This window comes from Phocoena phocoena, chromosome 15, assembly GCF_963924675.1.
Source record: "Phocoena phocoena chromosome 15, mPhoPho1.1, whole genome shotgun sequence".
Taxonomy (NCBI): Eukaryota; Metazoa; Chordata; class Mammalia; order Artiodactyla; family Phocoenidae; genus Phocoena; species Phocoena phocoena.
In genome coordinates this window covers 53,001,759-53,105,489 of record NC_089233.1, presented here as the reverse complement: position 1 = coordinate 53,105,489, position 103,731 = coordinate 53,001,759, and the positions used below count along the sequence as shown (strand labels likewise).

The 103,731-nt window shown below is 38.5% G+C and overlaps 1 protein-coding gene across 1 annotated transcript; it reads right to left on the bottom strand.

The window, feature by feature from the left end:
* Positions 1–35,553: 35,553 nt before the first annotated feature.
* On the bottom strand, positions 35,554–100,993 carry HAO1 (hydroxyacid oxidase 1). The gene is made up of 8 exons (XM_065892774.1): positions 100,825–100,993; positions 93,765–93,916; positions 74,742–74,997; positions 66,320–66,495; positions 45,052–45,143; positions 38,399–38,557; positions 38,214–38,283; positions 35,554–36,310 (listed from the first exon to the last, which is right to left on the bottom strand). The coding sequence occupies exons 1-8, from the start codon at positions 100,959–100,961 to the stop codon at positions 36,240–36,242; spliced, it is 1,113 nt and encodes a 370-aa protein (XP_065748846.1). The 5' UTR covers positions 100,962–100,993; the 3' UTR covers positions 35,554–36,239.
* Positions 100,994–103,731: the final 2,738 nt, after the last annotated feature.

Sequence of the window (103,731 nt, the reverse complement as noted above, 5' to 3'; positions counted from 1 at the left end):
ATCAGAGAGTGCGAGTTGCTCATCTAGGTTTTCCTTGAGCCGTGGACACACAGAACTAAGTACATGACTTGATCAAGGTCCAATGAATGTGAAGGGAAGACATCCCTTTTGGTGGAATGTAGGGGTCAGCAAACTATAGCTTACAGGCCAAATTTGGCTTGCCACCTGTCTTTGGAACTCAGCCACCTCCATTCATCTACAACATACTGTCTATGGCTGCTTTCACATTGTAACAGCAGAATTGAGTAGGTGTAATAGGGAATATGTGTCTCCCAGAACCTAAAATATGTACTATCTGTCCCTTTACAGAAAAAGGATGCCAACTTTTGGTTTAAGGCATCTTAAAGTTGAGTGCCTATTCCACTCTCTCTTCTCTGTTTGCTGTCTAGAAGTTGTCAAGATGATTTTGAAGCCATGATTGCACTTTGCAGAGACTCATCATGAAAAAATGTGTGTCCCTGAATGACTGTATGGAACTGACGCCTATGTCCAGACAACCAGTCCACCACCACTACTTTGAGATCCACACTGGATTATAAGATGGGTAAAAAATTTTTAAATTAGTATGTTAATATACTGTGTGACCAGGGGCTTATTTGTCACAGCAGCGAACACTACTTACCTTGGTTAATATAAATGGAAAAAAGATAGTACAAACATGATATTACAAATTTGAGTAACTGCAGCACAGAAAAATTAAGGCATTGATACAAGGCCTATATCATAGCTTGGAAGAGACAGGAGTGGTTACTATTTCCCCCCATACTGCGATGAGATGAATTGGCAGAAAACCACTGGAGACCGATTCTAGTACCAATCTTAAGGTCTTCCTCAGGTAACATGACTTGAGGAAAATTGGAATGTCAAGCCCAAAAGAGTATTTCCCTTCTGGTTTGTCACTAATGCCTGCCTAATTTTTCTTTTGTTGTTGTTATTATTATTAAAAGCTGTCTCAGTGCAAACATTCCAGAAAAGAGTACGTCAAAAATCATCAGTTACTCCATATTAAGAAGGATATTATTATACCCTTTGAAAAAGAAAACTAGATAAGCAAGCCAGAAATATATATTTTATGATCTCAGAGACAATTAGAATCCTAGATACCTGGAAGAGAGGACTATAAAAAGAAATGTAGGTACTTCTTGGAAAAATGGAAAACCACATAACTGCCCCCTTTGTTAGGTACGGTGCAGCTCTGGACTCTGATATAATCTAAACAGGTATCAGAAAACTATCAATTGCCTTGAACTCAGAGGCCAAGCTATATTCCTGTCCACAGCATCCTTGTCCTTCATCTACCTTTACCCCTTCTCCTCACCAGGAGTCATTTCTTCTGGTAATTCTTCCCTGGCCACTCCCCATGTGTCCTTTTGTCTTCTGTAACCCCTGAAATTAATAAATGCCTCAGGAAAGCATTAATTACACCCCAAGTATCATTTTAACCACCCATCTCTCCTACCAGATGTCAGCCTGGGGCCACTCCCTAGTATAATTTCTGGGATATAGAATATGCTCAATTAATATTTGTTGAATTAATGGGAAACTGTTCTCTAGGACAGTGAGTTTCCAAATCTGTTTAAGAATTAAAATCACTTGGGGAACACATAAAAATATGTATTCTAGACCGATTGAATCCGAGTATCCAGGAGTAAGACCATGAAACTGTATTTTTCACAAGGTGATTTTGGGGCATTGATTTCCATGTTCCAGTCCTTCTAACCAGTAAATCTTCCAATCCCAGGAAACTAGTTGAGCTGTAGTACTTTCTTTTGTGGTTCTGCCAGGGCCTTAGACCATGGAAGTGAGTTGGAGAACATCATTCATGCATTCATTCCTTCAGTCACAGTTATTGAGGGTCCCCTATGTGTCAACACTAGTCTAGGCTTTGGGGTTACTGTAGGGAAGAGAACAGATAAGGATCCCTGCCCTCATACAGTTTATATTCTAGGAAATTAGGGGGTGATTATAAGCATGATATGTAAATACAGATTGTAATATGTTTCTAATAAGTGTTGAAAAAAATTAAACCAGGAAAGGAATAGGAATTGATTATAGAGGAGTTCAATTTTAAATAGCATTACCAGGGAAGACCACAGTGAGAAGGTGACACTGAGTAAAGATCTGAAGGACAAGAGATTAAGTATGGTATCTGGGCAAGGAGTTTTCAGGAAAAGAGGAAGTGAACAGACCCCAAGGCAGGAGCATGCCTATCAGGTTTGAGAAACAGGCAGGAGGCAATGGGTGAGTGAGAGGATCAGTGACACAAACCAGGGTCCCAGAGGTTAGAAAGGGCCACATCACTTTTCAGGTCACTGTAAGGTGTTTGCCCCTCGTCTATGGGTGATGGGAGCCATGCATGGATGATGGGTGATGGGGTCTGGGAAAAGGTCTCCTCCTCCATGGGTGAGGGGGCTCTAGGCAAAGGTCTGACTTGCCTTTTAATAGCCCCACTATTGCTACTGTGCTGAGATTACACTGAAGTAGGGACAAGAGTTGAAACAGGGAAACCTGTTAGAAAACTGATGTCCTAATTTACACAAAAGATGATTGTGGGTCAGGCCAGGGTGTATGTAGTAAGGGAGGTGGTGAGATGAAGGCAGATTCTGAACATACTTTAAAGGTAGAGTCAACAGGTTTTGCTTGAGGATCAGGTATAGGGTAAGAAAAAGGGAGTCAAGAGCGACTCCAAAGTTTGAAGCTGAGAACGGAAATGATGACTTTGTGATTTCACCAAGACAGAGAAGACAGGAAATTAAGCAGACGGGGGATGGATATCAGAAGCTCAGTTTTGGCTCTGTTAAGCTGAAACACCCAAATGGAGATCTAAATGAGGTTAGAGGTCATTATTAACCAATACATTTCTTCCTCACCAATCTCTCTGGCTTGGACCTCCAATGCCTTAATCCGAACCTCTATTTTCTAAGAAAAGGGATAATTGCATATGTGAGTAAAATTGCTTTGTGAAACCCTAAAGTACTGTAAAGTGTAAGCTATTACAGTTTATACGTGGAAACTCCAGGAAGATGCCATCAGACCCAAAAAGGGCCTTTTATTTGGCCTTTGGAAAAGCAGGCTTTAGGAAACATGCAAGAGTCCATAGCCCCTCAGGGTTGTGGGGCCAGAGAAGTACAATCTGGGTTATTTGCAAGCAAATACAGTGCCTTTTCTGGAAACCTTCACAGTTAGCTAAACTTTTGGAATATTAAACACCCACCATTAAATCATAACCTAAGGGGACCTGAAGTAACAACTGACCATCCACCCCCACCTCTTCTTATGTACAGCTAGAGGCAATATGAGTTCAATCAAGAATATCTGAAACCCATGGATTTCCTTTCTAAAGTAACCATAGTCCATTCTTTCAATCCATCTCCCACTTCCATCCCATCTTGCAACCACCAGCTCTGCCCTTGCCCCCACCCATCAAATCTTGGTAGAAACAGCTGTCACCACAAAAGTCATAGCTGGGCCAAGGCAGCCAGCTGGCTCTGTGATTCACAAACAAATTAACCTTGGGATTTTATTTTGAGCAAAGGGGCTTCCTATCCTATGTTCTTAGTGGCCATCTATATTTTTGCTCTTGGATAAACAAACACCAACTCAAATGTCACACAAGTCTGAGCCATATTGTGGGTTTTCAGGGCCACTACCCACTACTGCTTTTTTAAAAATATTCTTCTTAATCAAAAGCTTTTATCTCCTGACAACTTTTCCAGTGACCAGTTTAAATGATCTGATCCGTGCCCGGGGTTTCATTTCTCAAAGGCGGAGGAGTGTGAACATCATTGTTCCATTAACAATTTAGCAATCAGTTCTCAAAGTGAAGGCGTAGAATTAACAGATGACGTCATATGATATTTACAAGTTTTAGGAAATCAGCAAATACATGTGTTGCAGCACAGCACCATCTACTGACCAGATAGGGAAAGAACGTAGGAGAGAGAAAAAGAAGACAAGAAGATACGGGCACAGAAAGGGGGTGAGAAAAAATGAGAAGGCTAGAGAGGAAGTGAAAAGGGGAAAGAAGAAGAAAAGAAAGGAGGAAAAGTAAGGGAAGAGAAGGGAAAGAGGAAAAAGGACTTTGGATTTCTGCTAATCCACTAATGCAAATCCTCATTCCACATGTACAGAAACTGACCTCAGAAAGTTTAGCTGAATTCACCAAGGGTGTAAAAGACTCTCAGGTTGTCTGTTTATAAGAAAAATCATTTTCACATCTTCAAGTTTTAAAAAATAATTAGCTTTGTGTGGTATTGGCAAATGAATACATATATAACTCAAAGGAATAGAATAAAGAATCCAGAAGTAAACTCACACATTGAGTCTATTATTTTTCTACAAAGGTACAAAGACAATTCAATGGAGAAATGATAGTCTTTTCAACAAATTGTGCTGAAACAATTATACAAAACATGTGCAACCTCAACCCATACCTATCACCTTATATAAAAGTTAACTGAATATGGATTATAAGTCTGAATAAAACATTTTCAAATGTTAGACTAACTTTCATACCCAGAATTTATCCCAGGTATGAAAGACCAGTTAAACATTTGATAATCAGCTAGTGTAATACATCACATCAACAAACTAAAAAAGAAAAGCTACACCAGCATATCAATAGATATAGGAAAAGCATTTACAAAATCCAACACTCTTTTATGATAACAAAAAAAAAAACCTCTCAGTAAACTAGAGGGGAACTTCCTCAACTTGATAAAGAATATCTACAAAAACCTACAGCTAACATCATACTTGATGGTGATAAAGCAGAAAGCTTTTCCACTATGACCAGGAACAAGTTAAGGATGTCTCCTCTCACCACTCATTTTCAACATCATACTGTGAGTTCTAACTAACATAATAATATAAGAAAAGGAAACAAAAAAATATACAGATTGGGAAAAAAGAAATAAAACATTGTAGATGAAATGATCATCTGTAGAAAATCTTAAAGAATCAATAAAAAACTTCTGAAACTAGTAAGCAAATATGGCAAGACTGAAGGATACAAGGTTAATATACAAAAGTCAACTGCTTTTCTACATACCATCAGAAGTAGAATTTGAAATTAGAAACACAATGCCATTTACATTAGCACCTCAAAAATGAAATACTTAGGTAAAAATATAACAAAATATGTACAAGTCTACATGAAGAAAATTGTAAAACTCTGATGAACAAAATCAAAGTAGAACTGAATGAATGGGGAGACATTCCATGTTCATGGGTAGGAAGACTCAGTATTGTCACAATGTCTGTTCTTCCAAACTTGACCTACAGATTTAATTCAACTGAAATCCAAATGCCAAGAAGTTGACTTTATAGATATTGACAAACTGATTCTAAAGTCTATATGGAGAGGCAAAAGACTCAGAATAGCCAACACGATATCGAAGGAGAACAAAGTTGGAGGACTGACACTACCAGACTTCAAAATTACTATAAAGTAACAATAATCAAGACAGCATGGTGTTGGTGAAAGAACAGAGAAATAGATCAATGGAACAAAATAGAAAGCCCAAAAATAGACTCACAAATATAGTTGACTGATCTTTGACAAAGGAGCAAAGCAAGTCTGAACTTCACTATTAAAATAAAAAAAAAAAATCTAGAAACAACTCTTACACCCTTTACAAAAATTAACTCAAAATGAACCACAGACATAAGTATAAAAAGCAGAGCTATGAAATTCTGAAAAAATAATATAGGAGAAAAATTTAAATGACTTTGGGAGTGGTGATGACTTTTTAGATAAAATATCAAAGGCACAATCCATGGAAGAACTGATTACTAAGTTAGGCTTCCTTAAAATTAAAAACATCTGACTTCCAAAAGACAATGTCCAGAAAATGAGAAGACAAGTTATGGATTGGGAAAACATATTTGCAAAAGACACATCTGATAAAGACTTCTTATCCAAAATATACAGAGTCTTCGAATTCAGCTATAAGAAAATTAACAACCAAATAAATAAATAAATAAGAACATGAACAACTATATTAAAAAGTGGGCCAAGTACCTTAACAGATGCCTCACCAAAGGAGAATACATATGGCAAAAGGCATACAAAGAGATGGTCCACACCACATGTCACCACAGAAAAGCAAATTAAAACAACAAGGTACCACTACGTACCTAATAGAATGCCAAAATCTGAAACCCGGATGACACCATATGCTGGCAAAGATGTGAAGCAACAGGAGCTCTCGTTCATTGATGATGGGAAAGAAAAATGGTACAGCCATTTTGGAAGATATCATAACAGATTTTTACAATAGAAAATAAACATTCTTACCATACGATACAGCCATCGTGTTCCTCGGTATTAACACAAAGAAGGTGATAAAACTTATGTCCACTCAAAACCTTGTACATGGAAGTTTATAGCAGCTTTATTCTTAATTGTCAAAACTTGAAATCAACCAAAATGTCGTTCAGAAGGTGAATGAATAAATAAACTGTGGTACATCCAGACAACTGGATTTTACTTAGTACTAAAAAGAAATGAGCAAGTAAGCCATCAAAACACATGGAAGAACTTTAATGTACATTACTAAGTGAAAGGAGCCAATCTGAAAAGGCTACATACTGTGTGATTCCAACTATATGGCATTATGGAAAAGGAAAAACTATGTCGACAGTAAAAGATCAGTGGTTGCCAAGGGATTAGGTGGGGAGGATGAGTAGGTGAGCAGAAAGGATTTTTAGGGCAGTAAAAATACTCTGTATGGTACCATAGTGATGGATACATGTCATTATACATTTGTCAAAGCCCACAGACTATACAACACCAAGGGTGAACCATAATGTAAACTACGGACTTTGGATGATTATGACGCGTCAGTGTAGGTTCATCAGTTATAACAAATGAACCACTCTAGTGGGGATGTTGATAGTTGGGGAGGCTATGCATGTGTTGGGCATGGGGTATATGGGATACCTCTGTGCCTTCCTATTAACTTTGGTATGAACCTAAAAGTTCTCTAAAAATTAAGTCTTTTAAAAATACTAGAAGAGGGCTTCCCTGGTGGTGCTGTGGTTGAGAGTCCGCCTGCGGATGCAGGGGACATGGGTTCGTGCCCCGGTCCAGGAAGATCCCACATGCTGAGGAGCGGCTGGGCCCGTGAGCCATGGCCGCTGAGCCTGCATCCGGAGCCTGTGCTCCGCAACGAGAGAGGCCACAACAGTGAGAGGCCCGCATATTGCAAATATATATATATACTAGAAGAAAAATCTTACATAATTATTCACAACACGGGATAGCACTGGGGGAGAAAAACAATGAAGGAACTACTGATTTACCTAATAACACGTATGAATCTCAAATGCATTATGTTAAGTGAAATAAGCCAGTCTCAAAGGACTACCTACTGCATTACTTCATTTAGTGGCATTCTGGAATAGTGAAAGCTCTATGGCCAGAAAATATATCTGTGGTTGCTGGGGTAGGAAGAGAGAGTGACTATGAAGGGCATAGAGGAATTTGGGGGGTGAAGAAACTATTTTATATCTTGATTGAGCTGGTGATTACATACTTATTTGTCAAAACTCTCAGAACTGTAAAATAGAAAGAGTGGATTTTACTGTATGTAAATGATACCTTAGTAAAAATGTAAAAAGTAATTAACCTTAGTCTAATATGTTACTTATATTGAAAAAAAAGATGGAATTAAAAGTATTTTCTACTCTCATACACTATTTGTTTAAACTCATTAATTTATTCTTAAAAGAAAGCACTTGCTAAACAAAAACTAATCCTGGCTCCTGTCTAAAATATCCTACATTTAAAAATAATAGAATATGAATTAGTAAGTTTTTAGTGTAACATGAACAGTTACATCATCTACTTTTAATGATCTAAATGTATTATAGAGAGTGGATTATACTGGCATTTAATGCAATCTTTGACTACACTTTTAACCTGAAAGTTTTTCCTTCAGAAATTCTTTCCGGTAGCTTACATTATACAAAGAAATCACTACATAGTTCTGAAAGCTGTCCCTTTCTTTTCAAGCTCCAGATTATATCTTATCAGCCTTCCTGGAGTCGTACTTTTGTTCTTACAACCCAGGTGACTTCTCAGCCCCAAAGAGAAGAGTTCAAAGGTAGCCATCTATAGGCAGAACATTTATTGTGTTGGATTTATGCTGCCAAAAGTAAGGGTTAACCAAAGGAGGAAGGGGAGGAGGGAGAAAAAACACTAAAACTCTCATAGCATCGAAAGCCATTTTGCCAAACTAATATTCACTTCATCAATGGTTTGATCACTGCTCTTTGGATGTTTCTTCCACTAACATGATTTTGGGGCTATACAAAATTTATTTATTTAACAATTATTTCTCATAGGTCTGATAATTATTTCTCGTAAGTGCCAGAAACAAACGAGATATGGTAGCCAACAGAAAGACAAAGGACCTGTCCTAAGACAGGTCACCATCTTTGGGAGAATGTAGATGCATTAAGTCAGAAATGATGGCACAGTAAGATCAGAGTTGTCATGGAATCTGAGGAGTACAGGGGAGGAAGGCAAATGCCTCAAGGCAGGGGTCCAAACCAGGGAGGCGTAGTTTGTAATGAAAAAAATTATGAGGTCAGGAACATTAACCTATTTGATGACTGTTAACCAGGTGGATTGGGGAATATAAGCAGTAAGAGGAGACAATCACAGCAAAGCTCTAAAGGCTTACAAGTCTATAACCTTATATAATCATGTAATTAAAGTTTTACCACATGAAAAAATATGCTTAGAAAATATAAAGACTCAATAAAACTGTAAAAAAAACAAACTTCTCCTTAATTGATTTGTAGATATCTAATTGAAGTAACCCAACTGTTGCTAAGTGGAAACAGAAGGAGCAAATCTAATCTAGAGAAAATTCCATCCCCAAATAATATCATTAATTTGTCTTTAATTGGGGAAAACATTTTGACATTAGGGTGGCTTATGCTAGATGACCAAATTCTCATAGAACATTCTCAGTTGCATAAAAAAGCAAAGTGTATTAGTCAGCCTAACCCTTTCTAGTTCTGAAACTCTGTGCACTTGGAGGTAGACTGTGACCAGACTGATTTCTGATAGATTTCATTTTAGAAATAGGTAGTAATCTCTTAATTTTTATGCATTTCCTGCAACACAAATATCTTGCATATTTAATTTTACTATTTCTTTGTATAGAAGTGTATCATTCATAGAGAAAATGTTCATTCAATCCAACAAATCTTTATCTGGTGCCCACAATATGTCATGACCGAGAATCCTCATTTGTATTATGCACTTGAGTTCACATCGGTCATATATAAGTCTGAAAATGCACATAAAATTACTTAACCAGTAGCTTAAATGCTTAGGTAAGCTTTCCCTCAAACCTCAAAACCAATAGTAAAATGAAGGCTAACATGTCACAAACCTAGCCATATTTTTGATCTGTACCATTTTTTAGTATAGAGTTTCAATAAACATTATTCTTTTAGCATGCCATAAATTCACTTCTCTATAGCTTAAAAAGCTTGTTCATAGTTTTATTGCTCTCAGTTTTAGTGAATTTGTCCATACTCAACCATCAGTCTTTACCCTCCCAAAATATTCATAATAAATAATTCAGAAATAGCACTCCCTTAGTTTCCCTAGATTTTTCCCTCTTCTTTATTTTAGGTCTCATTCTATCTCCATTATCCAAAGAGCATTCTGATGTTTAATTGTGGTGGTAACTTAGCAAAAGGTAATAATTTTGAAGGGGCCCGTGATAGTTGAAACTTAAGACCAAACAGCAACCTGGCTGACTTTATATATATATATATATATATATATATATATATATATATATATATATGCATAGTTGATTAACAATGTTGTGTTAGTTCCAGGTATACACAAAAGTGATTCAGTTATATATATACATGTATCTATTCTTTTTCAAATTCTTTAATTCTTTTCCCATTTAGGTTATTACAGAATATTGAGCAGAGTTCCCTGTGCTACACAGTAGGTCCTTGATGGTTACCTATTTTATACAGTAGTGTTTACATATCAATTTAGAAAGAGTTTAAGAATAACCAAGAAGCCAGCACCTCGATCATTTTCTCAATGAACTGAGCAATGGCGGATAGAAGATTTCTCTTCTTCACATACCCCTATAATAGTCTGCGAGATACTTTTTCAGCTATTTAGCTGGAAAATATTTCTTTGAATCCCCGTTTCTCCTAAGCAGTGATACAAGGTGGACTGTCTAAGGCATGCTTTCATGTGGACACGGTATTGCTGCAGGCAGAAGGAAGCACTCCTATAATAAATCCTCTGGGTGGGACTGTTTTATAAGGGTCTTGAAAAGCGGAGAAAAGCAAAGAACCAAGTGTGAAATTTGAGGCCATTGTCACCGACAACACACGGAGTTAAAAGCACACACCTGCCCAAGATATGCTTGGTAAATCGACCAACTTCTCACTCACCCTTTTTTATTTTTATAAACCAAGAGAGGAACACAAGAAAAACAATTCTCACTTTTATTTTTTAACCCAAGAGAGGAAAAAAGTGAATTTTGCAGATTATTTACTCTTACTTTTGGGCAGTCATTATTAACTCTTAGAAGTTAAATCAAAAGAAATACAGGGTTCCATCAATCTTGGGCAGTGCTGGAGAATATTCAGTCTCTGTCTTCACCTCGTACATGCGATGCACTTTCAGAATTAGATGTCACAGCATCACTGGAAGCAACTGATTGTTGCCAATGTTGAAGGAAACTGACAAAGGGTAGTTGCTTATTGTCATCTACCCACATGGTATCTGCAGATATTTTGTTCAAATTCCCTCTGTTAATGTCTAACACATGGTTTGGTACCTGATTTCATTCAAGTGTTGGTACTCTCTTCATAAAATCTGATTGTAAGTCTTCACTAGTGCTGAACCTACATGCCATAACCCTGAAGTCTCACTACAACTAAGAGCTTTATGTGGAGGATGAAATAAATACCTTAATTGAAATTCCAGTCCTCAATCTCACATCTAAAATAATCTCTACCAACGCCTAGTTATTCCTTAGAGAACTGGTTATAGGAAGTGGCTGCTATAGGGGACACAGCTGAGCTCCATCCAGAGACCCTTGAATTCCCTATGCCCTGTCTATGTGCCCATCCACAAGCTTCGGTGGGCCTTGATTCCTACAGCCTGCACCTGTGACTTCCTTCAGAAGGCTGACCTTGGACTACTGAAGCCACTTTGCTGCCCCGAGAGCCAGAAGTACCTGGGAATTTGCATCTTCCAAGGGTGTCCAACCAGCCCAGTTTGCTGGATATTGAAGTGTTTCTCAAGACGTGGGATTTTTCAGTGCTAAAAGCAGGACAGTCCCAGGCAAGCTGAAATGGTTGGTCACCCAAAGCACCCCGTCACCACTAGCAGGCAGTTCTTAGTTAATTTTCTGACTAATGCAGGAGTATGAAAGCCCAATTCCCTTGTCTCAAGTTGGGACAAACATTCAGGTACAATTATGTTCCAGAGCTCCTTGCAAGATCCAGCTGAGGCTAAAATTTTCCTTACTTGGCATCTTCCCTTCTGTATCTTGTCTTTCTTCTGTCACTTCCCTATGTCTCCTAGAAGCACTTCCTTCATAAATCATTTGTACCCCATCCTCATCTCAGTAAGCACTTCTGGATATCCCCACTGAAGTCACCTGCCTTTCTGTGAGTGTGAGAAAATCACAGGATGTATCTGTTGTTGAAATCCACAAGGCAGTCACAAATTTGACTTCAGCCAAATTTTTGAGCTTCTTCTCCTTAATTAAAATTGATTATAGGGGGCTTCCCTGGTGGTGCAGTGGTTGAGAGTACGCCTACCGATGCAGGGGACACGGGTTCGTGCCCCGGTCCGGGAAGATCCCACATGCCGCAGAGCAGCTGGGTCCGTGAGCCATGGCCGCTGAGCCTGTGCATCCGGAGCCTGTGCTCCACAATGGGAGAGGCCACAACAGTGAGAGGCCTGCATACCGCAAAAAAAAAAAAAAATTGATAATAGAATTATGAGCAGGTGGAAAGCTTATATCATCTTGGTGAGTTTCCTTTTCTTGTTTCCACAACTGTGGTCAACTTGAAAGTGGTAAAGATGGCAGAAATGGCAGCAGAGGATAAAGGTGGCTCTGATGGGCAAAGAAACAGTTAAAAGGAGAGAGACAATTTAAATAATCAAGTCCAAGTGATTAATTTGATTATTTATTATTTAGTGGGGCTCAAGGGGCATTTTTTCTGAAATAAAACTAAAACCTCTAGCACATTGTAAAAAAATAATTTTCTCTACTAGGATATTAGTAGAGTTATGTAATTCTATCATTTATGTATACTTACAGATATTCTTCTGAAACCATAACTCAATAAAATATTAACCTGGCCTGGCACTGTCTTTTTTTGTGTTTAAAAGCTCTTGGTCTCTGACCTGCTCTTTCTTTGAACCGTTGAAGTTACTATATGATGAGGAGCAATTTGCAATAATTTACCAAAATAAATAAATAAATACAAAGAATAATAAGGTAGCTCTATATCCTGTGTGTTTGATTTAAGGAAAAGCATTTTCCTTACAGGAGCCTATGAATGTACAAGGTTCAAACAAAGTGCGGGGTGCTGATGAACAGACTCTTCCTGTGCCGGGCCCCTGAACAGAATGACTTCATTCAGGTCTACTGCTCGTGCATGGAAAGTGCTGGTAAAAAATCCCACAGAGTTCAGACGACCTTTTCCTAACTTTCATTTTTTTTTCCCCTGTTTGTCTTTCGGGTCTAAGCCAGGGATAACATAAATATTCATCAGCTGATATTTGCAGTAGCTGTGAAGTTATGAATGAGGCCATGCGGCTTCCCTCTTGTCCCATCTACAGAATGGCAGCTTCTCCACTCAGCTTCCAGCCAAAGGACACTTTCCGAAATCCCCAAAGTGTACTAGTAGGCTTTTCAAATTCAGTCTTTTTTTTTTCTTTAATGCTCAAAGCATAAATGCTGTCTGCTTAATATTTACCCTGGGATTATAGAAGAAGAAAAAGAAAAACACTACTTTGCCAAGTTTTAAACTTTCAGATGCCTTGACATAACAGGCAAATGTGTTAGTAGCTCAAAATATTGGTGGCATATATCAATGGTTATGATGGTTGCAAGTTTTCTTTTTATATTAAACGCCAGACAGGTAGCTGAGACATTTATTGTGTGATGAACAGGGAAAATAATCACAGCTTTGATCTGTTTCTATTGCTTTGTTAGTCACCTGGGCAGGTGTTGGAGAGAGATGTTGGAAAACACTTTTGAATAAGACAACTTCAAATAGGTGCTTGATGTTGAGACATAAAAATATAAAACCTATGCCTGTCATACAGCCCAGAATGGAGCTAATCTTCTTGTAATCCAGATTTCCCACAAACCAGCCCTTTAGAATCTGGACTTTTTTTTTTTAATTTTCCAGGACCTCTCACTCAAAAAAAACCTAAGTAGAAAGAGAGTTGTAAATGGGAACAAGAGACTGTGCAATAGCAAAGAGCCAATTGATGAATCAACCCCCAATGGCTAATAAACATAAGTAAAACATGTTTTTATAGGTACAGGATAAATGATGTTGATGTTCAATATTATTTTTTGATTTTGCTTACCAGAGTGTTTTATTAAAAACCCAACATTTGGTCTGTCTTTGTCTCTGTAGAAATGTTCCCTACATGTATGAGTTAGCTGGGTAATTCTAGGACATGAGGATCATTTTTAAGAAGTATTACTCCAAGAGCCATACTTGGAAGAATCTACTGGGGAATGTACTGTATTTCTGAATGTTAAATAACAATTGCAGATCAAAATCTCCTACCATCACTTTTCTGTACGTTTCCAGGTTCAGCCATCTAGGATAAGATGACATTCTTGACAGTGGAAATAATTGTCTAAACCACAAAACCATAGAGATGGAAGATAGAAGAGCAGGAACTCAGGTGTTCCAATAAGGACCAGATCCCCACCTGGTGAGAAATCTGACTGGAACAGATATTCATGGCTGGATTCCCATCTCCATCTTCATCCTGGAGTCCAGCCTTGCCAGGACTAGAATGGGGGTCAGAGGCAAGTGCACAACTGTATCCTCCCTGGCTTCAGCCCTCAGCAGAATAAGACCTGATGAAGAGTTATTGGAGAGAATCAAAGGCAATGACCTTCTGCAGGAAAAACTAGATAGTAGACAGGAACGATGGATTGCCATACATGCGCAGAGACATTTGGGAGGCCAGATGAGTTAGAGCAGGCAAGAAAGCGTTTCTTCTCCTTCTCATCCTTTCACAGTACTGAGCATTCTGATCCGGAAGTAGCAGAAGGGACAATTAGATGTTGATCCCTCTCTATGAAACTCTTTTTCAAAGCTGACATTGGATTGCAATGAAACTCTTTTTCAAAGCTGACATTGGATTGCAACGTCAGAAAGAATTCCAATTAGAAACTTGTTACTCTTATCTTATCACAGAAGAAAATACCCTATTCAACAATAGCCTGTAAAATCTTGTGTACAAGTGACTCTATATTTTGATCTTGAGCACAAGCAACCAGAGATATTTGCTTGAGTATTTTTCTATGGTTTCAAAGGACTATTTACCTGTTAAAGGCCACTTCCTGAGTTCTAGCTTTCCTTTCTTCCCCCTGGCCTCTCCAGGAACACTGCATTTTTCCCACCAATACCTCATCATTAAGTACATTCTTAGAATTTTCAACAGTACAAGACAACTTCAGGTTAGTCAAGGCACATCAAAGTGCCTTCATCAGTCCATATTTTTCCATCAGAGTGGCCCATGTAATTTATATTCCAAATTGGGAGAATTTGGGAGTAAATGGGGCATTTACACCGGGAGAATGAATATAAAACTGGGACTGCTGTGGGCAAACAGGAGCATATAATCAGCCTATACATGGAGACTTCTGGTTGCTTCTCTCTACTTTTAGCTTCAGTTTCCACTTTTGTTCTCTGGATAATGATTTGTTTTCCTATTAGGAGATTTAATGTCACTTTATTTGGCTGCTATTCCAAATTATCATCGGTATACCTTACTCAACCTACATCCTATTGAAGTTGCTTTGGGAGATGTCATCTTCCTTCTTTCTTTCCGTTGATGGTTTTAATGATTTCTAAAGCATATCCCTTAAACAACTGTGCACGTGTCTGTGTGTAGGACGAGTACTATCCCAAGAAAAATAAGATTAGATTGCTGATTTCTCTTGTTTCTGAGAGATTACTTGGTGGATACTGGATAGCCTACTGTTGGTTCTCTACACTGAAGTACCCTCAGCTCCTAATAGTAGGATACAGATAATTAATATACAAAGGGGCATCAGACTACTTCCATGGGCTCAGTGTCCACAGATGTTAGAGAAGAGCACCTTGGAGGAATAGCAACTCCAACACATTGGTTTTGGCTTAAGGGCTTTGTGATGCCCACTTATTTCCAGCTCCTCTGTGGTGAAATCCTTTTACTCTTGGGTGATCGTGATGAACCACTGTACCTCTTTTGCTTCATAAAGTTCCATCAGTATTGCAATGTGGAAAATAAAATTGCACCACTTCAAAGTTCATAATTTTTTGAAGTAATAATTACCTGAAGTCTACAGATGCTATTTAAATGGATGAGGAGTATTCTGACAAGAATTTGTATTAAACAAGTTTTTTTTAATTTCTTACCATTTAATTTTGATTTATTTTTTTATTAAAACTTTATCAATTATCTCCAGTTCTGCCACTATTAGTTGACTGAACTTGGGTAAGTCATAACCTTGTTGGTCTGTTTCCAAAACTAAAGATGAATAACTTGGATTTTTAGCATTTCTTACATTGCATCCCATAGAACTTTAGTTCCATATTATATTAATTGTAGACATACCCGAAGTATTTACGGAAAATACCTGATTTAATAAAGGTAAGTAGATTTCTTTAATATAAGATTTGAGATACATTAATAAGCAGATGTGTCTTATCAAACCACAGGACAACTTTAAATTACTATGATTAATTTATGCACTTCAATAATAAAGCAATCAAGAAGTTAAATTTGCAAGAATGAACACACTAGCCTTGGAATAACATGTTAAACTTCCATCAAATATTCTGTGGTCTGAAACTGACAGTATGTTTCTGGATCACTGATGTGTGGTCAAGCAAAGAAAGTAAGACACTACGCACAGTGGGATTCAAGGCAATTCCCTGGGCAGTTTCAAATTTCCCAGTTGCCAAGTGATGCTGTACCCTTCAGGTGTTATAAGATTAATGTCAAAGAACTCATACGTTTCCTAAGTTTCTTTTTTAGTAAAAATATCTCCAGAAAACATTAGTTAATTTGTAAGGAGGCCCACAAAATAGCACACACACATACAAAAAATATATAGAATGCCAAGTTAAATTTGAATATCAGATAAAGAACACGTTTTTTTTAGGATAAGTATGTCCCGAATGTACGGGGTATACTTATAGTAACAACAACAACAACAACAAATGCATTTGTTGTTTCTACAAGGAACACCTATTGTTTTGTTAGCCACCAAAATTCCTCAAAATTTCTTACTCTGGAAGAAGCAGCACTCTTTCCCTTCCCTCTTTTCCACACTACCATATTTAGGATTCACAGCAGCCCCATATTCATATTGTACCTTTTCTCCCTGACTGTGTTCAATTGATCAAGGGGTGCACAAGTTAGCATTCTGCTTTCCAATAATCTTGAACTGGAACTAGAACATGAATTCTTGGTGGCAGAGCCAGGGGATGTGAATCCAAGGGGCTGCTGGTAGCCGTGTGACCTACCAAGATGAAGTTGCCCATCTGCAGTGAGAAAGTAGTGAAGCCAACATTCTGGGAGAACCAAAGGGAGAAAAAAGCAAAACAAGTCCTTGGAACTTTTAAATCCCTGGAACCAAGTTTCTTAAGTCCCAACTGCATTCATATTCTTCCTGAGGCTTGGCGGTTCAACGCTTCCTGTGATTTAGTGAGATACTTAAAAACCCCTCCTATTGCTTGACCTAATTCAAATTGTGTTTTTTCTTTCCAACAAAGCGTCATGAGCTATAAAATCTTAATGGGACATTGTTTAGGATGCTTAAGCAAAAATTAATTTTCTCAGAAGAACTAAAGAAATATTAATTACCCTTTTTAGGGATGGACTATTGTGTAATTGAGATGTGGCATACCCACAACACCAAATTTGTGTGGCCAAGACTGATTATGCAGGGAGTGCATCATATGGCTTGCCCATAGTACACATGTGAGTAGTATTTGGCCACATGGTCTAACATATTCCAAGAAACTCTAAAATTCTATGACTTGGTGACATTTCAACAATTTCTCTTACTCAACTTGGTAGTTATTTGCTACAGAAACGTAATCAAAGAAACAGTGCTGTTTACAAATAGCAAAGACATGGAAGCAACCTAAATGTCCATCGACAGATGAATGGATAAAGAAGATGTGGTACATATATACCATGGAATATTACTCAGCCATTAAAAGGAATGAAATAATGCCATTTGCAGCAACATGGATGGACCTGTAGATTATCAGACTAAGTGAAGTAAGTCAGACAAAGACAAATATCATATGATATCACTTATATGCTGAATCTAAAAAAAAAAATGATACAAATGAACTTACAAAACAAAAACAGACTCACATTCTTAGAGAACAAACTTATGGTTACAAAGGGAAAGGGTGGGGGGAGGGATAGACTGGGAGTTTGGGATTGACATGTAAACACAGCTATATTTATTTATTTATTTTAGGATCTTTTTATTTATTTATTTTTTAGAAATTCCATGTAATCTCTGAAACATTTATATTAACATATTTCCATACAAATAACCCAAAGAAAGTTTAGTATTAGCTGGTTTTTTGTTTGTTTGTTTATACTGCAGGTTCTTATTAGTCATCAATTTTATACACATCAATGTATACGTGTCAATCCCAATCGCCCAGTTCAGCACACCACCATCCCCACCCCACTGCAGTTTTCCCCCCTTGGGGTCCATACGTTTGTTCTTTACATCTGTGTCTCAATTTCTGCCCTGCAAACCGTTTCATCTGTACCATTTTTCTAGGTTCCGCATACATGTATTAATATACGATATTCATTTTTCTCTTTCTGACTTACTTCACTCTGTATAACAGTCTCTAGATCCATCCACGTCTCAACAAATGACTCAATTTCGTTCCTTTTTATGGCTGAGTAATATTCCATTGTATATATGTACCACTTCTTCTTTATCCATTTGTCTGTCGATGGGCATTTAGGTTGCTTCCATGACCTGGCTATTATCAATAGTGCTGCAATGAACATTGGGGTGCATGTGTCATTTTGAATTATGGTTTTCTCTGTGTATATGCCCAATAGTGGGATTGCTGGATCATATGGTAATTCTATTTTTAGTTTTTCAAGGAACCTCCATACTGTTCTCCATAGTAGCTGTATCAATTTACATTCCCACCAACAGTGCAAGAGGGTTCCTTTTTCTCCACACCCTCTCCAGCATTTGTTGTTTGTGGATTTTCTGATGATGCCCATTCTAACTGGTGTGAGGTGATACCTCATTGTAGTTTTGATTTGCTTTTCTCTAATAATTAGTGATGTTGAGCAGCTTTTCATGGGCTTCTTGGCCATCTGTATGTCTTCTTTGGAGAAATGTCTATTTAGGTCTTCTGCCCATTTTTGGATTTGGTTGTTTGTTTCTTTAATATTGAGCTGCATAAGATGTTTATATATTTTGGAGATTAATCCTTTGTCCATTGATTCGTTTGCAAATATTTTCTCCCATTCTGAGGGTTGTCTTTTCGTCTTGTTTATGGTTTCCTTTGCTGTGCAAAAGCTTTTAAGTTTCAATAGGTCCCATTTGTTTATTTTTGGTTTTGTTTCCATTACTCTAGGAGGTGGATCAAAAAATATCTTGCTGTGATTTATGTCAGCTAATGTTCTTGCTATGTTTTCCTCTAAGAGTTTTATAGTGTCCAGTCTTACATTTAGGTCTCTAATCCATTTTGAGTTATTTTTGTGTATGGTGTTAGGCAGTGCTCTAATTCCATTCCTTTACATGTAGCTGTCCAGGTTTCCCAGCACCACTTATGGAAGAGACTGTCTTTTCTCCATTATATATCCTTGCTTCCTTTGTCATAGATTAGTTGACCATAGGGGCATGGGTTTATCTCTGGGCTTTCTATCTTGTTCCATTGATCTATGTTTCTGTTTTTTGTGCCAGTACCATATTGTCTTGATTACTGTAGCTTTGTAGTATAGTCTGAACTCAGGGAGTCTGATTCCTCCAGCTCCGTTTGTTTTCCTCAAGACTACTTTGGCTATTCGGGGTATTTTGTGTCTCCATACAAATTTTAAGATGATTTGTTCTAGTTCCGTAAAAATTGCCATTGGTTATTTGATAGGGATTGCATTGAATCTGTAGATTGCTTTTGGTAGTATAGTCATTTTCACAATATTGATTCTTCCAATCCAAGAACATGGTATATCTCTCCATCTGTTGGTATCATCTTTAATTTCTTTCATCAGTGTCTTATAATTTTCTGCATACAGGTCTTTTGTCTCCCTAGGTAGGTTTATTCCTAGGTTTTTTATTCTTGTTGTTGCAATGGTAAATGGGAGTGTTTCCATACTTTCAGATTTTTCATCATTAGTGTATAGGAATGTGAGAGATTTCTGTGCATTAATATTGTATCCTCCAACTTTACCAAATTCATTGATTAGTTCTAGTAGTTTTCAGGTGGCATTTTTAGGATTTTCTATTTATAGCATCATGTCATGAGCAAGCAGTGACAGTTTTACTTCTTCTTTTCCAATTAGTGTTCCTGTTATTTCTTATTTTCTCTGATTGCCATGGCTAGGGCTTCCAAAACTATGTTGAATAATAGTGGTGAGAGTGGACATCCTTGTCTCGTTCCTGATCTTAGAGGAAATGCTTTCAGTTTTTCACCATTGAGAATGAGGTTTGCTGTGGGTTTGTCATATATGGCCTATGTTGAGGTACGTTCCCTCTGTGCCCACTTTCTGGAGAGTTTTTATCATAAATGGGTGTTGAATTTTGTCAAAAGATTTTCTGCATCTATTGAGATGATCGTATGCTTTTTATTCTTCACTTTGTTAATATGGTGTATCACGTTGATTGATTTGCATATATTGAAGAATCCTTCATCCCTGGGATAAATCCCACTTGATTGTGGTGTATGATTCTTTTAATGTGTTGGATTCTACTTGCTAGTATTTTGTTGAGGATTTTTGCATCTATACTCATCAGTGATATCGGTCTGTAATTTTTTTTTTTTTTTGCAGTATCTTTGTCTGGTTTTGGTATCAGGGTAATGGTAACCTCATAGAATCAGTTTGGGAGTGTTCCTTCCTCCACAGTTTTTTGGAAGAGTTTAAGAAGGATGGGTGTTAGCTCTTCTCTAAATGTTTGATAGAATTCACCTGTGAAGCCATCTGGTCCTGGACTTCTGTTTGTTGGAAGAGTTTTAATCATAGTTTCAATTTCATTACTTGTGATTTGTCTGTACATATTTTCTGTTTCTTCCTGGTTCAGTCTTGGAAGGTTATACTTTCTAAGAATTTGTCCATTTCTTCCAGGTTGTCCATTTTATTTGCATAGAGTTGCTTGTAGTAGTCTCTTAGGATGCTTTGTATTAAAGCATTTCTGCAGCGTCTGTTGTAACTTCTCCTTTTCCATTTCTAATTTTATTGACTTGAGTCCTCTCCCTCTTTTTCTTGATGAGTCTGGCTAATGGTTTATCAATTTTGTTTATCTTCTCAAAGAACCAGCTTTTAGTTTTATTGATCTTTGCTATTGTTTTCTTTGTTTCTATTTCATTTATTTCTGCTCTGATCTTTATGATTTCTTTCCTTCTGCTAACTTTGGTTTTTGTTTGTTCTTCTTTCTCTAGTTCCTTTAGGTGTAAGGTTAGATTGTTTACTTGAGATTTTTCTTGTTTCTTGAGGTAGGCTTGTAGAGCTATCAACTTCCCTCTTAGAACTGCTTTTGCTGCATCCCATATGTTTTGGATTGTCGTGTTTTCATTGTCACTTGTCTCTAGGTACTTTTTGATTTACTCTTTGATTTCTTCAGTGATCTCTTGGTTATTTAGTAACGTATTGTTTAGTCTTTATGTGTTTGTGTTTTTTACTTTATTTCCCTGTAATTCATTTCTAATCTCATAGTGTTGTTGTCAGAAAAGATGCTTGATATGATTTCAATTTTCTTACATTTACTGAGGCTAGATTTGTGAACCAAGATGTGATCTATCCTGGAGAATGTTCCATGCGCACTTGAGGAGAAAGTGTAATCTGCTGTTTTTGAATGGAATGTCCTGTAAATATCAATTAAATCTATCTCATCTATTGCATCATTTAAAGCTTCTGTTTATTAATTTTCATTTTGGATGATATGTCCATTGGTGTAAATGAGGTGTTAAAGTCCCCCACTATTATTGTGTTACTGTCGATTTCCTTTTTTACAGCTGTTAGCAGTTGCCTTGTGTATTGAGGTGTTCCTATGTTGCATGCATATATATTTATAATTGTTCTATCTTCTTATTGGATTGATTCCTTGATCATTATGTAGTGTCCTTCCTTGTCTCTTGTAACATTCTTTATTTTAAAGTCTGTTTTATCTGATATCAGTATTGCTACTCCAGCTTTCTTTTGATTTCCATTTGCATGGAATATCTTTTTCCATCTCCTCACTTTCAGTCTGTATGTGTCCCTAGGTCTGACGTGGGTCTCTTGTAAACAGCATATATATGGGTCTTGCTTTTGTATCCATTCAGCAAGCTTGTGTCTTTTGCTTGGAGCATTTAATCCATTCATGTTTAAGGTAATTATTGATATGTATGTTCCTATGACCATTTTCTTAATTGTTTTGGGTTTGTTTTTGTAGGTCCTTTTCTTCTCTTGTGTTTCCTACTTAGAGAAGTTCCTTTAGCATTTGTTGTAGATCTGGTTTGGTGGTTCTGAATTCTCTTAGGTTTGGCTTGTCTGTAAAGCTTTTGATTTCCCCATCAAATCTGAATGAGATCCTTGCTGTGCAGAGTAATCTTGGTTGTAGGTTCTTCCCTATCATAACTTTAAGTATATCATGCCACTCCCTTCTGGTTTGTAGAGTTTATGCTGAGAAATCAGCTCTTAAACTTATGGGAGTTCCCTTGTATGTTATTTGTCATTTTTGCCTTGCTGCTTTCAATAATTTTTCTTTGTCTTTAATTTTTGCCAATTTGATTACTGTGTGTCTCGTTGTGTTTTTGCTTGGGTTTATCCTGTATGGGACTCGCTGAGCTTCCTGGACTTCTGTGGCTATTTCCTTTCCCATGTTAGGGAAGTTTTTGACTATAATCTCTTCAAATATTTTCTCAGGTCTTTTCTCTCTCTCTTCTGTTTCTGGGACCCCTATAGTGTGAATGTTGTCGTGTTTAATGTTGTCCCAGAGGTCTCTTAGGCTGTCTTTATTTATTTTCATTCTTTTTTCTTTATTCTGTTCCACAGCAGTGAATTCCACCATCGTGTCTTCCAGGTCACTTATCCATTCTTCTGCCTCAGTTATTCTGCTATTGATTCCTTCTAGTGTATTTTACATTTCAGTTATTGTATTGTTCATCTCTGTTTTTTTGTTCTTTAATTCTTCTAGGTCTTTGTTGAACATTTCTTGCATCTTTTCAATCTTTGCCTCCATTCTTTTTCCGAGGTCCTGAATCATCTTCACTATCATTATTCTGAATTCTTTTTTGGAAGGTTGCCTATCTCCTCTTCATTTAGCTGTTTTTCTGGGGTTTTATCTTTTTCCTTCATCTGGTATATAACCCTCTGTCTTTTCATCTTGTCTATCTTTCTGTGAATGTGGTTTTTGCTCCACAGGCTGCAGGACTGTAGTTCTTCTTTCTTCTGCTGTCTGCCCTCTGGTGGATGAGACTATCTAAACGGCTTGATGGGAGGGACTTGTGGTGGATAGAGCTGACTGTTGCTCTGGTGGGCAGAGCTCAGTTAAACTTTATTCCACTTGACTGTTGATGGGTGGGGCTGGGTTCCCTCCCTGTTGGTTGTTTAGCCTGAGGCAACCCAACACTGGAGCCTACCTGGGCCCTTTGTTTGGGGTAATGAAGGACTCTGGGAGGGCTCACGCTAAGGAGTACTTCCCAGAACTTCTGCTGCCAGTGTCCTTGTCCCCACAGTGAGCCCATAGGCCCCCAGCCCCGCCTCTGCAGGAGACCCTCCAACACCAGTAGGTAGGTCTGGTTCAGTCTCCCCTGGGGTCAGTGCTCCTTCCCCTGGGTCCCGATGTGCACACTACTTTGTGTGTGCCTTCCAAGATTGGAGGCTTTGTTTCCCCCAGTCCTGTTGAAGTCTTGTAGTCAATTCCCACTAGGTTTCAAAGTCTGATTCTCTAGGAATTCCTCCTCCCATTTCCAGACCCCCAAGTTGGGAAGCCTGACGTTGGGCTCAGAACCTTCACTCCAGTGGGTGGACTTCTGTGGTATAAGTGTTTGCCAGTCTGTGAGTCACACACCCACCAGTTATGGGATTTGATTTTACTGTGATTGCGCCCCTCCTACCATCTCATTTTGGCTTCTCCTTTCTCTTTGGATGTGGGGTATCTTATTTGGTGATTTCCAGTGTCTTTCTGTTGATGATTGTCCAGCAGCTAGTTGTGATTCTAGTGTTCTCACAAGAGGGAGTGAGAGCACGTCCTTCTACTCCACCATCATGGTTCCTCCTCAGCTATATTTAAAATAGACAACCAATAATGACCTACTGTATAGCACAGGGAACTCTGCTCAATATTCTGTAATAATCTAAATAGAAAAAGAATTGAAAAAAGAATAAATACATGTACATTTATAACTAAATCACTTTGCTGTACACCTGAAATGAACCTAAAATTGTTATGCAACTATAATCCAATATAAAACAAAAATTAAAAAATATTGATAACCAAGGCCTATTTTATAGTTTCTATAATTAATTATATTAAAATGAACTTGTAACTCACAAAAAAGAAATTTTTATATGACAAAATCTATCCGTGAGAAAAGTATACTTCTTAATATTTTAGTAATTCCCCTTTTCATTTCTGTTTTGAAAATCAAACCATTTCACAGTAGCAATTTATGATCATAAAATGCTCATGTATAAAATCAGTGTTCTCAAAAGACCCCAAATTGTCAAAGCAATCTTGAGAAAGAAAAATGGAGCTGGAGGAATCAGGCTCCTGGACTTCAGACTATACTACAAAGCTACAGTAATCAAAACAGTATGGGGGCTTCCCTGGTGGCGCAGTGGTTGAGAATCCGCCTGCCAATGCAGGGAACACGGGTTCGTGCCCTGGTCCGGGAAGATCCCACATGCCGCGGTGCCGCTGGGCCCGTGAGCCACAACTACTGAGCCTGCGCGTCTGGAGCCTGTGCTCCACAACAAGAGAGGCCGCGATAGTGAGGCCCGCGCACCGCGATGAAGAGTGGACCCCGCTTGCCACAACTAGAGAAAGCCCTCGCACAGAAACGAAGACCCAACGCAGCCAAAAATAAATAAATAAACTAATAAACTCCTACCCCCAACATCTTAAAAAAAAGAACAGTATGGTACTGGCACAAAAACAGAAATATAGATCAATGGAACACAATGGGAAGCCCAGAGATAAACCCACACATATATGGTCACCTTATCTTTGATAAAGGAGGCAAGAATATACAATGGAGAAAAGACAGCCTCTTCAATAAGTGGTGCTGGGAATACTGGACAGCTCCATGTAAAAGAATGAAGTTAGAACACTCCCTAATACCATACACAAAAATAAACTCAAAATGGATTAAAGACCTAAATGTAAGGCCAGACACTATAAAACTCTTAGAGGAAAACATAGGCAGAACACTCTATGACATACATCACAGTAAGATCCTTTTTGACCCACCTTCAAGAGAAATAGAAATAAAAACAAAAACAAACAAAAGGGAACTAATGATACTTAAAAGCTGTTGCACAGCAAAGGAAACCATAAACAAGACAACCCTCAGAATGGGAGAAAATATTTGCAAATGAAGCAAATGACAAAGGATTAATCTCCAAAATTTACAAGAAGCTCATGCAGCTCAATAGCAAAAAAACAAACAACCCAATCCAAAAATGGGCAGAAGACCTAAATAAACATTTCTCCAAAGAAGATATACAGATTGCCAACAAACACATGAAAGGATGCTCAACATCATTAATCATTAAAGAACTGCAAATCAAAGCTACAATGAGGTATCACCTCGCACTGGTCAGAATGGCCAGCATCAAAAAATCTACAAACAATAAATGCTGGACAGGGTGTGGAGAAAAAGGAACCCTCTTGCACTGTTGGTGGGAATGTAAATTGATACAGCTACTATGGAGAACAGTATGGAGGTTCCTTAAAAAACTGCAAATAGAACTACCATATGACCCAGCAATCCCACTACTGGGCATATACCCTGAGAAAACCATAATTCCAAAAGAGTCATGTATCACAATGTTCATTGCAGCTCTATTTACAATAGCCAGGATGTGGACACAACCTAAGTGTCCATCGACAGATGAATGGATAAAGAAGATGTGGCACATATATACAATGGAATATTACTCAGCCATAAAGGGAAATGAAATCGACTTATTTGTAGTAAGGTAGATGGACTAGAGACTGTCATACAGAGTGAAGTAAGTCAGAAAGAGAAAGACAAATACCGTATGTAACACATATATATGGAATCTAAAAAAAAAAAAAGTTCTGAAGAACCTAGGGGCAGGACATGAATAAAGATGCAGACATAGAGAATGTACTTGAGGACATGGGGAGGGGGAAGGGTAAGCTGGGACAAAGTGAGAGAGTGGAATGGACTTATATATACTACCAAATGAAAAATAGATAGCTAGTGGGAAGCAGCCACATAGCACAGGGAGATCAGCTCAGTGCTTTGTGACCACCAAGAGAGGTGGGATAGGGAGGGTGGGAGGGAAAAGCAAGAGGGAAGAGATATGGGGATATATGTATATGTATAGCTGATTCACTTTGTTATAAAGCAGAAAGTAACACACCATTGTAAAGCAATAATATTCCAATAAAGGTGTTAAAAATAAATAAAAATTTAAAAAAACCATTGTTCTTAGAATATTCCATCAGATATTGTGATTTAATATTTTTTAATGGAATGCTTTAAGTATTTACTATATTTTGATGTCAAGCATAGAATGTTAGAGTTCATTCTTAAAATTTTCTATAATATCCATGATGAATTTTCATCAACTAATTTAACAAATATTTATTAAATCACTACAACTTTTCATGTAAGGTGCTGGCAATACAGAAAAATAAACAAGAGAGATTCTTTGCCTTCATGGACATGACAATCCAGCTTCTAGCTTTCTGCTCTCATAATTTGTCCTTAATGGTGTTTGTTTTGTTCTTAGGACAAGATGGCATAAGTTTACCCATGTGTTTACTTAACAGCTTGTAAGAAAGTAAAAGTCATCACTTGTCAACTTTAAGACTGTGGTACATTCTAGGAGCATAACTGGATTTCCAGACATCTTTACCGTGTTGTGTGCTCTCCCGTGTGTGTACTCAGAATGGCCAGAGCTGGAAGCAATGCTATATGAGTAGATGGAACACAGTTGAAGGAGACTTTCTGTTGTTCTTGACACTACATTTCTCTTACCATACTAAAGGACTGATAAGCATTACAGTTGGTGATAATAGAACTCTGTCCTCTCTGAGATATTCAAAGCACCAAACAGCAGTGCAGGAAGCAGTGTGCCATGACCGAAAGAGGTCTCTGTCCAGAGCCCAAAGATCTGGATGGCATACCTTTCTACAATATCCATCTTGGCATGACCTCAATGCACAGAGAAATGTCTAAGGGCTTTGAGGCATCCTCTAGGAAATTAGAGGCTATGTCCACAAAAATGTCACTCCCCTATTCCTTTGCACTCTCCACATGAAACTGGTAAAATTTTTAAAGACTAGTGTATTGTTTTAGTAACCGATGTGTTAATATGTGATAGCTGGTGACAAACGTAATTATTCATTACTGAGCTGCTTCAGTAGTGCAGACAAGGGCTGATTATGAGCATTTTCCAACAGGGTCTGATATTTCTCAGTTTCATTCTTAACCTTTTGTTTGGTGGAAGCAAAACTATAAATGAATCTAGACTAGGAAATCACCTTGGCCTTTACACCGGATTGCAATGCTTAGAATACCTAATTTATGTTTTGTTTCTGAATGAGTGTCAAAAACTCCAAAAGGTCAGCAGTCCATGAAATAAACTGAAATGGATAGGAAAAGATGGATTCTTGCAAGATGTGAGTCTTATCTATCATCTCTCATTTCCTTCTATTGGGAAAGGTAAAAAATTTGGAGGACCACATGAACCTTCATCATCAGGAAGTTTTGGATAAGCAACAAAAATAGAAAATTTTATAAAAGTTATTACAGATGAAAAATTTTAATTAAGTTATCATACATCTTTTCAAATTAACTTTTTTTTAACTTACCTGAAGCCTTTGAAGAACTTTGGAAGTACAAGTGTTAGCAGAGAGGGTATTTAGTAGAGGGGGAAGAGCTTTTCTTTCTTGAACTCCTGGGAGGAGGCATCTCAGATGGAGAGGCAATTTGGGCATTAACCTCCTGTGCCCTCTTAACCACTCCCTTCCTGAGAAAGATCCAACAACTGTGGGGAGTGTCTTGCTTTCCAAAGACCTTTCTTTCTATGTTTATTTGCTTGCCCTTGCATCATTTTCTCCATCATTTGCCTGCCCAATAAAGGATGAGCAAGAAATGGCAAAAGAGTTGAAAGGCAGTCAAATCATCTGGATAAATTGTTAACAGACCTGGAATAAGATTAGCCAAGAAGCATTTAGCTAAAATAAGGTTTGGGGGGAAATATGTGGATTTCATTTAGATTGTGTTTACATGACAACAAAGCATCTGGTCAAGTTAGTGGAAAGTAGGCAAATTGTTTATGCAGTTGTGTAGACAAAACCACCAGTTGATTCAATAATTGCATTTTCAAATTTATGGATTATGCCTTTCATATACACTGCCATGCCCATAATCATGAATATCTAAGAGTTGCATAAATTATTTTTTTTCTTTTTTTGGGTAGATTAACAGTTTACTAAAATCTCAATCTTCAAATATTTTTGTTGGCTTGTTTTATTGTTGCATTTTTTTTCGTAGCTATGTGATTGGGAGTGTTGGAAACAGTGAATTTTAACTTTATTCAGTTAGTTTATTGAAGAATTATTTAACAGAGTTTCCTTCTGACTACTTTTTAGTGGATTCTTTTTTAAAAATCACTACTTAAGACAGAAATGTTCATGTCATAACACATATTATATTAAATTACTGTTATTCATAAATTCTCCAAAAATTTGGAGTTATATTGCTCATTAATATTTCAACTAGGGGCTTCCCTGGTGGCGCAGTGGTTGAGAGTCCACCTGCCAATGCAGGGGACATGGGGTCATGCCCCGGTCTGGGAAGATCCCACATGCAGCAGAGCGGCTGGGCCCGTGAGCCATGGCCGCTAAGCCTGCGCATCCGGAGCCTGTGCTCCGCAGCAGGAGAGGCCACAACAGTGAGAGGCCTGCATACAGAAAAAAAAAAAAATTCAACTGGATAGCATGGTTATAACAACTAATATTCAAACTAAAAATATATTCTTGACTAGGGCAAAACTATTGTCTACTATTATTCAGAAACTTTTTGAAAATCTGAGAAATGTGTTCATTAATATTAAAACCAGATAACATGATATCAACAATAAAGGAAAATCTCAACCAAAAGTGTGTTCTTGACTTGGGCAATGCTACATGTTCATTTGGTAAAGAAATCTGTGCTCCTGGATCAAAGAAATGCCAAAGTTCCTTAGAGAAAGGCTCCTTATTGGTGCCAGTTGGCTATTTAGGATACAGGATTTTATCTACTCAAAAGGACATTATTTCACTCTGTCTAACAAACTTTGCTCATTATTTTCAGATTTCCAAGATGTCAGTCATTACACTACATGCCAAATATTTTTATTACAAGTATTTATATAATAGCTTACGCATACATCATTTCTTAGTTTAAAAGAGCATCACTACTCATTAGTACATACTACTAAATAGTGTTATGACTATTCCACCTAAAGGATGAAAATTTATGTTCAAGATTATTTTCTCACGATGTTGTGTTCAGTCCATGGCTAGTCTGAGCCATGAACTCAAGACTTCAGACAAAATTTCTGGGATCTTCCCAGTAAATCATAAATGAAAAGATTAACAAGAAACACAAACAAAAACCAAAGCTGCTTTAGATCAATATAGTATTTTCTTCCAGATAATTGTACACATTATTACATTTATTACAGTAATTGAAGTGCCTACAATATAGATAAGAGCTGCGATAACATTTTATTCTTTAAATTGGACTACATTGAAAAGACTTTATGTCACTTGCCCAGGGTAACCATGTAGCAAGGTTGGTCTTGAGTCTATTAAATAAAGTTTCTTCTTGGCCTAAGATTGTTCTGCATGTCTACATCTGGGTTACCCAGGACTATACCAAGTGGCCACATGCAACTACTTAAATTTAGAGTAATTAGAATTAAATGAAGTTAAGCATTCAATACTGGGCACATTTCAAGTGCCCAATAGCCATATGTAAGTAGTGGCTACTATATCAGATGGCACAGAAATACAATATTTTCATCATCACAAAACATTCATGGGGTAGTGCTGGTCTAGATAATAAGAATCTTTAAATGTTTGTTTTAGCAGAACAAATGTACCAAAATTTATAATAACCACTGATGTTACTATTGTTATAAAATTGTTAGTAAGGCTAACATAGAAAATAGAGGACAATGTTAATAGTATATAATAATTCATATGAGACATATACTAGTTAAGTTGGAACATTTTTCCTATTTAAATTAAAATTAAAGCAATGTGCTAAGCATAGTCCTGTTTTTAAATTGTGAGTCATGGGGCATGTAGCATTACCTCAGCTGAAGGTGTTGAAATTCAGAGATAAAGAAATCATTTTTCAGGCATCAGGTTTTTGTATTTGTTTTTGTTTTTTTGGTGGGTGGTGTTAGCAAGAGGAGGAAAGCACGCCAGTCTGGATTTTGCCAGATGCCAGATGGCAATGCAAAATGTCTGACAAAGGCAAGTGTGACCCCAAAGTATTATACTCATCTCAGCTACCATTCAAATATATACACATCAGGCCAATTTTCAAACATGCAGAAACTCAAGGAATACAGCTAATTTTGAAAATATAATTTACCAATGAAATCAAAGTTAAGAACCAAGGAATAGAGAAGCTCTGAAGACTATTGTAAGTACTAAACTTATTTCAATGAAAACTAATAGTAAACAATTTTGGAAATTATTGTTACAGAGGAGGACGCTTTATACTTTGATAGTAGACAAATATTAAGAAAATTGGGAGAGAAAGGGAGAAAAAAGAAAAGAGACTAGGTGTAAGGGCTAATTTCTTCATTTTTTATAGTGATGAGTTAATTGATACTGTCTGAAGTTGAAATATGTATATGCCAGAAATAACAAATTACTCCAACCTCTTAAGTTTTAAATAATTTTCAAAATGCAATGAACAAAAACTTATATGCTATATTTCTTTTTGGATGATCATTTACCTTAATTTTAAGAATTCCTTCAATTTCTCTTTCCCCTCTACTAAATTCAAGTAACACTAAATTGAATATTTTACTTAAATGTAACATTTATTGTGTAGTTCCATTTCAGCAAAGCCATTTCTATCTATGTATCCAGCTGCTATTTATTATATATATATATATATATATATATATATATATATATATATATATATATATAGCAATGTCTGAAATGGTATTCATCTAATATAAATAATAATTATCTCTATGTGGTAAAATATGTGATTTTTTTTTACTCTGTTGAATTGCTTGAAATACTTAACATTTTCACAAAAAGTCAAAGTTTTGAAATAAGTAATATAAAAACAAAATACGTATTTGAACTTATCTCTCCTGATGATAATTATTATGAATAAGACTTTGAATCTCAACTTATAATTCACGATACATTCTCACATATTTCACCATGCTGTGTTCTCATTTCATGGCTGAGAATCTGAGGGTGCTAAGGTTAAATAATGTTTCACATGGCTAGTTACTCAGATCTTCAGGATCCTAACCCAGTGCTTTGGGGTGGGTTGGCTTTCAACTTCATTTAGTGAAGTTGGTAATAAAGCTTTAATATATAATGAAAAGCATATTGCTATAAACTAGTCCATCAATAAGAAGATCCCCATACTGTTAGACTCAGGAGTTTGACTATAATGGAAAACAAATCAGCTTTAAAGATAGATGATCTAACCAGAGGACACAGGTAGGAAAGTAAGCCAGAGTCTTTTCCCCAATGAGGCTGAATCAAATGAACAAACAAAATCAAATTTATTGCTCACTTGAATTCCAGCCCTTGTATTGACATTATTCAGGATAACACAATTCTTGGTTTTCAGAAGATCCTGGAAAATTTTCAGTTGAACCTATGCTCATTATCTAAAATGATATTCAGGAAAATATCAGTAGAAAAACAAACAGATAACTGGATAAAAATAAGCTTTCTTATTTCCCCCAAACAACTATTAGTGAGGAAATAAGATACTGATTGCTCAAGTTAGATTTGGATAAGGACAGGAAATTACATCTTTTTAAATAGATAAGATTTCCCATCACACAAACATATAATAATACCCTTCTGTCATTTGTGTTAACATTTGTATTACCTAAAATAAACTCTCAACCTGATGTTCTTCTATAACTGACATGTGACAGAGCACACATTGAAGACAATATAAGTTCAGAAAGCATCCTCTATCTTTATGTTATAAGAAAACTTCAGTCTTTCCTAAACAGACAAACTTTATTTTGTTGCTATGCAATGGACATGCAGTACAGTTCATCAGACAATGAATAAATTATGGATTTTACAATGAAAGATCTTTTCTCCTTATTTGAGAACAAGCCACCACTTCCTTTCATGCTATACTAATCCACCACAGCCCTCTAAAGCTGTTTCACAAATGTTAGTGTTTTGGCAAGATAAACGAATGAATAACACAGCAATGACATAGATGCAGTTTTCAAACTGCAGGATAAGAAGCATCCATACTACTTGATTTATTCCTACAGGCCTGGGATTCTGGGCTCCCCAAGCCTGGTGGAGACAAGGAAGTTTATTTCACACCCACGTTCTTCCACATAGCAGAATATAAGCAAGCTTAAACAAAAGCGATTCTGATTAATTCTGTTAGCAGGCACCCATTACTGCTACATATCTCAGTCATGATTCTGTGTAGGGGCATAAGAGTGATTTTAGCCATGAGGGAAAGATCTGTGAGGCCAAGATGTTACAAGAGTTGAGAACTTGTGCCTCATGCGCCATGCCCATGTTTAATATGACCCGCTCCATGTTTAGATTGTTAAATATTTGCCAGCCTTAAAATCTTCACATAACAATGTTGATGTCTAGCTTTTCTTGAAAAATCAGAAAATAACACTGAACTTGCATTTTCGCTAAAATCAGTGGGAATCAGCTTCCAGCAGAAAAAACAACCCAAACATGTAACAATAGGAGAATGAATCAATAAATTGTGGCATGTTCATGCATTGAATAAACAGAACTAATTACTGATATAATCAACATGAATGGACTTCACATACAAAACAAAAACAGTAGTACATATTGTATGATCCCACATATGAAGTTCAAGAACAGCCAGAACTAACCAATGGGGATGGAAGTTAACGTAAGTTTATTTCTGGTAGAGGGGGTCATTTGGGGATGATGGAGAAGCTCCAAATCTTGATCTGGGTGCTGATGGTCACATGAGTGTATGCATAAAATGTTTAAACCTCTGACAAATTTGAGCACTTAACACACATAAATGTAAGTACTTTGTGCCTCTATAAGAAATAAATTTCAACAAGAAGACTCAATTGGCTGAAGAAAAGGTGTCATCCATATGCAACAGCTGGCTCATTACATGATCTGCTTGGCAAATAGGAGTTGATGCTTCTTGCTCTAGACGAGACCAGTGGTTCTCAAAGTGTGTGTCTACAAGAGTGGTATCAGCCTCACCTGGGAGCATGTTAGAAATGCAGATTCCCAGGCCACACCCCAGACCTGCTGAATCAGAATCTATGACTGTGGCCCCAGCAATCTGTTTTAACAAGCCCTCCAGGTGATTATAATACACTCTCCAGCTTGAGAAGCACTTCTTTAGGGCACCATATACATAAAACACACAAGAAAAGTAGACTTGGCCTATATTAAACTATCTGTTCTCTATTATCCCCTCCCTCAACATATTTTAAGAAACACAGGAACAGAAAAATCAGTTGTCTTCCTCAAAGAACTTCTCCCAAGTTCAAGTGAGAAAATACCCAGCAAGGGATGTGCAACAAACACGCCCCCCTTTTTGTCTCAGACATCAGACAGATTTGGTTTTAACGTTGTTACAACTGGACTGGAGACACTCTCAAAACAATGTAAAAACAGCTTTATATCTTCCTGATTATGGAAACAACACACATCATGAAGCATTTAGTTGTATTATGACTCTGAAGAAAAAATGGATATCTACGTTCAAGGAGGTAGTGTGGAACTGGGGGTCATAAAAGTGTTTAGAAATTCACAAATTAAGACCATTCAGGGGCTTCCCTGGGGGCACAGTGGTTGAGAATCTGCCTGCCAATGCAGGGGACACGGGTTCGAGCCCTGGTCTGGGAAGATCACACATGCCATGGAGCAATTGGGCGTGTGAGCCACAATTACTGAGCCTGCGCGTCTGGAGCCTGTGCTCCGCAAAAAGAGGCCGCGATAGTGAGAGACCCACGCACCGCGATGAAGAGTGGCCCCCGCTTGCCACAACTAGAGAAAGCCCTCGCACAGAAACAAAGACCCAACACAGCCATAAATAAATAAATTTAGAAAAAAAAAAAGACCATTCATCATCATTCTCATAAGACTCACTTAAAATGCCATTGTGAAGATCTCCATTTGCTGAGAAAGCTATCAAGTTTTTAGCAGCCACAAACTATAATGTAGCCAAAGTGGACATTCTTTGCAAACAGCAAAGGCACTTCTGAATCAGTTGGTGGGATCAAAGAAATGCTTATTATAGACCTATTAACTGATCAATATTAATTGGAAAAGCACAAAACAATTACGTGATATGACAGTCATATTCTTTCTTAGTATTTGGAGGAAAATTTAACTCCTTTTTATCAGATAAAATGATTCTTTTTTTAACTTTTTTTTAATTTATTTTTAAATTTTTTATTGTATTTTATTTTTTATATTTTTGACCGTGCCATGCAGCATGTGGAATCTTAGTTCCCCAACCAAGGATCGAACCCGTGGCCCCTGCAGTGAAAGCATGGAATCTTAACCACTGGACCACCAGGGAAGTTGCTAAATGATTCTTCTTTATCAGACCTAGATATAAGTTCAAAAAGAAAGATATATGTTTGTGTCCATCATAGTATTTACAAATATCTTAGCATTTAAAGGAAAAGAGAGAAGGAGGGAAGAAAGGAGAAAGAGACAGACACAGAGAGAGAGACAAAGAGAGAGATCTGAGAATGATCAAACAGTATAATAAAACAAGAAGACATAATATCATGGTCATATTTCAAGGTAGTGATTCTCTCAATTGTTTCATTCAGTACTTCACACTAAATGAACAACCAGAGAGATGGTGAATAGACAATTTCAGACTCACCTTGGTTACCAAGTTTACCTATAATCTGTCAAATACCTGGTTGGGGAATAAATGTAAAAGTCACGTGACAAGGGCTTCCTGGACAGTTCGCCAATACAGTCACACAGGACTCCAGGCTCCAAAGGGGGCCTCAAGCGTAAGTTTAGTGTTCTGTTGTTGGCTTGAAATTCTTAATAATCTTATCTTTAAGTTTGCGTTTTATAATAAAGGATGATGGGACCATGGAACACGTGCTGGGGCCTGGGAGTCTAGAATCACACATTATCCCCACCCCCCACCCCCTCCACCCTACCACCCTGCCACCACCTCCCCACATTTCCTGAACGAGTCCTTGGCTGCTGGCTGAACCACCGGCCCAGTGGCAGTGCCGCCATCCACCCCCAGCAGGAGTTGGAACAGATCACAGGGTGGTGTTCAGGCACCAGTGAGGATCCCTGTGCCCAAGGAAACATGACATTAAATAGCAAAGAAAAGAGACCTTGACAGGTTAAGAGAAAAACTTTGAAAGAAAGGAAAAGGCCTTTTTCCTGCTTTTTTGAACAGGGGGCCCACATCTTCACTTGGCATGGCCCTCACAAAGCATGTAGCTGGCCTGGCACGTGACTGTGAGTGGAAAGAAGCAAATGAGTAAAGAAGAGGAACTAGGAGGTATAAGAGAATGAATGGGTATGCACAGGGAACAGAGAGGTAGTTCGGGCTCAGAGATTAAAATAGTTGAATTCCACTGTTACAAATTGACCCGGTATCTTCTTTTCAAAAAATGCTTTATTTCTCTCTGAATAAGAAGCAATCTATATCATAAAATACTCAGATATATTCTGTTACTAAAGCTGTGAATGGAAATCTACATTCAAAGAAGTAGAATAGCCCAGGGTGTTAAAAAGTATCTAGAAAAACCACAAATTACCACCAACTTATCCTAATTCTCTCAAGTGCTATCTCCTTAGTGTTGTGAATTCAAATCTCCTGTTTCTCCAGGCACATCCAGCCTTCTGAACCTGCGCTTAGATTTTAAGAACACAGTTTTAGGGATATCCACACACAATGCAGATTAATAAACAGGGAGATCATTATCTTTTTACCTCTGCACTAGCTACGTCCAATTTCACCCAAGGATATCTTTTGTTTTGTAGCACGTGAGGCTGCCAGGGGATGACGTTGTCTAAATCCATTTTCAATGTTTTCTTTTTAACAGTTAATATATTTCCAGGATGCAAGTCCATTTCTTTCTAAAAGGTTCCTAGGACACTCATTGAAAAGTCAAAAGCAATGAACTTAAAATAGCAAGGGATTGCTATTTTGTTGGAGAAGAACGACACCCTTTGTATCAAAGTGGGGAATTACAGACTGTGGTCACCCTCTGCACAGTGTCTCTTTGTCAAGTAATACACGCCAAAAAAAAAATAATACAGATGGGAAAATATTGTGCACTGTCAGATCTTGGAAACGGCCAAAAGATTTTTCCTCACCAATGTCTTGTCGATGACTTTCACATTCTGGCACCCTGAAAAAATAATGCATACATTTAATATGAAATGAATGCAATAATAATCAGGCAGGTAATCGTTTTCCCAAGGAATGTAAAACTTGACAAATGTAAGGTTTATGATTCAAGGTAAGCTTGCCAAATCTTATGTGGCATGAGACCATTTTTATTACCTAAACAGTCCTTAACACAAAATGACTGGCACATATTTTTATTAACACAAAGAGTATATTCTTTTCTGCCACATTTAATAGAGAGTCAGTGGCTGAAAGCTCTCTTTTAGGATATGTCTGTAGCAAATTAAAATGCAGAGTGAGGATTCAGAGAATGGCGTTCTTCTCACTGATGCTGTGTCCACACAGCCTCAGCTCAGGAGCGTGTAGACCACTGATCTCCAGAATTCTATCTGTGGGGACAATCTGAGTGAAACGAATCACAGTAAAGGAAGCCCTCATTACTTTCAAAAGTGGAGGAGGTGATAATTGACTCAAGGTGATTCTAGAGGTCCATTCTGAGTCAAATTCAGTCACTAGGAATAATGGTGATTATTTACTTGTTCGTTCCTTCAGCAAATACTTATATTTACATGCTATGCATGGCTCTAGACACTGGGGATACTGCAGTAAAGATAACAAAGATCCCTGCCTCAGGGTTCTTACTTCCAGAGAGGAAACAGAAAATACATAATGCATGTAATTAAAAAATTAATTATGTGATAGATTACCTATAGAAGGTGTTAGGTGTTATGGAAAAATAATGAAATAGTAACAGGGAAAAAAACTGGAAGTTGAGTGGGTGGAGGACAAATTGCCATTTTAAATATGGTGGTCTGGATGGGACACTGTGAGAAAGTAGGATGTAAATGAGACTTGAAGGACATGGGAGAGTTAGCCACGTAGATATCTGGGGAAAGAGCATCCAGGTAGGAGGCGCAGCCAAGGCCAAAGCCCTAAGGCTGAAATATGTCTGACATGGTCAAGGATAATCAAGGAAGCAAATGTGGCCTGGGTGGAATAAGCAAGAGTGAGAGTGGGAGGAGCTGAAGTCAGAGAGGTGACAGAGGTCAACCACATAAGACCTTGTAGACCATCGTAAAGACTTCAGCATTTACTCTGAATAAAATGAGAGCCATTGGAGGGTTCTGATCAGAAGAGTGATATGACCTGAGTTCATGTTTAAAAGGATAGCCCTGATGCTGTGATCAGAATAGACTGGGACAGAGATGGAAGCAACGATAGGCTGACCCGAAATTCCCTAGGAAAGAGAGACAACGATGGGAAGGATGCACAGGAAGACCATCACAATATCCAAGATGAAGAAAGATCATGAAGGCTCCAGACAGGCTGGTGGCAGAGGAGGTGGTGAATAGGTCTCTTTTACAGAAAGCACCTCTGTGGATGTGAGGGTATGAGAGACAAAAGGAGTCAAGAGTGACTTAAGATTTTTGATCTGAGCAACTGAGATAATAGTATTAACATGAACTGAGACTGGAGAGTTGGAAGGTAGAGCAGGTTTAAAGGGTAAAGTTAGCAGTTTAGTTTTGGACAGGTAGACTTTGAGATGCCCCTTAGACATCCAGATGGAGTTGTTGACTAGCCAGTTAGATTTCTTATTCATGTGTTAAGAGAGGAGGAAGGGTTCAATGTAGTGTTCACCCTTAAGGTACTAATAAGACTCACCAAAATATCCCTGAGAAGACTGTCAAAGGCTAAGTGACCACTCCAGACAGCACACACTGTGGAGTTCCTCTGTCCAGAGAGCACTCTGCGCTACAGCTGTGAGTATGCAGCCAACGTTAAATTGAATTACACTCCAAATGATTCCATCCTCTTCCCCTTCAAATTCACTTCTCTCCACCAAGGAGCCTGGCCTAAAGACACCCAGAAGAAAAGAAGTTGTAAATGAGAGTACCAAGCCTTACCACTCAGAGCCATGGCCAACCAGAATTCTTCCTTCAGTATCTCAAGGACATCATGAACGCCTTTCTCTCCCTAAGCAAATAGAAGACACAGATCTTTTGAGTAAGTCAGTCTGAATGGTTTCACAGATTTATTTCACAGTTGAGTCATCCTGTTTTATATATTTATTGCTTTGTCCTCTCATTACCTGCAGAGCCAAGCCCCAAATGATCGGTCTCCCCACAAACACAGCCTTGGCTCCCAGGGCCAGAGCTTTGAGAATGTCGGTCCCCTTCCGTACACCCCCATCCAGGAAGACTTCCACCTTCCCTTCCACAGCCTCCACAATTTCTGGCAGAACGTCAATCTGTGGAGACAAGAGGTCAGTAAAGTGATACTATGCATGCTGAATTGTTCTCCAATTCAACTTCCTCAGGCCACCAACCATCTGACAGGGCTTAGAGTGAAAGAGGCTAGGTTTAGAATCAACAGTAAAGCTATTCCCTCTTAAAATAAAAGAGGTGCAAATGCTAGTAACAAAAAACCAACTAAATTTGGAACTGAGTGACTTATTTTTCTATCAAAATCCAAGGGTTTTATTCTATTCCTGATATTCAAATTCAAATATCATGATCCAAAAAATATATAAACACAATTTAAAAGAACGTAATGATCTTAAAAGGCACAGAGCTGTTTTTTCATTAAACACATAAATATAAATGAATTATCTTGCTCATATAAATTATTCTTAACATTATTTACTCATTGAAAAATGAGGTGTTAAAATTCATACTCAGGTTGTGGTAGAAGAAATGGTATATAAAAATGCAAACACCACCAGTCACAGAAAATCTTAGTCTCTGATTTTCCCATCCGAAATACGGGAATATGTACAATAATGTAGCAAATATATATAATAATATAGCAAACATCCAACTGTACATTAGAGAATTCTCCCTGATAACATTTTTCTTGCCTTTAAGGAAAATGACCACATGAACCTTGAAGATCCTCATCTTGATTGGCAATTGATGATAGGCTCATATCAGCACTAGAGAATATAAGATCCTCATTGAGGTCGATCTGGTAGATTGCACTATTGTTCTTAATTCTTCACACCACTCTGAACCCACTTTTTCCAAGACCACTTGGCAGTGTTTTGTACTAAAAGAAACAGAGTGCACTTGCCACTACTCGACAGTGGCCTTAGCCTTGCAACCTACTTTGGCCAATGACACTTGAGCAGAGGTGGCAGAGTGCCGTTTCTGGGCATAGGCCTTAAGAGACCTCATGCATTTCAATTTTCTCCTGCACCTTGCATGGGAGGAGAATCCCCCAGGCAGTGCTTTCCCTTTAGTTAGACCCAGAGAAAATATTCAGCAAGCAGAGCTGCCCCATCCAAGCCCAGCTGGACCTGAAACTTGGAGCACAGCCATCTAACCAGTACCAAATCTAGATCGGCAGACCCCCAGTTGACACAAAGATTCATGGGAATAAAGACTCTGTTGATTTAAATCACTGAGTTTGTAATCTTTTGTTTTCTAGCTCATAAAGTTGGCTAATAGCCAACATTTTTAATAGCTAGTAACTGATACAATTGGCTACTTTGATGTGAATCTTTGCACTTGAGGGTGGAAACACTCCTCAAGGTGACCTGTAGATCAAAATCTGTAGAAATTATCCACTTTCATCCCCAAGTATTTAAATATAAAATTAAGTCCATACATTCAAGTGCAGTTTTTCTAGAAATAATTGTGCTGAAATCACTCAAAAGCTTTCCCACTTCTCCCCTAAAATTTTAGAGGCTCAACTTAAAGAGAGTTTTGTGTAAAATGTTGAAGACCAAACCTGACTACAGATTTGGAGGAAGTGAAGGCAACAGTTGGAACACGGCCCCTAAAACGTTTGGCAGGTAGTGTGATTTTCCCCTTTTCCTTTTGGCTTTTCTGCCTGGCCAAACATGCTTTGGATCCATTTACATACGTCCCTTTACCTATACATAGTCCTCTTTTTACAGTCAGGCAAGTTACATCAACATATAAATGCTACAGTTTCCAAGTGATGATGCAAGCTATAATTAAGCATATTTCCCCATTTGAAACCAAAACCAAAGAAAAATATTAGCTAGCTTGGGTTCAATACACATTTTCACAGTCACGCAAATCAAGTCTGTTTAGGATATTTCCAATGCCCAAACTAGCCTAAAAAATAAACTAATAAGGATACTTAAAATGTGAATCCTGGGTTATAAAATGAAGTCCAGATTGGTGTTTCCTATGTCCTTGGACAAGGATGTTCTATCCATAGCTGAGCATTTCTATCCTCCCTTTCTTCTTTCTGGAGCTGCAGTTTTACTGTGTATATATTATGCAGAATAATTCTGATCAGAGCAGATTAAATAAGTAAATGTAGTAGAAAAATCCACTATTTTATGACTGCTCTGTTTCCCTTTTTTTCAGCTTGCTACACATCTAAGAGACGATTCATTTCAGCTTTTCTTTCCTTAAAGGTTCTTTAGACAACTAATTTCAGGCTTATCTCCAGCAGAGTTAATCTACAGGAAAATATGGTAAGATTCCAATGTACTACTACTCACTCATCCATCCATTCATTGATTTTTTTTGACATCTTTATTGGAGTATAATTGCTTTACAATGGTGTATTATTTTCTGCTTTATAATGAAGTGAATCAGCTATACATATACGTATATCTCATTCATTGATTTATCAAACACTTTATTGATTACCTGGCAGATTCCAGGCATTATGCCAGGCAGTTTAAGGAATCCAAAATGAATCCCACAGGGATCTGACTCCCAAAGAGTCCCCCTCTTTCCTGTTCCTGCTCAAGGTACACATTTCCAGGTCCTCCCTGTCCCACAAAACTTCCACTCACAGGGGGCTTCCATCTTTCTACCTTCTTATAGCATCCAGTCCTATACTCTTGATTTCCAAACCAAAGCAGTTGAGCACAAACAAAAGCAGATAAAGCCAGAGGTGCTTTAGTTAACAGTGAAGGAGACAGATTCCAGGCCATTGCCCACAAGTCCTCCTCTGACTCTCTACCCATCACGCTTCACCAGGCAGCCCTGGCTGGGGGTGGGGGTGTAAGTTCTACTAAGCATGTTTAGAAAATCACTGGTCCATATAGGTCTGGCAATTGTTTGAAACTGTAAAAATGACTGCAACTATTTCCTTCCCTATCTCCATTTCCTTGCAACCTGACATTTCCACTCCTCCCATCATGAGGGAGAAATGGGGCCAGAAGAGTCTATTTCCTCACCCCTTGAATCTAAACTAGCCTTGTGACTTGCTTTCACCAATAGAACAAGAGAGAAGTGACAGTGTGCCTGTTCTAAGCCTAGAGCTCAAGAGGCTTTGCATATTTCCACTTGCTCTCTAGGAAACCAGGCCACCTAATGTGCTAGATGTGAGACGATGCAGAGTCATCCCTGCTGATGTCATCCTACACTAGTCTGCCCTAGTAGACCCAGCAATGGACCACATATGCATATGAGTGAGCCCAGCCAGGACCAGAAAAACCTCCCAGTGGATATCAGCTCAAATTGCCAACACACAAAGTCGTGACATGAATAAATGGCTGTTGGATTTTAGCCAGTAAATTTCAGAGTGGTTTGTTACACAGCAAAAGCTAACTGATATATCAAGTGTCCCTCAAAGGTAGAATTTCATGAATCCCTTTCAGAAGGAAAAATGAAAGATCTCATAGAATATGCCCAAGGACTCAACTTTAGAAACACTGATTTAACAACCCAAAGTTTATTTTCTGAAAAGGTTTTACAGTTGAGAATTTTCACTAGAAAAGAATGTCATATTTTTATGTTTAAGGTATTTTGGGTCCAGTTAGCATCAAAACAAAAATGAAAAAAGAATTCTCCTAGGGTTCAAAGACTCCAGAGAATCTGTCTTTAAACCCCAGTTTGAGATGTTCCAGTACTGTGGATTTTGGAAATTGATTTGCTTCTGCCATATCATTCTCTAATTACTCCAAGACAAGTCTTGGCCACATTATTACCTTCAGGGTAAGGATCTTAACATGAACTTATTTTTAAACTCTTTGCTGTAGCAGGGGTCTGGCAGTGGTTCTTGGTAGTGTTGCATTAAGATGGACTTAAGTCAAACTCCTGTTCTAGGACTCTTAGTGATAAGTATTTCTCCATACAAAGAAACTCTGTGATTTATAGAAATGTACAAATCATATAATCCAGATGTTCTATTTTTGCAACCAACACAACGTTATGAAGAGGCTCAGGCTGAAAAGTTTGAGCAACTTGCTCACCCAGCTCTCACCCCTCAGAGGAGGCAAGACAAGGACTTGAACCCAAAACTCTGGGTTCATTTCAATGCTCTGCCAGTGAAATCATGTTGCCTCTTTGGCTCTGAATTATGATGTCACAGAATGTGCAGGAGAGCAAGTCCTTCTGTGTATCTACTGAAAAGTTCTACACCACAGCATCCTCCAAGCCTTTTGCCACACACCTCAAAACCACCACACTGAGAGAAAAACACCTTCACTATAAACTCAATACTGTTTCACATTCTTCTCATTGTCATGCACCTTAAATTTGCTCTAAAGTAGGAGGCAAAACTCAAGCAAGCATCTCCTCTCATGCACACATCATGCAAAGGGGAGGGTAATTGTTTTTCTTAAAATAGTCTCTGAGACCACAACTCAAAAAACTCTTTTAGATAAGTTTCCATATCCCCTCAGCCAGAAGGAAATAAATCACACCATTTAGATATTTTCCCTTAAAATCTAGTTAGATTTGATTTCAGTAGCTTTAAATTTTATTTTTAGAAAACAAACTGAATTTGGCCTGCACACTAAGTCTACATCTTCACACAAAAGAGAGTCATAAATCAGCGGAAAAGCCTTGAACTGTGACCATCTTCTCCCTGCCCAAAAGAGCTCTTCACCCTCCACTGCAGGCAATGTTTAATATCACCTAAAAAGGTGGGTCTTTATAAGTAATGCTGAATTGGAAAGAGCTGACAACTTCCAATTTTATGATTTTAATTATTGACTGCGTGCAAAGACTTGATTCATTCCTATCATTAGCCCATTAGTGCTTCACAAAAAAGTCTGAGTGCAAATGCGTATACCCGATAGCCCCCGTCATCATTCAATCTGCCCTAACCTACACAGCATCCATGGCTTTAGCTAAATCAGCCTGTTAGTTTAATGCAACAGTAATCCACTACTACTTTACTAAATTATTTGAATAAATTCAAATATTCATCCCAATTAAAGCCATTCCCTATTAACTATGACTAAATGGTTCTGACAAAAGGGGGAAATGCATATGATGATCCAGCTCAGAAATGATGACCTAGGAAGTCCATCCACATTATTTTGTAGATACATATTTATTTAAGTTTTGTTACATGATGCTAGCTTACTTTGCCTATGATAGATAATTGAGATTATAGAACACTAAAGTTTAAAGGCACCAAAGAAGTAATCTAATTGATTTTTAAACTTTAAAAGATGAAAAAGCTGAAATTCAGAGGGGTTATTGAGTCCTTCTGCCCCATAGCAGGTCAGGCCCTTCTCTCTTTCCTTGGCTCTCATAATTATGTAGGTCACCTCATTGATCTTCCTGCCCCCTGTAATGCCACAGTCCAATTTGTGATACTCGTTGCTGCTAACTCAGGGCTTTGTTATTGCATATTCAATGACATAATATTAAAGGACCACCTCCCAGACCTCTCCTAGCAGGTGTATTTCCCAGGACTCCCGACTCCCACCAGGTAGTGCAAACAAAATGGATTCCTTGGTATTCCCCAAACACATCTCACTCTTTCCCATTCCACTTTTAGACTCACACTCGTAAAAACAGGGGTCCACATGAGAACAGAGCAGAGGTGAAAGGCAACTGCAATCCCATTGACTCATCTAAAAGAATCTTGGTCATGTTCCCACAAGTGGACAGCCTGTAAGGGGACCCCACCCCACTCCACCTACAGCTCCTGACCTCCATTCTAGATCACGGATCCATGAAATCCACCCCTAGATATGTGTCTGCCTCCATGACTTTTGATCCACTTCTGGGCCCACCAATCCTTGATCTTAAAATCAACCCCTGGTTGGACTCCTTGGCTCTTGGCCTTTTTGGAGCTAATTGCTCTCCTTTACAGTTTTAACTCCAACCCAAATCATTCCAGCCAGTTTAGTTTACTTTTATATCTGGATTCTGGACTCTTATTTGCCTAGCACAGTGTATACAGTGTATACAAAACATAGATTCACATTGGATCTCCTGGGTAGCTGTCAAAAATACCAGTGCCTCTGCCTCCCCTGGTCATGCAAGATTCTGATGGATGGATCTAGGGTGCAGCCTGGGAATTAGGATTCTTTACAGTTTCCCAGGTGATTCCAATATGCAGCCAAGGTAGTTCACAGCTCCAACAGAGTAGCTTGTTTGCAGCAGACATCTCCTCACCTGGACCACAGGATTTCTACCTCCTTTCTCCACCTGCCCTCACTCTGTAGTCCTTCAACTCCCACCTCCAGGAAACTCATGGCATAATATTTTCTTTCATACTCCAATTTATAATATACTTATTGGTATATTTATGAAAACAGGAATAATCCCTGCCTACTAATGGCTGGGTATTTAACACAGACTTTTATAAGTTTACAAATAAATAGACTGAATAGTGATCTAATTTAAGTAGTTACTTGCCACTAAACTTAAAATCTGAGCTCTTACCTATATTCATACATATTTTACCTTGAGTGTTCACACAAAAATATATACAGAAGGAAAGGCAGTCATAGAGATAGCCAAAAGTGGGATAGAAATGGGAATACCAGTTGAGGCATTTGCCAAAACTCACAGTGGCTGGCACCCCATCGAGCTGTCGACCCCCATGATTTGACACCAAGATCCCGTCCAAACCATGTTTAACTGCCTCCCTGGCATCATCACCTAGAAAGAGCAAGACAACCATTGTATGGAAAAGGCAACTTAATAAAGGCTTGAGTTCTGAGGCCAAAGCATCCCAGTCAAAGGGAGCCTGACCTCATACATACGTATCTTGCTTGGAAATTTTAACACAGAAATACACCCAAGGGTTAAATCTGGAATTATAGTGATGGCTTCTTTGGCCAAAAAAGGTTAACACTTAGAACAATTTAATGATAAAATAGAATTATCAATAGATAGAAAATTGACATGCAGTTAAAAATGTATTTATCCTGAAAAGTAAATACTCTTGCTAAGTAATTTTGTTGTTAACAAGATCATATTATTTAGCATTTAATATAAATATTCCTCTACAATTTAATAACATAAAAGAACATACAAGTAGCAAGCACTTTCAGTACAACAGGTGATGAACAAGTCTATTTCCAAAACATTCCTTAATATAAAGATATAACTTTAATAATTATTTTAAGTAATAGTGTTCTATAATTAAATGTATTTTCCCATTGAAATATACAAAAATGTAATATTAAAATTATATGCTATACCTCTAATCATGCTTCAAAATATATTGGTTTCTGAAAATATAATTTTAAATAATAGATTAACATTTTCTTAAATCAGTTTCCAACTTTTTTTATACTTTATATTTTAACTATTATTTTCAATATTCTCCCAATAAAAACCATTTTCTAACAGAATTACAAAAATAACACTGGTTCTCCAATTTAACACTCAAAGATAGTCCAAGGTTGTAGTGAAATCAGATTTTGGAAACTTAAGCAGATAGATACAGAATATTGTATATATTCATAAATTCAGCAATGGAGATCAAAGGCAAACCTGGCAAGAATAATAAAAAAAGATTGACAGGAGAATTTATAATTCTGGTTGTTTGAAAGTTTTATGCTAAATCACCATCTTCCAAACTGTGTTTCATGGCATACTGCTTTTTAAATGTTCCCATTTTTCAAAATAATGCTAGAAATATTTTTCTTCTAAAATTATAGGTACAGGGAAATGTTAAACCCATGTGGTATAGACTGAATATTTGTGTCCTTAAAAATTCACATGTTCTAGATTGGTCCAAGATAGCAGAGTAGAAGGATGTGCATTCACTCCCCCTTGCGAGAGGACCAGAGTCACAACTAACTGCTGAACAATCATTGACAAGAAGACACTGGAACTCACCAAAAAAATACTCCACATACAAGGACAAAGGAGAAGCCACAACAAGATGGTAGGAAGGGTGCAATCACAATAAAATCAAATCCCATAACTTCTGGGTGGTTGACTCACAAACATAAAAACAATTATACCATAGAAGTCCACCCACAGGAGTGAAGGTTCTGAGCCCCATGTCAGGCTTCCCAACCATGGGAGGAGGAATTCCCAGAGAAACAGGCTTTGAAGTTAACTGGGATTTGATGGTAGGACTTTGACAGGTCTGGGGGAAACAGAGACTCCACTTATGGAGGGCACACACAAAGTAGAGTGCACATCAGGTCACGGGGGGAAGGAACATTGATCCCATAGGAGACTGAATCAGACCTACCTGCTTGTATTGGAGGGTCTTCTGTAGAGGCAGGGGGCGGCTGTGGCTCACCACAGGGACATGGACACTGGAAGCAGAAGTACTGGGAAGCACTCCTTGGTGTGAGCCCTCCCAGAGTCCACCATTAGCCCCACCAAAGGGTCTGTAGGCTCCAGTACTGGGTCATCTCAGATTGAACAACCAACAGGAGGGAACTCAGCCCCACCCATTAGCAGACCAGCAGATTAAAGTTGTATTGAGCTCTGCACACAAGAGCAATGCCCAGCTGAACCCACCACCAGTCCCTTCCATCAGGAAGCTGGCACAAGCCACTTAGATAGCCTCATCCACTAGAGATCAGACAGCAGAAGCAAGAAGAACTACAGTCCTGCAGCCTGTGGAACAAAAACCACATTCACAGAAAGATAGACAAAATGAAAAGGCAGAGGACTATGTACCACATGAGGGAACAAGATAAAACTCCAGAAAAACAACTAAATGAAGTGGAGATAGGCAACCTTCCAGAAAAGAATTGAGAATAATGATAATGAAGGTGATCCAAAACCTTGGAAAAAGAATGGAGGCAAAGATTCAGAAGATGCCAGAAATGCTTAACAAAGACCTAGAAGAATTAAAGAACAAACAAACAGAGATGAACAATACAATAACTGAAATAAAAAAATACACTAGAAGGAATCAATAGCAGAATAACTGAAGTAGAAGAACGGATAAGTGGCCTGGAAGACAGAATCGTGGAATTCACTGCCATAGAACAGTATAAAGAAAAAAGAATGAAAAGAAATGAAGACAGCCTAAGAGACCTCTGGGACAGCATTAAACGAACCAACATTCACATTATAGGGGTCCCAGAAACAGAAGAGAGAGAGAAAGGACCCAAGAAAATATTTGAAGAGATTATAGTTGACAACTTCCATAACATGGGAAAGGAAATAGTCACCCAAGTCCAGGAGGTGTAGAGAGTCCCAGGCAGGGTAAACCCAAGGAGAAACACACTGAGACACAAAGTAATCAAATTGACAAAAATTAAAGACAAAGAAAAATTATTAAAAGCAACAAGTGAAAAATGACAAACAAAATACAAGGGAAGAGACTGAACAGGATGATGGCAGAAGAGTAAGACGCAGAGATCACCTTCCTCCCCACAGATACACAAGAACTACATCTACTTGTGGAACAACTCCTACAGAACACCTACTGAATGCTGGCAGAAGACCTCAGACCTCCCAAAAGGCAAGAAAGTCCCCACGTACCTGGGTAGGGCAAAAGAAAAAAGAATAAACAGAGACAAAAGGATAGGGATGGGACCTGCACCAGTGGGAGGAAGCCGTAAAGGAGGAGAGGTTTCCACACACTAGGAAGCACTTTTGTGGGCAGAGACTGCGGGTGGTGGAGGGGGAAAGTTTCGAAGCTGTGGAGGAGAGCACAGCAACAGGGCTGCAGAGCACAGCAACAGGGCTGCAGAGGGCAAAGCGGAGAGATTCCCACACAGAGGATCGGTGCTGACTGGCACTCACCATCCCGAGAGGCTTGTTTTCTCACCCGCTGGGGCAGGCGGGGCTGGGAGCTGAGGTTCTAGCTTCGGTCAGAGTGCAGGGAGAGGACTGGTGTTGGCAGCATGAACACAGCCTGCAGAGGATTAGTGCACCACGGGTAGCGGGGAGGGAGTCCGGGGAAAAGTCCTGACCTGCTGAAGAGGCAAGAGACTTTTTCTTCCCTCTTTGTTTCCTGGTGTGCGAGAAGAGGGGATTAAGAGTGCTGCTTAAAGGAGCTCCAGAGACGGGCGCGAGCCACGGCTAACAGCCACAGAGACGGGCATGAGACGCTAAGGCTGCTGCTGTGGCCACCAAGAAGCCAGTGTACGAGCACAGGTCAATATCCACACCCCGCTTCCAGGGAGCCTGTGCAGCCCACCACTGCCAGGGTCCTGGGATTCAGGGACAACTTCCACGGGAGAACGCATGGCACCCCTCAGGCTGGTGCAATGTCCTGCCGGCCTCTGTCACCACAGGCTCGCCCTGTACTCCATACCACTCAATCCCCCTGGCATGAGTGAGCCAGAGCTCCCGAAGCAGCTGCTCCTCTAACCCCGTCCTCTCTGAGCAAAGAACAGAGACTCTCCAGCGACCTACATGCAGAGGCGGGGCCAAATCCAAAACTGAGCCCTGGGAACTGTGAGAACAAAGAAGAGAAAGAGAAATCTCTCCCAGCAGCCCCAGAAGCAGCGGATTAAATCTCCACAATCAACTTGATGTACCCTGCATCTGTGGAATACATGAATAGACAGTGAATCATCCCAAATTGAAGAGGTAGACTTTGAGAGCAAGATTTATTATTTTTTCCCCTTTTCGTCTTTTTGTGAGTGTGTATGTGTAGGCTTCTGTGTGAGATTTTGTATGTATAGCTTTGCTTCCACCATTTGTCTTAGGGTTATATTCGTCCGTTTTTTTGTTTGTTTGTTTGTTTTGTTTTTTGGGGTTTTTAAAATATTTTTTCTAAATAATTATTCTTTAATTATTTTATTTTATTTTATCTTACTTTATTTTATATTATTTTATCTCTTTCTTTCTGTCTTTCTTCCTTCCCATCTTCCTTCCTTCCTCCCTCCCTCCCTCCCTCCTTTCTTTCTTTCTTTCTTTCTTTCTTTATTTCTGCTTTTTCTTCCTTTTCTTCTGAGCCATGTGGATGAAAGTCTCTTGGTGCTGCAGCCAGGAGTCAGTGCTGTGCCTCTGAGGTGGGAGAGCCAACTTCAGGAACTGGTCCACAAGAGACCTCCCAGGTCCACATAATATCAAACGGTGAAAATCTCCCAGAGATCTCCATCTCAACATCAGCTCCCAGCTTCACTCCACGAAGAGCAAGCTACAATGCTGGACACCCTATGGCAAACAACTAGCAAGACAGGAACACAACCCCACCTATTAGCAGAGAGGCTGCCTAAAATCCTAATAAGCCCACAGACACCCCAAAACACACCACTGGATGTGGAACTGCCCACCAGAAAGACAAGATCTAGCCTCATCCACCAGAATACAGGCACTAGTTCTCCCCACCAGGAAGCCTACACAACCCACTAAACCAACTTTAGCCACTGGGGACAGACACCAAAAACAATGGGAACTATGGACCTGTAGCCTGCAAAATGGAGACCCAAAACACAGTTAGATAAGCCAAATTAGAAGACAGAAAAACACACAGCAGATGAAGGAGCAAGATAAAAACCTACCAGCCCTAAGAAATGAAGAGGAAATAGGCAGTCTACCTGAAAAAGAATTCAGAATAATGATAGTAAAGATGATCCAAAATCTTGGAAATAGAATAGACAAAATGCAAGAAACATTTAACAAGGAACTAGAAGAACTAAAGATGAAACAAGCAATGATGAAAAACACAATAAATGAAATTAAAAATACTCTAGATGGGACCAATAGCAGAAGAACTGAGGCAGAAGAATGGATAAGTGACCTGGAAGATAAAATAGTGGAAATAACTACTGCAGAGCAGAATAAAGAATGAAAAGAACTGAGGACAGTCTCACAAACCTCTGGGACAACATTAAATGCACCAACATTCGAATTATAGGGGTTCCAGAAGAAGAAGAGAAAAAGAAAGGTACTGAGAAAATATTTGAAGAGATTATAGTTGAAAACTTCCCTAATACGGGAATGGAAATAGTTAATCAAGTCCAGGAAGCACGGCGAGTCCCATAGAGGACAAATCCAAGGAGAAATACACCAAGACACATATTAATCAAACTGTAAAAAATTAAATACTAAGAAAACATATTGAAAGCAGCAAGGGAAAAACAACAAATAACACACAAGGGAATGCCCATAAGGTTAACAGCTGATCTTTCAGCAGAAACTCTGTAAGCCAGAAGGGACTGGCAGGACATATTTAAACTATGAAGGAGAAAAACCTACAACCAAGATTACTCTACCCAGCATGGATCTCATTCAGATTTGATGGAGAAATTGAAACCTTTACAGACAACAAAAGCTGAGAGAGTTCAGCACCAACAAACCAGCTTTACAACAAATGATAAAGGAACTTCTCTAGGCAAGAAACACAAGAGAAGGAAAAGACCTACAATAGCAAACCCAATACAATTAGGAAAATGGGAATAGGAACATACATATCGATAATTACCTTAAATGTAAATGGACTAAATGATCCCACCAAAAGACACAGACTGGCTAAATGGAAACAAAAACAAGACCCATATATATGCTGTCTACAAGAGACCCACTTCAGACCCAGAGACAACTACAGACTGAAAGTAAAGGGATGGAAAAAGATATTCCATGCAAGTGGAAACCAAAAGAAAGCTGTAGTAGCAATTCTCATATCAGACAAAATATACTTTAAAATAAAGACTATTAGAAGTGACAAAGAAGGACACTACATAATGATCAAGGGATTGATCTAAGAAGAAGATATAACAATTGTAAATGTTTATGTACCCAATATAGGAGCACCTCAATACATAAGGCAAATACTAACAGCCATAAAAGGGGAAATTGACAGTAACACATTCATAGTAGGGGACTTTATCACCTCACTTTCACCATTGGACATATCATCCAAAATGAAAAGAAATAAGGAAACACAAGCTTTAAATGATACATTAAAAAAAGATGGACTTAATTGATATTTATAGGACATTCCATCCAAAAACAACAGAATACACATTTCTCTCAAGTGCTCATGGAACATTCTCCAGGATAGATCATATCTTGGGTCGCAAATCAAGCCTTGGTAAATTCAAGAAAATTGAAATTGTATCAAGTATCTTTTCCGACCACAATGCTTTGAGACTAGATATCAATTACAGGAAGAGATCTGCAAAAAATACAAACACATGGAGGCTAAACAATACACTACTTAATAACGAAGTGATAACTGAAGAAATCAAAGAGGAAATAAAAAAAACCTAGAAACAAATGACAATGGAGACACAATGACCCAAAATCTATGAGATGCAGCAAAAGCAGTTCTAAGAGGGAAGTTTATAGCAATACAATCCTACCTTAAGAAGCAGGAAACATCTTGAATAAACAACCTAACCTTGCACCTAAAGCAATTAGAGAAAGAAGAACAAAAAAAAAACCCAAAGTTAGCAGAAGGAAAGAAATCATAAAAATCAGATCAGAAATAGATGAAAAAGAAATGAAGGAAATGATAGAAAAGATCAATAAAACTAAAAGCTGGTTCTTTGAGAAGATAAACAAAATTGATAAACCATTAGCCAGACTCATCAAGAAAAAAAGGGAGAAGACTCAAATCAATAGAATTAGAAACGAAAAAGGGGAAGTAAAAACTGATACTGCAGAAATACAAAGGATCACGAGAGACTACTACAAGCAACTTTATGCCAATAAAATGGACAACCTGGAAGAAATGGACAAATTCTTAGAAACGTACAACTTGCTAAGACTGAATCAGGAAGAAATAGAAAATATGAACAGACCAATCACAAGCACTGAAATTGAAACTGTGATTAACTATCTTCCAACATACAGAAGCCCAGGACCAGATGGCTTCCTAGGCGAATTCTATCAAACATTTAGAGAAGAAGTAACACCTATCCTCAAATTCTTCCAAAATATAGCAGAGGCAGGAACACTCCCAAACTCATTCTATGAGGCCACCATCACCTTGATACCAAAACCAGACAAGGATGTCACAAAGAAAGAAAACTACAGGCCAATATCACTGATGAACATAGATGCAAAAATCGTCAACAAAATACGAGCAAAAAGAATCCAACAGCACATTAAACGGATCATACAACATGATCAAGTGGGATTTATTCCAGGAATGCAAAGATTCTTCAATATATACAAATCAATCAACGTGACACACCATATTAACAAACTGAAGGAGAAGAACCATATGATCATCTCAATAGATGCAGAAAAAGCTTTCGACAAAATTCAACACCCATTTATGAGAAAAACCCTGCAGAAAGTAGGCACGTAGGGAACTTTCCTCAGCATAATAAAGGCCATATATGACAAACCGAAAGCCAGCATCATCCTCAATGGTGAAAAACTGAAAGCATTTCCACTAAGATCAGGAAAAAGACAAGGTTGCCCATTGTCACCACTCTTATTCAACATAGTTTTGGAAGTTTTAGCCACAGCAATCAGAGAAGAAAAGGAAATAACAGGAATCCAAATCAGAAAAGAAGAAGTAAAGCTATCACTGTTTGCAGATGTCATGATACTATACAAAGAGAATCCTAAAGATGCTACCAGAAAACTACTAGAGCTAATCAATAAATTAAGTAAAGTAGCAGGATACAAAATTAATGCACAGAAATCTCTGGCATTCCTATGCATTAATGATGAAAAATGTGAAATCAAGAAAACACTCCCATTTACCATTGCAACAAAAAGAATAAAATATCTAGGAATAAACTTACCTAAGGAGACAAAAGACCTGTATGCAGAAAATTATAAGCCACTGATGAAAAAATTAAAGATGATACGAATAGATGGAGATATATAACATGTTCTTGGATTGGAAGAAACAACACTGTGAAAATGACTCTACTACCCAAAGCAATCTACAGATTCAATGAAATCCCTATCAAACTACCACTGGCATTTTTCACAGAACTAGAACGAAAATTTCACAATTTGTAGGGAAACACAAAAGACCCCGAATAGCCAAAGCAACCTTGGGAACGAAAAACAGAGCTGGAAGAATAAGGCTTCCTGACTTCAGATTATACTACAAAGCTACAGTAATCATGACAGTGTGGTACTGGCACAAAAACAGAAAGATAGATCAATGGAACAGGATAGAAAGCCCAGAGATAAACCCACACACATATGGTCACCTTATCTTTGATAAAGGAGGCAGGAATGTGCAGTGGAGAAAGGACAGCCTCTTCAATAAGTGGTGCTGGGAAAACTGGACTGCTACATTTTAAAGTATGAGATGAGATCACTCCCTAACACCATACACCAAAATAACCTCAAAATGGATTAAAGACCTAAATGTAAGGCCAGAATCTATCAAACTCTTAGAGGAAAACATAGGCAGAACACTCCAGGACATAAATCACAGCAAGATCCTTTTTGACCCTCCTCCTAGAGAAATGGAAATGAAAACAAAAATAAACAGTTGGGACCTAATGAAACTTCAAACCTTTTGCACAGCAAAGGAAGCCATAAACAAGACAAAAAGACAACCCTCAGATTGGGAGAAAATATTTGCAAATGAAGCAACTGACAAAGGATTAATCTCCAAAATTTACAAGCAGCTCATGCAGCTCAATAACAAAAAAACAAATAACCTAAGCCAAAAATGGGCAGAAGACCTAAATAGACATTTCTCCAAAGAAGATATACAGATTGCCAACAAACACATGAAAGAATGCTCAACATCATTCATCATTAGAGAAATGCAAATCAAAACCACAGTGAGATATCATCTCACACCAGTCAGAATGGCCATCATCAAAACATCTAGGAACAATAAATGCTGGGCAGGTGTGGAGAAAAGGGAACACTCTTGCACTGCTGGTGGGAATGTGCATTGGTACAGTCACTGTGGAGAACAGTATGGAGTTTCCTTAAAAAACTACAAATAGAACTACCATATGATCCAGCAATCCCACTACTGGGCATATACCCTGAGAAAACCATAATTCAAAAAGTGTCATGTTCCAAAATATTCAATGCAGCTCTATTTACAGTAGCCTGGAGATGGAAACAGCCTAAGTGTCCATCATCAGATGAATGGATAAAGAAGATGTGGAACATATATGCAATGTAATATTACTCAGCCATAAAAAGAAACGAAATTGAGCTATTTGTAATGAGGTGGATGGACCTAGAGTCTTTCATACAGAGTGAAGTAAGTCAGAAAGAGAAAGTGAAATACCGTATGCTAACACATATATATGCAATTTAAGGAAAAAAATGCCATGAAGAACCTTGAGGTAAGACAGAAGTAAATACAAAGATCTACTAGAGAATGGATTTGAGGATATTGGGAGGGCGAAGGGTAAGCTGTGACAAAGCGAGAGAGTGGCATGGACACATATACGCTACCAAACATAATATAGATAGCTAGTTGTAAGGAGCCGGATAGCACAGGGAGATCAGCTCGGTGCTTTGTGATCACTTAGAGGGGTGGGATAGGTAGGATGGGAGGGAGGGAGACGCAAGAAGGAAGAGATATGGGAACATATGTATATGTATAACTGATTCACTTTGTTATAAAGCAGAAACTAACACACCATTGTAAAGCAATTATACTCCAATCAAGATGTAAAAATAAATAAATAAATAAATAAAAATACAAGGGAACTCCCATAAGGTTAACAGCTGATTTCTCCGTAGAAACTCTACAAGCCAGAAGGAAGTGGCATGATATATTTAAAGTGATGTAAGGGAAGAACCTACAACCCAGATTATTCTACCCAGCAAGGATCTCATTCCGGTTCAACAGAAAAATGAAAAGCTTTACAGACGAGCAAAAGCTAAAAGAATTCAGCACCACAAAACCAGCTCTACAACAAAGGCTAAAGGAACTTCTCTAAGTGGGAAACACAAGAGAAGAAAGGGACCTACAAAAACAATCCCAAAACAATTAAGAAAATGGTAATAGGGACATACATATTGATAATTACTTAAAAGTGAATGGATTAATGCTCCAACCAAAAGACACAGGCTTGCTGAATGGATACAAAATTAAGACACATATATATGCTGTCTACAAGAGACCCAGTTCAGACCTAGGGACACATACAGACTGAAGGTGAGAGGATGGAAAAAGATATTCCATGTAAATGGAAATCAAAAGAAAGCTGGAGTAGCAATACTCATATCATATAAAATAGACCTTAAAATAAAGAATGATTCAAAACACAAGGAAGGGCACTCCATAATGATCAAGGGATCAATCCAAGAAGAACAGATAACGATTATAAATATATATGCACCCAACATAGGAGCACCACACTACATATGGTGACTGCTAACAAATATAAAAGAGGAAATCAGCAATAACACAATAATAGTGGGGGACGTTAGCACCTCACTTACACCAATGGAGAGATATTCCAGACAGAAAATTAATAAGGAAACAGAGCTTTACATGACACAGTAGACCAGATAGATTTAATTGATATTTATAGGACATACCATCTGAAAATTGCAGAATACACTTTCTTCTCAAATGCACGTGGAACATTCTCCAGGATAGATCACATCTTGGTCACAAATCAAGGCTTGGTAAATTTAAGAAAATTGAAATCATAGCAAGCATCTCTTCTGACAAAAGGTTATGAGATTAGAAATAAAGTACAGGTGAAAAAACGTAAAACACACAAACACATGGAGGTTAAACAATACATTACTAAATAACCAATGGATCACTAAAGAAATCAGAGGAAATAAAAAAGTACCTAGAGACAAATGACAATGAAAACAAGATGATTCAAACCTATGGGATGCAGCAAAAGCAGTTCCAAGAGGGAAGTTTATAGCAATACATTCCTACCTCAAGAAACAAGAAATATCTCAAATAAACAAACAAACTTTACAGCTAAAGGAACTGGAGAAAGAAGAACAAGCAAAACCCAAAGTTAGCACAAGGAAAGAAATCACAAAGATCAGAGCAGAAAAAAATGAAATAGAAACAAAGAAAATAATAGCAAAGATCAATATAACTAAAAGCTGGTTCTTTGAGAAGATAAACAAAATTGATAAACCTTTAACAAGAGTCAGCAAGAAAAAGAGGGAGAGGACTCAAATCAATAAATTAGAAAAAGAAGTTACAACTGACAAAGCATCCTAAGAGACTACTGCAAGCAACTCTATGCCAATAAAATGGACAACCTGGAAGAAATGGAAAAATTCTTAGAAAAATATAACCTTCCAAGATTGAACCATGAAGAAATAGAAAATATGAATCGATGAATCACAAGTAATGAAATTGAAACTGTGATTAAAATTCTTCCAACAAACAAAAGTCAAGGACCAGATGGCTTCACAGGTGAATTTTTTCAAAATTTAGAGAAGAGCTAACACCCATCCTTCTCAAACTCTTCCAAAAAATTATGTGGGGAGGACCCCTTCCAAATTCATTCTACGAGGCCACCATCACCCTGACACAAAAACCAGACAAAGATAATACAAGAAAAGAAAATTACAGAGTAATATCACTGATGAATATAGCTGCAAAAATCCTCAACAATATAATAGCAAACAGAATCCAACAATACATTAAAACGATCATACATCATGATCAAGTGGAATTTATCACAGGGGTGCAAGGATTCTTCAATATATGCAAATAAAACAATGTGATACACCATATTAACAAATTGAAGAATAAAAACCATATGATCATCTCAATAGATGCAGAAAAGCTTCTGACAAAATTCAACACCAATTTATGATAAAAACTCTCCAGAAAGTGTGCATAGAAGGAACCTACCTCAACATAATAAAGACCATATACGGCAAACCCACAGCAAACATCATTATCAATGGTGAAAAACTAAAAGCATTTCCTCTAAGATCAGAAGGAAGACAAGGTTGTCCATTCTCACCACCATTAATCAACATAGCTCTGGAAGTCCTAGTCACGGCAATGAGAAAAGAAAAAGAAATAAAAGTAATCCAAATCAGAAAAGAAAAAGTAAAACTGTCACTGTTTGCAGATGACATGATGCTATGCATAGATTATCCTAAAGATGCCACCAGAAAGCTACTAGAGCTAATCAATGAATTTGGTAAAGTTGCAGGATACAATATTAATGCACAGAAATCTCTTGCATTCCTATACACTAACAATAATAGATCAGAAAGAGAAATTAAGGAAACAATCCATTTCATCATTGCAGCAAAAACAATAAAATACCTAGGAAGAAACCTACATAAGGAGACAAAAGACCTGTATGCAGAAAACTGTAAGACACTGATGACAGAAATTAAAGATGACACAAAAAGATGGAGTGATATACCATGTTCTTGGATTTGAAGAATCAGTATTGTGAAAATACTATACTACTCAAAGCAATCTACAGATTCAATGAAATCCCTATCAAACTACGAATGGCATTTTTCACAGAACAAGAACAAAAAATTTCACAATTTTTATGGAAACCCAAAAGACCCCAAATAGGCAAAGATATCTTGAGAAAGGAAAACGGAGCTGGAGGAATCAGGCTCCCAGACTTCAGACTATACTACAAAGCTACAGTAATCAAGACAGTATGGTATTGTCACAAAAGCAGAACTATAGATCAGTAGAACAGAATATAAAGCCCAGTGGTAAACCCACACACGTATGGTCACCTTATCTTTGATAAAGGAGGCAAGAATATACAGTGGAGAAAAGACAGCCTCTTCAATAAGTGGTTCTGGGACAGCTGGACAGCTACATGTAAAAGAATGAAATTAGAACACTCCATAACACGGAACAGAAAAATAAACTCAAAATGCATTAGAGACCTAAATGTAAAACCAGACACTATAAAACTCTTAGAGGAAAACATAGGCAGAACACTGTATGACTTACATCACAGCAAGTTCCTTTTTGACCCACCTCCTAGGTTATAGAAGTAAAAACAAAAAGAACCCAAATAGGACCTAATGAAACTTAAAAGCTTTTGCACAGCAAAGGAAACCATAAACATGATGAAAAGACAAAACTCAGAATGGGAGAAAATATTTGCAAAAGAAGTGACTGACAAAGGATTAATCTCCAAAATATACAAACAGTTCATGCAGCTCAATATCAAAAAAACAAACAACATAATACAAAAATGGGCAGAAGACCTAAATAGACATTTCTCCAAAGAAGATATACAGTTTGCCAACAGGCACATGAAAGGATGCTCAACATCACTAATCATTAGAGAAATGCAAGTCAAAACTACAATGAGGTATCATCAAAAAATCTACAAACAATAAATGCTGGAGAGGTGTGGAGAAAAGGAAACCCTCTTGCACTGTTGATGGGAATGTAAATTGGTACATCCACTAAGGAGAACAGTATGGAGGTTCCTTAAAAAACTAAAAATAGAACTACCATACAACCCAGCATCCCACTACTGGGCATATACCCCGAGAAAACCATAAGTCAAAAAGAGTCATGTATCCCAGTGTTCATTGAAGCACTATTTACAATAGCCGGGACATGGAAGCAACCTCAGTGTCCATCGAAAGATGAATTGATAAAGAAGATATGGCACATATATACAATGCAATATTACTCGTCCATAAAAGGAAATGAAAATGAGTTATTTGTAGTGAGGTGGATGGACCTAGATTCTGTCATACTGAGTGAAGTAAGTCAGAAAGAGAGAGACAAGTACCATATGCTAACACATATATATGGAATCTAAAAAAAAAAATTGTTCCTGATGTACCTAGGGGCAGGACAAGAATAAAGACTCAGATGTAGAGAATGGACTTGAGGACACGGGGAGGAGGAAGGGTAAGCTGGGACTAAGTGAGAGAGTGGCATGGACATATACACACTACCAAATTTAAAATAAATAGCTAGTGGGAAGCAGCTGCATAGCACAGGGACATCAGCTTGGTGCTTTGTGTCCCCTTAGAGAGGTGGGATACAGAGGGTGGGAGGGAGATGCAAGAGGGAGGAGATATGGGGATATATGTTTATGTATAGCTGATCAGTTTGTTATAAAGCAGAAACTAACACACCATTTTAAAGCAATGATACTCCAATAAAGATGTTAAAAAAAACAAAACAAACAACAAAACAAAACAAACAAAAAACAGATCGGGAGATATACCATGTTCTTGGATTGGAAGAATCAATATTGTGAAAATGACTATACTATCCAAAGTAATCTACAGATTCAGTGAAATCCCTTTCAAATTACCAATGACATTTTTTACAGAACTAGAACAAAAACTCTTAAAATTTGTATGGAGACACAAAAGACCCCGAATAGTCAAAACAATAGTCAAAGCAATATTTTCTGAGGGGAAAAAACAGAGGTGGAGGAATCAGACTCCCTGAGTCCAAACTAAATTTCAAAGCTACAGTCATCAAGACAATATGGTACTGGCACAAAAACTGAAAGATAGATCAGTGGAACAGGATGGAAAGCCCAGAGATAAACCCACACACCTATGGTCAACTAATCTATGACAGAGGAGGCAAGGATATACAATGGAGAAAAGACAGTCTTTAATAAGTGGTGCTGGGAAAACTGGACAGCTAAATGTAAAAGAATGAACTTAGGACATTCCCTAACACCATACACGAAAATAAACTCAAAATTGATTAAAGACCTAAATATAAGGCCAGATGTTATAAAACTCTTAGAGAAAAACATAGGAAAAACACTCTTTGACATAAATCACAGCAAGATATTTTTTGACCCACCTCCTAAAGTAATGGAAATAAAAACAGAGAAAAAATAAATGGAACCTAATGGTACCTAAAAGTTTTTGCACAGCAAAGGCAACTATAAACAAGACGAAAAGACAACCCTCAGATTGGGAGAAAATATTTGCAAACAAATTAATGGACAAAGATTAATCTCTAAAATATACAAGCATTTCATGCAGCTCAATATTAAAAAAACATAAACAACCCAATCCAAAAATGGGCAGAAGACCTAAATAAACATTTCTCCAAAGAAGATTTACAGATGGCCAAGAAGCACATTAAAAAGTGCTCAACATCACTAATTATTAGAGAAATGCAAATCAAAACTACAATGTGGTGTTACCTCACACCAGTTAGAATGGGCATCATCAGAAAATCTACAAACAACAAATGCTGGAGATGGTGTGGAGAAAAGGGAACCCTCTTGCACTGTTGGTGGGAATGTAAATTGATACAGCCATTATGGAGAACAGTATGGAGGTTCCTTAAAAAACTAAAAACAGAATTACCATATGACCCAACAATCCCACTACTGAGCATATACCTAGAGAAAACCATAATTCAAAAGGCCACATGCATCCCAATTCTCATTGCAGCACTATTTACAATAGCCAGGTCATGGAAGCAACCTAAATGCCCATTGACAGACAAGTAGATAAAGAAGATGTGGTACATATATACAATGGAATATTACTCAGCCATAAAAAGGAACGAAATTGGATCATTTGTAGAGACATGGATGGACCTAGAGACTGTCATACTGAGTGAAGTAAGTCAGAAAGAGAAAAACAAATATTGTATATTAACTCAAGGCATTCTGAAATGCCTTGTGATGCTAAATTTTTCACTTATATACAAAGAAGAAAGACTAGGGAGCTAATATAGTCTTCTGGAGCTGTTTTGCAAATCAATTTTATTCCTGCCAAGTCTTTGCCTGGAGAAGAAATTCTTGGAACTCCATGTGGGACAAGACAAGGAAAGTCAACTGAGGGGCTACTGGACTGTGAACTTCAGTGTCAGAATAAGGACAGTATCATGGCATGTTGTGAAGGTCATCCACCCATAGGTTGTCCCAGCACCCATTTAGTTCATTAAAGAGGAGCAAGCTACTATGCCAAGTTGCCTATTATTGCACTAGAGGGACAGGATTATTGGCTGGTACGTGAGCTTCACAAACAGAACTCCAATTAATCCCCTTGCTTTTCAGTTGCCACTTCCCCATCTCTGTCACACTAGACACCCAGAGCCCCCTGAGGCATCCCATTATATGACTTGCTCCTGCTGTCAGGGTTCCCATAAAGACTACCTGTAGAGGCAGTTTTATTTTCATGTTCCTCCTGTCAACATGACTTCTTACATTTTGTTTCTTTCATAAATTTCTTGAGGTTTCTCTGCTGTTTGTGCCTCTTATTTTCCTTTGCTTTGTTGTCATAAGTGTTATGTATTTTTGGACTTCTATACTTTAATTTCAGTGGGGTCTTAGTTTTGGTAAGAGTGTTTTGAACCAAAAGCCCAATATACCATCATTTAAAACATGTTTGGAAAATGGTTCTCTAAAGACACAGCCTTAATACAGTGCAGTCCAATAGAACTTTGCTGTGATGATAGAAATGTTCCAGATCTGTGTGGTTCCATAAAATAGCACATGTAGCCATAGAGTAATGGGAGTGTGGCAGTGTAAGTGAGAAACTGGAATTTTACCTTTATTTAATTTTAATTAACTTGAATGGCCACATTTGGCTAGTGGCTGCCATATTGGCTAGCTCAGCTTTAATGTTTGCATGAGTTTACTACTCTGATAAAGAGATGTAGCGTGGTATTTTTCTAAAAGTCTAGATATAACCATAAATAACCTTAATGGACAATGTAAAATGTATTTGGAATTGCCCTGGTTATCTAGTTGTGTATGTGATACCAAACATAAAATCAAAAGTTAAAAAATCAAAATATATGAACTATATATGAACCCCATGATTGAAGATGTACAAAATCCTCCTGTGTATATGAAGATACCTGCCACCATGTAGCTATAACCTGTGTTTTGAGATATTGAATACTGTCAATAAACTGATCCTACACAGCATGAAAAAGAGATTACACTTTAGGCTTTGTAATAAGACCACTTATATTTGAATCCTGTATCTGCTACTTGCTTGCCACGTAAGTGGCAAGTTATTTAACTTTTTCTTGTTCATCAGTGTACTAAATTACAAAATGGGTATAAAGATGCACATAAGATTGGTTTGTGGATTAAAGGAGTTGAATGAATACTTCGAAAGTGCCTGACACATGTTGAGCACTCAGATGAATATGCAGTATTATTATTATTATTATTTTCATCTGATGGTGCAGGGAGTGTTAACTAAGAAGATGAGTAGGTAGAAGAAGATTCATTTGCTGGATACTTTTGGCAAGTTAGTTTGAGTTTTGTTTATAACAATAAATTTTCATCCTAGCAAGGATTATGGTCATTATGAGCCTTTCATTTTGAAGTAAGTGCTACTTAAGTCATAGTTTGTTGTTTTCTATCATTTTAAGTGGTTTTCTGCGTCCTTCCAGGCAGTGCTGGGAATGTAGGGAGAAATGACAGAGTGATTTGCTCAGAAGATAGGATCATGAGTATCTAGAGAAAAAAGAAAGTAATCATTTAGGACCAGATACGAGCCCCTTTCACTACTTGCTTATGAAATCTTGTCCATAGTTTTACATTTTATTTTAACCCAGAGAGAAAAAATGTTTCCTTAATGAGAGAGTCAAAATGGTTTTAGCAAAATGTTGATGAATCTTTGATATTTTCATTAATCCCTAGAGTTTACTGGTATGCCATTCCACATTTGTTGATTTGCCAGTTAATACACTAATTGATCGACAAACACAATAGTCAATAGTGAACAGCACTATTTGCTATCTTATTAACACATTATTTCCATACTTAATCTAAAATACCAAAGTGAAATGTAAGTACTCAAGATTTACCCTCAAGCCCTTGGACTTTCTAACCCAGGACTCTGTGCTATCTCAACAGGAGTTTAGTAAATAAATCCTAGCTCCATGGCAGCAGCTTTGAACACAATCCAGGAACACTGAATATTCTTTGAAAATGTCTTTAAAAACTGTAGATAGGAAAATAATGAGTTAGAGAAGTTTCTGAGAGACCAAAAGCCACTACAGAAGTGAGACAGCCTAGTTTAAAATTTTTTTAATTAAAAAAACCCACAACTCTAAAAAGCATACGTCTGCTCAAATGCCATTTTTTAGCGTGAGTTCTGGCAAAGACCTAATCCTGCTCCAAGTACATGTTTGGAGTCTGTGTTAGTTTTCCAAAGGCAGAGTTTAACCACAGCAAGAGATTACATCTTGCAGTCCAATTTGCATTCATTAGAATGCAATTCTTAAAATGGTGGTAAGGGGGGATGTTTCACTGAGATCTTCTCAGTTGCCCATGATTTCATGTTTCTACAAACATAATCTGTGTCTTTCTGGGAAAATGGAAATGAAAGAGGATAGATGACTCTCAGGCAGTCCATGTGACTTCTGGATGAAGATCTGTGAAATATTGACACCTGAATTTCCCACAACTGGCCTTGCCACACCTGTCTCCCCTCCACCCAGATTGAGCATGTGTACCACCTGATGTAGTTGTTGTCATAGTGATGATCCTTGTTTGTTAAATAAATGAAATGAATAGTTACAGAGAAACTAGACAATGTAAACTGTACATGTATAGATAAGTTATTTCCTTTCAAATGCCAAATGCCCTATATCTCCTTCTCTTGCTTTTGTGCTCTCTCTAATTACAGACATTCATGTAGTTTTCACTGAGGATTTTACTTAACAAACATTTGGACTGTGTACTGGGTACAAAACATAATGAAAATATGACAAGCAAGTAAATAATACATATGTATAAGAAGAAAAAAGAGAAGTGATGGTGGTGGTGGTGGTCCTTGGTAAAAATGACCACAGAATGAAGTTCTAGAAGCCAAAGTATTTATTTTTTATTTATATATATATATTTTTTGCGGTACGCGGGCCTCTCACTGTTGTGGCCTCTCCCATTGCGGAGCACAGGCTCCAGATGTGCAGGCTCAGCGGCCATGGCTCACAGGCCTAGCCGCTCTGCGGCATGTGGGATCTTCCCGGACTGGGGCACGAACCCGTGTCCCCTGCATCGGCAGGCGGACTCCCAACCACTGCGCCACCAGGGAAGCCCCAAAGTATTTTTTTAACATAACACATGATAGTAAAGTCTAATTCAATAGATTTATGTCATATCCTAGAGGACAAAGTTGTAGAAAATTACATATACTGGGAATCCAAAATTGAAAAGTTGGTTAAAAAAATTAAATGACCTTGGTGTTTTTAAGCCAGCTTCTGTGATGAGAGTGAATTAAATACTTGAAACAGAACTAATTTTGTAAAATAACTACACTCTCTCAGATTCCTCACTGCCATTACTGTAGGTCAGCCACAATCATCTCTTGTCTGGGCGAGCAGTTTCCTAAATAGCCTCCTTGAGCACAGTTTTGCCGCCTCCATTAAGAAGGTCCATTACATAAAGCATGATTTTTCTAAGATGCTAATCTGATGAGGCGGCTTCCCTGATCAGTATTCTTAGTGGTCCTCAACAATCTTAAAGTCTACATTCTCTAATATGGCTTATATGTTTAAACATTGTTAACTTGTGACTGCTGTGTTTTGTCATGATTGAAGTCTGAAAAAGAGTCTTTTGACCTGATATCATGGCAAAACTCAAGGATCAGCTTCCATTTTATAATGAAACCTTCCCTAACTTACTTTTATAATTGTCTAAACCCTATTTTCACCCTCACCCTTATGCTGCATAGATTTCAATCTCAGCACCTGTTAACATCTTATTGCACCCAAATTCTTGCTTTTATGTCTGTCTCTCACAAGAATGGGGTGTCCTTTAGGCCAAGGACCTCAAATTATTTTATTTTAGCACACAGTAAGCATGATAAATGTTTATTAAATGAATGAGTGAGTGAATAATTGAACGGATGAATGAAGAATGGGGCAGATCTTCAGGTTAATACTTTAGTATCTACAGTTGTATATAGCTACAGGAAGTAGCACTAACAATCATGGACTACAATATGGATGCAAGCAAGGTCAGTGAAACTGTTGTTTAAAGGTGTCTGTAATATCAGGGTATGCTCAATGAAGTATAATCCACAGAAATTTTGAACTAAGACAATGGTCAACAGGAAATAATGTGGCAATTTTGTTTTAAAATCACAGATTAAGACAGATCTGGATTTAAACATATCTCCACTACTTAAAAGCTTCATTAGGTCCATTCTTTTACTTGCATTAGCTTATTTTTGTGTACAGAATATTAAATAAAGTCGAGGACATGCCTAGAGTTTTATAAATAGGGGCTATGGGATTCATACATATTCAAGTAAAGCCTATGAAAAAGTTTAGATTCTATGTCGTTGTTAACCCTGAGATAAGTTAATAGAATCTCTCATCCCAGAGACACTTACTTAAACATTTCCATTTAAAATAATATGTTTGGGGCAGTTATTCATATAACAGTACTTAAGAAATATTTTCAAAGGCAAGAAAACATTTTTGTGGGTGAACACATTTACACTCCAAATTATTATAGTCATTGGTACCTCTCTGTGGGATTTGCATACATGTGGATACTGGGGAAGTGGTCAAGTTCCTTAATACCTACGGCTTGATATTTGAGGATTTTAATGTTCTTGTCAGCCTTTCTTTAAAGGGAGGTGATGTGGGATTCACCACACTCAGAAAGTCAGTTCTAGTCATTGGTACTGGGAGGGAACAGGAGAAAAATAGAAAAGGTTCTTTAAAAAGGTCTGGCTGTCATAATATCATCCTTGGGGCTTCTTGTTGTCTGAGAGCAGCTGTTGGCAGCTTTCAACCAAAGCAATGAACTCAAGACCTTCTAGCTAGATTTTGCCAAGCTCTGTGATTTGATGACAGTTCCAAAATAAGGCAATGACATCCCAATTCTTTAGAAAAGGTAACTTCTTAATTCATGAGAATCCTGTTCTCCTTCATAATACTACCTAAGAAGGAGGAAATATTTACTCACTAACACCAAAATGGAGAATTGAGAGATAAGATGTCTCTATTTCCATACTAATTTTTCCTGATTATTTTCCCTGAAAAAATATTATGATCATATCCATAAAAAATCATAAAATCATGGTGAACTCAAGTAGAGAAATAAACAAACCTCTCAAAATGCCTTTTGCAACAATGGGCAGGGATGTCAGTCTTCTCAGCCATTTAATATCCTCCCAGCTGATAGATGGGTCTATTGCTTTAGCCACATATGCAGCAAGTCCACTGTTGTCTCCAAAATTTTCCTTGGGAGAAAATGCTAAATCATTGGTTTCAAAATTTTTCATTCTGAAATAAAGAATTGCACAAAATGAGATATTTCCCAAAGCTAAAGATATCTTTACAATGACTCATTCAATGAAAAAAAAAAAAACAGGGTTCCCTTTTCAAATCAATGGGCTGTTCACTCTTCAACCATCTACAGATTGATTGCATTTACATTTTCCATGTTTTGGTGGATGATTCCAGGCTAAATGTGACAATCGAGTGGACTTAATTGGTCACTTACAGTTTATTTTACATCTTAGGTTTTTACATAAATAAATCAGTTTAAAGGAGAAATGTTTGGCCAAGTTTAAATATCTCTACATTTTAAGCCACTTTATGAATATAAACAATAAATTTGATGCTATTTTCAGCCAGCAATGCATACTAAGCATAAAGATGAACACTTGCTTGGTGCATCACAATTTACAAGGGGCATTCATATAGCCACAATTTTAAAAGCTTTTGGAAAATAAAATTGATACTCTATAATTCCTATTTTATGTAGAAAATAAAACCAGAGCTGCAGAATGAGATGCCCCCAAGTATAAAACTAGTTAAGGCAGCATTTCAGTTCCAAACTGGGTCTCTTGACTCCTAATTACATTTTCTTCACTCAGATCTCAATTGCATTCTGGCAATTGCATTTGACTTCAGAAATCTTTCAAAGTCCTTGTGGAAAATTCTAGAGGAGACTGGAACTGCAGTAACATGTGTTAACAACTTCTGTCTGTTGTCACTGTAGACTCTTTTCCCTGTCCTGCTATTAGCGTGGTGGTGGTGGTGGTGGGCATAGGGAGAATCGGGAAGTGTTTCTCAGCAAATGAGTTGTCAGCTCTTGCTTTTCCCTCTGCCATTTAGGTGCTTTCTCTGAGCCTCTCTGCCTGCTGACTCAGACTCCCCAATCTTCCAGAAAATCCTGACCAAGACATGAGTTTTCCAATTATCAAGACCTTCCTTACTTTGCCTGTGATGTGATGGTTAGTTTTGTCAGCTTGACTGGGTTAAGGGATGCCTAGGTAACTGGGTGGAACATTATTTCTGGGTGTGTCTGTGAGATTAGCATTTAAATCAGTAGACTGAGGAAAGATGTGGGTGGGCATCTTACAATCTGTTGAGGCCCCAAATAGAACAAAAATGTGGAGGGGGGACAAATTCATTCTCTCAGTTTGAGCTGGGACGTCCATCATCTCCTGCTCTTGCACATTGGAGCTATTGGTTGTCAAACGTTCTGGCTTGACCAGGACTTACACTATGGGCCCCCAGTTCTTGGGCCTTCACACTCAGACTGGGACTTATACCATTGGCTCCCCTAGTTCTAAGGCTTCAGATTTGGACTTGAACTACTCTGGCTTTCCTGGGCCTCCAGCGTGTAGATAGTAGATTGTGGGATTTCTTAGCCTCCATAATTGTGTGAGCCAATCCCTCATACTAAATCTTTCTATAGATATAGATACTAATATATAGATATGGATATCCTATTGGTTCTGTTTCTCTGGAGAACCTGACTAATACATATGACTTTTTCTTGCTCTTGGAGCCTGAGTCACCATCTACACAGAGGACTCAACTTGTCAAGGGTGTTGGTATATAAATACCCCAGCTTCTTCACACATAGGCAGACAAACTCTGAGAAGTATTCTACAAGATCTCCCAGAGTTTCCCAGCAGGTTTAAATTTTAGTTGCCCATAGCTGTAGCTGTCTTGAAAACATGCCCATTGTTCACTACCTCCCCTCCCTTGCACCTCTTCCCTACTCCTTTCATCTTCCAAAAGAACTACTTGTACTTAAAACAGTGCCTCTCACTCTGCTCCTAAAGGAACCCAAACTGAGACACACCCCATTGAGCTGCTGCCTTCTCCTATGTCTAATTTTGTTAACCCAACTTAGAACAGTATTTTTCTAATTCACCTGTAAGACTCTGCTACTGGCTTACTCTATACCTGAAGTCTTTTCTCTTAGTCTAATATCCTGATATCTTGACTAGATTTTGGCAGTTCTCCAAGCTAGGGATAAAGTCTTTCCTGCCTGCATCTCTGACCACTAACTGGATTGATGGCCATCTGGATACACAATGGCACCATCCATGTGACTTACCTGCCCTACAGACCCAAATCCAATTACCTACTTCATTTCTCTAAAAGGCTGATTTTGAATGATGACAATGATCTGGACTCACCTTGTTGTTCTGCACATTATAAATTACCATGCTAGCAAATGTCTTCTTTGCATAAAAGTACAACTGTATCTCTCGCTTAGTCATAGGTTTTTATTCCCTTCCACTGGCTTTGCCACTGAACACAGAAAGGATCTTGGAGCCAAGGCTATAGCAATTTTTATATAAACTTAGAAGCACATAGGCACACTATTTTTAAATTTTTTAAGAGAATCATAAGACTTCAGGACTTCCCTGGCGGTCCCGCGGTTAAGACTCCATGCTTCCACTGCAGGGGGCAAGGGTTCAATCCCTGGCTGGGAAATTAAGATCCCGCATGCTGCGCTGTGCAGCCAAAAGAAAAAAAAAAGAGAGTGAATCATAAGACTTCAATGCAAAATTAGGTTTAATGCTTTTAGTGTGCTTTCAGCTAAAATAGCTGGTTGTGTAGCTTGGGTGGCATCTATTAACATAAGGACATGAACATTCATATCCCAAGTAACTCTTTTCAACCACTGGCAAAGTTTTCTCAATAAGGATTGAATAGTTAGTCTAATAATTTCATTGACTCAGGTGGCCATTAAATATCGCAGAAAATTCCAACTCCATGAGAGTCATACTGGTATCCATCTATTTGCTGTGTTTTGGTCTGGATTTTAGCTGAAATACTTGGATTTTTTTTTTTAATCAACCCACTTAGGGTTGTACATTTTATCAAAGACTTCGGTCTTTTGTGGTCATCCTAACTTTAATTAAGCTAACCTTCTGATCAATAAACATACCCTTACTATGGAGAGCTATTCCATTACTTAGAAATGATATTAAGTGATATTAAATGCCAAACTTCTAAATAATATCGTTAATAAGAAAAAGGTCCAGTCTGTCTATCCTATAGCAAAACCGGGGGGGAAAAAAAGAATAATATCTGTATGTGTATATTCTCTGCATAGCACCCCACCCCCATCCCAAACAAGCTACAGTGTTTCAGCAGGGGTGGGGTGAAAGGGTGAAATGGATAGGAAAAAACAGAAACATGGATAAAATTATATAAATAACTGTTGTTATTCTTGGATGGTGAAATGCAGATCAACACTTGAATGAATGTTGCCTTACAGAAATTTCAGGGCACAATGAAGCCTTGTTGTTACTCTAAAACGTTGTTCAAAGCCAGAAGCCAAGAAAAAGTTTTCAGATATCTTGACAGAGACCCACGATGGAGTGTTTTACCCATGGCTCTGAAGGAAACCTCCATGAATACTATTTTTATTAGAATTATGACATATACACAGAAAAACACTTAAAGCGGCTTCTGATAACCAAAGTACTCCATTTCATAAGGAAGGAAAAGGGCAACATCAAAATAATAACATGATTACTTGGGACTTAATTCTCCAAATCCCAATCTGTTTAATGACTCAAAGGCAAAGGATAGGATTTCTTCTTTGTAAGAGACTCATTGTGCCTTGAATGGCCCCCAAATATGCTTTTTAATCTAATATAAAAATGATCTTAGTTTTTAGTAAGTTAGTATTATAAAAAGGTAACAACTACTAAAGAAAGTTAACTTTATTAAATAACCAGTTGTAACATTGATAAAGATGACTATTACTGAGAAATATACAATATTTTGCATTGTAAGTATTGATAATGTGACATTAAAGATATAAAGATAAAGCCATATGTCTCCACTGTGGGAAACAAACTATAAAATAACAAACAGTATAACACACAGTATCAACACAATATGAGAGAGAGACATTCATAATACATTATAGAAATGAGTGCATGGAACACTAGCGTTTAATTCTGTGGTTAGGAAAACATCTCTATTGATTGCATAGCCCTGCTAATTTCTTCTTCAATGTGGCTGAGCAGTTGGAAGAAAGGTTCAGGGCAAGGATTTTAAGTATGAGCCCAAACCCTCGTTCAACTTCTTGTTTTATTGGGTAAATCTCTTATGATTTAGCACATTTTTATTGATTGATTCAACCTTACTTATTTAGCACCTACTATGTGCCAGTGTTTTAGTAAAATGGTCAAAAATGCCTGGCCACCTAGGGTTGATATTCTAAGCAAGGGAGACAGAAACTAAACAAGGAACATAATAAGTAATTTATGGAGCATGTTAGAATATAAGTGCTATACAAAATAAAGGGGAAAAAAAGAGCAGAATAAGAGGAATGTGATCTGGTAGATGCTTAACTTGAAAGTTTAAATATGGTAAACATGGTCTCAATGAGAAGATATAGAGGAAATTGGCAAATCTGTGCTTTTGTAGTTGTGTCCTGTTGCTGCTATAACACACACACACCTAGAGGCTTTAAAGTGACACAAATTTATCATATTACAGTTCTGGAGGTCAGAAGTCCAAAACGTATCTCATTGGACTAAACTCAAGGTGTCGTTAGGGCTGTTTTCCTTCCAGAAGCTGTAGGGGAGAATCCATTTCCTTTCCTTGTCTAGCTTCTAGAAACCACCTACAGTCCCTGATTCCTGATGCTATCACTCATATCTCTGCTTCTCTCATTGCATCTCCTACTCTGACTCTGACCCTCCTACTTTGCTCTTATAAGAATGCTTTCCATTACTGTGATAATCCAGAATAATTATCCCATCTTGAGATCCTTAACTTAATCACATCTGCAAAGTCCATTTTGCCATGTAAAGTATTAATAACATATTCACAAGTTCTAGGGATCAAAACATGGACATCTTTGGGAGGTCATTATTCTGCTTAATATTATGTGAATTATACTGTGAACATTTTCCTCACCAAATAATTCAGAGGCTGTTGGGTCATGTACAAAGTCCTCCTTCAAATCCTTTTCTCCCTTCCACCTCCACAACCCAAGATCCCCACACATATTGTGTCTCTATTCTGATCTCTACTGTTTATTTTTTATTTTTGTTTCCCAACATAAAGACATGTAGAGTCACCTCTGATGTCAAAATGTAAACGAAGTGAAGTTAGTTATGCATTGATTTGGGGAAAGAACTTTACAGGCAGAGGGAAGAGTCAATTCTGAGGCTCTAAGGGGCAGGTGTGTTTGGCATGTTGAAAGAACAGTAGGAAAGCCAGAGGTTCTAGGAAGAGTGAATGAAGTTGAGGGAGCTGGGCAATTAGATCAGAGAAGCAAGGGGGACACTCACTGGCCACTTTTATCCAGAGAGACCGGGGAAGACAGTGCAGTCTGATCTATTTTTGTGGGCTGTGCTCTGGCTGTTGTGATGAATACATCATTTCAGGGCATAAGGGAGCATCTCCCTGGGCAAATCATCAAAAGTGTAGGTGTTATGATTTACCTTGATCTTAGTCGATGATTGGAAATTTCTTTTCTTTTAACTGCCTTGGTGCTGCACTGAAGAGCCAAATCTTAACCCGGGATAAATGAGCCACCTCTGTGGGGCATGGAGATGGAAGAAGGTCCCTGCCTCAGAGCCTCAGGAACCAGTCTGGTGAATTGGCTTCAATCCTCTCCTCTGCCGAGAGCAGATGAGAATTCGTTTTACTCCCCCTGAGTTTCGGGGACCTCTGGGCCACTTATACTGCACACATATGTGTGTTTTGCATATGGACCAAGCAGAGATTACCAAACTCCTGAACTCTGGCTGGTCCCAGACGCCAGGAGTCAGGTCCTGCCCCCTCCCCTCCAGGCAGAGGAAGCCGTGAGGGTTGGAAGGAGCCGCCGCTTTACAGACTCATTCTCCTCTGGATTTCCTGCCTCCCTTGCCTGCCAAACCTCATTCTGAACAGCCCGGCTTCACCTTCTGTGAGTCAGGTCAGTTGAGGAAAGAAACCTGATTTCATATCAGGCTGTAACAGATGAGCTTTTTGGTAGCGTGTGGCCTCCAGCGGAAGCCTGGGCCTCCCATCATGTGCTCTGCCTTCACTGCTGAATGTGGGCCCCAGGGTGCTGCCCCCCTGAAGCTCACAGGGACAAAAAGGGCCAATGTATGCACTGGGGGCCAGGGCACCAGCAAGGGGTGTTTCCTGTGTTCCCCGTAGCCTGGATGTGTGGCTCATTATTTGATCATCTTCAGACGGGAGATGTGACAAGCTGGGGAGCCGTGGCCACTCCTGTGCACATCGACAGCTGAAAAGGGTCTTTGTCTCCCAGTCCCTCACGTCATCTGGGCAGGAGCCTGGGAGCAAAAAGGGGGGAAAAGCAAAGCAGCCTTCCCATTCCTGGCTAAATGGCCCTGGCACCCAGGAGCAAGAGATACCGGCCAGAATTAACACATGTCATCCGCCATCTAAGTAGATACCGCTCTGAAACACTTGTTATCCTGAGCAAGAAACTGTTTCCTAAGCTTAAAGAAAACCTACTGTATTATTTATTATTGTTGTTGCTGCTAGTAGAAGTGGTAAGAGGAGGAGGAAAAGGAATAGTAAATTCCTTTTTAAACGGCCAAAGCAAAACAATGAGGGACACTCCCTGTCAGAAGCCTAAATACTGGGAAACTAATTATTTTAGAAAATCTAAAAATGAAAGCAACCAAAATAGAGAAATAATGTGAATACAGGTTTCATATTAAGGAAATTTGAAACCATCTACTTTCTGACGAATTTGGCAAGAAGTAGGAATACGTCAAGGACGTTTGTTTTTGTTTTTGTTCTCTTAGAAAGATAGGATGTTTGTGCAACTCAGTGTCTGGGATGCATGGAGCGGGGTGATTGACAGCTGTCAGGGGGAGCACTTTGTCATTGGGCCATTGACAGTATCCCATACAGAAATAATATCTTAAACCTACCTGGAAGTGTCACAGAGATAACATCACACAGCTCATTTACTTATGGTTTAGCAGCAAGATTTTATGCACAGTAGCTTATACTTAAATAAGTTTACATACAGCAGAGCTATATGACAGTTATGTGGCACTTACATAAGATTATGGACTTATGTGATGCATGAGAGACATCCCATTCTCTAATACATATGGAATTCCTGGCTTCCAACGATCTTATTGTCCTTATGTGGAATGCTGATTTGATTTTGAATCTTTTAGATTTTGGATCTTTTAAAAGGATTAACTTTATATGTAGACAAAATAAGCAACAGTCCGTGTGAAGTGAGGTCTAGGATTCCAAAGAAGGCATCCCTCATTTCCTGTACTCTGTTGGATGCTTTGAAATCCCATCATCAAAATGTCCTCCATTAAAACTAAGATTTGAGAGTCACCTTTGATTTGAGGTCAAAGAGTTTTAGCCCTATGAAAAACATAAGGGCAGATTTTAGTGGGAACTGAGGGAAGGTAAAAACGAAGGGGAGGGGAGATCTGTAGCTTAAGGAGGTTGGGGGTCTTTCTCAGTAAACTCCATTGAGTTTCTAGTTTTAACTCAAGATGATTCTAATCTTTTACAGAGAAAAGGACAACAATTCCCTGCTGATGGATGGGCTCACAGTTTAGTTTTAGATTACTAGATACATTGTTTTTGCTAAGATGAATGAATGAGTAAATGGATCAAAGAACGAATGAACCAGTGAATAAGTTAATGAATCTTGATCCATAGGTGAACCACAAGAAAAGAGGAATATTGCTGAAAGAAGTAGTAGATGAAGGAGCAAATGAGTGGCTTCTTTTGTCTCCATTCTTTTAGCTTTCTTCAATCTTCCTTGCCAGAGTTGTTCCAAATACAATAAAAATAAAATTAAAAGGGTGCTTTTTTATTTCAGCAGACAAAGAAATAGGGTATTGGGATCACAATAACAAGCTGTTGTTTAGTTTAAATTAAATATCTTCTGTCTATATGGAAATTCATCTTACTCAAAGCCCTTAATGCACTCTGAGACATATTTTTTTTTTGACTTTTACAAGTATACAGCAATTCCTATCTCTGTTTTTATAGCTCAAGTACGTGACACCCATATAAGGGGTGTGATTTGCTGAGGATTATGTGGATATTGGACAATGGCACCATCTTTAGAACCCAGACCTTGTCATCCCTAGACAAATTCCAGTCAACCATACTTTGGGACCAACATTTTGTGAAGATCTAATTCCCCAGGGCACCCACGTAGAAACTGGAGAAAGTCTTTGGAGTTGGATCATGACAAGAGCAAAGAGAATTAGAAAACCAGCTCAGGGACCCAGTGATCAGAGACCCATGTTTACCTGAGTTGGGGTGGCAGTTTGAACCTGTTACGCACATCATCGAAGCGGTTGCCCAAGTAAGGTGTGTCCACCGTCACAAATATGGCCTTGTAGCCCATCCACTCAGCCCGTCGCACCAGCTGCTTGGTAACCTCACGGTCCTTGTAGATGTACAGCTGCAGCCAGCGAAGTGCCTCAGGACCAGCTTCTGCCACTTCTTCAATTGAGGAGGTGGCCCAGGAGCTCAGCAACATGCCCGTTCCCAGTAACCTGCAAGCTTGGGAAGAAAGGAGAAGATCAAGGTCAGTCTGGCATTTTCCCTACTCCAAAGTCTTCAAGTTATGGTTCCAGGGGTAAAGCCATCTACAAGGGCAATTTGGAAATAAGAAGTTAAGTCTTTAAAAGTAAGAAATATGCATTCCTTTCCACACTCTGTGAACCGATCTCGAAGACAAAAATGACTCAAATAGCCAAAGATGTGCTATGTATTCGGATAAAAAAATTGGGAGCAACTTGAATCTCCAACTTTAGGGGATTAGATAATCTATAGTTCATAAATAAAATGAAATATACACACCCATGGAAAGTAATATTTTTGTGATGGTTAATTTTATGTGTCAGCTTGGCTAAGCAATCGTGCCCAGATATTTGCTCAAATATGTCCAGGATGTTGCTGTGAAGATATTTTTTTAAAGGAGGTTAGCATTTAAATCAGTGGACTTTAAGTAAAGCAGATTACTCTCCATAATGTGAATGGGCCTCATCTAATAAGTTGAAGGCCTTAAGAAAAATACTGACTGTTCTTGAGGAAGAGGGAATTCTGTCAGCAGACTGCCTCCAGACTCAACACCAGCTCAGCCCTTCTTGGGGTCTCTAACGTGCCAGCCATAGATTTTGGACTTACCAGTCTATACAATTGTATGAGCCAATTCCTTAAATCTCTCTCTCTCTCTCTCTCTCTCTCTCTCTCTCTCATGCGCGCACGCACAATCCCTCTTTCATTCCACCCCTCTTCTTTTTCTGACTATGACAGTTACAAAAGAATGACATTGACAGACATAGACAGTTTTTCAAGGTATATTAAGAAAGCAGGGAATTCCCTGGCAGTCCAGTGGTTAGTACTCTGCACTCTCACTGCTGGGGCCCAGGTTCAATCCCTGGTTGGGGAACTAAGATTCACATGGCACAGCACCCCCCAAAAAAAAGAAGAAGAAAGAAAAAGAAAGCAAAAATCCTCCAGAATAACATATATAACATGATTTGTACAAATGTAATTATTGGTGTATGAACCTAAACAAACTAATTGTTAATTATAGGTGGGAGAGTTTAATTTTTCTTCCTTTTTAAATTTTATCTTTTAAGCTTTTGTTAAAGGTGCATCTACTATTTATGTTGTCTTTTAAAATTTTATACAATTCATATGTTAGACATTTCAAACAGACATCAGTTACCTTACAATCTTTTAAACAAGATATCAAAAAATGAGCAAATAAATGAAAAATTAGATAAAATCATGTAACTTATTGTCTTAGAGAATTTGAAAGAACATGGGTGATAGGCTTTTTTCCAAAAATAGGTAGTCAAATTGGGGTCAGCTTTAGTGCAGGAGAAACTGATAAAATGTTTGTATGCCAAATGCCAAACATACCAAGAGATAAATAATAAATATATAAAACTGACTGTGACCCTGGGTCATTTGACTTACCTGTGTCCCTGCCATATATCAAATGTGAGTAAAAGTCATCCAAGTGACACTTACAGGGTGATGATAAGAATTAGATGACATGCTGTTTATAAAGCTACTCTGAGAGGTTAAAATGCTTTCATGCTTCTCGAACTTTAGCAGGCAATCAAATCCCCTGGAGTATTTGTGAAAACACAGGTTGTGAAAAACACCCCCAGAGTTTCAGATTCAGTCGGTCTGAGATGGGGCCCAAGAATTTGCCTTTCTAACCAGCTTCCAGGCGGTACTGATGCTGCCAGGCCCTGGACCACACTTTGACATTTAAATAGCATTGTCATTTGATAGTAAAACTCTAAGTTCACCTGGTAACAAAGTGGATTTTGTTTTTGATAAATGTTACTTTTCCTATGTCATTGAAGGTGTTTTTCATCCCTATTTTTCAGGTCACAGGTCAGATAAAGAAGGCTTAAGCTGGAGATTATATTATCTATGGGTTACTAATCTGTTTCCTCCGTGTTCCTTTGAGAATTTCTCATAAGGACTCATGATTTGCAAAATATTGTCCAAAAAGACCACATTTTAAGTAAGTAATAATAAGTAGTGATATGTATGAACATCCTGAACCATAGTGTTATTTTCATTGAGTTGTAAATATGGAAAATAACTCTAGGTCATCCAGTGCTGTTTGGAACAAACACTAGAGGACAATGATTGCTGGGATCAGAATCTCCTAACTATCAATTTACCACAAAGAAAATGTGTCCTGAAGAAGATGTGGCCTAAGTAAGGTCACAGAGAGATGGGCAACTGAGTGAAACAAGAACCCAGCATGTCTGACCACTCCCACAGGGCAATGATTTTCCTAGAATTCCCAGATGCTCAGAAGACTCCCCTGGTATCAAATATGGATAAATGTACTCCTCCAATCCTTCAGGGCCATGACACCCAAGGGACACTCACAGTTTTCCATATGCCTGAGGGACAATACCACAGTCAGAGTTCTGTGAAAGCATGGAAATTTGGAAACCAGTGGGTAAGGCCTGCCATTGCTTTCCAGGTGCAGACTGTGGCTGCACAAAGTGGTCCAGCTAAGAGGACTAGCACATGATAAGGCACCTTTTTGTAGTTTATGAAAAGGCATCATGCAGGCAACAGCAGCTCTGCTAATAAGGATCAAAAATCCTCAAACAGATCTCCTTGAATTCATAAGAAATATCTACAGACATTCCACACAGATTGTTAAAACGCTACAAACCAGTGCACCAATAATATTTACTTTACTTAAACTATCAAACTAGCAGGAGGTTTCAGCCTTAACAAGCATTTTGCCCATTTCCCTTGGGTAAGCATGTCTGGAGTAAGGTAAGGCCAATCTGTGTCATCTGGTTCCTGAGTCTTCTGGCTTTGATACTAATGGTTCCTGGTGCTATTGGTGCTTGAGGTTCATTTTCCAAGATTAAATAATACAGGACTGAAATTTTGAATCAGGGTCCCCCCAAATTCTAAGTTACCATTGTTTCCAGATATAGGCATTCAATAAATACTTGGTAAATTAACAGGTGTACTCCAAGACAGCCTCCTGGATGCAGGGGGAATATCAGAGTCTGTGTTGACATATTATGAGTTGAGGCTAAGATGCTACTCCCAAGAGAGAACAGGAGCAAACCTGAGACGGCTCCATGTTTCTTGGAACATATATTACCAATGTGCTATGATCCCCATTAGCTTGTGATTATTTGCTGTGATAAAGAAAAACATTACTCTGAATAGCCAAAGCAATCCTGAGAAAGAAAAACAGAGCAGAGGAATCAGGCTCCCTGACTTCAGACTATACTACAAAGCTACAGTAATCAAGACATTATGGTACTGGCACAAAAACAGAACTATAGATCAATGGAACAGGATAGAAAGCTCAGAGATAGGGCTTCCCTGGTGGCGCAGTTGTTGAGAGTCCGCCTGCCGATGCAGGGGATGCGGGTTCATGCCCCGGTCCGGGAAGATCCCACATGCCACAGAGAGGCTGGGCCTGAGAGCCATGGCCGCTGAGCCTGCACGTCCGGATCCTGTGCTCCACAACGGGAGAAGCCACAACAGTGAGAGGCATGCATACCGAAAAAAAAAAAGAAAACTCAGAGATAAACCCATGCATATATGTTTACCTTATCTTTGACAAAGGAGGCAAGACTATACAATGGAGAAAAGACAGCGTCTTCAGTAAGTGGTGCTGGGAAAACTGGACAGGTACATGTAAAAGAATGAAATTAGAACACTTCCTAACACCATACACAAAAATAAACTCAAAATGGATTAAAGACCTAAATGTAAGGCCAGACACTATAAAACTCTTAGAGGAAAACACAGGCAGAACACTCTATGACATAAACCACAGCTAGATCCTTTTTGACCCACCTCCAAGAGAAATAGAAATAAAAACAAAAATAAACAAAAGGGACCTAATGAAACTTAAAAGCTTTTGCACAGCAAACAAAACCATAAACAAGACAGCCCTCAGAATGGGAGAAAATATTTGCAAATGAAGCAAATGACAAAGGATTAATCTCCAAAATTTACAAGGAGCTCATGCAGCTCAATATCAAAAAAAACAAACAACCCAATCCAAAAATGGGCAGAAGACCTAAATAGACATTTCTCCAAAGAAGATATACAGTTTTCCAACAAACACATGAAAGGATGCTCAACACCACTAATCATTACAGAAATGCAAATCAAAACTACAATGAGGTATCACCTCACACCAGTCAGAATGGCCATCATCAAAAAATCTAGAAACAGGGCTTCCCTGGTGGCGCAGTGGTTGAGAATCTGCCTGCCAATGCAGCGGACATGGGTTTGAGCCCTGGTCTGGGAAGATCCCACATGCCGCGGAGGAACTAGGCTTGTGAGCCACAACTACTGAGCCTGCGCATCTGGAGCCTGTGCTCCACAAGAGAGGCCGTGATAGTGAGAGGCCTGTGCACCGCGATGAAGAGTGGCCCCCGCTTGCCGCAACTAGAGAAAGCCCTTGCACAGAAACGAAGACCCAACACAGCCAAAAATAAATAAATAAATATTAAAAAAAAAAAAAATCTAGAAACAATAAGTGCTGGAGAGGGTGTGGAGAAAAGGGAACCCTCTTGCACTGCTGGTGGGAATGTAAATTGATACATCCACTATGGAGAAGAGTATGGAGGTTCCTTAAAAACCTACAAATAGAACTACTATACAACCCAGCAATCCCACTACTGGGCATATACCCTGAGAAAACCATAATTCAAAGAGTCATGTATCCCAATGTTCATTGCAGCACTATTTACAATAGCCAGGACATGGAGGCAACCTAAGTGTCCATCAAGAGATGAATGATTAAAGAAGATGTGGCACATATATACAATGGAATATTACTCAGCCATAAAAAGAAATGAAATTGAGTTATTTGTAGCGAGGTGGATGGACCTAGAGTCTGTCATAGACAGTGAAGTCAGAAAAACAAATACCATATGCTAACACATATATATGGAATCTAAAAAAATAAAGGTTTTGAAGAACCTAGGGGCAGGATAGGAATAAAGATGCAGATGTAGAGAATGGACTTGAGGACACAGGGAGGGGCAAAGGTAAGCTGGGACGAAGTGAGAGAGTAACATGGACATATATACACTACCAAATGTAAAACAGATAGCTAGTGGGAAGAAGCTGCATAGCACAGAGACATCAGCTCGGCGCTTTGTGACCACCTAGAGGGGTGGGATAGGGAGGGTGGGAGGGAGATGCAAGAGGGAGGGGATATGGGGATATATGTATACATATAGCTCATTCACTTTGTTATACAGCAGAAACTAACACAACATTGTAAAGCAACTATACTCCATTAAACATGTTTAAAAAAAAAAACAGTGATGAATTACATCCACTGTTTTCAACACAGTTTTATGTTAGAAGGAGATAAGGGAGCCTGGGATTTGCAAGAACCACTCACAGAGACAGTTGAAAATTTTCTTACCTCCACTAAGGACAGATCTAAGATTCCATTGGTACATACCAGCATGACAATTCAGCTTGTTAAAATATTGAAATACTTCCATTCCTGTTTGTAAATAACCATGGCTCCAAAGTAAATGACCCCTCTTCCTGAGTCCCTTCAATGTGACATCTCTCTTTTCTCTCACTAAGGAGTCTCTGGATTCCCCAAACCCCACACACCCACACAATCCAGCAATTTAAAGGCTGGTGCCTGGCAGAGCTGGGTACATCCAGACCACCATTAGAGCACTAGAGAAAAACATCTGAGCATCTCTTGCAATTGGTCAAAGTCTTTGCTCTACTGGTTGCTAAATATTTCAAATATCACCTTGGCCTCAGAGATAAACATGTGTCCTTCCAGCTCATATTGTTCTTTGGGGGGCAAAAATTATAAGCTTTTGAATTTTGTAAACCACCTAGCATAGTCAGATTTTGTTGACAAATTCTAATTCGAGTTATCCTAGTCTAGCGTCAAAAGCTCAAAATTGTTGAAGTCCATTTTCTCTCCCTATTCATTTTCCACAATGAAACTCTCACCTGCTCTCAAAAGTAGCAACTGTCAGATTTCATTTTACAAAGGGCAGGGGTCAACTTTCATAGACCTCCATTCCCAAAATGTGGTGCAGCAACAGAAAACTCCAAAGCACGTCGCCTTTTCCCAACTCCTGGCAAAATGGAGATCATCTCTGAGGTGATATTATTGTAAAGGCAAGGTCTGGCTCTTGCCCATGATGAGGGTCCCCAGTATTTATCCAAGTCTAAAAATCTTGGCTTTCATAATAGTGAGGGTATCCTAGAAACAACGTACCCAGGAGGCTACACCATTAAGTAAACATTGATCCCATATGACTATTTCCTTACTTCCACAAGCTCTTTGTTTCATCATCCCTAAGATATATCTTCAAGGATAGACACCTAAACTTTAAATGCTCTAGATATATTCAGACTTTGTTTATATTTGACATTTCTTTTTCTTCTTTATTTAGAGGCAATAGGAATACATTATGCCATTGCTATTAAAAAATGCATATCACTCACTCACACACACACACACACACACACACACACACACACACACACCATTAAACGAGACACTAGTAAGGTTTTGGACCTTGAAACATCAAAGATAAAACCCTATAAATGACCTACGTGATAACATCTATCTCTCAGAAAGACAAGATCCAATGGATTGAGAGTCAGAAGGCCTGGGCTACAGTCCCAGCTTTGCCAACTGAGGCACATTTCATCTGCAAAGTTTGTCTAACCACAGCTGCTGCCCTGCCCACTTCATAGTGTTGTCAGATGGTCCACTGAGACAATGTTTGTGGATGTTTTCTGGTAAACTCTAAAGCTAAACAATTGTAAAGGGTTAAGTGAGAGAATGCCTAATACTATTTGGGAAAAGAAGTTCTAGATAGCTTTTTAAATTTTCCGAATTTTGCCGAGGACCTGGATTTCTCCTCATTATTCACAATCTTCTCAACACACAGCTTTCCTCTGCAATGGTTTTGATGCGTAAGACACTCATTTATCCTTGCAAATATATGGGCAAATTCTCACTACCTGAAGCAAGAAAGCACTTAAGGGAGAGAGGAAACTTCTCCAGGCCAAGGAATTCTGGACTAGGGCTGATCATTTCCATTAATACATTCCGAGGGTGTATATCTTTTTGGAAAGTCAGGGACAAAACAAAAGCAAATAATCTAGGAGGTGTAACAAAAACATGCATTTCCCCACTCCTCATGCCTACTCTTTATTTGCCTACAGACTTCCATGAAGAGAACTGTGTGGTAAATCTACGTGGCGGCCAGCTTTTGCTAAGTCCAGCCATCAAGCAGTAATACCTAGAAGCAATGGTTCCAAATTCTCCCTACACTTTTTGGTTTCTCTCCTCTTTTATCTGCAATACAACTGCAAATATAATGATATGGAAATAATGAGATTAGTATCATTGTTTATTATCAGCTATAACCCCTCCTCCAACCCCAAAGTGGGCTATGGGCTAGTGGAAAATGTTGGTGCATTGCGTTTTACAGAATAAAAGTTATCCTCAGACCTATCCAAATGAAGTTTCTTATTAGAATTAAATCACATGCCCTAGGCTGGGGAAATGCTTCAGGGTTTACAATAATCTGGCATGAGATCAAGTTAATTCTTCCTCCCCAGACCACCATTCAATAGAAATAACTCAGTTTCCTACACTATGAAACCTGTAATCAACTACCAAGGTTTACATCACTTCATATTAGATATGAATTCAGCCACCCCTGGGGTTGATGCAAATGCTAAACTCTGATGTTTAGCGATTTGGCTGGGCTAGAACAGGTAAATCGCTTTGCAAAGCAGCATGAGCTGGCAAAATCCTCCCTGTGGCTAAGGAATACAATTGTACTTCTAAATTTTGCCAAGGTTTCATTTTACATCAAGTCTAATAACAACATTTATTTCTAATCCAGGTAGTCTGGATGTGAAGTAGAGAAGACAGGAAACCTATTGTGGCCTTAAATTTTAGGCATGCTAAGTCTGCCTGTCCCAATTCTTTAATTGAAAACTGCTTTGTACACGTCTCTCTTGTGTGTCTTAGAGTCCGCTTCGCAGTTCCTGCTCATTGCAGGCAGTCATCACGAAATCAGCTGGCTCTCAGAAGGTCTTAGAGGATCTTCGGATGAAAATGATATTCATGCTACACCCAAAACTGTTTCATCTTTGAGGATTTAAGTTATGCCTTTGGCTGGGAACCACCAGAAACTTTCATTCCAAGTCTTTGTCCAGTGCTTCTCAAGCTTCGACATGCACAGGAATCACATGGGGCTGTTGATAAAATTCAGATTCTGACTCAATAGGTCTGGGATAGGACTTAGATTCTATATTTCTAACAAGCTCCCGAGTGATGCTGATGCTTGTTTCGTGGACTATACTTTAAGAAGAATGAAGTAGATATCTTCTTTCACAAGGACTCATGCAAGTTAATTGGATATATCTGATGGCCTGAGTAATGACAGGACCTTACAGGAAGCAGGAGGGAGAAACTGACCAGTGGTGTAATGGTGGGTAGCAGCTGGCTCCTGTCTTGTCAGTTGCCAGCCACATACTGCTGAATCTTTCTTCTCCATTGTTGTCCCTCTGGAGAGGGACACAGGTACCTTTGCAACATTTTCTTATGCATTCATCTTTTGCTAGATTTAAAGTCAAGGAACTAAATTGCATTACAGTAAGAACCTCTCAGCACACTTAACCATTATCAGACATATTTTATAACCTTGCTTATCCAGGATTTTCCTAGCTTCCTAGATTTCACATTCAAGGCAAAATTAAGCAACAGAATAAAAATAAAATGACAGAAGATGAGGAAAAAGAAGATGTTTCTCAAAGTTGAGAAGGCACAATTTACTAATATAAAATAGCTTCCAAATGTTTAATGTCAACACCAACAACCTTACACATATAAATAAGCTGCTGAATCATCAAATAAAACTAAAGTTCATCATGCTAGGCTTGACAAGGGAGAGAATTATAATACATTTGAGAACGATGTTTATTCACTACCACAAAAAAAAAAGAAAAACAACAACAGAGAAAATGTAAACTATTAGTTATCAATGGGAGTCAATGTCTGTTATTTGGAACATTAATTCATGTGGGATAAATCATATATCCAGATTAGAGCAGAGCAACTAAGCAATGTGCTACTTTGGGTACAAATTATTTCCTTGAAAATAACTTTCCTATATGGGAGAAGTGAGTTAAGCTTCCAAAATTATGTATTTAAAGGAAAGGGGATAATATGATGAAAGGGCCCAAAGGAGCTTTTTTTAGGTGCATTTGATTAAAAAACTCCTGCAAAACTTAGTCACCAAAACAGCTGTGCTGAAAATTTTGCTGAGAAAACGCATTTTGTCCTCTGCACAGGAAGTCATTATGTAATGGGGAAAATATGCAATGACAATGTACCAAACAGTTGTGTGGTTCTAAACTCAGGGTCTGACACACTGAAGTGTTCTCATCCTACCAGTTTACCCTACCAGCCAGTGAGTGGGTCTGCCTTTCTTTGCACAGGAACTATTATTACACAGGTTTGTTAAAGACACAATTAACATTATTGTCTTAATGTCTAAAGTTATCATTGAGATAACCCAGAAAAAGAATGTTCTGAAGTCAGTCATCTAAGGGAAGAACAAAACTTCTACTATAATCATGAGTGAAATACTTAGAAGTGGTCAAATATTCATGTACCATTTAGAAAATTTAACCGATTTAAATACTGCCCCAAAAGGCCAAGAAACCAGTGTTTTCATGATGGTTCATTGTCTGAATTTGGAACAGTAACCTTGAGCAGTCATAATGTCACTACACCTCAAGAACTCTTTTTCATTGTATGGAAATATTTTCAAGGAACAGTTAGTCCAATGACATCTTAGCCCTCCCTTCCTTGCTCCTACTTTATCTCTGGGGCAGAATTCTGCAATAGACAAAAACATTAGCTTTACGATACCGATTCCCAGGTTATTATTCTGTCATTTTATTGAGTCGTCAGGTCCTGTCATAACTGGCTGATGGCATGGAGATGACACCACAGTGAGATGCCTTTTAACGATGGTTCAAGGAGTATCAGGTTTGCACGTGGTGACTTCAATCAACCTCTCTCAATTTAACAACCTCAGTATTGGAATATATACGTCAGCCTCTGACTTCTCAGTGTCACATCTTTAAGGTCACCAGGCACTCTAATAATTTGAGAAGAAGCAATCTCATGCTCTTGAGAAAGCTGATCAATAGCTGAAATTCTGGTGCAAAATACTAGAAATTATTTCATTTGATGCTGGTCTTTAAGATAGCTGGAGTCTAATTTTTTAATAGCTGTTTTGGATTAATGAAGTTTGTCTCATTGCAAAGTGATTTCAACACTGAATCTATCACTTTTTGAAAAATTTTATATATGAATTATACATTTATATATATGCATATATAAGATGTCCATAATCATTAATATATATGTATATATGCATGTGTATGTAGATGTAACATGTGTGAGTGTATGTACAGAAAGAGCATGTCCACTGACTTTTTTTTTTTCTTTTTGCGGTACGCGGGCCTCTCACTGTTGTGGCCTCTACCGTTGCGGAGCACAGGCTCTGGACGCGCAGCCTCAGCGGCCATGGCTCAGGGGCCCAGCCACTCCACAGCATGTGGGATCCTCCCGGACCGGGGCACGAACCCGTGTCCCCTGCAGTCGGCAGGCGGACTCAACCACTGCGCCACCAGGGAAGCCCCTACTGACTTTTGATTATTGAAAAAGAAGGTCCAGAACACAAAACTGAGATAAAAGAGTTTGAAAATAAAAGCAAGAAAAGGTATGAATTTTTTTTTTACTACAATGATGCAAAGATATATTCCCTTCCAAATGTTTAACTAATGTAATTTGGACAAAGTTTTAGTGAACTATCCTTTCTCCTTTATTCCTCCCTACTTTTGATTCTTCTCTGTAAAAGTGATAAAATAATGGATGAAGACAAATAACTGGGTTAAACTCTAGAGTGAAACAGATCAACAAACCTCATCTTAACCACTCACCAACACTAGACATTGGTCAAAGGTGTCCTTCTCCTCCACTGTCAACTGAGGAGAATGATAAATAATAATGACCTCACAGGTCTATTGCGAGGATTAATAATAGGGATGAAAAGTCCAAGCACCTGGTGCATAAAAGGCACTCACCTCAGAAAGAGTAAAATTTAAAGCAAATCTGGTGCTTTTCCTGGATTTAGATAAAATTAAGAATAATGGTGATATTTTCCTTGTAGGTATGCTGAAATGTATATCTACTTGATCACCTAGTACAACACATAAATATATCAATAAAGCTTTCAAAAATACATCGTTTGGGTCTGGAGCAAAGGAAATGACAATTTTTCCTGCTGAATGGTCTTTCACTCAGTGTTAAGGTTGATCACTTAATCTCGGAAAATCCAGAAAATTCAACAGCTAAAGCTCTCACCTACACCCTAATTCAGTTCTTTGGGGTCTTTGTGTTACTCTGCAATCTGTTCCACCTGCAACTTAATAGGTGGCCAAGTCATAGCTGAGTCCCAAAACTTCACTTTGGAATGTTCTGGCCTTTTAGGCTCAAAAAGAAAGTGTTTAGACTTAATGGTTTTATGACCCATCAAATTCTGTGTGGTAGCCTCTAATTGCATCCAGGGATAGGAATTTCTTTTTTAAATCTTTTTTTTTTTTGACAGTTTAATAAGAATTTACTAATATGCCAAGCATTCCTGGAATGCATTAAGTGGGTTTTAATTTTTCTCTATTTGAGGTCCCAGCACTCCCTCATGTGGCATTTGTCCACATAACAAGTCAGAAGCAAAAGGATAAGTAAATATTTAATCTCTTCTTTTCTCTTTCTTTTTGATTTCCCATGATTAAATGGAGCAAAAGAGCTAATGCATGCCTCCATGGAGTACAAAATAAAATTTTATTACAGCTACTGTGCATAAAACCAGAGAGATTTTCACCATAATGTCCTAAAAGCCTCAGTGCTATAGTAAGCATTTTGTTAATTGGTTCTTTGAGAAATCAGAAATGTTCTACTTCTTTTGCAAGATGGAAATTTAAGCTAATGAGACCACCTCCCTTATGTGCTACTAGCATTTATGTTTATTATTGCTATTTTCTTCAATATGTTAAATATTTTGGAGAAATGATTCTGTATTCATCCCTGAGGCTTATGTGAAGGATAAAACTTAAAAAAGTAAAAAAACAATCTAGTAGAGTTTCAAACGCTATGCCATTATAAGTAGAGGCATTTATCTGACTGCTTAAATATTATAATAATGGTTAATTATTAAAATGTTGACTAAATCATCCACTGCAATAAATCTCTTATTCATAAAACAATGCATAGCAAACTGCTCTCCACTGAGTGTTTTCTGGTTATTTTCCTTCCATCTTAAAAGTTTTAATTTTCATTTGTTTAAAATTCAAGCCCCTTTATTTACGCTCCTGAATTTTGCACAAGGCTCTTAATTCCTAATAAGTTTCATATTCTGTGGCTTATTCCATACTCTCAAAACTAAAAGGATAAAACTGTAAAAACATAGAACACTTATAGTAAATATTCCAAGACTATAGCATACAGCTTGCCTTAGGGATCTTGCTGCAGGCAGTTAATGACATTTGGAAATATCAGCAACTGATCAGGGTATTATAGACAGCATTGTGTAAGTGATTAATTACCCTGAGCAAGGTATTTAATCTCTCCAAGCCTCAGTTTCCACATGCACAGGAGTCAGAGAAAGATCCTCAGGGCTGTGGGCTCACACATTTTAAGACAGTGGTCAGGGATAGATGAGTTAATAAATTCAAATTGCCTGGCACACATTAATTGCTAAATAAATGGTTGCTACCATCATTTTCCACAAGACTTTGAAGTATCACTTTTAAAATTTATGTAAGCATTTATTAAACACCTATTTGTTTTCAGCAAGATCTAGAGATCAGTAATTATCTGATCGTTCTCTTCTATCCCAAGAATGCAGTTTTGAGAAATGAAAATCCAATGTAGGCGGATGCTCACTCCATAGTCTATATCCTCCAGGGCTGCCATAGAGTGGAAAGTAAGGGAGAGAGTGGGGATTTCAGCAATGTCAGGAGGGGCAGGTCTTGACTTTGGTCTCTTTTTTTGTATTCGATGACATCTTAAACGGGCACAAAACCAGTTATTCGTATGCTGAAAAAAATTGTAAAGATCATCTACTCCTGTTGGGAGTTTTATGTTTTTGAGTATTCTTTTTGTTTTTGTCTTAGCAGCAGAACTTTTTCTTTAAAGCACTGTTCTTTTCAGTCCCAACAAGCAACACAAGTAGCTGTGTGCTCAGTGACACACTTAACTTCCTTGAGATCATTGGAAACAACTCCAGCCTCCTTGCGACACCAGAAGTGAACCACTGATCACATGTAAGCAGCTCACTTTATCAGTGAGGAAACATAATCCTAGAGAGTGAAACTAGTTAGTGGTGAATCTCCACATAAATCAGATGCCCCAGCTGGACAGCCCAGGGGACAGTTGTAGCCCACAAAAGTATTTGCCTTGGCCCACACATTGTTGCTCCAAACAGTGTTTTAAAGAATTTTGATTTATTTGCCAACATTTAAAAACCAGGACATTGCACATAAAAATCAAGATTTCTGGCTTCTCTTAAAATTTTTGAAGTTTTGGCAACCACCCCACATCCTCACTCCCATGGGGCATCAGTTAGCTAGTGTCAAGATGTGGCTGCCCTCCTTCAATGGAACCTGCAATCTAGGTTTGGTACCCTCTCCACCACTGAGCTTGCATTGTTGTTTTCTTAACTTCATCCTTCCTTGGACATTTATATTACCAGCCTGGCCCTTAAAGTCATTTTTTGAGGTTCCTGCATAAAGCTTAAAACAAAAACATCTTTAACAAAGTAAAAAGAGCAATTTTTTACTCCCACTAAGATATTATAAATGGAGTATACTTTTCTGAAAGTGAGTTTTTAATGTATGGGAGAGAAATATTTTAGGGACTTGGAATCTCAGGGGCAAATAAAAATTGAGCCCCATTTGGGGAAGCTTTTTCTAGTATTTATCTCATGTGACCCTCACAAGTGCCTCTAGAGGTAAGATCTCTCATTTAACTAGGGATGCCGGCTGTAGCAAATAAACATAGGATACCAGTTACAAATGATTTGGTTTTTATCTGAAATGCAACTATAACTAGTTCCCTGTATTTTATTTGGCAACCCTATACTCGTTGCCATTTAGAAAATGAAGAAAGAGTAGCTCCACTGGTCACTCTACAACCACACAGTCATGTAAAGAAGAAAGCTCTGCTCTTGGGCTTAGTTCAAAATGCGGACATGTCCTACAGTGGTGAGGAGAAAGGCCAAATGACCCCTGAAGTAAGTCTCTGTGAAGAAGTCTGGAGAACCAGCTGCGAAGGCAAGACCATGGTACCACAGCAACTTCCAGAACTTTCTAGGTGCTCATTCTAATTATTCAGGCCAGACCATTCCCTGGGGATTTGATTTCACCTACTCTTACTGACCAGGCTAACAGGAACACTTTCTCCAGAGACGGCTTCTAACTAACCCCTATCCTCTGAACTTGGCCCCAGTTTCTCCTTCTAGCTAAGGACAAAGACCCTGGAAAAAAGAAAACTTGATTAGGGGCCAGATAATTAGAAAGGTGGGGAAAAAAATCCTCCACAGCAACATCCATCCGTAGATCTCACAGTTTCCCCAAGGATCAGGCTAGCTTGAGAGAGTTTCCATATTTGGAAATGATAGAGTAAGTCAAATATCAGCTGCATAATTCCATGTTGATTTTCTGAGTTTTGAGAAAAGAAAACAGTGTCTACCAAATAAGTATGTTCCTCCACTCTTCCTTAAATTTGCCTGTGGCTGTACAAATATTCAGTTAGTCATTGTCTTGGTTTGCATTCTTCCAGAAACTGACAATGAGACAATGCTATGAGCCTGAGTCTTGTATTTGGGAATGATGGCAAGGTGAGCTGACGGAGTAGGAAAGTGAAAGAGGGATGGGGGGCAGCCAGTGAAGGGTGTGCTAATGGGCAGGTAACTTCTGAAGGCAACTGGGGCTCAGTCTTATTAGGGAAACCCTGGGTGATAGGATTAGAAGATGCTTCAGTTACCCTGATCAAAGAGAGCTGAGGTATTTATCTACCAGCCAGAGAGATGCCCTTCCACTCATCCACTTCCAACCATCACCCCCATTCATCAGCTCCTGCTGCCAGAGAAAATGTTAGGAAAAAAGCTGCAGGTTCTGATAAAAATGGGAAGTAATAAGGGAATATATCCTGGGCACCAATAGCATCTGTTCCAGGCACACATTCTTTCCTTCCAAGTAACCTATCCATCCCGCCATCAAAATGTATCAGCCAAGGAAGACTCTTTGTTATGAGCTGATCACCACCTGTTTGGGGGATTAATCTTAATAATAAAAAGACCATCAATCCATATACAGTAATTGGAAGGTCAGAGAAAACCTTAAGAATGTTGAAATCCTTGAGGGATGATTCTACCACAAATCTGGAATATAAACAGTAATGTCACTGCCCTGACAGGAATGTGTTCAGGATCTTGGCTTCTCCAACCTGGTGTGTATAACCTTTCATTGCCAGTTCCTCTGCGTCCTCAGTGTCACCACATTCTCTTTGTTCTGCCTGTTCTACCTTACGCTAATGTCTATCAAGTATTTCAGTCTCCTGCACTCCCCCGGCGGGGTCTGCTCTGCGTGCACCTTAAGTGACAAATTAATTACTTTTAGGGAATGTGATTTACAGATACATGGGCTTCCCTTCATGATACTTATGGGATTTTCTGGAAATTAAAAGCAGCACAAGGTGGTTAAGAGCCCAGACTCTGGAGCCAGACTGCCTAGGTCTGAATCCCATCTCTATCATTTATGAACTGTGTGACCCTGGGCATCTGCCGTGTGCCTCTGTTTCTCCTGTATAAAATGGGCTTAATAATAGTACCTACTTCTTTGGGCTGTTCAGAGGATGTGATGCTTTGTTTTTGTTTTTGTTTGGGGTACGTGGGCCTTTCACTTCTGTGGCCTCTCCCGTTGCGGAGCACAGGCTCCGGACGCGCAGGGTCAGCGGCCATGGCTCACGGGCCCAGCCACTCCGCGGCATGTGGGATCTTCCTGGACCGGGGCACGATCCCATGTGCCCTGCGTCGGCAGGCAGACCCTCAACCACTGCGACACCAGGGAAGCCCGGATGTGATGTTTTAATACTTGTAATGTGCTTAGAAAAGTGCCTGGAACATGGTAATCATTTTATTAATAAATAACTCTAAAGGGATAAGACTCCAATAGGCATTTAATAATGTTTCATGGTTAGTGCTAGAAGGAAATAATGTTAGATAAAACAGTACTGCCTAGGCTGTCAAATTATAGTTTCTAAGTAACCTTTCTTCTCATTTTTCTTTCCACCCCATCCCCAGCAAAAGTAAGGAGCCATCAGAGGTGATTTGGAGAGTAAGTCCTATCAATTACTAACTATGAAAACCTGCTTTCTATGGAACTAGCTCTTTGCCCATAAAATGGGGACAGTGACACCTGTCAAATAGCAAATAAAATGATGTATGTAAAAATACTTTAAAGGCTCCAGGGCATTTTACCAAGTGAGCTTTGCTTATTGCCTTCTTCACTTTCTTTCGTTCACTTCCACTCCATGGCTCCTTCTCCAGTTTTCTCTCTTCTTTTAAATTTAGCTTTTATTGGTCTCTTCTTGCAAAATAATTCAAAGAAAATTGTATACATATGGACCAAAAATAAGAAGACTATAGAGTCAGGAATAGTCCCATCACTCATAAATAAAAATTTGTAAAATGTGGTCTACGTTCTTGGTCTTCAAAAATAAATATATTATATGACCTTATTATTGTTTGTAACTGCTTTTTAAAAATTATTATATGGTAACATATTGCCATGCCACTCAAGTCTTTCTATAATATGATTTTTAAGTGTTTAGCCCATATTTGTGCATCCTATTTTTTTGCAACCAATCTCCAAATATGGGACATTTGAGTGTTTTCCTGACTATTTTCTTAGTAAAAATAACAGGCATGAAAATCCCTGCAAAGATGTCATTCCTCAAAATCATAATTATTTCCTTGGCATTCCTAGAAGATAATTCATAGCATCACTTGGAATTCATATTTTCAAAGCTTTGATACATAGTGTCAAATTATTTTCTAAAAAGATTATTCTATTTTTCACTCTTCCTACCAGTATTTGAAAATGCACATTTTCAACAATGCGTGTAACCTAATCACCTTATCTAATATTAAAATAATAATTTGATATTCAGAAAATAAAATTATCATAATTTTATATTTGATAATTATGGATAGGATAAAATTTGAATATTTTTCATATATTTATTTGTTATTGTTATGCCTCCATTTGTGAATGTCTTATTTGCCTTTTTTCAATTACATCTTTTCCTCCATTTTTGGGTTATATGTTATTTTATTATTCAAATAAAAGAGCTCTTTACACAGGAAGGACATTAACTCTTTGCAGTCTCATTTTTCAATTCTTATTAGTTGGTCATTTGTTTTAAATTTTTATAGATATTTGATAGTGTGGAAATTTCCATTTTTGTGTGTGTGCTGATTTGTTTGCTTTTGTTTCACTGGTCGTTGTCTATAACATTCTTGGAAAGTCCTCTCTTATCCTAACTTTAAATAGACTGATACATTTCCCTTTTTTCCCTCTCCTTCTCCATATTTCAGGATTACTGTAGACAAATGGCTGTGGCCACACTTATCTGTGTGTGGTCCTAGAATTAAAGGGACTCCAGACTCTAACCTAAGTCTCTCTAGCACAACCTCACTGTGTTATGCTGACAGTCCAGGCAGTATTTTGTGAAAGACATTTCAAGGAGGGAAGTGAATCCACAAGATCCTTAATTCTTAAAATTAAAATGTTTTAAAATAGTATTTAGTTCCTGCTCTTTGGTCCTGAATTTCCTGCCTTGCTCAGCATCAAAAAAAAAAAAAAAAAAAAAAAATCAGATAGACTTCATTACCAACTTTTATATGTGTTTCTGAAGCAGAATGTGGGGAGATTTATCACTGCACGTATCCTTTTAAACGTTCATAGTTGCTAGAGGACTGGGAAGTTAATAAATTAGCCCTAATTAGGAATTTCTGCATATCGTATTTGAATTTCTCATCATTCCCTCCTAAGGCAGTTGGAAATGCTCTACTGAGAATATAACCTATCAGTAAATGAATCATGGTCCAAAACCATGGCAGAAAACACTACCAACCAAGTCACTGCATTTGCTCTTTGATGGTGAGAATCATGTGGTTTGGCGGAAGGAGCAAGGGCTTTGAAATTAGATAGCCATGAAGTTGAGTCCATCTCTGTACTGCCTAGCTGTGTGACCATGGGTGAGTCCATTTCTCAGACCTCGATATTATGAGATATTGATATTGATACTCATAATACGACTAAAAGTCATTGAGCCACTACTCTGTGCCAGGCACTGTTTTAGGTACTTTATATATGTGAACTCAGTTAATCCTCACAGTAACCCAAGGAGGTAGGTACTATTTTTATCTCCATTTTACAACTGATAAAACTGAGTATCTTGCTAGAGTCGTACAGCTAGAAGGTAGAAGAGCAGGCCGTGCAAGAACAGGCATTTTGATGCCAGTCAATGAGCTTAACTTTTGTGAGTATAAAGACATCCAGGGAAGTGTTTGCTTGATGCATACAGAGAAGAGAGTTGCTAAATATTAGCCCATTTCTGTCCCTTTGAGTGAGAACCTTGTTCCTACCTCGCACAGTTGCAAGCTCCCCATCCACGTGAGCCATGCGCTGCATGGCAGTAGCCCCAACACAGATTGGCATGCTGACTTTCTGCCCTAAAACAGAAGTCGACAGGTCTATTTCAGCAACGTTCCGGAGCATTCGTGGATAAAGCTTCCACCTAGAATTTTTGAAAAAGAAAAAAAGTTTTTAGAATTTCAAAAGCATAACCAAAGCTTTGACATTAATTTGAGTTAGAAAGAGAAAATATTCTTCTATTTTTCCCAGCAAGCAAAGTCCTTTACAAAGCTCAAGGAAATGCGGTAAATCTTAACTGTTAAGATGGAGAGTTAACAATAAGATGAATAATAAATTTCTCAAGCCATTGTTCTTAGTAAGGTATAATTAACATTTTATAGAATTAAACCATTTGAGTGTACGGTTTTTTGCCCTTTGAGAAACGCATGAAGTTGTGTAACCAGACAATCAAGATCTAGAACGGTTCAGTCATCCTGAAAATTTGCCCCATTTCCTTTTGTAGTGAAACTCTCCCCCATCCAATCCCCTAACAACCACTGATCTTTTTTTTTTGTCCCTATAGTTTTACTTTGCAAGAATATCATACAAATGGAATCATATATAGTCGACCCTTGAACAAGGTGGGGGGCGGGGTGGGTGGAGGGGGTCAGCCCTTTGCACAGTGAAAAAACTTTACAGTCGGACCCTCCAGATCTCCAGTTTCACATTCACGGATTCAAGCAACGATGGATCGTGTAGCACCGATTCAGTGAAAAAAATCTCTGTATATGTGCACCTGCTCAGTTCAAACCCACTTTCAAAGGTCAGTTCTAGTATGTGGACTTTTGAGTCTGGCTTCTTTCACTTAGCCTAATGCTTCTGAGATTCACCCATATTGCTGCATGCATCAATAATTGTTCTCTTTGGTTGATGACTAGTATTCCACTGTAAGAAGGTAGCACAGTTTGTTTATCCATTCTCAAGATAAGAGACATTCGGAATCTTTCAACTTGGGGTGATTATGAATAATGCCACTATAAACATTCACTTAAAGGTTTTTGTGTGAATATAGCTTTCATTTCACTTCTTCCAAGCCATTTTCAAGATGGTATAGAATGGCATGGAGGTTAGATTAGAGTGTAAGAAGATATCCTATGTCTACTTCAGCAGTATTTTTTCTTACAGACGGTAGCTTCAGGGAACTACTTTTAAAATTTGATGTGGTTTCTTCAAAATCCTTGATCTGAATTCAGTATCCACTGAAGTATGATGATGAGGGAAGTTTTTATTTTAGTTTAATTGAGCATTTTCATGAACAATGTTATTTGGCAAAGACAAGTTTTTGGCTTGAATTTTTGACCCCTGAACATTATCTTAAATTACTTTTTCTGTAATACTTTTGTGTAGCAATGAAAGTTACTAACAAACCAAGAATCAAACTAGTAAATTTTACAGGAAAACTAGTTCTCTTTTCTCTCAGCAAAATTTGTATCTCTTATTTGTTCAGGATTATTTTCTCCTCATTAGTAACTGATTAAAACTGAAAAAAACACAGCCCCATTTCTAATGAGCACTAAGGCAATAAATATGTGAGTACACACATATACGTACCTAAATAGCACGTACCTTTCAGGACCTAGATTTAACTCTGCTTCTAGATAGATCAAGATTTTTTATTAATACAGTGAAGTGTGATTTAGTAAGGGAGTCACCAAAATAAATTGAACCTCCCAAGTCTTAACTGAAGCTTACTTCCTGTAGCAGAAGAAGCAGTTCTGTCTTCGTGTTGCCTTGAGGAATAGCTAAGGGTCTGTAATATAACCCTTCCTCACATAATAAAGTAAAAACATCCAGCCCTTGCAAGCATAATAAAGAAGTTTAACTGTGATTTCTCTGCAATTCCTTTGAACATCATAATTGTCATGATTTTCTGTCACACCACATGCTCTGCTGCTGGAAGTCTTTTCTTCTCGACTGACCCTCACAGCGTAATTCTTTGATCTCCATTCTGATGGGGGAGAGGCAGAAGCCTTGAAGAGAGTTTTCTACTACCAATCATCTCTAAGTGTATTATTAGAATGAGAGAAAAAGATTTAATAGCAGCCGTTGGCACGCTGGCCTTGGAAGGCATTAATATTTACATAGAGCTGAGGAAACAATGAAAGCTTTTATGAAGCATACACACAGAGCTGCGGGGCATCAGCCGTGTGTGTGTGTGTGTGTGTGTGTGTGTGTGTGTGTGTGTGTGTGGCAGAAAGAACATTTTCAAATATCCAGTTCCCCTTTTTAAGGCAAGCTACTTCCATCTCCAGGCAGTAGCTTTAGGCTTGGCCACGAGGTGGCGCAGTCACTTAAATAACTGTTCTTGCTTCCCACACACGTTATTTCCTGCCTTGAGGATGGCATTACAGACACCCGTCAACCAATGCACAAAATGCAATTCCTAGGCCAAATTAGATGAGATCAATGGAGTGGGAAATGTACGTTCTCTAGAAAGTCCTCCATATTTTGAAATTTTCCAAAGACCGATTACAACTAACCTTGTCAGGTAATTCCAATAGCTCTCCAAGCCCCACCCAATCCCATCCCCCAATTTAAGTGATTTTTTTCCACAGTCTTACATAAAACAGTAGCTGACTATAACCTTGGACTCTGCTCTTATGGGACCTCCACTTTGGAAAAAGTTATGAAAATTGACAAAATAATCGAGCCAATTGAATAATAAACCTCTTTCATAGGTTTCCTGAGTTAAAATAAGTGGGGCAAAAGTTGGGATCCATTTTGTTAGGGAAACCACTGACTGAAACAGCCTGCCCTGGCCAGGCCCAATAGTAAACACTTGCATGAGTTTTATTAAACAGGAGGTTCTGGTAAGGAACACGACAAGCCACCATCAACCGGAAGAATTCAGGAAAAGTCGAAAGGAGAGGAGACTCCAGTGATCTGTCCTACCAACTTCCCAGAATCCTCCTCACTGGAATCCATCTTCGCTGAGTGATGCGTGCGCCACCAGGAAGGACCCTGAGTCAGAATGATTGGCCAGAGACAACCCGGAAACTAATTCCATCACCGTAAAACCCAAGACTGCGAGCCACGTGGCAGAGCAGTCCTCCTGGGTTCTCTTCCCCTGCTGTTCTCCGTCCGGGCGCCCCTTCCCAATAAAGTCTCTTGCTTTGTTAGCATGATTGTCTCCTCAGACAATTCTTCTCCAAGTGTTAGACAAGAGCCCACTCTCGGGCCCTGGAAGGGGTCCCCCTTCCTGCAACATTTTCACATCCAACAAGGACCTTGATTTTAATTTATCATAAATCGGGTGATACAGTCCTCAAGAGGAGGTACACTGATGAAAGAAGACACCTGCTCATCACCCAGCTTTGAAGTCCTGTGCTGTTATTGAATCCCACCAACTCAACACACTGAATTAATAAGTCCAGTAAGATGATCATATTGCATCTTAATTTCTCGAAATTAGTTATTCTAAACAATAAAAACACATGAAATATATGTATAAACCTACAGAATATGTGTATATATGTATATAAAATACACCACAGTATTTGTAATCATACTTTTTACCATTCATTTGTAATATCGAGAGATCTTTAAGAAATTTAACTGAATTATTATCAACCTCTGAGGCATCCTGGTAAAGGAAGAAGGAGGGCAGGAATTTAAGTCTGAAGAAAACACAGCATGGTAAACATATTTAAATAGTCAAGCCATTTTTGGAAAGGCTTTGTGTGTAGTTAAGTTTCAGAAGGCCTGCGAATCTCCTGAAATGGTATGTGTGTGTGTGTGTGTGTGTGTGTGTGTGTGTGTGTGTATCTTCAAAAAACAAGAGACAATTAGCTGCTTTTCATAATGCAAGAGAAAAAGCAGCTTACTTACCTGTTGTGCAAATGAGCTGAATGATCCTGTGACGTTTACACCTACGAGAAGAACACTGCCAGTGCCACTGGCAGGTGTAGATTGCTTCTCAAATATTAAAGAGAGGGAATGATTTCACTTTTACCATCTGTTATTTGAAAGAAAACCACACAATTTTCCGAGTCTCTAAGTGATTTGCGAGGGACGAGGAGAGCTTCCTTTTCTAATATTACAGGGCTTCTAAATACCCAAATCAGAGAATTATATTCCACCAATGATAATTTCACAAGAAGCCGCAAAATATGTGCAGATCACGGTTTAGAAAGATACCCTGAGTTAATGTGTAAGAGAAACAAAGTACTGTTCTTTTGAAAATTAACTCCAATCAGGTCAGGCCCCATGAAACCTAGCAAGCTGACGTTTTTCTCTGTTCCTGTTATAATTGCGATAGGAAACTGTTCTTCTGGGTGGTTCTATCTATTTGACTTTATTTGTCCTTTTTTATGTGGGGAGTGGACACAGTAGGATTAGAGCCCCAAGTCTTAGCCAGAAATACCTCCAAGCAACCGTTTGGTCACATAAGTGGCCCGTGTCCCCAGAACTCCAAATCGTGGTTGTCAGGGCTGGGTACAGAGATAAAAGGTGTCATTGTGGATGACCATTTGCTACACTTGTGCCATGGGGAGGGGTATAAATGTCATAACTGTCTTTAAAATACTCTGTCATTGTGTCACAAGGGGTTATCTGAAGTTTGTTTATTTTGCCATCTTCATTTGAATCAAATGAGATGTTTCAGACTGATTGCCTTCATCCCATCAAGCCAAAGCCACCACCACCTCTGCAGAACATCTATTTTTAGTTCCACGTGATCAGCTTGATGACACAGGGTGAGGACTGAAAGGCCACCCAGCAAGTTACACAGCAAAGGAGGAACTGGGATGTTAGATAGGCAATGTGTGCTGCAATAAAAACTCCTCAGGTGGTTGATAATAATCCTCTCTCCTCCAGAGAAAGTTGATTAATACATTTTTCCCTTCTTTAAAGCTGAACAAAATTGAATGATCAAGGTTCGTGGAAAAGGTGGCATTGAAACCTCATTCTCATTATCTGTCTTGACCCTAAATTACTCGGTACTTAGGCTGAGTAAGTTGAGAATACTCACTGCAGAACCATGTAATTCACAGAAGTTGTGAGGTACTTTTCCAGTTCATATCTTGGAGGTCACCAGTCTTCTGTGTTTCACCAGGTTTCTAGAATTTCTAGGGTTGAAGAGGTGTTCTGTCTGCTTTGCTACACCTCTTTGCTTCCTCTTAAAGGCCTCCAGTGGGCCAATTGTTTTGGGTCCAGTTTGCATCAATTCAACCCACCAGCACTATGGAGGCCCAAGGTCAAGATGCATCCACCGGAATGTAAGCTCCTGTGGACAAGAATTTTCTTCATCTGGCTTACTGCTCTATCCTCAGCATGTAATACTGAATCGAGCCCATTGAGAGTGTTAATGTGTGAGGTAATTAATCAACTAGCATGGGGTGAAGGGTGGTAAGGGGTGAGGAAGGCTGTGTATAAGTGGAGTAGGTGGTCACCTGAGCATTGTGCCCCAAGGAATGCTGAGGGACACCAACTCCATCATCCTGTCAAGCCCCTGAAATTTCCTTGGTTAAAAGTACCTATTTGTGGGCTTCCCTGGTGGCACAGTGGTTGAGAGTCCGCCTGCCGATGCAGGGGACACGGGTTCGTGCCCCGGTCCGGGAAGATCCCACATGCCGCGCAGCGGCTGGGCACGTGAGCCATGGCCGCTGAGCCTGTGCGTCCAGAGCCTGTGCTCCACAACGGGAGAGGCCACAGAAGTGAGAGGCCCACGTACCGCAAAAAAACAAAAAAAAACAAAGTTACTTATTTGTGTTCAAGTGTTGCTTTCAGGAGACTACTAATAGGCAAACCACATCACCTGGTGATGAGATGACATGGGCCCAAGAAGGGGCATCTTCCAAGAGCAGAAAATGTTGAAGGGACCCCAAAATATTACATAACAGTTGGAAAAAATCATGCAGAATTTTAAGCCGCTCCACTCTTTGCCAGCTTTTCCCTTCCCATAGCTCCCCCAGCGTCCCAGAAAAGATCTGAGACAAAGTCAAGGCTTGAAGGAGTTTTGGGAAGCCCCCCACCCCCTTTCACCCCACTCTCAGGCTCCTGCATGGATTTGCAGATGAATCGGTGCTGCTTGCCAGGACCCACCTTGGTTAGAATGATTTCACTTCTCCTAACTTACACATAGAAAAATGATTTTGAGTGATTTTGCTCTAGGCTAAAGAAGAAATGAGGAAGGCAGGCAGATTCTTTCCCCTGGATACTTTTTGCCTGTTTTCTTTAATTTTTCATCCTCCATGAGTGCCCACGACATTTGCTGGCTTCACTAAAAGCTATTATATAAGATGAATGAGCCCCAAAGACTATAGTATATGGAGGGCTCGCCTCTCCTGCTCCAGCAAATAAACCATTTCCTAATTGCTGAGAGAAAAAGGGGTTTTCCTCCTTTAAAGTTACTTTGTTTCTTGTTTTTATTACAAATAGAAAACATAAACCATGATATCTACCATCTTGGGCTTTGAAATATGAAAGTCAAGGGCAAACTAATTTGGGAAGAGTGATGAAGCACTTTGAAGGAGAGATGAAACAGCAAAGTTGAAAGAGTAATGCTATATGGAAAAACTGGAATCTAAGGTGAAAATTTAGACAATGGTAATCAAAATGAATGATAGTGGAAAGCCAGCAGGATGGGAACATCTGAGGCGAACATCTGAGGCAACCATCCGATCTGGTTTGACCAGATAAGATGGCTATCTTATGTTTAATGTTACTAGTTTCCTACACCATAAAATAGACCATCATTGTCATACTCAGAGAAAAAGAAAATGGAGTCATCAGGATTTGTCACCATTTTTATACACAGTTAAATGTATAAAAATGTATGTATCCACATAATTCCAAGTGAGGAAAGTTAGGGTTAGCTTTTTTCAAGATTCCCAGGCTTGGAATATGTTCAAACAAGTTTAAAGCCCAACATTTCTCACAGCCCTATGAATTTCGCCTCTCTACTAAGCATAATATCTAGACAAATAATTCCACACCATCAACATTAAAGCTGAAAGATCTTGATAGAATGTTTCTGTGTAATTTTTAAATATGATTTTTAAAAATTCTTACCTGGAAAATGCTGCAATATTATCAGCCAAGGTTTCCTGATCATTTGCCCCAGATTTATAATAGTCATATATAGACTTTGGAAGTATGGATTTAGCATGTTGTTCATAATCACTGATGCAAACAAGCCGGGTGAACATTTTCCTGTTGCGAACCCTGGGATATTTTTCTTTTTTTTCCCTGTGTTGCTTTCTACATCCTGACAATTCTGTTATTTGTCAATTATTAATAGACTTTTTCCAAAGTTCAGATTTAGTTTTCTGTTGTGTACATTAAGAGAGCAAACATATGCTTAGACTTTGAAATTTTATTTGCAGCTGTCTGCCAAAGAACAGGTAGTACACCTAAACCACAAGAAGTTGGGTTGGGGAGGCAACAGGAGGGGATTAGGTGTTTGTCACATTAAAAAGGCAGAAGAAAAAACAAACAAACAAAAAAAGGCAGAAGAATGAGTAAAAATTAAAAACCTAGAGAAGTACTTGCCTAAAGCCGCTCTTAACTCAGTTCTGCCTAAGGCTGCTTCTTCCCCAGGGCATGTGCCTTTGCTGCCTAACTGGTACTGGAATAGGCTGCCCATTCATTTTCATTCCATGTTTGGATCATGCACATATATGAAAAAGAGCTTATGAAATGAATGGGGCATGTGTTACTGGAAGGGGGACCCCTTCCAGGGCCCGAGAGTAGACCCTTGTCTAACACTTGGAAATGAATTGTCTGAGGAGACACACGTACTGACAAAGCAAAAGACTTTATTGAGAAAGGGCGCCCAGGGGGAAAGCAGCAGGGTAAGGGAACCCAGGAGAACTGCTCTGCCACGTGACTCTCAGTCTCGTTTTATGATGATGATAATCTCATTACCTTTCCAGATAGTCTCTGGCCAGTCATGTTGCTTGCAGCCATATTTGGTCTGACTCAGCATCCTTCTTAACTCTCCTCTTGCCTTCTTGGCTCGCACCTCTCAGCCAAGATAGATTCCAGTGCAAGGTTTCTGGGAGTTTGGCAGAACATATTATGGGCTGGAGTCTCCTCCTTCTTTTTGGCCCCTCTCGAATTCTCCTGGTTAGTGTTCGGCAACAGCACTGTGTTCCTTATCAGGACCTCCTGCTGAGACAACTCATGCAAGCCATTTATCATATGCCTGGCCAAAGCAGGAGGTTTCAGTCCGTGGTTCCCTTACACATCCAGTAAAGGCAGGGTGTCTACACAATATGAAACTCAGCCGATTATAAACATTTGGCTTTAACAAGGAACATTAAGGCCAAATTTACAGTTAATTCTTAGAACTTTATCTTGTTCTGGAGAGGATGCAAGCAAGTGCCAGTCCAAAAGATCATGTGATCTCAATCCAAATTTCACTCAGTCATGGAACGAACACCTGGAGCAGATTCATATTAGTAAGAAATGACTCAGAAAGCAATGGCTTTGACATCAGTTAGACCTGGTTTTCAATCTGGGAGCCCCCACTTAAAACTGCTCACGTGCTGTCCAGCAGCTGAATTCCAACTGCCTACACCTCTCTGAGAATGCTCTTTTAAATTTGGAGCCTGCTTTTCCATCCACATGGCATGCTAAAGTGCTATGGAATCAATACCCCCTGGAATAATCCTCCACCGAGGGCTTAGTGGAATTGGTGTATAAATACCAAATCCCTCACTCCTCTGGGGGTTAACTCGTAGGTGTGTGTTCTACGGTGCAGGCTTCAGTTGCCCGCAAGTGTTAGTAGGTTGCTAAGCCACCCTGTGTTGGCTGCCTTCCCTTACAATCTCACTCCCCTAACAATCTCACTCCCCTACCCTTTAATTTAATCAAAGAGCTGTTAGGATTAACATTGAATTATAGGTAGGTTTATTCCTCAAGTTCACAAATGCTTACTTTTTGCTTCAGTGTAGTGATAACTAAATTGACCCTAGAAATACTATTGGAATGTGAAATTCTGTTAATATGTTAGGGGAGTTCTAAAAGAAATAACTCCATCGCACAGTTAACAAAATCATTATGAAAATTGATCTGAGATCTTACCTGCTGCGAGAACTGATTCAAAAGTTGCATATTAAAGCAAGACCTTTTATTTACATATTCATTTATTTGCAACTTCGACATATTAAAACTTTTAACACCTTGCAATTAAAGTAATTTTGATGCAGAGGCAATTTATCATTCTAGAATGAACCTTAAACAGGTCAAGTGCTTGAGAAACTAAAGGAGATAAGGGCCAGTGGTTCCCAAAGGGTGGCCCTAGACCAGCGATGTCAGTCTCACCTGGAAACTTTTGTTAGAAATGCAAGTTCTCAGGCCCCTCCCCTGTCCTGCTGAATCAGAAACGCTACAGCCTTTTGTGCTGTAACAAGCTTTCCAGGTGACTCTGATGTACAGTATGGTTTGAGAACCACTGCTCTGGCTCGATTGAGAGTAAAGGAGGATTTATTTTAAGAAGCTCGAATTAAAAGAAAAAGAAAAAATTCCATTCTCATCTGTACTATTGCAGCCAGCAGCTGATTTGGTGTACAAACCATATTTGCAGATAAACTAAATATAGTCCCCAAATAGTTTCATGAATCTCTTGGTGGAGAGAACTAAAAGAAGTGGGTGGAGTTTAGAACTGCTTCTGTTAATTTGTGATAATTACGTTGTTTAAATATCTCACATTTTTTCAGAGACAATACATTCTGTAAAACTCCACTCTAGGCCTCTGTGAAGTGAGAAGCTTGTTCAAGCTGCTAATGGTTGCACTTGCCCATCGCTGCCGACCACCCAATTTGGGAATCAGGATGGTAAATGGCCAGGAGATGGCCTCTGCTGCTGGATTTGAACTAAAAGATAGAGGGGTTTTTTGCTTTTTTACTTTTTTTTACACTGGACTTTCTTTATTCATGCCAACCCTTCTTTTTTTTTTTTTTTTTTTTTAAACAT

Bases quoted from the DNA above. Each gene is read 5' to 3' on its own strand.
- HAO1 (XM_065892774.1), bottom strand. From the start codon at position 100,961: ATGTTCACCCGGCTTGTTTGCATCAGTGATTATGAACAACATGCTAAA. The intron at 93,917-100,824 runs GTAAGAATTTTT...CAAAAATTCTAG, and splicing joins AATATTGCAGCATTTTCCAG to GTGGAAGCTTTATCCACGAA. The intron at 45,144-66,319 runs GTTTGTTTATTT...TGCTCTTTCTAG, and splicing joins TGCAAAAGGCATTTTGAGAG to GTGATGATGCCAGGGAGGCA.